Source organism: Mytilus edulis, chromosome 13 (genome assembly GCF_963676685.1).
Source record: "Mytilus edulis chromosome 13, xbMytEdul2.2, whole genome shotgun sequence".
Taxonomy (NCBI): domain Eukaryota; kingdom Metazoa; phylum Mollusca; class Bivalvia; order Mytilida; family Mytilidae; genus Mytilus; species Mytilus edulis.
Window position 1 is genome coordinate 34,585,651 of NC_092356.1, and position 121,707 is coordinate 34,707,357.

The 121,707-nt window shown below is 34.7% G+C and overlaps 5 protein-coding genes across 6 annotated transcripts; 3 read left to right on the plus strand and 2 right to left on the minus strand.

Annotated features, from left to right (window-relative positions):
- Positions 1 to 16,445: 16,445 nt before the first annotated feature.
- LOC139501406 (perlucin-like protein) lies at positions 16,446 to 24,878 on the plus strand. 2 transcript variants are annotated; one of them, XM_071290459.1, is made up of 6 exons: positions 16,446 to 16,545; positions 20,063 to 20,201; positions 22,174 to 22,265; positions 23,284 to 23,371; positions 23,987 to 24,210; positions 24,784 to 24,878. In XM_071290459.1, exons 2-6 carry the CDS (start codon positions 20,069 to 20,071, stop codon positions 24,802 to 24,804), a joined length of 558 nt encoding a protein of 185 aa, XP_071146560.1. In that variant the 5' UTR covers positions 16,446 to 16,545; positions 20,063 to 20,068; the 3' UTR covers positions 24,805 to 24,878. The 2 variants fall into 2 exon arrangements, with proteins under 2 accessions (XP_071146560.1, XP_071146561.1); XM_071290460.1 differs by having other exon boundaries at positions 16,515 to 16,622.
- A 36,711-nt stretch (positions 24,879 to 61,589) lies between these two features.
- LOC139500257 (uncharacterized) lies at positions 61,590 to 62,174 on the minus strand. Its single transcript, XM_071288998.1, has one exon. The coding sequence runs from the start codon at positions 62,172 to 62,174 to the stop codon at positions 61,590 to 61,592; it is 585 nt and encodes a 194-aa protein (XP_071145099.1).
- A 352-nt stretch (positions 62,175 to 62,526) lies between these two features.
- On the plus strand, positions 62,527 to 63,052 carry LOC139500258 (putative nuclease HARBI1). The gene is made up of 2 exons (XM_071288999.1): positions 62,527 to 62,844; positions 63,014 to 63,052. The coding sequence occupies exons 1-2, from the start codon at positions 62,527 to 62,529 to the stop codon at positions 63,050 to 63,052; spliced, it is 357 nt and encodes a 118-aa protein (XP_071145100.1).
- Positions 63,053 to 68,654: 5,602 nt separating this feature from the next.
- LOC139501044 (myb-related transcription factor, partner of profilin-like) lies at positions 68,655 to 77,830 on the minus strand. The gene is made up of 5 exons (XM_071289999.1): positions 77,461 to 77,830; positions 75,752 to 75,819; positions 73,606 to 73,752; positions 72,364 to 72,471; positions 68,655 to 71,706 (listed from the first exon to the last, which is right to left on the minus strand). Exons 1-5 carry the CDS (start codon positions 77,694 to 77,696, stop codon positions 71,498 to 71,500), a joined length of 768 nt encoding a protein of 255 aa, XP_071146100.1. The 5' UTR covers positions 77,697 to 77,830; the 3' UTR covers positions 68,655 to 71,497.
- Positions 77,831 to 92,854: 15,024 nt separating this feature from the next.
- On the plus strand, positions 92,855 to 101,044 carry LOC139500960 (myb-related transcription factor, partner of profilin-like). The gene is made up of 5 exons (XM_071289890.1): positions 92,855 to 93,212; positions 94,849 to 94,916; positions 96,917 to 97,063; positions 98,198 to 98,305; positions 98,963 to 101,044. Exons 1-5 carry the CDS (start codon positions 92,977 to 92,979, stop codon positions 99,169 to 99,171), a joined length of 768 nt encoding a protein of 255 aa, XP_071145991.1. The 5' UTR covers positions 92,855 to 92,976; the 3' UTR covers positions 99,172 to 101,044.
- The last annotated feature ends 20,663 nt before the right edge of the window (positions 101,045 to 121,707 follow it).

The following is a 121,707-nucleotide window of genomic DNA, read 5'->3' on the forward strand; positions in this document are numbered from 1 at the left end:
AAGGTCTCCACAATTAAATTGTGATGGACATACAGACCTTAAAAAGCAGCTCCTATCTATATTATTTTGTCCGTAAACCCCTTCACATTAGTTAACTTAACTTCTTTTCATGTACATTTTTTTGAGACAAACAATCGTTTGACGTTTTCAAAATATTTCGGGTTTGAAGGCATCCTTTGTTCGAGGTATCGAAGAAATCATTAATTTTGATGAAACTGCTTCATGACCAGCGGCAAATATTACAGTCATAATGCAACCTATAAAGTAACACGTTTGTGATGCAAAACATTGCTCTAGTGAAATAACAATTCCAGTTAATAGTTTCATGTTTACCAAACCAATGCTCGGTGTAGAAAAACGTCTGAAATAAACAATGATTGATTTATAGATTACTGGTGTTTAATGTCACTTTCATCACTATTGGATATTTCATACGAACAGTAATTTTTATTATCGAAAAATACTAAAAAGTCGATAGAAAAATACATTTTCGGTAGCATAAGCCAAGGGAATAGTTCTTGCATACATATATTTTGTTGCTGGGATGCTGTTCCATTGAGGGAAACTCACATCTCTCTTTCACGTCAAACTTGCACATGTCTTTTTGAGTTTTATGTCGGTAGGTTGCGGCTCATTGACGTTTACACTACATTTGTTTTTGATGGACATTGTCAATTTTTAAACATGCAGTAAAGGTGTTATTATAGGCTGATACAAGCCGAAGAGAAGATAAATGAACCTGATAGAAAAAAAAGACATGATATTATTTTCAAAAATGACCTGTTGGGTCGCTCGTAATTCGGTTGTCTATCAATATAGTTCCTGTCAGATTTATGAATGTAAACTATAAGTACTGTATCTTTTAGGTGGACATCAATGGCTTTAAATTATTAGTTATGCTATTTTTTTTAAAAGGAAGGTAATCATCATTTTAAAATATTTATTTTTATTCAGATGGCACGTACTGTGAACTTAAGTGTCAGAGTTGTATGGATGGCAAATCTGTCTATCTAACAAACGAAATAGAAAATCGTAGGTTAAAAAATGCGACTTTTCCAATGTGTCTGTTGACTCCATTTAAATATCTAAGCAGTTCAAAAATGTTCACAGTCGAGTATAAGTCAAGATTTTCCAGAGATTTTCATCCTCTGTTTCATTTAGTAGCTGTATACTTCAAATGTGTGAATGCCAAAAAAATGTCTTCACTGGGAACCCCGGAGCTGAAACATGAAGACTTCAGTTTGGCAGGGACTTAACTCTAAGGCTAGTTTTTGGTCATTTTGCACATAGGAACTTTACAGAAACATTTAATGTTAAACCATTGTGCTTCACGACGACATGTCTTCTTACCTACAGAATGATGCATTGAAATAGAGACTGCGCGATACATTCACAGAATTTTAGAAGTTCTTCGACATATAAACCACCCTTTCATTTTGAAAATTAATATTCTATATGTAATGGTGTCGACTTAAAGTTGGAAGACGAGTTTACTTTAACTTTGAAAAGTTTAACTTACTATATATTTATAAACAAAAGGTCTCCACACTTAAATTGTGATGGACATACAGACCTTTAAAAGCAGCTCCTATCTATATTATTTTAATCGTAAACCCCTTCACATTAGTTAACTTAACTTCTTTTCGTGTACATTGTTTGAGACAAACAATCGTTTGACGTTTTCAAAATGTTTCGGGTTTGAAGGTATCCTTTGTTCGAGGTATTGAAGAAATCATTAATTTTGATGAAACTGCTTCATGACCAGCGGCAAATATTACAGTCATAATGCAACCTATAAAGTAACACGTTTGTGATGCAAAACATTGCTCTAGTGAAATAACAATTCCAGTTAATAGTTTCATGTTTACCAAACCAATGCTCGGTGTAGAAAAACGTCTGAAATAAACAATGATTGATTTATAGATTACTGGTGTTTAATGTCACTTTCATCACTATTGGATATTTCATACGAACAGTAATTTGTATTATCGGAAAATACTAAAAAATCGAGAGAAAAATAAATTGTTGGTAGCATAAGCCAAGTGAATAGTTCATGCATACATATATTTTGTTGCTGGGATGCTGTTCCATTGAGGGAAACTCACATCTCTCTTTCACGTCAAACTTGCACATGTCTTTTGGAGTTTTATGTCGGTAGGTTGCGGCTCATTGACGTTTACACTACACTTGTTTTTGATGGACATTGTCAATTTTTAAACATGCAGTAAAGGTGTTATTATAGGCTGATACAAGCCGAAGAGAAGATAAATGAACCTGATAGAAAAAAAAAGACATGATATTATTTTCAAAAATGACCTGTTGGGTCGCTCGTAATTCGGTTGTCTATAAATATAGTTCCTGTCAGATTTATGAATGTAAACTATAAGTACTGTGTCTTTTAGGTGGACATCAATGGCTTAAAATTATTAGTTATGCTATTTATTTTAAAGGGAAGGTAATCATCATTTTAAAATATTTATTTTTATTCAGATGGCACTGTGAACTTAAGTGTCAGAGTTGTATCGATGGCAAATCTGTCTATCTAACAAACGAAATAGAAAATCGTAGGTTAAAAAATGCGACTTTTCCAATGTGTCTGTTGACTCCATTTAAATATCTAAGCAGTTCAAAAATGTTCACAGTCGAGTATAAGTCAAGATTTTCCAGAGATTTTCATCCTTTGTTTCATTTAGTAGCTGTATACTTCAAATGTGTGAATGCCAAAAAAATGTCTTCACTGGGAACCCCGGAGCTGAAACATGAAGACTTCAGTGTGGCAGGGACTTAACTCTAAGGCTAGTTTTTGGTCATTTTGCACATAGGTACTTTACAGAAACAGTTAATGTTAAACAATTGTTCTTCACGACGACATGTCTTCTTACCTACAGAATGATGCATTGAAATAGAGACTGCGCGATACATTCACAGAATTTTAGAAGTTCTTCGACATATAAACCACCCTTTCATTTTAAAATAAATATTCTATATGTAATGGTGTCGACTTAAAGTTGGAAGACGAGTTTACTTTAACTTTGAAAAGTTTAACTTACTATATATTTATAAACAAAAGGTCTCCACACTTAAATTGTGATGGACATACAGACCTTTAAAAGCAGCTCCTATCTATATTATTTTGTCCGTAAACCCCTTCACATTAGTTAACTTAACTTCTTTTCATGTACATTTTTTGAGACAAACAATCGTTTGACGTTTTCAAAATATTTCGGGTTTGAAGGCATCCTTTGCTCGAGGTATTGAAGAAATCATTAATTTTGATGAAACTGCTTCATGACCAGCGGCAAATATTACAGTCATAATGCAACCTATAAAGTAACACGTTTGTGATGCAAAACATTGCTCTAGTGAAATAACAATTCCAGTTAATAGTTTCATGTTTACCAAACCAATGCTCGGTGTAGAAAAACGTCTGAAATAAACAATGATTAATTTATAGATTACTGGTGTTTAATGTCACTTTCATCACTATTGGATATTTCATACGAACAGTAATTTTTATTATCGGAAAATACTAAAAAATCGAGAGAAAAATAAATTGTTGGTAGCATAAGCCAAGTGAATAGTTCATGCATACATATATTTTGTTGCTGGGATGCTGTTCCATTGAGGGAAACTCACATCTCTCTTTCACGTCAAACTTGCACATGTCTTTTGGAGTTTTATGTCGGTAGGTTGCGGCTCATTGACGTTTACACTACACTTGTTTTTGATGGACATTGTCAATTTCTAAACATGCAGTAAAGGTGTTATTATAGGCTGATACAAGCCGAAGAGAAGATAAATGAACCTGATAGAAAAAAAAAGACATGATATTATTTTCAAAAATGACCTGTTGGGTCGCTCGTAATTCGGTTGTCTATAAATATAGTTCCTGTCAGATTTATGAATGTAAACTATAAGTACTGTGTCTTTTAGGTAGACATCAATGGCTTAAAATTATTAGTTATGCTGTTTCTTTTATAGGGAAGGTAATCATCATTTTAAAATATTAATTTTTATTCTGATGGCACTGTGAACTTAAGTGTCAGAGTTGTATGGATGGCAAATCTGTCTATCTAACAAACGAAATAGAAAATCGTAGGTTAAAAAATGCGACTTTTCCAATGTGTCTGTTGACTCCATTTAAGTATCTAAGCAGTTCAAAAATGTTCACAGTCGAGTATAAGTCAAGATTTTCCAGAGATTTTCATCCTCTGTTTCATTTAGTAGCTGTATACTTCAAATGTGTGAATGCCAAAAAAATGTCTTCACTGGGAACCCCGGAGCTGAAACATGAAGACTTCAGTTTGGCAGGGACTTAACTCTAAGGCTAGTTTTTGGTCATTTTGCACATAGGAACTTTACAGAAACAGTTAATGTCAAAACATTTTGCTTCACGACGACATGTCTTCTTACCTACAGAATGATGCATTAAAATAGAGACTGCGCGATACATTCACAGAATTTTAGAAGTTCTTCGACATATAAACCACCCTTTCATTTTGAAAATTAATATTCTATATGTAAAGGTGTCGACTTAAAGTTGGAAGACGAGTTTACTTTAACTTTGAAAAGTTTAACTTACTATATATTTATAAACAAAAGGTCTCCACACTTAAATTGTGATGGACATACAGACCTTTAAAAGCAGCTCCTATCTATATTGTTTTGTCCGTAAACCCCTTCACATTAGTTAACTTAACCTCTTTTCATGTACATTTTTTTGAGACAAACAATCGTTTGACGTTTTCAAAATATTTCGGGTTTGAAGGCATCCTTTGTTCGAGGTATTGAAGAAATCATTAATTTTGATGAAAATGCTTCATGACCAGCGGCAAATATTACAGTCATAATGCAACCTATAAAGTAACACGTTTGTGATGCAAACATTGCTCTAGTGAAATAACAATTCCAGTTAATAGTTTCATGTTTACCAAACCAATGATCGGTGTAGAAAAACGTCTGAAATAAACAATGAGTAATTTATAGATTACTGGTGTTTAATGCCACTTTCATCACTATTGGATATTTCATACGAACAGTAATTTTTATTATCGGAAAATACTAAAAAAATCGAGAGAAAAATAAATTGTTGGTAGCATAAGCCAAGGGAATAGTTCATGCATACATATATTTTGTTGCTGGAATGCTGTTCCATTGAGGGAAACTCACATCTCTCTTTCACGTCAAACTTGCACATGTCTTTTGGAGTTTTATGTCGGTAGGTTGCGGCTCATTGACGTTTACACTACACTTGTTTTTGATGGACATTGTCAATTTTTAAACATGCAGTAAAGATGTTATTATAGGCTGATACAAGCCGAAGAGAAGATAAATGAACCTGATAGAAAAAAAAAGACATGATATTATTTTCAAAAATGACCTGTTGGGTCGCTCGTAATTCGGTTGTCTATAAATATAGTTACTGTCAGATTTATGAATGTAAACTATAAGTACTGTGTCTTTTAGGTGGACATCAATGGCTTAAAATTATTAGTTATGCTATTTCTTTTAAAGGGAAGGTAATCATCATTTTAAAATATTTATTTTTATTCAGATGGCACTGTGAACTTAAGTGTCAGAGTTATATGGATGGCAAATCTGTCTATCTAACAAACGAAATAGAAAATCGTAGGTTAAAAAATGCGACTTTTCCAATGTGTCTGTTGACTCCATTTAAATATCTAAGCAGTTCAAAAATGTTCACAGTCGAGTATAAGTCAAGATTTTCCAGAGATTTTCATCCTCTGTTTCATTTAGTAGCTGTATACTTCAAATGTGTGAATGCCAAAAAAATGTCTTCACTGGGAACCCCGGAGCTGAAACATGAAGACCTCAGTTTGGCAGGGACTTAACTCTAAGGCTAGTTTTTGATCATTTTGCACATAGGAACTTTACAGAAACAGTTAATGTTAAACCGTTTTGCTTCACGACGACATGTCTTCTTACCTACAGAATGATGCATTGAAATAGAGACTGCGCGATACATTCACAGAATTTTAGAAGTTCTTCGACATATAAACCACCCTTTCATTTTGAAAATTAATATTCTATATGTAATGGTGACGACTTAAAGTTGGATTACGAGTTTACTTTAACTTTGAAATAACTTACTATATATTTATAAACAAAAGGTCTCCACACTTAAATTGTGATAGACATACAGAGACCTTAAAAAGCAGCTCCTATCTATATTATTTTGTCCGTAAACCCCTTCACATTAGTTAACTTAACTTCTTTTCATGTACATTTTTTTGAGACAAACAATCGTTTGACGTTTTCAAAATATTTCGGGTTTGGAGGCATCCTTTGTTTGAGGTATTGAAGAAATCATTAATTTTGATGAAACTGCTTTATGACCAGCGGCAAATATTACAGCCATAATGAAACAGTAATAGTAACAAGTTTGTGATGCAAAACATTGCTCTAGTGAAATAACAATTCCAGTTAATAGTTTCTTGTTTACCAAACCAATGATCGGTGTAGAAAAACGTCTGAAATAAACAATGATTGATTTATTGATTATTGGTGTTTAATGCCACGTTCATCACTATTGGATATTTCATACGAACAGTAATTTTTATTATCGGAATATACCGAAAGATCAAGAGAAAAATAAATTTTTGGTAGCATAAGCCAAGTGAATTATAGTTCATGCATACATATATTTTATCGCATAGATGCTGTCCCAAGACCGTACTTTTACCTATAATTGTTTTTCTTTTACAAAGTGTGATCTGGATGGAGACTCACACCACTTCTCCCTAAATCTTTATAGAATGATATGATAAAAAAGAGCGGATGTGAAGGAAATATAATATCTGAATGTTCAGTTATCAGTGGCTCTCTAATTTGGGGATTTTTTAAAACATAAGTCGCAAGCTTTTCTCTGATGTCTTGTTCACATTTATTAGATTGAATGTCTATTTATATTTGGTGTGATTATACAATATTTAGTATTGGTTTATTATGCACATTTATGTTATTGTTCAATATGGCTATCCTCTTTATTTTGTACTTACTTTACCTAAATGAAAATAATAAGAAAATAATATTTTCTTAACTTTTCTGTATTACCTTTCTAGTCTATATTTGTTACTGAACTATTGGGAAAACGGTACTATTACATTTTCCCAGCATTAGGTTGGCCTTTGTGTACCCAAGACAGGTGAAGGTAGTCAACTTAGGAGCGCTGTGATTGGATGTAAGGATACAATATAATTTTGTATTTATCTATGAATAACTGCAGTGTGTATATTTACAATACAAATTTTAAAACCTATTGAAATATTTTCTAGAGAATTATTGGAAAAGTCTTCCAAAATTTTATAAATTTGGTGTAAAATGACAAAATGACGGTGGGCCTGGATAACATAAACAATGTTCGTTGGAAATTTGTCATGATACTATTTGGCTCCAATTTTTAAAATAGAATAATAAAGTACTAACACCACACATAACTGTTTTATCCAGGTTTTTATTATAAAAAGTTGTAAATTTAGAAAATGTTAGTATTTTCGCCAATGGCAGAATAAATAGTACCTTTTAACCTGCATACTATGTGACATAGACATGTTTTGATGCGGAAAATTGAACTTGAACAGGAGTTGTCTCCCGTAGAACACGAATCTCACAAAATAAACACGATGTCATCTCATGTGCGTCAGAAGGGCTAGCAGATCATGTTTTACATGTAAAATCTGTTGCGTTACTCTGGGTAAGTAAATATTTTGTGACAAGTCTTATTCGGAGATGTTTTAGATTATATTTGAATCATTTAAACTTTTTATCTGGAAATCTATGAACTGTCAAATTGTGTTGAATTTTGAAGCGTACAAAATGTTTTAAAATGTCTTATGTTGAACTTTGATTCCGGAAAAGGATATGTTTTCGTTAAATAATCATGAATTTTCTTAATTTACTGCCATAATTTATCCAATGGAACTTACTTTAAATATATCAAATGTAAACACTAATAAATGTCCAATTCTAGATTTATATATTTTAGTTTTACACAGGAAGCTCCACGCTGAAATTTACGACAAAGGGGACAATTTTCGTTCCCTATTGTTAATTTTTCTTTTTTTGGATAGTGATGTTCATTTTGCACCATCTTAGGGAGTTTATGTTATACCACTCACTCGCCATGCATATGTCTGTTGTGACGTTTTATATTTTAACGAACGTAATATATGTATTACTGCTAAATTATTAAGTCAAGAATTTCGTTACCACAAATTACTTAAAACATTTACTAAATTCTATCACAGATTGAACTTGAAGTTTGGTTGTGAACAATTATATCAAACGGGATAGCACATCCTCATTTTTACAAAGATGCTGTTTACTGTGCCCTGAAATATAGAAACGATTAAATATTTAAATAAACTTATATAGATCAGACAGTTGGTTTTCCCGTTTGAATGGTTTCACACTAGTAATTTTTGGGGCCCTTTATAGCTTGCTGGTCAGTGTGAACCAAGGCTCCGTGATAAAGGCCGTACTTTGACCTACATTGTATAATGGTTTACTTTCATAAATTGGTACTTGAATGGAGAGTTGTCTCATTGGCACTCATACCACAACTTCCTATTTTTATTGTAATAGGTAACCAAATCAACAATGTATTAGATTGTTGACAATTGTTTTATTGGTATAATATTTTATATTTCTATATGTACCCAATAGAGATTTTTACTGTTTTACTCCCCTCCTCCTTTTGGGGGTTTGGCTGGATGCAATGTAACCCCTGATGTGGACTACGCCGGTTTCTAAATGTTGACAAAAGAAAATAAATTCAAAAAGAAAAATGTGGAAAGAAATTTTAAAATTTACGTTAAAAATCAAGTATAAATAAAAATTAAATACACAAAAAATGGAAAACTGTTTTAGACAATTATCAACTGAGAACTAATGAGTATTCATCACTAAATGAAACTGATAAATTGATTGCTACCGTTATGTCCAGTCGCAAATATATCACGCATATTCACGAAAGGGTGCAAAGTGGATCGACCTGAAGCAAATGATTAACACATTAATAAGATAGAGAGTTTGCTAGAGGTGAAACGTATGCTTTACTAAAATAAGTTATCAGTAAATCAAGAGCAAATTAAATATCATTGTTACATACATTTACACTTTCATGGATCTACAATCTGCCGATGCATATATCTTTTCATTGCACATAGATCAAGTTTTCTCCGACTGTTTATGACGTCTATGCACTATGTTGAATTTGAACTGATTGCTAATTAAGTCTTAGATGCGTGATTTATTTTATGAGTTGTTATTGGCTTTGAACTAGCTGTCAGTAAAAAGTAAAATCACAAAAATACTGAACTGAGGAAAGTTCAATACGGAAATTTACTAATCAAATTGCAAAATCAAAAGCTCAAACACAAAATGGATTACAACTGTCATATCCCTGCTTTGATATGTTTCTTAATAAAAACTGCAGTGCTATCCCGACTAGAAAATGATTTGTACGATAGGATATCTTTTAATTGTAAAGCAGTGTTGAACTCACTTAGAAATGAAAAAGTGAGTCATGGCCTCGAGCTCATGTGACAAGTTTTAACATCTAGATAAAACGTTATTGCAATGCACGCAAATCAATCGGAAATCCTCAAGTAAATTGACCTACAATCCTTTTAAATGAAGGTATGGAATCGGCCCGAGTTGTGACGAATGGCAAATAAATCGGAACATGGCTACCTCACAGCTAATATCTGTCTTCTTTCCTGCTGATTTAACGTTGTTTGTTGTTTTTCTTTCTTTCTGTCTGTCAGGATTTTGGTTTACTGCTATTGCTGTAATGGTTAATAACTTTTTCTCTTTTCATTTAGTGAATACTATTTTTTCTTTGAAAATCATGTTTCTGATTGCTAAGTTCAGATACTCTGTAGTTGATTTTGATTTTTGTCTTATTTCACGACTATAATCAATCAAATCTACGTACTTATTTACATAATTAATTAATGTTTGTTCATCATGTTATGAATCTAAAAATATTTAAATGACAAGCAATTCCCGGAAATATGCCTTGGCCACATTATTATACCAAGAAAAGTATATTCGTGATAAAGTTTTTTTAAGATAGCCTAGAGGCTTTTTTCTTTTCAAAGTACATCCGTAAACAGTGTAGGTAATAGTTACAAACCTGTTCGTGCATTTTTCATTGTTATTCGACGCAGAATAATTATTTAAGATATCTGGGACGATCCCATTTAACAAAGGATCTCTTTTGTTTACTTATTGTACCTCGAACTTATTAACCATGTGTAGGTCTTTAAATTGCAGGTTCAATTTATTAAAAGTTAATCGTGCATGACTAATTAAACACTCCCTCATAAAACCAGGGGTCCATAATAGGATAGGACAAAAAACACAGCGAAATACCATCAAAAAACTTTTGGTTGATTTTAAAATATCTTCGGTCAATTATCAGACCGGATTTGAGTAGAAACACAAAACTTTCCAAAACAGGGAAATGCTGGCTGCAATACGAATTTCTATACAAAATTTGTCCAATCTCATTAAATTTTAGTGGGCTTTATTGATCGTAAATTCATGTCGTTTTGTTTTTGGCGTGCGTCTTTCGTGGAGAAAAAAAGAGGGGGGGGGGGGGGGGGCTAATAGCTTAACTTATTCTAGTATAGCATACGTTTCACCTCTAGCAAACTCTCTATCTTATTAATGTGTCAATCATTTGCTTCAGGTCGCTCCACTTTGCACCCTTTCGTGAATATGCATGATATATTTGCCACTGGACATAACGGTAGCAATCAATTTATCAGTTTCATTTAGTGATGAATACTCATTAGTTCTCAGTTGATAATTGTCTAAAACAGTTTTCCATTTTTTGTGTATTTAATTTTTATTTATACTTGATTTTTTAACGTAAATTTTAAAATTTCTTTCCACATTTTTCTTTTTGAATTTATTTTCTTTTGTCAACATTTAGAGGTTACATTGTATCCAGCCAAACCTCCAAAAGGAGAAGGGGAGTAAAACAGGAAAAATCTCTATTGGGTACATACAATAACTCATATATTGAAGCGTAAACAACGGCAGTCTCGTTTAGGTGGCAAAATTTTCTGCGTCAATTTTTATACATTATATATATCTGGTAGACTAGTACTGTAGTTGTCATAAAAGCAAAATCGAATGAAAAAAGGTTGGCAACAATTTATACTAAGATTCAACATATTTTGGCCGTTTCGTTTATTTTATAGTGATTGTCTTACTGATCGGTTCTTTTATTTAAAGTGGTTTTTTTTTTCATCTACAGTTGTCCTTAAAATCAACCATGCAACTTATTTGAAGTTCATATTTCCCTCTCAACGATTCAAATGGTTCTTTAACGTATAATAGATAGCGTGAAACTCTCACTACAACAAGCATCGGATAAACGACATTTTTATTTCGAACAAACGAGGCTGCATATTTTATACACCCAAATAGCTAAACAGCCACACTAATTTTAGCATGGATATACTGTCGGACGGGAGTAGTCCAGAGATGTCATTATTTCTATAACTAATCAATCCCTTGGTTTTGAAAGCGTATATAAAGGTATACATCAATACGACAGCAACCCAACGACACGCATAAATCAAAACATTAAAAGTCAACATACAAACTTTTGTAATAGCAAGAAGCCTTTACAGAATAAAAAGCCCCAAACTGCATCATGACTAAATAATACAGAGTTGAGTTTTTAGACAATTGTTTGATTGAAAACTTTCACATGCCCTTTTTTAATTTTGATCAGTGGAAATTATAGAAGGTGTAATATAAATCAGTAGAAGAAAAACACTTTACTGTATAGTAACGGTAAAAATACTTAATGATTATAATTGACATCCAGTGGCAAATTAAATGTCGAATATTCAGGACAAAAACAAGGAATGTAAATATAATATGAAAATTAACACTGCTTTGTACTAGACCGAGACGGAATTTTAACGTGTAAGTTCCAAGCTATCAGTTTAGATGAAAACAAGTCACCCTTCGTTTGACCCGGTCGGGATTCGGACCAAAGTAATAAACAATACAGTTTCACAAAATTCCCACCATTACTTATGCGAGCTAAAAGTATTTAACTTAAATTAGATGCGTTAAATGATAATTGAAACTACACGTATATAACGATTGCCGACATTAGAGAAGATTTAGAGGATCTCTGCAAATTAAAAACTATTATAATGCTTCAATTATTTTAGTGGCCCCACTGTTGCGAGCTGTTGCAAGGCTAAATTTCTATTCATTTAAATCTACCCTCATTTTCCAGTGGAATTTCAAGTTTACGTCCAACCTTACTGTCGACCGACTATTGCAAGTCCTACCTTTATTATTTAAAGTTAATGTGTTCTCGTCATGAACATGAATGAAATAGTTGCCACTGGACGTGAGGCAAACAACAGTGAATCAAATTAGTACACGAAGACACGATCTTGTAAAATGCGGTAATATCAATTAAAATCACTGACTAATAGTTTTGATGTTATTTTGTGAAATTTACCACAAAACTGAACCATTATAATTTTTTTTATAAAATACTTCTTTACTATGGTTCTTTAATATCTACCGTTTTGTTATTATTTATAATATCTGATGAAAGGTAAAAGTTTTTTCAATGAATTGATGCTTCCTCTATAGCCGTGAAAAGGGAATTACGGACGACTTAAATAAAAGTGTTTGTTGCCATATATACTTTCGGGCTCGTGGATCTGAACATCCCTTTTTTTCGGAGGTCTTTTAATATCAATATTAACTTATAATTGAGCTTTTACTATAACTACAAGCTCAATGATTATAAGTCAACTTATTAAGTCTTAAAATAAAAATAAAAACAGTTTACATAGCAGTTTCCTTAAAAATAAAATAAAACAACGGCAAAGTAAACACAAAATTCAGTTTTTTTCTTTTTTCTTTCATGACCTACGCTAATTCGTTGTCATCAACAACCATTAATTAATCAATAAGTAACGATCAAAAGACAATTGTTCATTGGATAAGGTTGATTGAACATGATGATTCGGAATTTGCTATACGTGCCCAGTGGCATGCGCTGATTAAAAAGCCATTTATCTTTAAAATTACAATACTATTGATACACATTTACGTGTACTCGTCATCAATGTTGTTTGTGTTACAGAGACGGCAGATTATGTTTTTTTCTCTGTAAATCCTGCCTCCTTCCAGACTTAATCGGGAAGTGGGGACTACCACATCTGTGTTTGCATAATATATAAATGAATTTAGTAAGGTAAAAATGAAAAGTAGTTTTCACAAATTGTTAATTCTTTTTAACTAGAGGCTCTAAAGAGCCTGTTTCGCTCACCTTGGTCTATGTGAATATTAAACAATGGACACAGATGGATTCATGACAAAATTGTGTTTTGGTGTTGGTGATGTGTTTGTAGATCTTACTTTACTAAACATTCTTGCTGCTTACAATTATCTCTATCTATAACAGTACTTTCTGTGGAAAATGTTATTGAAAATCTTCAAATTTTAAGAAAATTGTTAAAAATTGACTATGAAGGGCAATAACTCCTTAGGGGGTCAATTGACTATTTTGGTCATACTGACTTATTTATAGTTCTTACTTTGCTGTACATTATTGCTGTTTACAGTTTATCTCTATCTATAATAATATTCAAGATAATAACAAAAAAAACAGCAAAATTTCCTCAAAATTACAAATCAGGGGCAGCAACCTAACAACCGATTATCCAATTCATCTGAAAATTCCAGGGTAGATAGATCGTGACCTGATCAACAATTTTACTTCCTGTCAGATTTGCTCTTAATGCTTTGATTTTTGAGTTATAAGCCAAAAACTGCATTTTACCCCCATGTTCTATTTTTAGCCATGGCGGCCATCTTGGTTTGTTGGCCGAGTTACCGGACACATTTTTTTTAACTAAAAACCCCAATGATGATTATGGTCAAGTTTGGTTAAATTTGGCCCAGTAGTTTCAGAGGAGAAGATTTTTCTAAAAGATTACTAAGATTTACGAAAAATGGTTAAAAATTGACTATAAAGGGCAATAACTCCTAAAGTGGTCAACTGACCATTTTGGTCATGTTGACTTATTTGTAGATCTTACTTTGTTGAACATTATTGCTGTTTATAGTTTATCTCTATCTATAATAATATTCAAGATAATAACCAAAAACAGCCAAATTTCTTTAAAATTACCATTTCAGGGGCAGCAACCCAACAACCGATTATCCGATTCATCTCAAAATTCCAGGGCAGATAGATTGTGACCTGATCAACAATTTTACGTCATGTCAGATTTGCTCTAAATGCTTTGGTTTTTGTGTTATAAGCCAAAAACTGCATTTTACCCCTATGTTCTATTTTAAGTCATGGCGGCCATCTTGGTTGGTTGGGCGGGGCACCGGACACATTTTTCAAACTAGATATCCCAATAATAATTATGGCCAAGTTTGGTTAAATTTGGCCCAGTAGTTTTAGAGGAGAAGATTTTTCTAAAAGATTACTAAGATTTACGAAAAATGGTTAAAAATTGACTATAAAGGGCAATAACTCCTAAAGTGGTCAACTGACCATTTTGGTAATGTTGACTTATTTGTAGTTCTTACTTTGTTGAACATTATTGCTGTTTACAGTTTATCTCTATCTATAATAATATTCAAGATAATAACCAAAAACAGCAAAATTTCCTTAAAATTACCATTTCAAGTGCAGCAACCCAACAACGAAATGTCTGATTCATCTGAAAATTTCAGGGCAGATAGATCTTGACCTGATGAACAATATTATCCCGTAAGATTTGCTCTAAATGCTTTGGTTTTTGAGTTATAAGCCAAAAACTGCATTTTACCCCTATGTTCTATTTTTAGCCATGGCGGCCATCTTGGTTGGTTGAGCGGGGCACAGGACACATTTTTTAAACTAGATACCCCAATGATGGTTTTGGCCAAGTTTGGTTAAATTTGGCCCAGTAGTTTCAGAGGAGAAGATTTTTGTAAAAGTTAACGCAGGACGACGACGACGGACGACGACGGACGCCGGACGCCAAGTGATGAGAAAAGCTCACTTGGCCTTTCGGCCAGGTGAGCTAAAAATACGATTCTGCAATAAAAGCAAAGAAACTGGTCTTTCGGTTTTTGTTTAATATATTTTGACGCCCTTTTATCACAAACTGTGCATTATAATATTGGACATAATCGTACCGTAGATCATACCGTAATTATCAAAAATATTTTCCATGTATGATATTCACTTAGTTTCTATTCCGTTATTAGCATAATATAAAAACACAATTTTGTATAATGGAACACAAACTTTACTTTCTTTTTTAGTAAGAAGTCTACTCTAGAAATGTATCATTCGCAACTTTAAATAGAACAGTAATGGGTATCTGTCAAGCTATGCATACGCTATGAAATTTGAAGTAGACTGTTTTAGCTGTTTTATTTTAAGGAACATCAACATTGGGAATGGAAATAGGGAATGTGTCAAAGAGACAACAACCCGACCATAAAACTGACAAGTCTTTGCATCTACATCGAAGACAATCTAATTAAAAACCGATCTCTCATCGCTCCTGTTTCTGATATGTCGCGTGGGAGATCTAACGAAACCGGCTTTGAGGTCACATGTGAGTGAACTAAAAGTCATGAATTTATAAAGATATGCAAATGAGTTGACGACCTATTAATAAGCCAATCAAAAAAGTTTATGAATTATTATGACTGACGATTTCGTCGTAAATAAAATGAGTTACATCCCTTTGCCTTACGTTAAACTTCCAAGATCGTGGAAGACTCAATTTCATTGGTCGAAAAAGACACACCTACGAGGTCACTCACATGTGACCTCAAAGCGGGTTTCGTTAGATCTCCCACGCGACATATCAGAAACAGGAGCGATGAGAGATCGGTTTTTAATTAGATTGCATCGAAGACTAAAATTAACTATTTTTGCGACTGGATACAGAGGAAAGATATATTTGATATATTCGGCCCGAGTTGTGACGAATGACAAATAAATCGGAACATCGGCTACCTCACAGCTAATATCTGTCTTCTTTCCTGATGAATTTAAGTTGTTTGTTGTTTTTCTTTCTTTTAGTCTGCCCGGATTTTGGTTTTACTGCTATTGCTGAAATGGTTAATGACTTTTTCTCTTTTCATTTAGTGCTACTATTTTTTCTTTGAAAATCATGTTTCTGATTGCTTAGTTCAGATACTCTGTATTTGATTTTGATTTTTGTACGACTATAATCAAAATCTACGTACTTATTTACATAATTAATTAATGTTTCTTCATCATGTTATGAACATAAAAATATTTAAATGACAAGCAATTCCCGGAAATATGCCTTGGCCACATTATTATACCAAGAAAATTATATTCGTGATAAAGTTGTTTTAAGATAGCCTAGAGGCTTTTTTTTCTTTTTATAGTACATCCGTAAACAGTTTAAGGTATATAATACACTTTCTAACAGTTAAAACGTTACACCAAGTAAGGAAAATATATAAACTATTTCACTTTTCGAGGTAAGTTCCTCATTACATTGAATATGCTTTCATACGGTCAATGATGAAATTAAAATACGTAAGATGTTCTACCACAGGTATATATAATTCAAGCTGTATTTGGAAAAACAACTGGCGGAATGTTTGGTCCTCAATGCTTTTTAACTGTGTACTGTAATTATTTGTCCTAATAAACATTTTTAAAATCTTATATAAGATGCACTTATAAGTCTGTCGATTGTAAAACTCGCAGTACATCGTGGAAGTACACCAGTACCAGTCTAATATAAGTTCTGATTTGATTTACTGAGAATGTTTCATTTCTGTTAACATGAGACAGTACCAAAACATGTCGGGTAATTAATGACGGATAGCGTTTGACATCTTTTGGTCTCTTGTGGAGAGTTGTGTCATTTACACCACGTCTTCTTTTTTACGTCAGTCTTTGCTCCTCTAACAAAAAATACGTTTTACCCCGCCGCATTTTTGCGCCTGTCCCAAGTCAGGGGCTTCTGGCCTTTGTTAGTCTTGTGTTATTTTTAATTTTAGTTTCTTGTGTATAATTTGGAGTTAAATATAACGTCCATTATCAATGAACTAGTATACGTATTTGTTTTAGGGGCCAGCTGAAGGACGCCGCCGAGTGCGGGCATTTCTCAAAATCTCAGAAACATTTTTTTCCTTAATGTGTATCTCAAAATTGGCTTCTTGAAATAAAAATAAAAGCAGTTTACATAGCAGTTTCCTTAGGAACAAAATAAAACAACGGCAAAGTAAACACAAAATTCATTTTTTAATTTTTTTCTTTCACCAACTACGCTACATTTTTGTAATTCGTTGGGTTTATTCATCAACAACCATAAATTAATCAATAAGTAACGATCAAAACACAATTGTTCATTGGATAAGGTTGATTGAACATGATGATTCGGAATTTGCTATACGTGCCCAGTGGCATGCGCTGATTAAAAAGCCATTTAACTTTAAAATTACAATATCTATTGATACGTGTACTCGTCATCAATGTTGTTTGTGTCACAGTGACGGCAGATTATGTTTTTTCGCTGTAAATCCTGCCTCCTTCCAGACTTAATCGGGAAGAGGTGACTACCACATCTATGTTAGGACCTTTTTGATCTTTTGGTCCTCGATGCTGTTCAACTTTGTACTCGTTTCGGCTTTCAAACTTTTGTATCTGTGCGTCACACATAGGTCTTGTGTGGACAAAATACACTTCTGGCGTATTAAAATTTTAAACTTGTTGCCTTTTGTTGGCTGTTGTTCGTGTGATTCTTTGTCAATTGTGTTCTCCAATTTATTTATATTGTAGTCCTGTGTTGTCATTTTGATGTTATATTTCATATGGCCATAAAAGTGCGAGGTTTGGCATGCCACAAAACCAGGTTCAACCCACCATTTTTTCCTTTAAAAATGCCCTGTACCAAGTCAGGAATATGGTCATTGTTATATTATAGTTCGTTTCTGTGTGTATTACATTATAACGTTGTGTCGTTTGTTTTCTCTTATTTTTGAGTGTAAATTCACATTGCGATAAGACGTGTCACGGTACTTGTCTATCCCAAATTCATGTATTTGGTTTTGATGTTATATATATATGTTATATTTGTTATTCTCGTGGGATTTTGTCTATATGTGTTACATTTTAGTGTTATGTCGTTGTTCTCCTCTTATATTTAATGCGTTTCCCTCGGTTTTAGTTTGTTATCCCGATTTTGTTTTTTGTCCATGGATTTATGAGTTTTGAACAGCGGTATACTACTGTTGCCTTTATTTTGCATAATATATAAATGAATTTAGTAAGGTAAAAATGAAAAATAGTTTTCAAATTGTTAATTCTTTTTAAAAATACGATTCTGCAATAAAAGCAAAGAAACTGGTCTTTGCGTTTTTCACGTTTTAATACATTTTGACACCCTTTTATCACAAACTGTGCATTATAATATTGGACATAATCATACCGCAGATAATAACAGATGATATCAACTTAGTTTCTTTTCCGTTATTAGCATAATAAAAACACGTTTCTTTTCCGTTATTAGCATAATATAAAAACACAAGTTTGTATAATTGACAAACGTTACTTTCTTTTCCAGTAAGAATTCTACTCTAGAAATGTATCATTCGCAACTGTAATTAGAACAGTAATGAGTATCTGTCAAGCTATGCTTACTCTATGAAATTTGGAGTAGACTGTTATAGCTGTTTTATTAAGGAACATTAAAATTGGGAATGGAAATAGGGAATGTGTCAAAGAGACAACAACCCGACCATAGAACTGACAAGTCTTCGCATCTACATCGAAGACTAACATTAATGCTTTTTCCGACTGGATACAGAGGAAAGATATATATGATTTTTTAATTGCTGGTGATTTTTTGTACGAATAGACTGAGCCTACTTCAAAATAGTTTTAATTTGCAATTTTTTTTAAATTTGTATTTTTTCTTCGCTAGGTAGGTGAAATTATTTATAAAATTTATTGTAAAATTGCGAAACTTGCATTACGGGCATATTCTATACTTCTAAGTTTGAATTAAGAGTCTAAACTTTTTCAAATATTGAATACGCAACCAAATCTCTGTAATCTTATTCATGTATTGTTTGTGTTTCTGTCAAAGACGTTTGATTGGGTATTAGTTTAAGGTAGGCGTGGTTTTCGGTAACTTTCCTCCAATCAACTGGCCTATTCGACAAACCTGTGTGTGCTGATGCGTGTAAATTGGCTATTGTCCTGTGACTTTTTGTCTGTGACTTTTTGTCCTGTGACTTTCTGTCCTACATTCTCTAAAAAGATATGTACCTTCTGAAATCAAATCAAACGAAACAGTTTTCTTATCACTGTATTGTGTCTTGCAAGTTTTGAAGTAAAAAAAGTACACATTAGAATAAAAGATTAGAGAAAAAGATAAAACAACAACCGTTTAAGAACATAAATCTTTCAAAATTTCTTTTCCGTGCGTGAATTAATTTATTATTTTGAACAGTCATGAAAATAACTTTTATTGCCCATTTCCTGTTATCATGGTTTTGTCAAAATTTATTGGGGGCAGTTGTTATAGAAATTAAACGTCAGTCATATATCACAAGTAAAGCTTTTATAATCTGGTCACCTGTAATTACATTTACCTGTTAAAATAACACATTTGTGTTCCGGGAAGATTTAGAAACAACGAAAAGCAACTCTTACCGAGGTTTTCTCTTCTTTCTCAGCGAGTATACATATATTTAGTATTTCCGACAATGTACATCTATTGTTTATATCCTACAAATTACAACTAGGGCTTTGAGGTTTATTTTTTAAGTCCATGTCTTGGACAGGTTTGTAGGCTTATCATAGCGATATATGTTTATTCGTAACTGTACAAAGGATAGATAATGTCTCAAAAAATGTGTTCGCCTTTTTATTTTGATCATTTATGTTTTTGAAAGGTATTGTAAACTTTTTTTTTAATTTTTTTTTTACTTGTTTTTACCCAGATACATATAAAAGATCCTTAATCTTAACTATAATTATTAGGTAAAGATGATTTTCCCATTACTTGTGATATTTGGCTGTTTATTGGTGGTTAAATCTGAAACATGCTTTGGGAAGCAAGAAAAGGCAATCTTATCTGATATAAAATCCTCCATAAAGACATTGGAAGAAAAGTTAGAAGGTAAGAAACTACTAGTAGTTACATTTTTGTAATTCATAATATACAGTTTAGGCGACATGTCTTTAAAAAAAAGTCTGCCTAGGTCACAGATTCAAGGATTTGACACCGGATTAGCTACTGTAACAGATACGATCCGGCATCATTCGTGGCAATCTGCATTTGTCCGCATATTTCTGTATCGTACCCATAGTCATACATAGTCGTTGTTGTTATTCGTGATAAGTTTTGAACATGCGCAAAATTTGACCACGGACCAAACAACCGTATTGTATATCTTTACTTAACCGTAGTAGAACGTTCTGAACCCTTTTAAGTCGCTATTAAAATCATATTGATCCCTACTTATTCGTAGCCCCGAAAGATGTCTACGGTGCTAGTACGGTTATACCACGTATTTGTTAAGGATACAATACGAGTTGTAACGAGTTTGTCACGGAACGGCACGATCTCATAATTACGTTGCATTACAGACAGCTAGGGATAAACCATGGTTCTCAAAGTCTTTTATAGTTTACTACGTCACAACACGACAAATACAGAATATTAAGGTCAGCGACAAATTGAAGTCAGGCTTTTGTAAAACAACTCCCTTCTTTCTGGTCCAAACCTAGTCTGTGTCTTGCCGTAGATGTATTATACAAGGAGATAAGATCAGTAATAGAACGATAAACATATAATCGGGTTTCTTCGACAAAATATTGTAAAATATCAGCCGCTCGCGATCGACACAATGTAAAGCTCGTTCGCTGCGCTCACTCCTCTAGAGAGTTCACATGGTGGATAGTGGCTGATATTCTACAATATCAATGCATAGAAAACCCGATAATCTATACATATTACACTTTAGATTTCGTGTTGTTCCTTATTTCTATTTACGTATGCCACATTGCTGAAGATAAAAACCTAATTGGAATATGCGAAAAATAACAAACACACATATAAGTTTTTACTTAATTAAGTACCACACAAGTTCTATAATGTCGAAATGCGAAAATATTCAATACATAATTTTAAAAACAAAACAGAAAATCATCGATTCACTGCCATATGAAGAGATTATAACTTGCAAGCTAAATTAGAAATGATTAACGGTTAAGAAAATGTGGCGGTTCGTACTATTCCGTATCAGACCGTTCTCATTCGTACTTACCCTTACTTCTACAGTAGCAAACCGCTGTTGATCCGCAGTCCATACGCCCCGATACTTGTCGTTTCGCATAAAACCGTGTCATTTCCGTAATAAACCGTTAAAATCTGTATCGCTCATATCGTTGAATGACTCCTTTCCTGCATTAATCGTGGTAGATACGTCAAAATTCGTAGTCACACCGTGCTGCAACCGTATCGGATGTGTATCGGACTACAGAAACTGCATTTCCGGGATCATCCGTGAGATTAAGTCCGTAGTGGAACCGGCGAGGTGATCCGTAAATGTGTAACCTAGGGATACACTCATAGCAAAACAAAAGAGTAATATGCCGACATTCATGTTTTCTTGGTAATTGTGTAGTTGGGAAGCCTCTCTCTGTGGCTAGTATCCCATATCTCGTTTTTTCATACTTCTATTTCAGTGTCCTTACGAATATGTATTTCATACATATAAAACTGTTAGCCCATAGAACAAGGCTCCAGTACGCCAGTTGTAATATTTTTGCATTTGTTGATATATCAGGAAAGAGATGTTGTTTTTTTTTTAAATGCGCAGATTGTTAAATTAAACTTTTGTAAAAACCCTGTAGACATTCAATTTGCGTACATTCAAACTCAAGATAGAGTTTTTTGTCGACGCTATTCGTTTTCTATCCATTTATACAATTTCAAACTGAATCGGTAAAAAGAAATGTAGTCAAGAAGCATGAACATTCACTTTCAAGATTTTTCATTATTCATCAACCTCAGACTCATAAAATCATCATTTACAAAATACTAAGATTTTTGAAGAAAGTTGATGTTTTTGTATCACTATATTTAGGAACATCTCCGATATGTAAAGAAGGATGGAGAAAATTCAAAGACCACTGTTATTTCTTTTCAACTGACAAAAAAACCTGGCAGGAGGCGGAGGTACGTGCTAGATACTTTATTTTTGAGTCAGTACAATAGGTTGTATATATAATGACTCCTTCATACCCTTTTGTAGATTATTGTCCCGTTTGCTATCATATCACATTTCCTGTTTAACCTTGGCATCGTAGTCGTCTTAGTAAATAACTACTGTTTCAGTAGCCTGTCAAATCTGGAGATATTGACCGACTTCTATCTTTATTGACTGGAATGGTGGTTCTATCTGAGCACTTCGGCTTTCACTAAAAATATAAACTTACCGCCATGATATTTGCAATACATGTAGGAGTGAATTTGACGTTAGATACCAACAACTTATATATGACTTATATTCCTTATACCCTTATACATAAGTATGATAAGTTTGACAGAAAACGTAATGTTTCTTTCTGTTGCCATTGATGTGCGTTATTTAAATTTGTTTAAAAGCATCATAAATTTATTTTCAAATTATTGAGAGATATTGGGTTTTACGACTGGTAGCACAACATGAATCACATTTACATATATGTTATATATATATGTTATATTTGTTATTCTCGTGGGATTTTGTCTATGTGCGTTACATTTTAGTGTTATGTCGTTGTTCTCTTCTTATATTTAATGCGTTTCCCTCGGTTTTACTTTGTTACCCCGATTTTGTTTTTGTCCATGGATTTATGAGTTTTGAACAGCGGTATACTACTGTTGCCTTTATTCATATAGCCCTTTGAAGTAGAACTTCAAATATGAACAAAACCCAAATCGTGAAGTAAGACGTTGAAGGCCCCAGAATAACACAATGTGAAACAATTAAAGAAAAGCAAAAAAAAAAAAAACAAAGGCCATGAAAACATTCCATTTAATGCCAGCAGTAACCAACAACATGTACTTGACTTCATTCTAATCACAAATGTTTTACCAAAAATATATAAGCAATAATTGACATGAATGAATATAACATTACGTTAATTAAATTATTATACTGTTTACTAAGTCTTGAGAATTTGTTTTTCAACACAATTATTTCTGTTTGTAGGTAGAGTGTCGAAATCTAGGAGGGTACCTTACACAAGTAAATAATTCTACAGAAAATTCTTGGATTGTTTCTTTGATTACGAGTAAAAGTAAGTTTGTCATCTGTTTTCGTTTTAAAGGAACCCGAGTTTTACAAGCTATGGATCATTCACGGTGTAATTGATGCGTCGTTACCCGGACTTTTCTTACCCGACAATAAAACTAGCGATACATAGTGGAATAATTCGTCATTTGTCTATATTAGCAATATTAACGAATATATTATTTTATTATTTTTTTTTTAAATCTGACGTGGATGACTGCAAAAAAATAGTTATACTTGATATAGCATATGCGTCTGCTTTAAATGTCGAATGTTCAGTACACATATGCTTTGAGAAAAAAATAATAATGAAAATATTGTTGAAATTATACATATGAAGGTCTGTAGGGTTTACAAGTTTAACAATTATCTATAAAATAATGATTAACATATATTTTGATGCAATTGAAAAACATGTATTATTTTCAGTTTCGTTTTGGTGTGATTTTTGAACACACAGTTTATTCAATTTAGCTTAAAGTGAGTTTAACTATTTAAACTGTTCAGCTTGTGTTGTAAATGTTGGGGTAAATAAAACAAGTGCATCACATAAAGTATTCAGTGTAATTTAAATTGCATTATATATAGAATGATTTCTGGAACTTGGTTTTTTAAAATACAGAAGTGATTAAGCAGAACTACTGGATGGGTGCAACAGATTTTACAGAGGGTGATTGGAGATGGGTGAATGATTTGTCTAAAGTACAATTTACCAACTGGGTCAGGGATCAACCTGATAATTATCAAGGCAAAGAGGACTGTGCTCATTTTTGGCAGACAAATAACTATAAATGGAATGATAGTAAATGCAGTAATATATATGGGTATATTTGTGAGAGTCCTCAGGTATTTGTTCTCTGTTTAATATTTGACTAACTATTTTTTATTTTATATAAAGATCATCGTACAATAAGATTTATCACTTTTGCAGCAAATCTCTATACGGAGTTGAATAGTATCTGTAGATGCGTTAAAAAAGGGGCGAAAAATACCAGAGGAACAGTCAAACTCCTAAATCGAAAATAAAATGACAACGACATGGCTACAAATGAAAAAGACAAACAGACACAAATAATAGTTCACAAGAAACAACATGGAAAACTAAAGACTGAGCAACACGAACCCCACCAAAAAGTAGGAGTGATATTAGGAGCTCCGGAAGGGTATGCAGAATTGATCCTGTTCCACATATGACACCCGTTAAATGGTCAACGATAAATCGCTGTATTATCACGCGTATACAAATACAAAATATCAATTGGTGAATTTTATTAAAACAGTGTATGTCTTTAGAGTTGTAAATTGAATGTTGCAGATATGAGAATAAATACTAAATTCATTTTGTTTGGGTATTTTCTGTATGAAATCTGATGAATGATTTTTTGTAACAAATACTTATCTTTTTATATTATATTGTAGGGTTCTAATTGTCTTCCATAAGAGTGCTGTCAGTAGAAAATAGCGAAATTCAACCAGTCGTTAAAAATAAAAGAGAAATAAACGGTTTTATTTTCTTTCTTTTGTAATTATATATTAAAATATATATGAATGCATTTTTGTACAAACCCGTTTCCTCTCAAAATCGTATAGTGTATGATGTAGCGAGCATTAGTTATCAATAAACAATTACATTTTGGTTTTCCAGATAGCTATTTGCGATGAACGTGGATTTTGTGTGTTGGGCTTTGGTTTGAAAGTGCACTAATTTGTTGTTATGTCTACTTGGAAATAAAACACTTCAAACAAACGTCAATAAAAGTTACAAAAATGACAAGGAATATAGACCCAGCTACAAAATAAAGAAGACGTTAGAAAATGATATGTCATGATTATTTATTGTTGGGTTGTATATTTCTGTGGCGCTAAAACGGGTGGGGTTCTATAGTTATATATAAGTCAGATACATGTACAGTATATATCGAGGTTTCTTAAATTATAAATGGTGTCTTCATATATAAAAGTTGGTCATGCAGTCAGTCGTAAACGATTTTAAACATTGTAATAATTTCCCTCAGACGAATTGAGTTGTCTCTCTTTGACTTTAGGTTTGAATAAAATTAAACAAAAGGCATATCTATAATTACGAGGTCCAATTTGTCAGCCGTCATCACGTGAAAAAGACGAATCAAAGAATTCAACTTTATATATAACTAATATAGTACAAAGGTGTAGATTAAAAATTACACCACTCCAGGCCCTTTTGTTTTCCACGTAATTAATATTATTAATAAGTTCCGGGTCGAGTCCGATACCGATACCAATAGTATATTCACCTGTTACCTATTACCTTATCTGTACGTTCCGCATCTGACAGGCGCACCACCAAACGGTGTATTCAGGATTAATATGCTATATACACGGGTCATAATCACAGGGTTGACACTACTGAATTGTCAAATTGTTACCTATTGTAGTATTTTAATCAGTAAGACTTTCTAAGATAACAATACGAATACTAAAAATCTGTGACTAAAAATAAGGCGTATAGGTACAGTTTTCAATTTGTTAGCGGGCATGACGTAAAACAGCGAATCAAAGAATTCAACTGTATTTATAACTCATATAGGACAATCACTAGTAACCCGAATTTAACTTGATCGGACAAAAACGTGTTAACGCTATTTAAATGAGATTGATCGTTATTTGATAAAGATTGACAAAAATTAAAAATTATATTTAATTCATTTCAATTCATATCAATTCATTTTAACGCCAGTCAAATAGATTTCTCTGCAGTCGATCAATTGAAATCAATTTAGTGGTTAGTTGCGTCAAACTAATAGGCCACGCCCCTGTTAAGCTATTTCAAACATGCATTAATTCGTTTTAAACATGGATGAGACCCGGGCTTTTTACAGGTAAATCACTCAAGCAAAACGACCTCGATGTATCTATCGTTTGGGCAGAATCAATTTGCGCCAATTGCAGTTTTTTGTTTCAAACTTTAAATGCGTACAGTCTTAGTAAAGTCGCATGTTTCACAATTTAATCAAGCGAATAAATAATAGGGCGCCCGAATAATACACGTGACATGTTCATATATAAGGAATTAAAATAAAAACATTAAAATATATATGCACATGCGGTTTAAAAATGCAAAACTTGTGAATCTGTTGAAAATAAAATAGTTAGATATATAAAATGATTTTGATTTGCTCAAATGCACTAGATCTTTATCGCATATATACATGCGTTTCAAAAATTGCCAAGTTCTATGAAAACTCGTGGCATGTAAGTTACGTGTGGTCCTTTGCAACTATTTACAAAACTTTATGTATTCCTGTATATTTACCGTTTCTCTTTTTTCTGTTTTACTATAATAATTCTTTATTCCGTAAGAACATATACAGCTCATAGGATCAAATACATACACAAATTATACAGTTTACTATATTGTACTCGTTTGTAAATGTAGACACGGAAAACTACACAGAAATTATTTATTGTGTACATAATTTAAATCGATGTATTTCATATTTTCGGTATTGACTGTAAAAAGTGCTTGAGTGCAGTATGAGTGAAATACAGAATTAACTCTACCTTTTTTATATATCTTTATTTGAGATGTAAGCTGCTGGCCAAGTTTCACTTATTCTGTCGCAAATCATTTACTTCAATAACCAATCAATTGTATTCTGAAAGAAGTTGATTTGTTCTCTGTACGAATACATGAAATATTTCTCACTGAACGTTATGTTTGCAATCGATGATCAAATACAAATCTACAGTATTTATATGAAAGAGACTTAATAATATATTTTTTTTTAATTATTATTCTACATATATTTGAAGGATCGAAATAATCAGTTCTACAAATGGATGTTATTTAAAGACTTGAAATTTTACAATTATCAAGTGCATCCATGAAATTTTTATCGACGCACCAACCTTTTCCCTTTCATCGTGCATAGCTCATTTTCCGATTCACTTAAGGTTTCTAACGATCTTCTTACTTGTTCATTGCATTCTAAAATTAAAATCCTACACAAATTGCAAAAAATTTTATTCTCCGGCTAGACTGCGTAAAAGATAAATATTGCTTTGTTTGTGTATACACAATGTTTTGAAGGCCGATATCCAGTTTGGCTAAAAAAGAATAAATTTGCGCCACAAGTTAATTACGCGAATTCTTTTTTTTTTTTTTTTTATCACTTTATCATAAAAACTGCAACATTCATTTGCGCCAATAAAACACTCATTTAATTGTGCAAATATTATAGACTTGTTTTCAAATGTTTCTTCTTAGAGCACTGAGGAGGTCCTTTTCGGTATTTACATGTAGGTTCAGAATTCGCAAACTGAAAGGGCCTCCTTAGTGCACTTAGACTGACAAAAAAGTGCACTAGGGACCTGGTGGAAAGATAGAATTGACACAAAAAAACATGGCATACGGAAGGAGAAGTACATAATTTCGAATTTTAGTAATTATAAAGTTATTTAACAGTTGAAGTAAGTATTATAATGTTACATGTACGTGTAAATATGTTAATAATTTTAGGCAATAGTTTCGAGGTAAATATGACACAATTAATAAAATTGAGAATGGAAATGGGGAATGTGTCAAGTTCCATTTATTGGCGCAATTAACATTATAAAACAGAAGAGATGAGCGCTATTCAAACGTTTACAATATGACAAATTACACCTAACCGTTTTCACAAATCAGTAATTTTTTCGCCCGGGGATATACACCTGCCAGTAATCTACCTTCAGTAACTTTACAATACCCAGCCGTGTCATTTCCGTATAGTGTACATGTAGATATCACGTGTTATACATGTATATACACCAGAAATACCCATTCAAGTGATTTTTAATTTCAGAAGAGCTCCATATCGGGTACATCATGTACATAAACATAAAATTACAATAAAATGAAGAAAAAAAAATGTTGTTTTAGTAAATGCACCTAGGTATGTATTTGTACACTTATGTTAATTCGTTATTTCATGTATCTTTTTTTTGCTTCAATTACTTTTTTGTATCTTATTGACTTATTCGTAAATCGAAAAAAACGGACAAATCTGAAATGAATCGTAAGCATGGCATTGAACATGTTGAATGATTTCTCTAACTCAAAACTAGTTATACATGTACATGTAGATGCCTCTGAAATTATATTTTTCTCGTTGTGTTGCTTGTCCATTAATTGACGTTTACGCTATATTCTTATGTTCGGTATTTGTGAAAACCGCTCATCTATCAATTTTACAAGAAATATAATACTTGTAAGTCATGAACATTGAAGTTTAACTTGCTATCATTTTTTCATATACGCACAAACATAAAATAAAATGAAACACCTTTAGCTGGGGTCACACATTCACGATTTTTACTACCGTCCTCGACAGGACCATTCCCGATTAAAATTTATCAAAAGTCTGATCAAGATCCTGTGAATCGTGGATGGAAATTCAAACATAAATCAAAATTTGTAAAAAAAAATAATTTGATCGCGACAACAATCAGATAGTGTTCAGGAAGCGACGATATTCAACCGTTTCTAAGCGAATTAGTACCGACAATCCCGTTCTGAATCCGCTTCTAACCCGATTTTTATTTTTCGCCAGGTAAAATTCGACCGAGTATGTCACGACTTCGTCCCGACTCTACCGAACGTAATCCGACAGAGATCAGACAGTGACCAGACAGTGAACCGACGCTGACGGAAGATATCCGTTAGAAAACTCTCGGCATATTCGGGATGATCAGGTACTGACGGAACGTAATCCTATCACGGTCCTCTCTATCGCATTGCAAACGGCTTTGTCTGGTCTCAGTCGTATTGTATTCTGTAATTATCGGGACTCTGACGTGGGTATCATTGATTAATTTCGTATTAATAACGGGACTGTTTCGGAACGGTTTCGGCAAAAAACGGTTCGCAATCGACAAGATCTGGATGCAATCTGGACTCAATCGGCAGAAAAACAAATATGAAAAATTACTCCAGATCATTCCCGTTCCACAAGACACCGTCCAGAATACACAAGACATTGTTCGGAATTCGATCCGATACAGCAGAATCTGTCACGACATAGCCACGATTGTAATCCGACTAGACAAAATCGGCTGAGTTGTCCCGAATGTTACGGGACGCACCTAACTGTCGGGGTGCTTTGCCGAACTATTCGGACCCTTCCCGACCCGTAAGAATCTGTTACGAACTAACACGACTGTGTTCAGACAATGATTATGATAGGACATTCCAGATAATTGAGGATACTAATCCGACTTTTTCACTTTTCGTGTCGTATTGCTGTCTGATCTCAAACGGGAGCAATAATCGGTAATGTGTGAACCCCGCATTAAAGCGGTTTAAATTATGCAGTGCATTTTGAAAATATAGTTTTAAAAAACCGGTTATTTTTGTTTCATACTTTTTCTATCCCTTTTCTTAAAAATTAGGACACGTGTCACTGGTTAATATAGAATACAATGAACGGTACGAATTTTCTTGTACCAGATGCGCATTTCGAAAATACATGTCTCTTCAGTGATTAGAATTTGAGCTGTTTTATAAGTATATATGATGGTGCCTCGTTTTAAGGGATTGGAATTCTTTAAAATAAATTTATCTATTCATCCATAATTATTTTTTTTGTTAAAATACACTATAATTTCACTTTTTTTTAAATGACAACTTGTAATTACCGGAAGATTTGCAGATATTGACCCCCGTGCGTTTGGATTAGCATTAAAATGTTCCTGTATTTTTATAAGAAATACGTTATAACACAATTTGGACTTGTACACGTATATATATGCATCTATAAGTCCAAGCATGTGCATACAATAATGCATGTATGTATACGCATGAGTTTCTCGCTACATTGAAGACCCGTAATATAGGCCGTCCTCTTTTGTCTGCTCTATAGTCGGGTTTTTGTCTCTTTTACACATTCCCCATTTCCATTCTTAATTTTGTAATATACGACGGTATATTGGGGAGCGTCTAAACACCACCTAGGCCGCTTTGGTGCACTAAGCTCAAGAAAGTGCACTAAGCCTATGATGGGATGGTGCTATGAATGTAAAAAAGATACCATCGGACGCTGTTTTTCATGAAGATAATGTATCTGATTTTTTAGTCATTAGAAATTGTAGTTAAGCCGTAATTTTGATTTTTTCTGTCATCAAAGGTTTTGACCGACGACACGTGCCAGTAATTAACCAGGTAATAAAAACACTGATCCATGCAGAAATAAAGAAAAATTAACAAATACACGGCTTCCACCTTTTTGTTTGCCGTGTTATATAATTGTTTGTTTTTGTAGGATTTAAAACAAAACTTTGTATTTCTTTCTTTTTTGTGTGTATTTTTTTATAGGTTAATTATTTTGACTTTATGATACTTTTTTTGGGGTTTTTAGTCAAACTTCATTGTAATTCGAAGTTGATGATTTTTGTAAAACGATTGTTTTAGGTGGTGTTTGTTTCGTTGTATTTGTAAAATTGTATGAAAGATTGGTTTGTCCTATAATAGAATACGGAGCAGGTATATGGGGTCAAAAAACATATTCCTGTATTAACTCTATACATAATAGGGCTTGTAGATTTTTTTTCTCGGAGTACGAAAATATGCACCAAATGCTGCAGTTACGAGAGACTTAGGAATACCACCTATTTTTGATATAAACAGTGGAAAAGTATTATTCGTTTGTGGTGTAGATTGACTAACATGAGGTCAAATCGGTTAAATGCAAAAGTTCACAAGTGGGCTGATAGTGTGAGTATTAAGCATAAGTGTGTTAAAAACTGGATTTTATTAGAAAAAAAACCTTCTAGCTAAATTCAAGTCATTTATCGTGTCCTGAAAATATGGACACTAACTTTGTAATTTTTTTTATGTCAAAATTGTTCCTGTAACAAATACCATGTACATGTACATATATGAGGCTATGAAAGTAAATAAATGGAGTTTACAGAAATAAAGATGATAATGGGATAAGCACTTTTAATTACAGAATAAAGAGATGAAAATATAAAGAATAGATTAAATGATTCATGGTTGCTTAACGACCAGTTACAAATATTACATTCTACCCCTCCATGTTTTTGATGAGTTAAGCCTATTTAAACTGATTCTTATAGTTCGTTTTAATGTTGTACATGTACTTTTATACTACTGACTGAGACTAGGGAGAGGATAGGGAGCCCGCTAACATGTTTAACCCCGCCACATCATTTATGTATGTGCCTGTCCCAAGTCATGAGCCTGCAATTCAGTAGTTGTCGTTTGTTTATGTGTTACATATTTATTTTTCGTTCATTTTTTTTTGTTATATAAATAAGGCGGTTAGTTTTCTTGTTTGAATTGTTTTACATTGTCATATCGGGGCCTTTTATAGTTGACCATGCGGATTTGGCATTGCTCATTGTTGAAGGCCGTACGGTGACCTATATTTGTTAATGTCTCTGTCATTTTGGTCCCTTGTGGAGTGTTGTCTAATTGGAAATCATACCACACCACATCTTCTTTTTCATATTCCTGTGCTTTTAAAATGCCCATTATAGACATACAAATGTATCATGCTACATTAAGCTTAACATTTTAATTTAACAATTTATATATTTATTCAATAACGACAATGTTGCTGCAATAGGTGCCAAAAACATCAACAATATTTTATTGAAAAGAAACGGCATTTTATTTCACTTGTTCTTAAAGAAAAAGATGTTTAATTTCATTTAGTATACGGACACTGTAAATTTTCAATTTAAATGAGTAAAAATTTGTTTATATTTATATATTGTGTCTTATACGTCTCTCATTTATCTTTTAAAGATTGATGCATACAACACACATGTTTAAATGTTTTGTTCAGTTCTGTGATTCTCATTTTATGTTTGTATGTGGTGAGACTTTGAAATAATAATAATGATAAAATATTGAATCTAAAAATATTCAGAAACTATACACTTTTCTTAAATTTATACTTGAGTCAGAAAATTAAAACCAGCAGTGTCAAAAATATTTTTTTAAGCTGACAAATATTTTACACTCAGCGGCATTCAATATCATTGACATACTATATAGCACTAATCGCATTATACATGTACATATATTTTGGAAATCTTATCAGTAATCTCTCTATTGAAGATGTTGAAATCTATGTATTATAATTATACGCTTTTTAGGCAAATTCATATTCTACAAAGATATTTTCAATCATTTTAGTTTTGATAAATACCATTACAAATAACATATTTGTCTCAGTCTCCTGTGTGAGGATATTCGATTGATATAAAACAATAAACAATTTAAGGTCGTCAGGTAAATGTGGATTACGGATTAAGATGTTAGATGTCAAACTTGAATTAACAAACTGAGGTGAATTTAACCCGAATATGTAGTTTCTCTTCAACAGTGTTTTAATTCCAAGTTCCTTATTTTCATTTAAACTAAATCAATTATATAGAATGATAGAAAGATTCGGAACTAAAGATAGTCACAATTAAAAATATGTATTTTGAAAAAAAGACAAAAACCGCCAGATCATATCTGATTTAAATCCAGGGTCCGTATATGCATCTTCTGACATCAGACTCAGACTTCTCTTGAACTGAATCTTAATGTGCGTTTTGTTATGCATTCACGTTTCTACTTTGGCTAGAGGTATAGGGGGGGGGGGGGGGGTTGAGATCTCATAAACATGTTTAACCCCGCCGCAATTTTGCGCCAGTCACAAGTCAGGAGCCTCTGGCCTTTGTTAGTCTTGTATTATTTTAATTTTGGTTTCTTGTATACAATTTGGAAATTAGTATGGCGTTTATTATCACTGGACTATATATATATATATATAGTATATATTTGTTTAGGGGCCAGCTGAAGGACGCCTCCGGGTGCGGGAATTTCTCGCTACATTGAAGACCTGTTGGTGACCTTCTGCTCAATGTTGGTTTTTTTCTTTGGTCGGGTTGTTATATCTTTGACACATTCCCCATGTCCATTCTCTATATTACAATGGTACGTAAATTCAGATTTTATCCGAAAAGACGGATTTTTCTACATGTTCTACAAAAAATTTGTACAACTATTGAATATTGTAAATGTTTAATGCATAAATGTCCATATCTAGATCGAACTTGCTTTGCTTCGTCGAAAGTACGAATATAGAAAAATCACAGATTTATATTACAACTAAAAGGTCCTAGAACAGTTGCAGAAATCATCAGAATTTGTTTATTGTTAGTTATTTGTACATGTATAACTATAATGCGAACCCGAAGTTGTGAAATAGCAACTAAGCGTGAATTCTTTGGAAAAGCGACGGTTCTATGAAAACCTATTGTCAATTTCAAGTTCTGTTTCGACATCATTATAATATATGTCACTGGACGTTAAAATTTAATCCTTTATTTCGTCTTCGTCAAATAGTGCTGTTGGTTTCTGCCGAAAAAAATCTTTCAAAAAGTTGTAACCTTTGTAACTTTTTCAGATAATTTGACCACATGACAAGAAATTATACAATAAACATTGGTCACGCACGATAGATTCTGATGTAAGACACGTACCGTTACAATACCCAGTTTACACGCATCAGCGCACACAGGTTTGTCGAATAGGCCAGTTGATTGGAGGAAAGTTACCAAAAACCACGCCTACCTTTAACTATTATCCAATCAAACGCCTTTGACATAAACATAAATAATGCATGGGTAATATTACAGAGATTTAGCCGACCGTGCAAGGGCTGTATAGCCAGTCAAGGTCGTTAAAAACTTCCATTTGTTGTACAGAGATTTTGAAAAAAGTTGAGACTCTAAATTCTAACTTAAAAGTATAGATTAATGCTCGTAATGCATTTTCGCAATTAATATTAAATTTTAAACATACTTTCACCTATCTAGTGAGGAAAAAATACAAATTTAAAACAATTGCAAATTACAACTATTTTAAATTATAATGCACAGCAAGGACGTATATTAGTTATCCGTCCGTCTGCACTGTTTGTGATAAATGGGTGTCAAAATGTATTAAACAAAAACCTAAAAACCAGTTTCAAGAAGAATTCTTTGCTTTTATTGCAGAATCGCATAAAACATAATGTTGTCGTATTTTCAAAAAGAATCATCAATTTGAAAACTACTTTTCCTTTTTACCTTTCTTAATTCATATATTACCATGATTACGCAGATATAGATGTGGTAGTTGACGATTGAGTCTAGAAGGTGTCAGGATTTACACAGAGAAGAGAGAATATGCCGTCTCTGTGACTCAAACAACATTGATGACGAGTACCATTACATTATGAATTGTAAAACACTTAAACTATAGAAAAAGAAGGAAATGTTTAAGGAACTACTGTTAGTCAAACCCTTATATCTTTAAAGCTGTTCAACAGTTAAACTCATCAAATATTGTAATATTAGAAAAACTATGTAAAAGTTATAAATGTGAAATTCAGTCCTCCAAGTTTATTTAATTGTATCGTTTACACATGCATGTAATAATTTTACCTTATAGTTATGTTTATGTATGTTATTGATAACTAGCAATTAAAGTTTTATGAGAAATAAAGTATTCGTATTCCTTTAAACCATAAATTACAGTACACGAAGACAGCCTACGGGTAAAGTACAAGTGAATATATCACAAAGATCATCCGTACGCGTCCCTGTAAATGCAAAACTCTGGATTTTCTATGATAATTACCCGAGAGGTTATAAAAGATCTAGAAAAGACTTCAAAAGGTGTTTGCCAAAAATGAATTGAAATAAAAGTTTTTGTGTAGACGAGTTACAACATTGCATAAGCATGATTAGAAAATTTGAACAAAAAATGTAAGTGCACATCTTTCTAGTGGCGAAAAACACGCATATCGAGTTACGTAGACGAAAAAGAATAAGTACATTCATAATGATTATGATGTAAATTCACGAAATTATAAGGTTATAATTAGAAAACAATCTAAAACACGATTCGTCATTCCCCATGTTTATAGATTAAAACAGAATTATAATTTTAATTCTTAAATTAAATTCTGAAATTCAAAAGGAATGTTTCTGATACTTGACAGTTCAGCGAACACTATTACATGAAATGCACGATGATATTGACCGAAAACAAAGGTGAAAGATTCAAATTGTAAAATCAGCCGCTGAACGGTAGAATTTCTATCAATCATTCAACGATAAAAAAAAGACTATTGAGTGTAAAAGTATGATAGAAATACTTTTAATTTATTGAAATGCCTGTTAAATTTTTCCAGTCATTGGTTACTAGTGATTGTCAATCCATATCGATATTTCATAGCACTTTTACAAATTCTGAAAAAAATAAAATAAAAATATAATATTCCCATGGGAAAATATATCTTCCCATGAGAAGAAATTTGTCCTGCAATGTGTTTAACTCCCAAAAAAAGGGAGTCTAACCAGCAAAGAAATGCTTTATCATCTGTAGATTGATTTTTATATATGAAACGATGTGTATTGATTTTACTTGGTTCAATGTTCAGTGGCAAGTATTTTATATATGCGCAGGTCCTGAGACAGAAAATCCAATTACTCATTCACTTATGGTCTTCAAAAATAACGATTGCGGGATGACGGACAGGAAGACTTCAAACGTAACAGTGTGAACTAGCTGTCAGAAACTTAAGTACTCTCAGATCCTTTCTTGCTATTGTCGTTTTGTTCTTCTGGTAAACAAGTGATTCTTTCATTGTTGAAGACTCTCTAGCGACTATAAAGATGAACAGGAATAAAACGCTGACCATTGATAATTTGTATTTTTGTTAAGCTCTGACTTTGTGTTCGATAAGGTCCCGTGGACTTTTACTCCATATTCCTTTATTTTCTATAAATGCGTCTGTCTTGACAGTAAGTTGACACGACTTAATACAAGTTAAACCCTTAAATGTAAGACACCAGATGAAAATACTCAAAAAGGAGAGCCAGTTTGGTATTCTGTAAGGTTAGAGTTCAATTCTTCATGAAGAAACGACTATATGTTTTCTGTATTCAGCATAGAATCATATCTTCTAAACTATATTTGTTCGCACAATGTCTGGATATTGGTGGACATGCATCATTGCGAAACCAGACATTTAAAAATGAAAATTAATACTTATACTATAGCCATTTAGTAGGAAAGTAAATGCACAAAAGACAAGTAAATCAGAAACATGCATGGATCACGCAAAATTATGCAAGGGCGACACCGGAGTAATGGGAGTTTGCTTCTTGCAAGACATTCGCCGTGAAAACAATTTGATATGAAGACAAGCCTTTGTTTCAACTTTGTTTTAAAATTTCAAACATGAGGCTGTTACGGCCCAGGTCAATGTTCTTAAGCAACACATATTTTCCTTTCATTTTGCTGTTAGCTTTTTTATATAAATTTTTACATATTATAGACTATTATGATTCTTTTTTTTCAATTTCAGTTAAACACTATATCTGATTTGCTTTTAAATAAATTTTTACATGTTTAAATGTCTTTTTCTTTTTCTTCATCTTTTTGAAACCCTGGTTTTGTATTACCACTGACCAGTTCAGTAAAGAAACAGCTGACTCATATTTGCATAAATGTGTTTTTAACCAATCTAACATGCTATTATTTCCTGATTTTTTATTCCGTGTCTATAGATAGTCTTCATTGGGGAGGCAAGATTTATTTTGTCTGTTGGTTGCTTGGCTAGCGTAAGCTAATCGATTTACCTCACATTTTGAAGTTGGATGGAGATTGTTTTTAAATAAATGCCGTACCTTTGTACTTTGGTTTCCTGTCGGATTTTTCTCAATTTTAAATTGGAAAGTTTTAACATTAGTTTTGCATAATTATTATTTTTGACTTGCAAATGAACGATTAATAAATCTATTCCCATGTGTGCTAGCGAAATGTCTTTAGTGTAATCTCGGAGTGTAATTTTTATTTCAACTTTTACGTTTGCATCAGGACGACCTAAAACACGAAAACTTTCTTTTTTTTAAGAATGACATTCGTTACTTCAAACAAAGATCGCTTTTATCTTCTTTTTTTTGCAGTAAAAGACCGGTTTCTTTAAAAAAAAATCTTTCATACAATCGACTGAACGAAGTATAAGCTTCGGGAAGGTCAAGGATTATAACATATTTTTCGTAATTCTGAAAAATTCAATGGTCGAATTGAAGCTTAATACCTACAAAAAAATCTCAATGAGCGAGAAGACTTTCATTTTAGTAATCTCTGGTGTATTTATGATGGCTTGGTTTGAAGCGAGAACAGACGAACTATGCTTACTAGTGCTGCATAAAAAAACATGAGGATATGGTTTGTCCTTTATTACAAATTTGACTCCAATAAGGATAATTTTTGTCTCATAGAAAAATCGGTATTTTTTACCGATAATTTATTTTTCGATTTTTATCGGATATAATAGTCATTTTGAAAAATACAAACCGGATAATTATTTATTAAAGTTTCGTATGCATCATAAATCAAGCTTCGGCAACTTTTGACTTGTTCTAATATAAATAGTAATGATTTTCATCGGAGAAAAAGATAGATATTTTTGTCGTGATTGGAAGAATCGTAAAAGTGTTATTTTTCTAAATTCTGTTTGTTTAATCGGACATCGTAGAGTTTTACTTTGATTTCTTTTTGCCGAACTGGACTTCATATTGTGTATTGATTTGAAACATGAACGCGGACCTCGATGAGAACACCTGGATTGAAAGTTTGCAAACGTTCCGACCAATGAAATTCATATTAATATGTAACGAGAGCACCTAGATGGAATATTTTATCTATACTACAATCAGTTTTAACTTAGAAATTTTCGCTCAAATATCATGAATATATAGGAAATAAAATTATATGAAAGCAACAATGCAGAATGTTTCTTTTCCATTTTTTGTTTTTTTTAACAATGTTTATGTTCATTTCAATTTGGTAAGTAGACTTATATTAAATGCCCAGAACGTAAAGGTATGTTTTCTTTTAAAACATTAAAAAACGTAAGAGTATGCCGACAAATAGCCTGTCAAGGTCGTTAAACTTAAATCAACTTACCCATCTTTATCGCAGACTAAAATTTATCTCATATATACAGAATACATGTTCATTTATTACAAGTACGTCAGGGTGCATGATAGCACATTAATCTTTTTACAGAATCGTAAGAACAATATTTTTGTTTGATATTTGTTTCTCTTCCACAATTAACGCCCGATTTGGCAAGTGACCGGTATTACAATTTAACACAGTTTTAAAAGTTCAGTGGGCTGCTACTTCATTTAGAATTTTGAGCATGCCTTTCTGTTTATCATATTCAACGTCAACATTATCTTCGTCAATTTTATTATTCAACAATATCTTGTTTTTCATTACAAGCTTTTCCAAATATCAATATACAGCAAGAGAATGACTATATGTTGCTTCCCGGAAATATAAGACACATCAATTTAAATTATGTACACAATAAATAATTTCTGTGTAGTTTTCCGTGTCTAAATTTGATTTACGAGTACAAAATAGTAAACAGAAAAAAAAGAGAAACGGTTAATATACAGGAATACATAAAGTTTCGTTACTATATAGTTGCAAAGGATCACACGTTACTTACGATAGATACATCGAGGTCGTTTTGCTTGAGTGATTTACCTGTAAAAAGCCCGGGTCTCATCCATGTTTAAAACGAATTAGTGCATGTTTGAAATAGCTTAACAGGGGCGTGGCCTATTAGTTTGACGCAACTAACCACTAAATTGATTTCAATTGATCGACTGCAGAGAAATCTATTTGACTGGCGTTAAAATGAATTGATATGAATTGAAATGAATTAAATATAATTTTTAATTTTTTTCAATCTTTATCAAATAACGATCAATCTCATTTAAATAGCGTTAACACGTTTTTGTCCGATCAAGTTAAATTCGGGTTACTAGTGAATGCTATTGATTAAAAAATACTCCATTCCAGGAGCGTTTGTTTTCTAAATAATTAATATTACCAATAATTAATAAGATCCAGTTCGACGGGTTCAAACAGAAAGATTTGATAGCAGAGAAAACTGTGTATCTTATAATCGGCATGACTTTATCAGATAACAATACTAATACTAAAATAAGGCTTGCGCATAGTTATATACTTTAATTTAGTCACGGACCCGCGATATCTAGTATAATATATATGTTTTACTCGTATACTGTTTATTATGTTTTCATCTCAGACTAATGTGCTATATGGTATAAACAACAGTAGTTGGTAATCGTAAAAAAAACATATTTAATGATTTCCAAATGCGTGATGATGAGTGCAACAGTTTACTGAGGGTGAAAGGTATTTGCTTTGCCGTAAAAATACTATCTTGTCAAATAATTCTGGAAAGAGTCGGATTCACTAATTTGTTGTATGGTATTACATACCCAGTACTATTTTGCGATACTCGATTACTCTTTGACATCCTTCGTTATTATATCTAAGATGATATAACATGAGTATTGTGGGTATGCCCAAACTACACCTATTTTTTATATTTATTTTCATACCCCACCTACGATAGTAGAGGGGCATTTTATTTTCTGGTCAGTGGGTCCGTTCGTCCGTCCGTTCGTCCATCCGTTCGTCCCACTTCAGGTTTAAGTTTTTGGTCGAGGAAGTTTATGATGAAGTTGAAGTCCAATCAACTTGAAACTTAGTACACATGTTCCCCATAATATGATCTTTCTAATTTTAATCCCAAATTAGTTAAGTCTTTTTAGATTTTTATAATTGTTTCTTGTCTGTGTTTTTATTGTAGATATATTCTTATTATGTATTTATAGTTAAATAAATACTCAATAATACAGAAATAGGTTTAAATCAACCCCTAAACCACGAAATAGTCTGTAACGAGGAGTCTGTAAATTACATACAGGCTCATCTTTATCTCCGTAAAATATAAATTAATAAACAGATGATAATTTTATTTCTTAACATGTTTGGAACAACATAAGTGCAGTCCATATAAAAAAGAAGATGTGGCATGATTCCCAATGAGACAATTTTCCACAAGAGACCAAATGACACAGACATAGACATTAACGGCTACAGAATATGTCATGCCAGAGACATATAAAAAACATGTCTCTGGTCATGCTTACTATAATACATCGATTTGAATGCATGTTTTTCCACTCGAACATACCTGGTCGGTATTAACGAGATAAGAAAACACGCTCCTAACGGGACACTTCATATATATGCATATACATATTCATGGATCTACAATCTGTCGATACCTGTAACTTGGCATTGCACAAGGTCATGTTTTTCTCTGGCTGTTTATGACGTCTTTACGCTAAATCCATTGGATGTTGGATGTGTACGAATTGATAGTTGAGTCTTAGATGCATGATTTTTTTATTAGTTGTTAGTGGCTATGAACTAGCTGTCAGATAACTGCGAGTACTCTCAGATCTATTCATTGTGTCGTTTTGTGTCGGGCCACGTCCACTTGTTTTTTTGTCCATCTGATGAGTTAAGCCTTTTTCAACTGATTTTTATAGTTCGTTCTTATGTTGTACTGTTATACCACTGTCCCAGGTTAGGGGGAGGGTTGGGATCCCGCTAACATGTTTAACCCCGCCACATTATTTATGTATGTGCCTGTACCAAGTCAGGAGCCTGTAATTCAGTGGTTGTCGTTTGTTTATGTGTTACATATTTATTTTTAGTTCATTTTTTTTACACAAATAAGGCCGTTACTTTTGTTGTTTGAATTGTTTTACAGTGTGTTATCGGGGCCTTTTATAGCTGACTATGCGGTATGGGCTTTGCTCATTGTTGAAGGCCGTACGGTGACCTATAGTTGTTAATGTCTATGTCATTTTGGTCTTTTGTGGATAGTTGTCTCATTGGCAATCATACTACATCTTCTTTTTTATACTTCAGTAATCACCTGACCTTAATAAATCTGGTTAAGAAAATAAAGTTAACGATTATTTTTTTTACAGTTTTACGGATGCACTTTCATTTGGTTCACCGTTATGGAGTATATGTGTCAAAGAAGACGACAATAAATTATTTTTTTTATTATGTCAGGACATAATGTTAATTTTGACTTGGGTGAAGAGTTCAACTTGTCTCACTGACACTCATACCATATCTTTTTATAGCTAAAAGTATATACAATATTAATATAAAAAAGAAGAGGTGGTATGATTGCCAATGAGACAACTATCCACAAGAGACCAAAATTACAGACATTAACAACGATAGGTCACCGTACGGCCTTCAACAATGAGCAAAGCCCATACCACATAGTATCCTGGTCTGTTTGCCGTTAAAAAACAAGACGGCATAACCAATGGAACAGAATATGGAGAAGTAATGCTCTTGCTGTAGTTGTCAGTGTCGTACATGTATTTTCGTAATTTTCTTATTAACATTACCGGTGTTTTTCGACTGGTAAAGTTCTTATCTACCTTGTTTTGGTAGGAATATGAGTAAGTGGTACTCTATCGATAGTTTTGTAGTGTTTTGTGAAATGTAATTGCCAAATTGGTATGTATCACTTTTTAATTTTGGTCGATGTTTTTTCTGTATGGGAGAGTTTGGTTCTTCGATGCCCCTTTAGCATAATTATATCTGTACCTGTTCATCTGCATTTTTTTTTTATCAATGTTTGAACTTGTATTTCAACATACTGGTTATGAATTCAACATTTGTCTTTTTTTCACAATTCGAATGACAACTTATTGCTGAGATTATGCAAGCTTTTTGATCAGATGGTAGATATAAGATCTAGAAGATGTGGTATAAGTAGCAATGGGACAACTCCCCATCCATGTCAAAATTTGTAAAAATCATTTGTAAAATTTTGTATAGGTCTTAAACACGGAGCTTTGGCCAACACCGAACAGCTCCGTGTTTAAGGCCGTACTTTGACCTATACAAAATTTTACAAATGATTTCAGTTAGAGTTTTTGTGAGTAATCTGATGTCGTAGATTTGTTTTTTTTGTTCTTTTTTCTTGTTCTTTCGTGAGTTGCTTTTGTGCTTTGAACCAGTCTATTGAGACAAGCAACTGATTTTTATAGTTCGTTCTAATGTTGTGCTTTGTATTATCTCATTTGTTTGTGCTGTATTTTATGTTACATAATGATGTCATTTAAGCGATGTTTTTTTCAACATTGTCATATAAGCGGCAGGTTTGGCTATCATAAAACCAGGTTCGACCACCATTTTTCCTTAAGATGTCCTGTACCAAGTCAAGGTTATGGCAGTTGTTTCTTTCTTAAATTTCAAGATTCATATTTATAAAGTATATAGAAGTAACATTACTATATGAGAGATAGAAGAACAATTAGATCTGTTGATAGTAACTTTTATAAGAGCCAATAATCTATTCTAATAGACATTACAATTAGACATCATGCCTCAATAGGATGCGGATTGGAGGTAACGGATACATTAAAAATAATGACACACCATACCATAATTAACATTACAATTAGACATCATGCCTCAAAAGGATGCGGATTGGAGGATACGGATACATTAATAATGATGACACACCATACCATAATTAACATTACAATTTTATATTATGCATCAAAAGGATGCGAATTGGAGGATACGGATACATTGAAAATGACACACCATACCATAATTAACATTACAATTAGACATCATGCATCAAAAGGATGCGAATTGGAGGATACGGATACATTAAAATTGACACACCATACCATAATTAACATTACAATTAGACATCATGCCTCAAAAGGATGCGGATTGGAGGATACGGATACATTAATAATGATGACACACCATACCATAATTAACATTACAATTAGATATCATGCATCAAAAGGATGCGGATTGGAGGATACGGATACATTAAAAATGACACACCATACCATAATTGACATTTTCAGATGTGTGATATTTGTTGTTTCCTGTTTATGGTATTAACTATACCAACCTTTTAATTTTGTTTTGTATATAATATTGTAGTAAACTATTACAAAAACTATGATGACTCTCTTTTTGAAATCATTTATCATAAGAAAAAAGTAAAATCACAACAATACTGAACTCCAAGGAAAATTCAAAACGGGAAATCCCTAATCAAATGGCAAAATCAAAAGCTCAAACACATCAAAATAACAAAAACAAAACTCCTATTTAATCTGTAAATTGTCGGTTTTTTGTTGTTGCAAGAATGTAGGTCATTCGGCAATCCTCGGTAGAATCCGCTACTCTCCTTCTTAGATGAGGGTACGGAATCGGCCGAGTTGAGACGAATGGAATGTAGGTATGTATAGTTATCAAAGGTACCAGGACGATAAATATACGATGAACTGTTTAACAGAATAATGCGCTTTTTCCTGTTTACTTTAATATAATTGATAAAAATAACCGGAAAGCTGACAATCAGAATGGGAGATGTCAGTAAGTCATTTTTAGAAATAATTTTACAAGAAACATGTTTTTAATTATGACATATATCTCTTTAGATCAGTGACAATCGCGTTTGTCCAATCTAATAGATACACCTTATGTAAGTACGCCATTCAATGTCTGGTTTGCATATATAAGTTACAACTACAAAATCCAAGAACAACTCAATTACTTTTCAAGAACATATCTAAATAATTATTCAAATGTCATAAAAGCACATTGGATATATGACAATTCTACGCCTTTGTGTCTGATAGCACAATATCTGAAAGTTGATAGGGTATATGAGAAGATTTTTTATATGCTTAAGGATTATTTAAACTATTACTTATATTTGGTTGGGCCAACCTCTTTCTGCACATGTCGTCATCAGGAAATAATATTCAACCTATTATATTTATATTCTTTATCAGTTTCAACCTTTACGATGTTTTGTAAACAATTGACGTCCTTATTCTTTTGTATATTATTTTTTTTAAACCCTGCATGTATCGAAAATCTTATAAGTGCAGTAAATTGTGTATTGGTATTTAAAAAAAAATAGTTATTAATAAATATTGTAGTTGTAATAAACCTGTAATAATGACCTTTTGGTTGTAATTATCACCGTTTTGATCTTAGTTTGTAAACATAATGTGTTCTTTGGTTTTGATTTGCATATAAATATAAAAGTTTAAAGAAATGGGTAAATCTTAATGGTCCGAAAATATGTTCTAGATTAGTTACAGATGCATAATCGCCTCTGATGATGTTATGTAACTCGGCTCTACCTCGGACCATTATTACAGACCTAAGAAATAAACTATTACCAAAAAGGTTACTGCATAGTCAATCTGTATATTTTCCGAATCTTTATTATGATTATTATTTTTTATATTTTTTTCAACAGGACAAGACAAAGTCTTTTAATTAATTCATTTTTATTTAATATATATTTATATTTATCTGTAACTAACAGAAAACCCTTGCCGTTTTTGGCACAATCTTTTTGATCTTTTGGTCATCGATGCTGTTAAACTTTGTACTCGTTTCGGCTTTCAAACTTTTGTATCTGGGCGTCACACGTAGGTCTTGTGTGGACAAAATACACTTCTGGCGTATTAAAATTTTGAACTTGTTGCCTTTTGTTGGCTGTTGTTCGTGTGATTCTTTGTCAATTGTGTTCTCCAATTTATTTATATTATAGTCCTGTGTTGTCATTTTGATGTTACATTTCACATGACCATAAAAGTGCGAGGTTTGGCATGCCACAAAACCAGGTTCAACCCACCATTTTTGCCTTTAAAAATGCCCTGTACCAAGTCAGGAATATGGCCATTGTTATATTATAGTTCGTTTCTGTGTGTATTACATTATAACGTTGTGTCGTTTGTTTTCTCTTATTTTTGAGTGTAAATTCACCTTGCGATAAGACGTGTCACGGTACTTGTCTATCCCAAATTCATGTATTTGGTTTTGATGTTATATATATATGTTATATTTGTTATTCTTGTGGGATTTTGTCTATGTATGTTACATTTTAGTGTTATGTCGTTGTTCTCCTCTTATATTTAATGCGTTTTCCTCGGTTTTGGTTTGTTGCCCCGATTTGTTTTTTTGTCCATGGATTTATGAGTTTTGAACAGCGGTATACTACTGTTGCCTTTATTTATTCATTTTTCAATTTAAAATTAAGAACTAACTATTTTTGATTTTGAATTGAGCTAAATCTTTTATAGCAATGCGTTTGGCACTCGTAATAAAAGAAATACGTTTTATGATTTTGAAAGTGACTTATACCCAATGGGTCGGGTGTATTTTATTGTCAATTAAAAATTAATAAACAATGTAGTTGTCCTTCAGATTTTGGATTTCTATGCCGATAGGCGAGACATAGCTCTATGTCAACAGTGTCTTTAAAGTATCATTATTGTTATCATCCTCATTAATACGATTATCATTTTTGTATTGTTGATGTTTGTTTTGGGTAATGTTTTATTCAATTTTTTTTTGGGGGGAGCAGGGGGAGGGGGTATTACATGTTTTATTTATTGTTAATATTATTGCTTCATTATTAAAAAAAGATGGAAGAACATTAAAGCGTTTTTCCAACTTGCAGTAATGTGATATTCCGTACAAAGTAACTAATTGCAACTAGACATGAAAGGTTATAATTGTCATATTAATTCTCCGAAATGCATTAAAAAATAGATACCTCAAACTCTCGAAGCTACCTGTACAACCAACAGAACTGACGGAATCGACATGCAAAAGGGTTTGTTGTTTTTATAATTTCAATTTTCATGCAACATTTTCAACCTGTCTGAAACTCTCAAATTTTGTTTTACAATGTACTTGATATAAATTTACAGGCTTTGCACACATCTTTTGAAAATAACAAACTCCTTAGATCCTATTAGAACTATTTTTATTTTAATTCTTTTTTTGGGGGACTACGTGGTTTATGTTGTCATATATGCAAGCAACATTAAATGTCATTATATTGTATCAATAATACTTTGATTAAATCGTTTCTGCATAATGCCTTCTTAAGTTTTCTCTTTTTTTTTATTCTGATCGTTTGTGTCTTTGAAAGGTATCGTAAATCTTTTTATTTTTCACTTGTTTTTATCCAGAAACATTAAAATATCCTGAAACTTACGTAAAATTTTGAATTGAAGATAACTTCTCCATTGATTGTGATATTTTGCTGTATATTGGTTGTGAAATCTGTAACATTCATGGGGATCCACTAAAAGGCAATTTTATCTGATATGAAAGTCTCCATAAAAGCATTGGAAGAAAAGTTGGAAGGTAAGAAACCAATCGATCCATAAAGTGTAAAACGCGGTGTTCTTTAAACAGAAAAAGAAAAAAGATGAAAAACTTACTTTTACTCGTAATCATGGAAACAATCCACTCTATTCTGCTCCACATGTGGCACCACGGGTGCCACATGTGGAGCCGTGGTGCCACATGTGGAGCAGGATCTGCTTACCCTTCCGGAGCACCTGCGATCATCCCTAGTTTTTGGTGGGGTTCGTGTTGTTTATTCTTTAGTTTTCTATGTTGTGTTATGTGTACTGTTGGTTGTCTGTTTGTCTTTTTCATTTTTAGCCATGGCGTTGTCAGTTTATTTTCGATTTATGAGTTTGACTGACCCTTTGGTATCTTTCGTCCCTCTTTTACGAAGTTATATATGTGTTCCTCCTCCTTTACTTCTATCACCAGGAAGTAAAAGTAATGGTTATTACATATAATTTCTCACTTGACTTTAAACAATAAACAACATTTATTAGAAAAAGTGGAAAGACCTTTTTGCTTTTGTTCTGATTATTATCACTATTTGTTTTCTTCCACTATGTTTTTCTTTTGCTGTGATTTTTGACATTTGATATCGATCAATTTATATAGGACCGCTTAACCAAACACTTTTCTTTGTAAGAGTAATCCACACAAAGTAAACTCGGCTTTTCTCGTGTCCATTACTACTTCTTAAATGAAATTTAATCTATTACAACAAATGAATTCAATTGTTGTCTTTGTAATTTCCCATTGTATCTATCAATGCATTGAAGTTGAATGTATTTTATAGAAGTGAATCCGCAGGACTACTGGATTGGTGCAACATATATTAAAGAGGGTGAATGGAGATGGGTGAATGATTTGTCTAAAGTACAATTTACCAATTGGGACTCGGGTCAACCTGATAATTATCAAGGCAAGGAGGACTGTGCTCATTTTGGACATACACATAACTATAAATGGAATGACCATGACTGCAGCAATATATTGGGTATATTTGTAAGAGTCCTCAGGTATTTTATCTAGAATTGTCTTTGCATTATATTTGACCGCGCTGAAGTACGTCCATTATTCATAGTTCATTATTCATTATTCAATAATGAATAATGAAATAGTTCACTATTCACTATTCACTATTGAAAAATGAATAATGAATAATGAAATGGTTTATGTTTCATTATTCAAATTGAAGCGGTGAATAGTGAAAAAAATATAGAAAAAAATTGACTGTGACACAATAGCTATATTTTGATTCGAAATGACCATAAGAGGGTTTACGGAGGACCTAAATGCCACAAAATGCATAAAAATGATGAAATTTAAAAAAAGAAGATGTGGTATGATTGCCAATGAGACAAATATCCAGAAAGACCACAATGACACAGACATTAACAACTATAGCTCACCGTACAGCCTTCAACAATGAGCAAAGCCCATACCGCATAGTCAGCTATTAAAGGTTCCGCAACGAATATTAGAAGTCCTAAATGCCGAAATACGCGTGAAAATCAAGAAATAGCCAATTTTGAATAATGAAATGGATATTTTGAATAATGGAATGGAGTGCGGCGACCCTTTAGCCCCCAATTATAGATAAACCTTATACCTCATTCGAAAGCTGATTACAAGACGAACCAAATGTATATAGTCAATATGCTCCGCAACGAATATTTGAAGACTTAAATGCCGAAATACGCATGAAAATTAAGAAATAGCCAATTTTGAATAATGAAATGGATATTTCGAATAATGGAATGGACTGTGGCGACCCTTTAGCCCTAATTATAGATAAATCTTATACCTCATTCGAAAGCTGATTACAAGACAAACAAAATGTATATAGTCAACATGTTCCGCAACGAATATTTGAAGACCTAAATGCCAAAATACGCGTGAAAATTAAGAAATAGCCAATTTTGAATAATGAAATGGATATTTTGAATAATGGAATGGAGTGCAGCGACACTTTAGACCCTAATTATAGATAAACCTTATAACTCATTCGAAAGCTGATTACAAGACGAACAAAATGTATATAGTCAATATGTTCCGCAACGAATATTAGAAGACCTAAATGCCAAAATACGCGTGAAGATTAAGAAACAGCCAATTTTGAATAATGAAATGGATATTTTGAATAATGGAATGGACTGTGGCGACCCTTTAGCCCCTATTATAGATAAACCTTATACCTCATTCGAAAGGTGATTACAAGACGAACAAAATGTATATAGTCAATATGTTCCGCAACGAATATTAGAAGACCTAACTGCCTAATTACGCGTGAAAATTAAGAAATAGTCAATTTTGAATAATGAAATGGATATTTTGAATAATGGAATGGAGTGCGGCGACCCTTTAGACCCCAATTATAGCTAAACCTTATACCTCATTCGAAAGCTGATTACAAGACGAACAAAATGTATATAGTCAATATGTTCCGCAACGAATATTAGAAGACCTAAATGCCTAATTACGCGTGAAAATTAAGAAATAGTCAATTTTGAATAATGAAATGGATATTTTGAATAATGGAATGGACTGTGGCGACCCTTTAGCCCCTAATTATAGATAAACCTTATACCTCATTCGAAAGGTGATTACAAGACGAACAAAATGTATATAGTCAATATGTTCCGCAACGAATATTAGAAGACCTAAATGCCAAAATACGCGTGAAGATTAAGAAACAGCCAATTTTGAATTATGAAATGGATATTTTGAATAATGGAATGGACTGTGGCGACCCTTTAGCCCCTATTATAGATAAACCTTATACCTCATTCGAAAGCTGATTACAAGACGAACAAAATGTATATAGTCAATATGTTCCGCAACGAATATTTGAAGACCTAAATGCCGAAATACGCATAAAAATTAAGAAATGGCCAATTTATTAATGAAATGGATATTTCGAATAATGGAATGGACTGCTGCGACCCTTTAGCCCCTAATTATAGATAAATCTTATACCTCATTCGAAAGCTGATTACAAGACGAACAAAATGTATATAGTCAACATGCTCCGCAACGAATATTTGAAGACCTAAATGCCGAAATACGCGTGAAAATTAAGAAATAGCCAATTTTGAATAATGAAATGGATATTTTGAATAATGGAATGGAGTGCGGCGACCCTTTAGACCCTAATTATAGATAAACCTTATACCTCATTCGAAAGGTGATTACAAGACGAACAAAATGTATATAGTCAATATGTTCCGCAACGAATATTAGAAGACCTTAATGCCAAAATACGCGTGAAAATTAAGAAATAGCCAATTTTGAATAATGAAATAGATATTTTGAATAATGGAATGGAGTGCGGCGACCCTTTAGACCCTAATTATAGATAAACCTTATACCTCATTCGAAAGGTGATTTCAAGACGAACAAAATATATATAGTCAATATGTTCCGCAACGAATATTAGAAGACCTAAATGCCTGATTACGCGTGAAAATTAAGAAATAGTCAATTTTGAATAATGAAATGGATATTTTGAATAATGGAATGGACTGTGGCGACCCTTTAGCCCCTAATTATAGATAAACCTTATAACTCATTCGAAAGCTGATTACAAGACGAACAAAATGTATATAGTCAATATGTTCCGCAACGAATATTAGAAGACCTTAATGCCTAATTACGCGTGAAAATTAAGAAATAGTCAATTTTGAATAATGAAATGGATATTTTGAATAATGGAATGGACTGTGGCGACCCTTAAGCCCTTAATTATAGATAAACCTTATACCTCATTCGAAAGATGATTACAAGACGAACAAAATGTATATAGTCAACATGTTCCGCAACGAATATTAGAAGACCTAAATGCCAAAATACACGTGAAGATTAAGAAACAGCCAATTTTGAATAATGAAATGGATATTTTGAATAATGGAATGGACTGTGGCGACCCTTTAGCCCCTATTATAGATAAACCTTATACCTCATTCGAAAGCTGATTACAAGACGAACAAAATGTATATAGTCAATATGTTCTGCAACGAATATTTGAAGACCTAAATGCCGAAATACGCGTGAAAATTAAGAAATAGCCAATTTTGAATAATGAAATGGATATTTTGAATAATGGAATGGATTGCGGCGACCGTTTCGCGCCTAATTATAGATAAATCTTATACCTCATTCGAAAGCTGATTACAAGACGAACAAAATGTCTATAGTCAACATGCTCCGCAACGAATATTAGAAGACCTTAATGCCTAATTACGCGTGAAAATTAAGAAATAGTCAATTTTGAATAATGAAATGGATATTTTGAATAATGGAATGGAGTGCGGCGACCCTTTAGACCCTAATTATAGATAAACCTTATACCTCATTCCAAAGGTGATTACAAGACGAACAAAATGCATATAGTCAATATGTTCCGCAACGAATATTAGAAGACCTTAATGCCAAAATACGCGTGAAAATTAAGAAATAGCCAATTTTGAATAATGAAATGGATATTTTGAATAATGGAATGGAGTGCGGCGACCCTTTAGACCCTAATTATAGATAAACCTTATACGTCATTCGAAAGCTGATTACAAGACGAACAAAATGTATATAGTCAATATGTTCCGCAACGAATATTAGAAGACCTTAATGCCAAAATACGCGTCAAGATTAATAAACAGCCAATTTTGAATAATGAAATGGATATTTTGAATAATGGAATGGACTGTGGCGACCCTTTAGCCCCTAATTATAGATAAACCTTATACCTCATTCCAAAGGTGATTACAAGACGAACAAAATGCATATAGTCAATATGTTCCGCAACGAATATTAGAAGACCTTAATGCCAAAATACGCGTGAAAATTAAGAAATAGCCAATTTTGAATAATGAAATGGATATTTTGAATAATGGAATGGAGTGCGGCGACCCTTTAGACCCTAATTATAGATAAACCTTATACGTCATTCGAAAGCTGATTACAAGACGAACAAAATGTATATAGTCAATATGTTCCGCAACGAATATTAGAAGACCTAAATGCCTGATTACGCGTGAAAATTAAGAAATAGTCAATTTTGAATACTGAAATGGATATTTTGAATAATGGAATGGACTGCTGCGACCCTTTAGCCCCTAATTATAGATAAACCTTCTACCTCATTCGAAAGCTGATTACAAGACGAACAAAATGTATATAGTCAATATGTTCCGCAACGAATATTAGAAGACCTTAATGCCTAATTACGCGTGAAAATTAAGAAATAGTCAATTTTGAATAATGAAATGGATATTTTGAATAATGGAATGGATTGTGGCGACCCTTTAGCCCCTAATTATAGATAAACCTTATACCTCATTCGAAAGCTGATTACAAGACGAACAAAATGTATATAGTTAATATGTTCCGCAACGAATATTAGAAGACCTAAATGCCAAAATACGCGTGAAGATTAAGAAACAGCCAATTTTGAATAATGAAATGGATATTTTGAATAATGGAATGGACTGTGGCGACCCTTTAGCCCCTATTATAGATAAACCTTATACCTCATTCGAAAGCTGATTACAAGACGAACAAAATGTATATAGTCAATATGTTCTGCAACGAATATTTGAAGACCTAAATGCCGAAATACGCATGAAAATTAAGAAATGGCCAATTTTGAATAATGAAATCGATATTTCGAATAATGGAATGGACTGCGGCGACCCTTTAGCCCCTAATTATAGATAAATCTTATACCTCATTCGAAAGCTGATTACAAGACGAACAAAATGTATCTAGTCAACATGTTCCGCAACGAATATTTGAAGACCTAAATGCCGAAATACGCGTGAAAATTAAGAAATAGCCAATTTTGAATAATGAAATGGATATTTTGAATAATAGAATGGAGTGCGGCGACCCTTTAGACCCTAATTATAGATAAACCTTATACCTCATTCGAAAGGTGATTACAAGACGAACAAAATGCTTATAGTCAACATGTTCCGCAACGAATATTAGAAGACTTAATTGCCAAAATACGCGTCAAGATTAATAAACAGCCAATTTTGAATAATGAAATGGATATTTTGAATAATGGAATGGACTGGCAGGACCCTTCAGCCCCTAATTACAGATATATATTGTACCTCAATCAAAAGTTTGTCAACAGGGGAACAAAAGGTATATAGTCAATTTGTTCCGCAACGCATATTAGAGGAGTAACAAAGGACTTAAAGATCGAATTACGCGTGAACATTGAGAAATCGGCAATTTTGAATAATGAAATGGATATTTTGAATAATGGAATGGACTGGCAGGACCCTTCAGTCCCTAATTACAGATATATATTATACCTTGATCGAAAGCTTATTAATAGTGGAACAAAATGTATATAGTCAATATGTTCCGCAACGCATATTAGAGGAGAAACGAAGGACTCAAATATCGAAATACGCGTGAACATTGATAAAAAGCCAATTTTGAATAATGGAAGGGACTGGCAGGACCATTCAGCTCCTAATTACAGATATATATTATACCTCGATCGAAAGCTTATTAATAGAGGAACAAAATATATAGTCAATATGTTCCGCCCTATTAGAGGAGTAACGAATGACTTAAATATCGAAATACGCGTCAACATTGAGAAACAGCCAATTTTGAATAATGAAATGGAAATTTTGAATAATGGAATGGACTGGCAGGACCCTTCAGCCCCTAATTATAGATAAATCTTATACCTCATTCGAAAGGTGATTACAAGACGAACAATATGTATCTAGTCAACATGTTCCGCAACGAATATTTGAAGACCTAAATGCCGAAATACGCGTGAAAATTAAGAAATAGCCAATTTTGAATAATGAAATGGATATTTTGAATAATGGAATGGAGTGCGGCGACCCTTTAGACCCTAATTATAGATAAACCTTATACCTCATTCGAAAGCTGATTACAAGACGAACAAAATGTATATAGTCAATATGTTCCGCAACGAATATTAGAAGACCTTAATGCCAAAATACGCGTGAAAATTAAGAAATAGCCAATTTTGAATAATGAAATAGATATTTTGAATAATGGAATGGAGTGCGGCGACCCTTTAGACCCTAATTATAGATAAACCTTATACCTCATTCGAAAGGTGATTTCATGACGAACAAAATATATATAGTCAATATGTTCCGCAACGAATATTAGAAGACCTAAATGCCTGATTACGCGTGAAAATTAAGAAATAGTCAATTTTGAATAATGAAATGGATATTTTGAATAATGGAATGGACTGTGGCGACCCTTTAGCCCCTAATTATAGATAAACCTTATAACTCATTCGAAAGCTGATTACAAGACGAACAAAATGTATATAGTCAATATGTTCCGCAACGAATATTAGAAGACCTTAATGCCTAATTACGCGTGAAAATTAAGAAATAGTCAATTTTGAATAATGAAATGGATATTTTGAATAATGGAATGGACTGTGGCGACCCTTAAGCCCTTAATTATAGATAAACCTTATACCTCATTCGAAAGATGATTACAAGACGAACAAAATGTATATAGTCAACATGTTCCGCAACGAATATTAGAAGACCTAAATGCCAAAATACACGTGAAGATTAAGAAACAGCCAATTTTGAATAATGAAATGGATATTTTGAATAATGGAATGGACTGTGGCGACCCTTTAGCCCCTATTATAGATAAACCTTATACCTCATTCGAAAGCTGATTACAAGACGAACAAAATGTATATAGTCAATATGTTCTGCAACGAATATTTGAAGACCTAAATGCCGAAATACGCGTGAAAATTAAGAAATAGCCAATTTTGAATAATGAAATGGATATTTTGAATAATGGAATGGATTGCGGCGACCGTTTCGCGCCTAATTATAGATAAATCTTATACCTCATTCGAAAGCTGATTACAAGACGAACAAAATGTCTATAGTCAACATGCTCCGCAACGAATATTAGAAGACCTTAATGCCTAATTACGCGTGAAAATTAAGAAATAGTCAATTTTGAATAATGAAATGGATATTTTGAATAATGGAATGGAGTGCGGCGACCCTTTAGACCCTAATTATAGATAAACCTTATACCTCATTCCAAAGGTGATTACAAGACGAACAAAATGCATATAGTCAATATGTTCCGCAACGAATATTAGAAGACCTTAATGCCAAAATACGCGTGAAAATTAAGAAATAGCCAATTTTGAATAATGAAATGGATATTTTGAATAATGGAATGGAGTGCGGCGACCCTTTAGACCCTAATTATAGATAAACCTTATACGTCATTCGAAAGCTGATTACAAGACGAACAAAATGTATATAGTCAATATGTTCCGCAACGAATATTAGAAGACCTTAATGCCAAAATACGCGTCAAGATTAATAAACAGCCAATTTTGAATAATGAAATGGATATTTTGAATAATGGAATGGACTGTGGCGACCCTTTAGCCCCTAATTATAGATAAACCTTATACCTCATTCCAAAGGTGATTACAAGACGAACAAAATGCATATAGTCAATATGTTCCGCAACGAATATTAGAAGACCTTAATGCCAAAATACGCGTGAAAATTAAGAAATAGCCAATTTTGAATAATGAAATGGATATTTTGAATAATGGAATGGAGTGCGGCGACCCTTTAGACCCTAATTATAGATAAACCTTATACGTCATTCGAAAGCTGATTACAAGACGAACAAAATGTATATAGTCAATATGTTCCGCAACGAATATTAGAAGACCTAAATGCCTGATTACGCGTGAAAATTAAGAAATAGTCAATTTTGAATACTGAAATGGATATTTTGAATAATGGAATGGACTGCTGCGACCCTTTAGCCCCTAATTATAGATAAACCTTCTACCTCATTCGAAAGCTGATTACAAGACGAACAAAATGTATATAGTCAATATGTTCCGCAACGAATATTAGAAGACCTTAATGCCTAATTACGCGTGAAAATTAAGAAATAGTCAATTTTGAATAATGAAATGGATATTTTGAATAATGGAATGGATTGTGGCGACCCTTTAGCCCCTAATTATAGATAAACCTTATACCTCATTCGAAAGCTGATTACAAGACGAACAAAATGTATATAGTTAATATGTTCCGCAACGAATATTAGAAGACCTAAATGCCAAAATACGCGTGAAGATTAAGAAACAGCCAATTTTGAATAATGAAATGGATATTTTGAATAATGGAATGGACTGTGGCGACCCTTTAGCCCCTATTATAGATAAACCTTATACCTCATTCGAAAGCTGATTACAAGACGAACAAAATGTATATAGTCAATATGTTCTGCAACGAATATTTGAAGACCTAAATGCCGAAATACGCATGAAAATTAAGAAATGGCCAATTTTGAATAATGAAATCGATATTTCGAATAATGGAATGGACTGCGGCGACCCTTTAGCCCCTAATTATAGATAAATCTTATACCTCATTCGAAAGCTGATTACAAGACGAACAAAATGTATCTAGTCAACATGTTCCGCAACGAATATTTGAAGACCTAAATGCCGAAATACGCGTGAAAATTAAGAAATAGCCAATTTTGAATAATGAAATGGATATTTTGAATAATAGAATGGAGTGCGGCGACCCTTTAGACCCTAATTATAGATAAACCTTATACCTCATTCGAAAGGTGATTACAAGACGAACAAAATGCTTATAGTCAACATGTTCCGCAACGAATATTAGAAGACTTAATTGCCAAAATACGCGTCAAGATTAATAAACAGCCAATTTTGAATAATGAAATGGATATTTTGAATAATGGAATGGACTGGCAGGACCCTTCAGCCCCTAATTACAGATATATATTGTACCTCAATCAAAAGTTTGTCAACAGGGGAACAAAAGGTATATAGTCAATTTGTTCCGCAACGCATATTAGAGGAGTAACAAAGGACTTAAAGATCGAATTACGCGTGAACATTGAGAAATCGGCAATTTTGAATAATGAAATGGATATTTTGAATAATGGAATGGACTGGCAGGACCCTTCAGTCCCTAATTACAGATATATATTATACCTTGATCGAAAGCTTATTAATAGTGGAACAAAATGTATATAGTCAATATGTTCCGCAACGCATATTAGAGGAGAAACGAAGGACTCAAATATCGAAATACGCGTGAACATTGATAAAAAGCCAATTTTGAATAATGGAAGGGACTGGCAGGACCATTCAGCTCCTAATTACAGATATATATTATACCTCGATCGAAAGCTTATTAATAGAGGAACAAAATATATAGTCAATATGTTCCGCCCTATTAGAGGAGTAACGAATGACTTAAATATCGAAATACGCGTCAACATTGAGAAACAGCCAATTTTGAATAATGAAATGGAAATTTTGAATAATGGAATGGACTGGCAGGACCCTTCAGCCCCTAATTATAGATAAATCTTATACCTCATTCGAAAGGTGATTACAAGACGAACAATATGTATCTAGTCAACATGTTCCGCAACGAATATTTGAAGACCTAAATGCCGAAATACGCGTGAAAATTAAGAAATAGCCAATTTTGAATAATGAAATGGATATTTTGAATAATGGAATGGAGTGCGGCGACCCTTTAGACCCTAATTATAGATAAACCTTATACCTCATTCGAAAGGTGATTACAAGAGGAACAACATGCTTATAGTCAACATGTTCCGCAACTAATATTAGAAGACTTAATAGCCAAAATACGCGTCAAGATTAAGAAACAGCCAATTTTGAATAATGAAATGGATATTTTGAATAATGGAATGGACTGGCAGGACCCTTCAGCCCCTAATTACAGATATATATTGTACCTCAATCGAAAGTTTGTCAAGAGGGGAACAAAAGGTATATAGTCAATTTGTTCCGCAACGCATATTAGAGGAGTAACAAAGGACTTAAAGATCGAATTACGCGTGAACATTGAGAAATCGGCAATTTTGAATAATGAAATGGATATTTTGAATAATGGAATGGACTGGCAGGACCCTTCAGTCCCTAATTACAGATATATACTATACCTTGATCGAAAGCTTATTAATAGTGGAACAAAATGTATATAGTCAATATGTTCCGCAACGCATATTAGAGGAGAAACGAAGGACTCAAATATCGAAATACGCGTGAACATTGATAAAAAGCCAATTTTGAATAATGGAAGGGACTGGCAGGACCATTCAGCTCCTAATTACAGATATATATTATACCTCGATCGAAAGCTTATTAATAGAGGAACAAAATATATAGTCAATATGTTCCGCCCTATTAGAGGAGTAACGAATGACTTAAATATCGAAATACGCGTCAACATTGAGAAACAGCCAATTTTGAATAATGAAATGGAAATTTTGAATAATGGAATGGACTGGCAGGACCCTTCAGCCCCTAATTATAGATAAATCTTATACCTCATTCGAAAGCTGATTACAAGACGAACAAAATGTATATAGTCAATATGTTCCGCCCTATTAGAGGAGAAACGAATGACTTAAATATCGAAATACGTGTCAACATTGAGAAACAGCCAATTTTGAATAATGATATGGAAATTTTGAATAATGGAATGGACTGGCAGGACCCTTCAGCTCTTAATTACAAATATATATTATACCTCGATCGAAAGCTTATTAATAGAGGAACAAAATGTATATAGTCAATATGTTCCGCCCTATTAGAGGAGAAACGAATGACTTAAATATCGAAATACGTGTCAACATTGAGAAACAGCCAATTTTGAATAATGATATGGAAATTTTGAATAATGGAATGGACTGGCAGGACCCATCAGCCCCTAATTATAGATATATATTATACCTCAATCGAAAGCTTATCAAGAAAGGAACAAACGGTATATAGTCAATATGTTCCGTAACGCATATTAGAGGAGAAATGAAGGACTTAAATATCGAAATACGCGTGAGCATTGAGAAATAGCCAAATTTGAATAATGAAATGGAAATTTTGAATAATGGAATGGACTGACAGGACCCTTCAGCCCCTAATTACAGATATATATTATAACTAGATCGACAGCTTATTAATAGAGGAACAAAATGTATATAGTCAATATGTTCTGCAACGCATATTAGAGGAGTAACGAAGGACTTAAATATCGAACTACGCGTGAACATCGAGAAATAGCCAATTTTGAATAATGAAATGGATATTTTGAATAATGAAATGGTTATTTTGAATAATGGAATGGACTGCTATGACCCTTTAGCCCCTAATTACAGATATATATTATACCTCAATCGAAAGCTTATCAAGAGAGGAACAAAAGGTATATAGTCAATATGTTCCGCAACGAATTTTACAGGAGTAACAAAGGACTTAAATTTCGAAATACGCGTGAACATTGAAAAATAACTTATTTTGAATAATGTAATGGACTGCTGCAACCCTTCAGTCCCTAATCAAGGCAAAATTTATACACTAAATTAAAGCTTATTGATAGAGGAATAAACTGAGTATAAACGATATGTGCCGCAATGACCATTAGAGGGTTTACGGAGGATCAAATGCCAAAATACGCGTGAAAATTAAGAAATAGCCAATTTTGAATAATGAAATAGATATTTTGAATAATGTAATGGAATGCTGTGACCCTTTAGCCCTTAATAATAGATAAACCTTACACCTCATTAGAAAGCTTATTACGAGAGGAACAAAATGTATATAGTCAACATGTTCAGCAACACATATTAGAGGAGTAACGAAGGACCTAAATATTAAAAATACGCTTGAACATTAAGAAATAGCTTATTTTGAATAATGGAGTGGACTGCTGCAACCATTCGATCCCTAATCAAGACATTCTTTGTGGAAGAAAGAAACACACACACACAAAAATATAAATATAAAGCTTTATTACAACTGTCACATAAACTCAACATAAACCAAGAAAATGAAACATTGATCAATTAACCATGAAAATAAGGTCAAGGTCAGATGAACCATGCCAGGTAGACATGTACATCTAACAATTCTTCAATACAACAAATATAGTTGACCTATTGCTTATAAATTAAGAAAAACCGACCAAAACACAAACACATAGCACTTAGCAATGAACCGTGAATATGAGGTCAATCAAATAAAACCTGCGCGACTGACATAATTTTATTATAGATAAGTATGTAAATAATTTCCATACACCAAATATAGTTGACTAAATGCATATAGTATTAGAAAATAGACCAAAACTCAAAAACTTAACTTTGACCACTGAACCATGAAAATGAGGTCAAGGTCAAATGACACCTGTCAGCTAGATATGTACACCTTACAATCATTCCATACACCAAATATAGTTGACCTTTTGTATATAGTATAGGAAAAACAGACCAAAACACAAAAAACTTAACTATAACCACTGAACCATGAAAATGAGGTCAAGGTCAGATGACACCTGCCAGTTGGACATGTACACCTTACAGTCCTTCCATACACGAAATATACTAGACCTATTACTTATAGTATCTGAGATATAGACTTGAACACCAAAACTTAAACCTTGTTCACCGATCCATGAAATAAGGTCGAGGTCAAGTGAAAACTGTCTGACGGACATGAGGACCTTGCAAGGTATGCACATACCAAATATAGTTATCTTATTACTAATAATAAGAGAGAATTTAACATTACAAAAAATCTTAACTTTTTTTCAAGTAGTCACTGAACCATGAAAATGAGGTCAATGACATTGGACATGTGGCTGACGGAAAGTTCGTAACATGAGGCATCTATATATAAAGTTTGAAGCATCCAGATCTTCTACCTTCTAAAATATAAAGTTTTTAAAAAGTAATCTAACACCGCCGCCGCCGCCGCCGGATCACTATCCCTATGTCGAGCTTTCTGCAACAAAAGATGCAGGCTCGACAATAAAAATTCAAAATAGAATAAACACAATGGATTTTACGATTAAAAATATGTCTGATCAGAGATAGAATACGGCGAAAGAGGTATAAATTCTGAAAAAAAAGTGGACGCTGTTAAGGCCAATCGAGAACAGCGCTGCAATGACGAGGAAATTCTCAAATGGCAAGGATTAAGGCCGGACTCAACATGGATTGTTAAAGACATTAAAGATGTTGACACGAAGTAAAAGTCTGCAAAATTGTAACCTTGTGCTCGAAAGGGGAAACTATTCGCACATGGGAATGTGAGAGATTAAACAAGCAGCTTTCTACCGTTTTGGCAAAGAGAGAGACCGATGGAGCTGTGCAATTTTTGAGCTATGGGATTAAAAAATCCAGACACACCGGGTACGTTTCACGACTTTCTGATTTTTCATAAGGATGTAGGATCGAGAGTGTTAGGATAGGTTTTGTAGGTCCCAAAACTGGGTCTGAAAAACAGTGAACTGGGGATGGTGTTTTTGGGGTGACCTAAATTGATTTTTTTATTGTTAGGATAAAGACATAAATCCAATAGTGAACATGGAGTTAGTAGTTGAAAACGTGAAAGCCCTGAGAGGTATAGTCAAAATGAACCACCTTCGAGGGTATTCCCGGTTGAGGAAAGATCAGTTGGTTGAGAGGTGATAGAAACGAAGACAAATCTTAAATTTCATCGTCGTCCCAAACCCCACACGAGGAAGGAGATTATCACCCAGACAAAACAACTTGGGTTGAAAGGGGTTAGCAGGCTGTCGATAGATCGACTGCTAAAGAAGGTGCAGGAAAAGATTTGGGAAGATAGGAAGGCCACTGGGGATAACATTGAGGTACATTTGCCGTAGAAAGCCTTTAAAGATGTATTTACTACCTGGAATATGACCCCATCATGGCATGGATGTGCAGACCCCCCTTGAGGTCTCTCGGGTGTCACGTGGGGAACTTATAGAATATGGGCATTGTAAGGGGCAAACCAATGTGATCATGCACTGTACCTTTGAAAAGATTAATCCAACAGGTAAGGCGGATGATGAGAACGAGAGATACTTTCACTCTGGAAACTAGATTTTCACCGCGGCCTAGGACTTGGTTGAAACCCTTGAGAAGATAGATGAAAAGATCGTAGAAAAGATTGCCCGGTTGACCTCTGACAAAACTAGGGAAATGGTGAATACTTCCTCGGTCCAGTGGGGGGTGTAATTCTATTAGCTATAAATGTTTTTTGTATTTTTGACGAATACAACCAACTCAGAACGATTTGGCTATCACACCAAAATGTAATTTCTCTAATTCCTAAAATATTTGACACATGTTTAGCTAATTTCGCTCCAACTACGGCGCCCATCAACTCCAATCGCGGCAAAGTAATTACGTTAAGCGGTGCAACTCTGTTTTTAGCCATAACTAATTGCGAATGTTTTCCTTGTACAATGTAGGCGCATGCTCCATAAGCTTGTTTGCTAGCATCGGTAAAAATGTGTAATCTTGCTGTTTGTGGCGATAATCCATCGTTGTTAAGTAGTCTGGTAAATTCAACTGATTTTGTATCTTTAAGATCTGTAGATAAAGTAGTCCATTGCGTAGTTACATCTTCAGGTAAGCGTTTGTCCCATCCAAAATTACGTTTCCATAGTGACTGCATTAGTATCTTAGCTTTCACTGTCACGGGACTAAGTATGCCAAGCGGATCAAAGATTTTAGACGACTGTCGTAATATTTCTCTTTTGGTTACATCTACCATAGTTGAATCTATGTCTACGGCAAATAAAAGTTTGTCGTCCGCAACATTCCAGCGCATTCCAAGTATGTTGATCTCGTTACTGGAATCTAGTACGTTTTCTGTTTAAGCAAGTTCTCGTAGTCTGTTAGAATTAGAGTTCCATGATCAGGCCTTGCGGTCATAAAACTTTGCTCAGTACTCGGAGTACAAAATATGTTCTCTAAATTCAAATTCGTGCTCGAAAATTTTGTACTCCAAATTTCATGCGGTCATAAAACTTTGGAGTACGAGATTCGTGCTCAAGACTGTTGAGTATACTCCAAAAAATTGAGAATGGCAAGCACCTGTCTCGAATCTCGTGCTCAAGATAAAAATGCCGGCTGCAGGACATCGAGAGATAAGAAGACAGCAGAGGAGACGCCGGGTTGCTCGTCCGCGATTTTTTGCCGACAGATCCAACCCATTGGAATCCCTGTCAGCAGAGGAGGTCTTTTCTCGGTACAGATTTCGTCCAGATTCCATTATCTATATTACCGGACTGATTTACAATTCTCTACTCAAATCAAGAAGAAACCAAGCATTAACCCCAATGTTACAAGTGTTGACTTGCCTAAGATACTTAGCTACAGGTTGTTTCTTTAGGGAAGTTGGAGATTTAATGGGTGTAAGCGTCAGGAGCGTCGGAAGAGCGGTGAGGCTGGTGTGCCGGTCCATATTTGCTTTGAATAAACAATTCATCAAATTTCCTACAGGTCTTACTGCCATGCACACAAAAGCTGTGTTTTCCAATATAGCAGGTATGCATCATATTTCAAAAAACAAAAAACATCAAGGTTTATTGACATATATGTATCTTTTAGGTTGCCGGATATAAAAGTTCTGTCAACAAGGGGAGATAAAACTTATAAGGGGTTTGCGAAAAAAAAACGGGTCCGTTCGCCCTCATGTCTATTCGTCCTTACATACTTGTTCGCCTCTTTTCCGTTTCTTCTCGTGTCTTTTCGCCTTTATTTACTCGTTCAACTATTTTTCATTCGAAAGAACATCTGAATCATTATCAGTTATGACAGTACCATGCATATATCATTACGTAAACTAGTAATTTTATGTGATAATCTTACAAAGAAAACTAACTCAAACAAAACGATGGATAAAAGAATACTAACTCATTTAAAATTGATCATATATAATTGATTTATATGATCTCTATTTGTATAAATTATATCAGATATATAAATTGAACATACAGGGGCGGATGCAGGAATTTTCGAAAGGGGGGTGCTAACCCAGGGCACCCAGGGCAAAGGGGGGGTGCAAAACATATGTCCCGATACAAATGCATTGATCGGCAAAAATAAAGGGGGGGTGCGCACCCCCGGAACCCCCCCCCCCCCCTGGATCCGCCACTGACATAGATGTTCCTTGGTTGATTTATTGATTGATTGTAGGTTGCTTAACGTCCATTGGCAAATATGTCATGCATGTTCAGGACTAAAACAAATTAACAATAATTACATTAGTATCATTTACAAGCAGTCTCTGTCAACTAACTGACTAAAGGCAGAAACCTTAACGAATGATGATGCCTCATCCATCTATGTCTCGCTTTCCGCAATGTTTGTCTTAAAGGCGAGACACAAATCAATTAATTGCTATTTTACCGAGTTCCACCTGGGAACAGTATATCTAACATATATATGTTCCTGGTTCCACAGAGTACATGTTATTTTCCCGGTCTCATTTCATGTTTTCGCGGCAGACTATGTTTATTGAATTATAAGTCAGCCGATTATGACACGGTCCTGGAATGAAGGGGGACACATGACCACGTAGAACCCATGGCAGTCCTTAAATGGTTTGAATTTCATGTATGTCTAGACAAACTGGTGACTATGAAATTAATGAAGAAATATCGATGTTGTAAAGACGATGCATGTAAATCTTTTGACCGTATTTATTCTCTGATAGTTGTAGTCCTGAAGACGAAAAAACAAAATCTAAGCTCACTTTTTTTTTTTTATATAAATGTAATACGCAGTTGATGTCTGCACTGTCATTATCTTTCGTGTGCAAGACTTTAAAATGCAAGAAACAAAATGCACATTTCTTAATAACGACATCTGCATTATCGCCAATTAACATTTCATATTTGCGGGGGGAAAAATGTCCATTTTTAAACAACAAAATAAATGTTTCTTTTACACCAATATTTCTGGTAAAAGGTATATTGAATATTTTATGGAACTATGGATAATTAGTTTCAGTATTCAGCTTTCTTCCAGTACTATAACACAATCGTGAAAGATACAATTGTTTTAATTACTGGTATATACCTCTTTATATATTACTTTCTTTTATCTGTAATTAAAACAAAAATTACAGACATCAGACTAATATAATAGAGGGAAATGTGGTGTGAGAAAACTATTTACCAAATGACACATGCATTAACGAGGAGGGGCAATAGGGGGTCCGTTAACATGTAAACATCGCCTCGATTTTGGCAAAAACGGTTAACAAAAAAGCAAAAAGGCTGATAACAGTAAACAAAGTTGGTTGACAACAGTTAACAGCTTTAATTTGTCTCATATAACAGTTAACAACCTTTTGAAAAGGACCAAAACAGGTTAACATAAAAAGGTATTGCCCCCCCCTCCCCCCCCCAAATTAAAAACTGTAGGTCATTGTACTACTAAAACCATGGGAAAAGCATATACCGCATATTCTACAAAAAAAGTCCCAAAATTGCAATTAAACGACAAAACTAACTAATTATTGTAAAACCACGGAAATACAGTCATAAATATACATAGTGTGTGTGGGTGTGTAGGTAAAAAGGAGGGGTAACAAGTTGGCAAGATCCCAACCTCCCCCTAAATGATTATGCTTGTATTAAGGCCCTAACATGTACCGAAACACAATTTTCAAATAGCTTTTTAAAAATGTTAAATGGTTATAACTTCGTAAGAGTGTCATGGAAAATGATCCGAATGTTTTGAGTGCTGAGTTGTCAGATCAACTCTAATGTGTTTAGCATGAAAACATATTAAAAATGTACTCTATTGTTTTTCAAAACATGTTTACCTGCAATGTGTTTAAAAAAGAAAGACGAAAGATACCAAAGGGATAGTTAAACTCATATGACCTAATTTAAACAAGAGTGGACACGCTGAAATGTCTCGCCTTTTTTAATTATTCTTAAGATATATTACAACTGCCAAATAAACTTAACAGTAACCAAGAAAACTAAACATAGACAAATGAACGATGAAAATAAGGTAAAGGTCAGATGAACCATGCCAGGCAGACATGTACAGCTAACAATTCTTCGAATTCCATACAACATATAAAGTTGACCTATTGCATATAGTTTAAGAAAAAGAGACCAAAACACAAAAACTAAACGCTGAGCATTGAACCGTGAAAATGAGGTCAATGTCAAATAAAAAGAGCGCAACTGACATATAAATCATAAAATATTTCAATGTAACAAGTATATATGATATCACACCAAAAAAAGGACTCAAAAGACTTAACTTTGACCACTGAACCATAAAAATGAGGTCAAGGTCAGATGACACCTGCCAGCTAGACATGCACACCTTACAATCAACCCATACACCAAATAAAATAGACCTATTGCATACAGACCCTTATATGTCGAGCTTTCTGCGACGAAAGTCGGAGGCTCGAAAAAAATCACCGACAAATGTAATGACTGAAATCGAAAACACAACCAACAGTTCCCATTTACAAAACATAGAAAACTTGGGGGGGGGGGGGGAGGACGGCGGAGGTGTCCTGGCCCATAAATCCCGAGGTCACGGATGAAAAAAAAATCCCTGATCGAGAAAGGATCAATCCCGAAATCCAGACCTTGAATACACCCGATCCAGGAGATCCATAAAGGGGAAGGTGTCAAAGAGACAACAACCCGATCATAGAACATACAACAGCAGAAGGTCATTAACGGTATTCAATGCAGCGAGAAATTCCAGCACTCGACTCGAAGACGTGTTTCAGCTGGCCCTGAAAAAATATATGATACTAGTTCAGTGATAATGGTCGTCATACTAAACTCCAAATTATACACAAGAAACTTAAATTAAAAATAATACAAGACTAACAAAACAGGTGTGTGTATTGAGATCATTGCTTAACACACACGCTTAAATCTCTATGAGTTAAATAGCTATACATGCTATACATAACTCTTTCATACAGTTTGCGTATATTATTTGTAGGATTTCCTAAAGTGTTAGGCTGCATTGATGGGACGTACATCAAACTGAAGAGACCACAGGAACACGAAGAAGAATTTGTAAACCGTAAAGGGTATCATTCGCTCAATGTGCAGGTGCGTTAGGTTATACTATATTTACACGAAAGTTGGTTATACTAAACTTGCGACATAAATCAAATTGTGAACTGATTAGGCGAAAAATACCTTTAGCTTAACGTGCTGCAGTGATTTTTTTGAAAACATCATACATGCAAACTTTAGAAAATCCCCATGGTGATTTAAGATCATTTAAGTGCAGGTAAACAATTTCAAACGTTACAATTCTTTGCGACGTCGTGTTTTGCACATGCTGTTTTGTGGTCGAGAAAAAGTGTCATATTTCTATGCTTACCTTACAAGCTCCTTTTTAGCTCACCTGGCCCAAATGGCCAAGTGAGCTTTTCTCATCACTTGGCGTCCGGCGTCCGGCGTCGTCCGTCGTCGTCGTCCGTCGTCGTTAACTTTTACAAAAATCTTCTCCTCTGAAACTACTAGGCCAAATTGAACCAAACTTGGCCACAATCATCATTGGGATATCTAGTTTTAAAATGTGTGGCGTGACCCGGTCAACCAACCAAGATGGCCGCCACGGCTAAAAATAGAACATAGGGGTAAAATACAGTTTTGGGCTTATAACTCAAAAACCAAAGCATTTAGAGGAAATCTGACATGGGATAAAAATGTTTATCAGGTCAAGATCTATCTGCCATTGTTCAAATTACATGCATGGATTTTAAGCAAATACACTTCACGCTCGCGAAAATATAAAAACATTTACATCAAGTTTTGTCATTTATACAATGTCTATACATAGATATAGGGAGATGTGGTGTGAGTGCCAATGAAACAACTCTCCATCCAAATAACAACGGCTAAAGTTACTGATTACATAAACTTTATCAATGATTCAGGATATTGAAATCAAAGTAAGATGAACAATTCCAGACAGACAAGTACACATTAGAATCTTTTATACACTTAATGCAGTTAATCTATTGTTTTTATTAGGGCCCCGCCCTATAGTAATCAGTCTGTCCGTCCGTCCTTCCGTAACACTTTAACTTTGTGTCCGCTCCATATCTAGAGAACCATTATGATTTCATACTTTATACTTTACATGTTTATTAACCACCACCAGAGGGCGTGTCTTGATGTATGTACAACTTCCTAGGTCAAAGGTCAAGGTAAAAAAACTTTGGTTTCAGTTGACAACCCTGTGTCCTGTGTTGAAGATCGTGTCCGATCTATATCTTGAGAACCGTTATGATTTCAAAGTTTATACTTGACATGTATATAAACCAACACCAAAGGGTGTGTCATAATTTATGTGCAACTTCCTAGGTCAAAGGTCAAGGTCAAAAACTTTGGTTTCAGTTGACAACCCCATGTCCTATGGTAAAGATCGTGTCCGCTCTATATTTTGAGAACCGTTATCATTTCAAGGTTTATACTTGACATGTTTATAAACCAACACCAAAGTGTGTGTCATAATTTATTTACAACTTCCTAGGTCAAAGGTCAAGGTCCTTAACTTTGATTTCAGTTGACAAACCTATGTCCTATGGTAAAGATACATTTTTTTTTTGATGCACATTATTCACCAGTTATCAAATTGGTCCACATTGAGATCAAAATGCTCCAAAATTAAACTTGTTTGATTTTTTCTAAAATGTAATTATTGTAGTTCTTTGATATGCTGAAACTAACCATGTATTCAGATTGTGGATATTGGACCATAATCAGTAAATGTCCAATTTAATCTTTATGCCCCACCTACGATAGTAGAGGGGCATTATGTTTTTTGGTCTGTGCCTCCGTTCGTCTGTGCGTCCGTCCGTTCGCCTCAGGTTAAAGTTTTTGAAGAAGTTGGAATCCTATCAACTTGAAACCTAGTACAAATGTTCCCCATGATATGATTTTTCTAATTTTGATTCCAAATTAAAGTTTTGACCCCAATTTCACGGTCCACTGAACATAGAAAATGATAGTGCGAGTGGGGCATCCGTGTACTATGGACACATTCTTGTTTTAAGTTCTTAGACCACATTTTTTTCTGTGTTAGAAACCTATGCTGTGTCAAATATTTCATAGTTCATATTCAGAGTTTTATCCAGCTTGAATGTTGTGTCCATACTTGTCCCAACTGTTCATGGTTCCATCTAGTGGTTGTATCAAGCTGCACACTGCACAGCATTTTATTTTCATAAGTCACAAAGATGTTTTTCTTTTCAATCATAGGCTATTTGTGATGGCAAATACAGATTCATCAGCATGAAAGGAAATATGCCAGGAAGTGTTCATGACAGCAGAATATGGAAACTGAGTGCTCTTCGACAACAATTTGATGCAGGTAAAAATGTTGTTGTGTTGTAAACTCAAGCAATAATATCTTAATTTAAAGCAAATGAATGAACAAATATAAAAATGAGTGAAAATGTCTAGCTAGTGTTAGTAATTTTTTAGCAACACACTTAAAAAAAAAAAGTACAAATCATGTACTTAAAAATCGGCACAAGTGGTGCATTATTTGTGTTACTAAGTATAAAAAAAATTAATTAAAAGTTAAGTATAAACCTCTATTTCATTTTTTTATAGGAATGCATGATGGGTTTTTGATAGGAGACTCTGGGTACCCTTGTCAAAGATATCTGATGACCCCTTTCCTTAACCCATCCACACCAGGACAGCAGAAATTCAATAAAAGCCTTTGTCGTACCAGAGTGACAATTGAGCAGACATTTGGGATATGGAAACAGAGATTTACGTGTCTCCAGAGGGGCATAAGAGCTTGCCCTGCTGATGTTGTTGAGATCACCGGAACATGCGCTGTTCTACATAACATTGGGATAGATAGACATGACATTGTTGATTTTGATTATATTTTTGAAAATCATCAACATATTCATGAACTTAATTTACAAAATACAATGCCACCTCAAAGAGATGGGACAGCCACCAGACAGTTAATTGTTGAAAACTTTTTTTCATAGACCAAATTGTCTATTTCATGTTTGACACTTTTCAACAATTAACAGTTATATAATGAACTACTAGAGAATTTATACTACAGTGAAATATGTATTTCTTTTTGGTATCATTCAAATTTTATGTAATTATATGGTAAAACTTTTTTCTGAAATAGAAATGCAATCTCAATAATTATATAGGCACGTATATATAAAACATATAAACATATACATAACTGTTTTATTGAGTTATAGAAGTTACATTAAAAACAGTTTATTTTAAACTACCAAAACATTTTCAAGTTTACAAATCCAACAACAAAATATTGTTTCCAAATAAGATTATTTTAGATAATTTCACAAACAGAAGTTTGAATTAAACAATTTTAAACTAGTAGTTTTGATAAATTTTAAGGCTTCTTTAACTTTAATAAATTTGTATTGAAACATGATACAGATGCCATATAATTATGCTTTAATTTGAGTTTTATCAGTGGTATTCATTGTCATTTACAAGCTGTGACAACTAATAAATATCTTCCATAAATTATATAAAACCAATAACTATACAGTTCTTTCTTGCTACAATTCAATAACAGCATAAAAATTCAAACATTAATCAATAAATTAACAAACCTTGCATAAATATTAAATATATCACATAAGATGCTCAAAATCTGGTTAATTCAATAATACAAGAATACACAAGGAACAATCAAATAGAAAAAAAGAATAAACATTTAATAATGGTTAAGAAGCTTTTGTCTTAAAAATGATTTGTCTTTTATATGTGCTAAAATGTCACATTCCATTGTTGTTACTACATGAGATTTTAACGTTTCCGATACTGAAGGAAACATAATGATATAGCAAAATAAGATAATAAATATTGACAATGATGACAGTAAACGTGAAGAGAATAAGACAATAAGGTTATAAAGAGCACAGAACTACAACTGTTACGCAATAATGATTTGGGATCTAAACTTCCATGATGTATTAAGATATTTAAACAATTTTAAGTTAAATTCAGGACATACTAAAAAAAAATGGTACTCATTTTCAATACAAATCATGTGATTGCATATACATATACAATTTTATGATATCTTAGAATATTGTCAAAACGACCAACTTCAATATTTTGTTATAATGTTCGACTACATTTATAGTCAGTTTAATACTATAAAAATCTTACTTAAGGTGGTACCAAACACTTTCACCAAAATTAATTTGGCTCGTTTAATTTTCATAAAATTTTGTCAAATTATTTACTCTGACCCTTTACCAAAAATATAAAAATTTCAAAAACTTTGAACCAACCGTTTTGTCAGAAAAAATACACTGGTTATATAGCAGTTTGACAAACACCAATTTTGATCATTGAGAAGCTTAATATTTCTTTTACAACACAACATAATTAAAACGTTTAGCTGACTTTACAGAGTTATCTCCCTGTAGTGTTAGGTACCACCTTAAGTTAATCTTGTAGACAGAAATCATTTTTCAATTTCCTTTTTAAACAGTTTTTAATAAAGAAAACTAATTGTATGAATGTTCAGGTGGGTTCCAAATAAATATATATATAAACACACAATTTACAAATGATTTACTTCCTTTATTGGCTATAATGTTTTCATCACCAAGTCAATGACAAATTTATCATTTTATCTTTTTTCAATATGTGCTCTTACAAATTAAAATTTAAACACTTCATCCAACAACAGGGAGAATTTTTTATGTACTTCCATGAAAGGTATACCTAGTGTTAATATAAAGATTTAAAATTTTACTTAAAAGTACTTAAAAACATAAGTAAAAAGTTAATGGATGTCACAATAACATTTGATAAAAGTTTTAAATGCTGTGTATGTCATTCTTTTCAATTAAATTATTCAGAAACTTGTATTATTTGTACATTCTCCCAATGAAAATTTCATATTTAATTGGTGTTATTTCAAATGGAATGTTTTCACCCTTAGAATACAAATTAAATTTTATAAATTTACCAGAGGCAGAGAAGTCAAAATGTAATACTTGATAAACAGGAGTGGGATGTATGAAACTTAATTTTTGACCAAATAGTATTTTTTTTATCATATTTGCAACACAAGTAATTCTTTTTTTAATGCCCAATATTCAATTTCCAGTTTCATTTTTTGGATTTCTATATTATATTTTTCTTGTTTTTTGACATACATTTTTTTTTGTTCAATAAGCATCTCATTGTCCAAAAGTAAATTTTTTTGTGTAAGTTCTTCTATGTCTTGTGTACTCTTTCTTTTTAATGCTTTTCTTTTTTCAACTGAAATTGAAGAAAACAACAACATTAATAAAATATGACAAATCATACTTACAAAATTTAAAATACAATGGCCATTACTACAAGGTTTTAATCGATTAAACATGTTTTTTGCAGGCAAGTCTTGATTAGTAATAATTTGTATTATTCCGTTGTATGTTGATTTTGATAGTGCAATCATCAGTTATTTCGTTGAAACTATTCAATGTAACGTCGAACAAAACTTCATATTCCATTCTAAGCAGCTGCTTCTAAGTATCATATTCATTCCCCTCTGAAAGTCGGGACTGCCTTGAGTGACGTTCATGTTTTAAATTTTTTTTATTACAGGTACTGTTTTGTTTGTAAAGTAATTTTGTTTTAAAAAAAATTTCAAATCTAAAAATTGAAATTCTTAAATAATATATATTTATATCAGTCTCAATTTTTAAGTTTTTAGGAAACAAATATGGTTTCATCCAGTTTGTAGTCTTAATTCTGACGTATATACCAAATTTCAATCATGGTATCTATGCTGAGTTTATTTATCTGATTAAATTTAAGGAAGTCCAATAATTTTAACCAAAACATAAATGGTATCATACTGCTGCTTCTTATGCAATAAATGACCATTTCTCCAAACATTGTAAATAAAAGCATACTTATTAACTATGTTTATACCTGAAGGGTTTGTGTTTGATCCTGATGTGACTGGAGTTGACCTGGAGAACTCATGAGATGTATTGGCCTCCTCCAGGTCTTGTTCAAATGATATTTCTGGTGTTGCTGCTATAAAAGAATAAATATTTTTTTTGTAATTCTTATGTGATTTGCATATTAGGAAATACTTTGATATGATTAGTCGAGAGGACTTCCAGTAGTTGATCTTGACGTTGGTTATTTTTCGATAGATGACGTTGACTGAACTTCTTTTTTAACCAATGTAAACAAGATAGTGGCAATAATAACACTGATGTTAACCAAATTTATTTTCACTGCATGATAACAGTTAAATAATATAATACACAAAAACATTCATTGAATGACAATAAGAGTTTTTGCAGTTTACTTTTTATCAGATATCAAATTTCATTGGATACATATTTTTGCATAAGCCAACAAATATATTCATGCGCCAGGCCTATTCAATGATATAAATGTACAATCTCTGTGTAAAAGTGTAGAAAAATATATCCCTATCTCAAATTTTACGGAACTATAAGGATTAAACGCCTTTTTAAAGGAATTTATTGGTGACTATAAACTGGACCAAGTCACTCACAAACATATCATAAAAGTCCTGTGGACTTTTATTTGTTTTTGAGTGAATTGGTCGAGTTTATACACCAATAAATTCCTTTAAAAAGGCGTTTAATCCTATATTAACCAACATACAGCCAAGATTTAAGGTCTGTGGTATAAATATTGAAATAATTTTTCATGTATTTCTTTTTCTCTCATCTTTATCCTTTGTGTCATTATTTTAAAACTATATATATATATATCTAAGCAACCTATTATTTTCAGTTATATATATGTAAGCAATCCATTTTTCTCTTAGAATAGTAATTTTCTTTTGGCCATTTTTTTCTCATACACTTTTTTTTTATTTCTTTGCTTTGCAAGCACCTTGCCCATGTATCCATTGGTTTCATTCATGCAGTCTTTTTAAAAATCATGAATTGGAAGTACAAATTTAATAATGCCAATAAGTGTTACAGTTTTGTATTCGAAGCTCCGACAGCATCAATTTGTGGTTTGATGGTCGCAAATTAAGTTTATTGGCGATGCGTTTGCAGGTATATGCCACCTTGAAATCACCAGTTCAGGCAGTTGATGCAGTTGGAACTTAAAATACAATATTGTTATCTCTATTCTAATAAAACTGAGAATAAATGATAGAATAAAAGAATCTAGGTTTACCGTCTGTATCTAAGAAACTGCCAACTCCAGTCATGGATGGTCTGCCCCCTATACCCTGGAGAATCAACTCCTCTGTAGGTGTGATTTGAGGCTGGGCTGGACCACCTCCAGTTCTAGGGTGCCTTAAATTGTCTATTTTCTGTTTAGCTGAAATATTAACAATTGTTTTTCAGGTGCTTTAAGTAGATGAATAAACAATGCTTTGAACATTAAAAACAATAGATATGTTTGATATTGTCCAACTTATGGTTATATTTCAGGTATACAGGTAGTTGATTTAAATGTAAAGTTATCTCCAAATCTAAGATATACCCATTTTAATGCATATTTTGCTGGTATGAATATGTAATTGTTTTGAGATGTAATGAATTTTCTTATTTAATTTGTTTTACTATTTGTTGCACATTTTTGATCACACAGTGAAATCTGTATTATTATATGGTTCAGAAATATGGGGTTGTTTTAATTAAAAAAGTTAAATAATGACGCAAAACTAAATTATTTCTATAGATTGAGTAAAGATCTAAAAAATGAAAAAGTGCATCTAAAATTCTGCAGATTTACATTAGGAGTGAATAAGCACGCAACAAATTTAGCCATATTTGGCGAATTAGGTCGTTATCCTCTAATGATAGATATTTTAACAAACATGATTAAATATTGGAAAAGAATTCATATTAAAAATAATATTTTATTAACAAATGCAAACTCTCTCTCAAATACATTATCTAAAGCTGTGAAGAATTGTTGGGCTAGTAATATTGATGCTATTTTAAAATTATTTGATTTAAAAGAGTGCTCTCATCTAAAATAAACACTAGAAATATGGTGAAACAGAAATTATATTTAAAGTAATTTAAGTATTGTAGCATATGAAAGAAAGAATTATTTAATGATATAAAATGAGACAAAATAAGACCTTTGGAAATAAACTTAGAACTTATCCCTTATTTAAACTAAATTTTAATTTTGCCAGCCTTACTTATTGAAATTACCATTGTTTTAACAAGATTTAGAATTTGAACTCACAAACTTGAAATAGAAAAAGGTCGTTACTTTAATATTATACTAGAAAATAGAATATGCAAACTCTGTTAATAGAAGATGAGATGCATTTTCTTTAACATGTAAAACTTTGGATAATGTTAGAAATCCCTTTCTAAGCAAAATATATAGAAAAAATAAAAATATTTCAAAACTTGATAACAAATCTCTTTTTATTTGGCTACTGGGAAATAAAGTTAAAAACATTTTGATAATAATTTGTCAATTATTGGAGGTTTTAAATATAAACAGGAATACAATATTTAATTAGATTTCTCTATATAAAGATATAGAATGATATGTATGATCAAATATGCATTTACATCAATTATTTCTTTTACATTTGATAAATTATTAGTATACTATGAGGTGTGCTGTCCAATAAAGGGACCAGAGTAATAGACAATTGGTCATATTATATTATATATTTGTATTATTACAAATTGCCTACTTCATTTGCTTTAATATGTTATATCAATCAATTAAATCAAAATCAATCATATTATATACTTTGTTTAACTTATTTTTAATTTACTTTACATTATGTTTGAAAATTATATTGTAATTATTCTGCTTATTTTGGGTGCCGTGACTGGCAAATCAAATATTTGTTTGTTTGTTTGTTTAATGTAAGCATTCACTTAAGTCTTGATGACCGGCTTCATTAAGAGAGTTGACACTTTAATAAGATATTGTATTGTATTGTATTATATAATGATGGTATATTCTCACTATACAAATCCTTGAATAATATTTTTTTATTTACAGCATGCACTTAGTCTTGATGGCTGTGTTGTTTATTTTGAAGACATTCTTTATTCTGTGTTTCATCATTTTTAATAGATTTACATTTGCCCTTTCTCGGTCTGTTATAGCTTAATTGATGTGTTATATGGATTGTAGTCACTTGTTATATGGGTTGTAGTCACTTGTGAAAGACTGTATATTTTCTTACTGTTTTTTTTTTTTGACAAGGGTAATTATTTTAGAATTATCTTACAGTTCAAATTATTGATTAATTCATTGTATAACTATTTCTCTTTATTTTGCATGTGGTTTCAAAACTATATGTTTAAAACATTAATATTATTAAAATATCTACCTCTCTGTTTGGAGTTGTTCCACTTTTTTTTACATTCCTGCCAACTTCTTTTCTTGGTTATAAATTGGCTACAATTAAATAAATGCAATTTATAATGTTGTACAGACATAAAAGTTACACTGTACATGTATACCATGGTAGCTTAAGATATAAATTGACAGTAAAAATACAATTCAAGTTGTCATGATTTTGAAATCATGCCAACATTAATTTTGTAACAGTTTTCTTTTTCTTTAGTTAGAACTTAAACTGAATTCTATCAAAATCATACCACACTGGTTTCTGTATTCATATATATGAAATATTAAAGCATGCACTTTTGAAAAAATAAATAATAAACTGTTATCAAAGAGATATGTCTTGCTTTTTTGTAATTTCAATATAAATGCTGATGTTCAAATTAAATATCAATACTTTGAAATATATAATTTTTGCAAATTTTGAAATTCAATGGGCCATGTAGCAGCAGTGTGTAGCAGGTACATGGCTAAATAATCTCCATGGAAATGCTAATTAAATACAACCACATACCAAATACCATTGAATAATCATAAATAAGAAATTACTTTTGAAAGAAACTTAAACACAAACTAATACATGTAAACTAAGCAAAATTTTAAACCATATCTGAGGGGAAAAGGTCAAAAAATCTCCATGGTAATGAAATCTGCCAATTTTACTACAACTGCATATCAAAAATCATTGACCTAGCTACCACCCGAAACAGCATAGATATATGTTGGTTTTTTTTATATCAGGCCAGTTAAAACCTCAAAGACATGAGAAAGAATGTAAGTTTATATTAATTCCAGAAAAAAAATTGTCAACAGGAAGCATGGAAAGTTGGTCAGGATAAACTGTTCTCTGCATATAGATGTAAAATTAATATTTCAAGAATAATTTTTATTTATTTATGGGTAAATCCAGAGGATCTGTCTCAAGTTTATTTAGTGTATCTAGTATATGGAACACTGATGGATCCAGAACTTTTCATTTAGGGGGGGGGGGGGGGGGGGCTAACTAACCTATTGGGGACCCACTCCAGTCATGCTTTGTCAGTAATTCCCTATATAATCAACCAAATGTTTCCAACAAAGCCCCCCACCCCCCTTTCCCTTTGGGTCTGCCCATGTGGAATCAAGGCTAGTATGACAATAAGATGAGTTAATCAGTTGAGCATTTAAATTCAATTTATAGAAATTTTCAATGAAAGTAAGCATACTAATTGAGCATGCTGCTGTGCAGCTTAATCTCTTGATTCCTAAGCAAAAGCCAAAATATTTGTTTGTTTTGAGTTCTAGAAAAAAACAAGGCTTCATTTGTCTCAAGTCTTTCAATATTTCAATATTTACAAATGCTGTACTGATACAGTTAAAACATGCGAATTTGTAAAGTAAAATAAAAAAAAAGGAGGTCCTTGTAAACATTTTTTTTTAAGTACTCTGAAATAATATTATTCATATTTTTTTACCTGATCTAAATTCATTACGGAAATTGTCCCAATAATGTTTTTATGCCAATATTTAAGGCAGCAACCATTTGATTTTCTGGGGGGGGGGTTCGACTTGTCTACAAAAAAACAGATTGAGAAGGCGAAAATAAAAGTTTGTCCAAAAAAAAATCCATACCCCCCTCCCAGAAAATTAAATGGTTGCTGCCTAACATCAATGTTTTTTCAGGAATAAAATACTCTAAAAAACATCACTTACGCATTCAATTGGTCTGCAATTGCTTGCCAGGCCCTTCTCTTGATAGCATTAATATTGCCATCTCCCCCGTCCCCCTTTGCTGCGCCAAACAAAGTTTTCTCATCCTCCAGGACGAGGGAGATGAGAAGGGCCTGTTCATCCGTTCCCCACTGTGTCCTTTGCTTATTTAATTCCTGATCACCATCGTCCACCACTGCTGCCGGCACCGGCACCTGGTCGTCTGCAGTGGTCTCCATTGTAAACAAAGTCACCGGAAGTAAGAGAATCGGATTAAGGCCCCTTATGATTAAGAAAACCTTTCTCGGACTGAGAACGTACTCGAAAACGTTTATGACCGCGATTCTCGAGAACGATCTCACAGGAGAATATATTCGAGCACTGAGTATGAGAACTACTTTGGAGTCGAGTAAAGTTTTATGACCGCAAGGCCTGAGGTTAAAGCCTCCTTTCTGTAATAAACACCTGGAATCACGGTAAAATTGCATTAAGTCGTCTTCGGCAGTAAAACTAGTTAAAACATTATCTACAAACAAGTCTTGTGTAATTCTTGAAGCTGTTGGACTAGGATTCTCTTCAAAGTGTTTTAATAAAGTTGCATTCAGTATAAATGGTGAGCATGTAGCTCCGAATAAGACTGAATTGAAACGATATGTTGTAAACGGACTGGTTGAATCTGTTGGGTCACTTAACCAAAAAAAGCGAGTTACATCACGGTCAGATTTATGAAGTCCAACTTGCAGAAATGCCTTTTTGATATTTGTTGTCACTGCAAACTTCGTGACAGCGGCTCTATTTCCAGCTCGAATACACTTGATTCTCGACGAATCCATCTTTTATCCTGGTCACGGCACCAATCTCGTGATCGTATAATTATAGTTTGCGTTGTGTTGTATGAATAGAGAAAAAGACGTCTATACAAATGGATGATTTAATGCTGGAATACAATGACGTTTATATATAGCAACCATGACGTTACATATAGAGAGCGGTAACGCGTATAAGTACATGTATGAATCCCGCGTAATGTGATTGTCTCTATTTATCCTCGACAGGGGTGTATCCCTTCTCGAATGTACCTTTCATCTTGGTGATTCGGAAAATCGCGGTGGTTTAATGGGAGGTATGCTGCCGTAAAGGTTCCAATACAACTTGTTTTCATTCTCCTTATGACTTGCGGCAACAGGGACCATCTTGATAGCGGTGCTTGGTGGTATTGCACTGGCGATCAAGATCGTCCAGGACATCGATGTAGGTGCGTGTGGAGTTGGCTGAAAAGTATTTGAACATTTTCTCTTTCATGGTGCGGTTTCAACGTTTGACAATACTCGATTTATCTTCGTTCCCGGTGGAGTAGAGATCGATACCATGCTTTTGAAGCAGCTGATTTACATGTGTGTTGTAAAACTCAGTGCCTTTGTCTGTACATAGCTTCTTGTGAACACCGCTTGGAAGGCATCCCGCACCATCAGCCCCTTCCTGTTCTTGAGTGGTATCAGCCAGTCATATTTCGAGAAGACATCGATAATGCTCAGGATAAATTTATTTCCCTTGATGTCCCTAGAGAAGTCACTCATATCAATGAGGTCGGCCGCCCAGGTCTCATCCACACCACCCACCGCTACACAGCGTTTATGAAACTAACGTCAAACTGGTTTGTGCAACTCCTCAGCTAGCTCATCAGTCCAGCGAACAGTTTTTTAACACCTAGACGGAATCGAACTTTGGTACCGATGATTGGTCCGACGATACTGCAGTCCAAGCGTTCGTGTGTGGTACAGTTGGGAATGGTGTTAAGCGAGGCTAGCATAGCTTCGTCACATATGGTGTTGCGTGCGGTTGCATCCTTGTGCTGGGCATAACAAAGATCGTGGAGATATTTGGTCAACTTGAATAATGGGTTTTGACCAAGCCTTCGGGTGCCATCGGGAAGTAGTAGCTTTCTAAGTCTAGTCCCTCGCCCGGTGAAGTTGTGTCCGGGTACATGCAATTCCATGGGTAATCGGTTGATTAGTTTGTTCATGAACCCTGTACCGGTTGTGGCAACGAACTGAGACTTCTTGGCATCGCACACCTTGTAGTTGCCAACCTTTCTTCGTCGCCCGTTGCTGGTCATTACCTCGCTAGCGCTTGTGTTAACTGTGTCCGTCTTTCTATGACTTTCACGCAGAAAATCATCTCTATGTTATTTTAATAAATGAACGTTGAAGACATTTCCTACAGTGCCCGCGAGGAGTAATCACTACCTCCTACTTCAGCGATCGATAAGTCAGTTGATCATTGGGAAATCGGACTGTGGTAAGACGACGCTGCTGAACAACCTATTCCAGCGCGATTGATGGCTCCGACATAAATCGATTGTACGTCTACGGATAATCGCTTCAACAACCTATCTACCAGCAGTTGGAGCAAGCGCTGGAAAAAAAGCTTCCCTAAAGAAGATATCGAGACCTACTACAGTGCAAAGGCAAGTCACCCTACTCGTTGATCGATGTGGTCAACACCTTATCACCACCACGACACCCGAGTGGTATCGATACTTTTTTCGATCAAGGAAGCGATGTACCAAACCCCCGAGAACTTGATCCCAGCCGTAAGAACCTCATGGTGAACCTCATGGTGAACCTCATGGTGTTCGACGACTTGATGCTGAGAAAACAGAACACGTGTAAAGACAACGTCGATTGTTTCTACCTGTGCCAGAACTACTTTACACTGCCCCGCCAGTCGATCCGGGAGAATGCCAACTTCCCCTGCCTCTTTCAGCAGAATGCTAAGAATATCGACCACATCCGACACGATCACTGCAACGATCTCACCAAGGAACAGTACAGTTTGACGCTCTGTGTAAGCATTGCTGGTCCAAGCCCTATGGATTTGTAACCATCGATTTTACAAGCACCAAGGCAAATGGAAAATATGCAAATTAAATGAGTTCTTTGAGGTATAAGATAATATAAATAGATAATATCTGGACACAGAGGAACACCAGCCCTGCAAGTTCGAATGGCCCTGCAAATGCAATTTTGAGTGGGTTCCATGTTGAAAATGCAGTTGAGTGATCCTTCGACCGATCTACAGCGGTGGAGGTGATTTCAATGCATGGAACTCCACCATTATGGTAAGGTGTAGCGATTTTCTCAACCTCAATGCCCTGCCAAGACGCTTTGAGGCCACCAGTGCACATACCCATGACACTTGAATCTTTCAAAAAAAAGGGATCCGTATCAGCTGTGTAATACCTTCATGCGCAACTCATTGATTAGGGGCGTTCACACCAACGCTTAGGGGCGTTCAACAGCATTCGATCCTATTAGATAAATGACATTTATCAAGATTATCGACCCTAAGCAGCGTCAGGCACTTGTCAGGGAGTTGCAAGACACCAAACGGAAGATTCAAGCCAGTAATATGCAACATCGCCTCTACAAGATTGAACTTAGCCGGGACCTTTACAAGGTGTTCAAGCCTGTGGTTGAGGCTTAGCGAGAGGCAACTTCACAGATCACCAAAAAGATTGCAGACCTTCCTGCAACAGTGCCAGTACTCCCTCCTCCACCGCCCAAGTTTGCCGACCCACTACTAATTGCACCACCTACAGAAACAGTCCTTGGAGCTCGAGCACAGCAGCATTTGCAGCTCAGTATGACTACATCCGCCGACCACACCTTTTGATTGCGATCTGAAAACGATGGTATCTTCATCAGAAGCTGACCAGTTGCTTTTGACGGCGATAATTTGTTCGTGGATAGTGTAAAGTACAAAGGAACCCTTGGCCTCTGGGAAGTTATGGTGAAAAAGAAACCAGAATCGTTCGAGCACGACGACCTTGACGACTATGCAGAGATCCTGAAAAGTTCCGGTGATATGTATAAAGTAGGGATGGCAACGAGTACTCGAGTACTCGGGTACTCGCTCGGAAGGCCGAGTACTCGAGTACAGTTTTAGTACTCGGATACTCGTTTGCCTGTTATACATTTTGAGATATTTTCTCTTTACATTTCCACTCACTTTAGTTCCGTTGAAATATCCCCTTCGTAATATTAAATAAAATCAATTAAGATTATAGATATGATTATCCTGAGGCTACTATTTGTTAAAGTAGTATCAGCAACGTCCTTTCCTTCCGAGGGAATGTTTTCATGTGCACTACTTGTAACAAAAAATAGAAAGTCAAACAGTCTTTCGTCTGAAATTGTTGACCAGATCATATTTCTAAATAAGAACAAAATCAAAGTGACCGGCGGTGAACCCTACGCAACAGATTAGGGACATTTTTAACGGTGTTTGTATACGGATCAACACTTTCATGGATTTATAATTAACTCGTCACAAGCCATAAAACTCACCTTTGTTTGTTAATCAAGACTTCTATGTAAACGTTATTGGTATGAGATGTACAATTAAATTAACTTAATCACTCTGTATTTTAAACTTAACTATAATTGTTTAATATTAAAAAAAAACAAAAGTCGAAAATAAACTGACAACGTCATGGATTTAAAAAAAAAGAAAATCAGATAAACGATGGTGCAAAAAGGGAAGACTAAGCAACACAAAACAGTTATTTGAAGTCCAATATTATTGTTGCCAAATTAATGGACAAGTCCTATCATAAAAGATACCAACTCCTCATGAATAGATGATACATATATTGGCTACTTTGTCGGACTTTATATGCAAATATTTTTGTTTTTTTTATTGTAATTTGGTTCATGAACACGTACACAAACTGCTATTATGATAGGTTATTTGTAGAAAACGGCAGTCGGTAATTCATTGCTTAATTGACACAAAAACAGAGGAGCAATGTTTATAGTACGTTAGTTTTATATGTAACAAAACACTGCATCCCACCTTAAATCTTTTCAATAGACGTTTAAGATTCATCCGAGTACTCGAGTATCTTGACCGAGTATCCGAGTATTAAATTTCAGATCTTTTGACATCCCTAGTATAAAGGCAATTCCATCTTTTCAAGAACCCCGAAAGCGAGTAAGAATTACAAGTGGATGGGAATCGTGTCCCACATCTACCAGAAATATAAGTTTGGCAGTGAGCTGCAAACCGTGTTTTTTTTCAACTTCAAGCAGCTTCTAGATCGCTTGGAACTGTGTGCTGCAGCATACCGAGCAGGAAATAATGGTGTGCGCAACGAAATTGTGTCGATTGTCCATGCTATGAAAAAGGGTAAATATATCAGCATCGAAAAATATATGGCGCTTCATCATAGTATCCTATAATAAATGTTGCAAATCAAGAAAGGTTACGCCTGAAAGTAGGCATACAGTGGTAGAGGACTGTTTGGCACAATTAACAGTTTGGCTGGACGCATGTTTACTTCCTCTGCCACCAAAACGATAGAAAGTAAGACCGTGAGTGCAAACACCAATGAAGCCTTGAGAGGTGTTGAAAAAGGGGCCCCAAAGCCGTCGACCATGTGGTTGATAAAGTGACCCGCCCCCGAAAATGCAGAATGTCCACTCAACAGTCCAATGGTCAACCAGCAAACCGCAGTAAATCCAGTTGAACAACCTGATCTCCGGTTCTGGCATTGCTACCAGCCACGACTTTGTGCAGCGCTATAAATAAATACATAATGTCCAACATCCTTATAATCACCGAAGGGTTGATCTACGACGTAAGTCTCCAAAAATATAAGGTTCACGAATACGAACCTCAAGCTGGTGCCAACCTGAATAATTCAGGTGAGATCCGAATCAACATCGAAACCCAAGACTTGTTCCTCCATCCCGCTGAAAGTTATCTCTTGGTAAAGGGGCGACTGTAAAAGAACCACGGTAGTTCATATGCTAATGCAGATCTAGTGTCTCTCATTCACAATGGAATCATGTTTCTCTTCAAGACTATCAGTTACAATTAATGCAAGCTCTCATGCCAGCTGATCGAACATATCAACGACCCAGTCGTTGATATCACTATGCTGGGAATGTTGATTTATCCCAACAATTTCTCCAAATCCCAAGGCCTTAACTAGCTGTGGTACAAAGATTCATCTACCGAAGCCGAGGCCGAAAACACAGGCTTTGCAGCACGTCATGGGTATATTATCACCAAGCCCGCCAATAAAAGGATCGTTTTCATTCACCACACCCCTGAGACATATTTTCGGCTTTGCAGACGATTACAACAAGATTGTGTATGGATTCAAGCACGAATTGTCACTCGTGCGCGACTCGGACGACAATGCCATCCTGCTGCTGCCGTCAACGACGTGGCGAAAATCATCCTGAGTAAGATCTTTTGGTTTGTTCCTCACGTCCTTCCTTCCTTCCGATAAAAAAAAAACTGCGGTTGTAAAAGACCATCCAAAGCAAGAGTAAGATCGATTTTGGTTCCGAATACGACAGTGTGATTCTACAAGTGCTACCGAAACCTTACAGTTCCACTGGCGTTTGTCTGCCAAGAGCGGTCGGGAGAAACTGAGATACATCATCGTAGCCTTTCAGACCGGTAAAAGTACGATCGGACTTAAAATGAAGCCGTGTTCGACCACTGCCGGTTGCGAACTATCTACGTCACCCTCAACGCAGAACGCTTCCTGGCGTTAGACTTCAATGCCAGTTTCACACAAACCAAGATCGCCAGAGAGTACAAGAATGTCGCAGAGTTCTAACTACTTCAACATTGACCGTTTTATCAGCAACTGCAACATTAACCCCTCCGATTTCAACGATCTGTATCTACTGTTTGTCATTGATGTGAGTCACCAGTCCATTTGAATCCGATAGTCAGAAGATGAACGTCGTGTACAAAAAGTACAAAAATGGATAAAATTCACTTACAAGTAACTCCTCTTTGCCAGCCGCCCTGCCGAAGTCTATGCGATCGTTGTGATCAACAACTGAGAAGTATGACGGTATCGAAGAGTGGAAGTAAAAATATGTGATAATGGTGTACCATAAATAAATGGATAACACATGGTTTCAGCAATTGCTAAAATCACCAACCCCAAGCATGGGTTTTCCTTCATCGTTTCTGGAAACGATAGCCAAATTCTTTCCCGGTTCAACCTCCACTGCAACTCAAGGAATCAAAGACCTACGAGATGGCATTGGTAAATCTGAAAACCAATAATTCCACCCCTAACATTCATATGTATACAGGAAACCATTCAATCTGCTACTCTCCCGATGATGGTGCCAACTGGTTTTCCATCGCACTGAGCACAGGTTCCTATGACATCGAAGACATCAACAATGAAATCCAGCGACAGCTACGGCTCAACAAACACAAAACGAAGATCATCATCGATGCCAACCAAGCGACCCTAAAGCAACGCTGACTCTCGCCAAACTCTATCAAGTAGACTTCAAAGTTGTCAATAACATCAACACCGTCTTGGGATCCAAGTGGCAGATTTACACGTTCGGTATGATCACAAACGGTTATACAGAAGGGGAGCACATTGTAAATATCATCAGAATCAACAGCATTCTGGTGAATGGTGATATCAACCATGAAGTTATGTAAATGGTACACAACAGTCTTCAATCTACAGCTTTTTTTTTCCCGCAGACGGTCCTGGTATGAAAATCATTCAAACCCCCAAGCACCTTTTGGTAGTATACTTGCTAGTGATCTTGCGAACCAGCAATCGCATGCAAACATATATCAACGATCAAGACGGTAGGCTCATCGATCTCAGAGGTGAACATCTCACTATCCGTTTTCATCTTCTTGCGTTTACACAGTGAATCCCAGTGGCAATGGTCTCTACCTCAAATCCCCAAACGCCCGGATTACCTATGGGTATGGACTCTACTTGGAGCGTGGTCAGCAATTCCATGACGGAGCCGTTCTGATCTTATATTTAGATGCTTACAGTCCCTTCAAAAACATTGCCCTCCTCGGTATGCTCCTATAAAATAAATGAACGATTTAGATTCTTGGTACCGACAATGTGTGTCTAATCAACTCGATGCAGAAATTTGAAGGTATCAAACTACCTTGAATGCCTATAAACGTCTGGACAAAGCTGTATCTGTAGCACTGGGTGATTGTTCTGTGGTTAGTTTGATGTTAACCAGCAGTACCCTGGGTCCAGCTTTGACCGGTACAGGTCTTATAGCCACCCTTCCTCTGGGGTTTCTTGATCGTTGATATATGTTTGCATGCGATTGCTGGTTCGCAAGATCACTAGCAAGTATACTACCAAAAGGTGCTTGGGGGTTTGAATGATTTTCATACCAGGACCGTCTGCGGGAAAAAAAAGCTGTAGATTGAAGACTGTTGTGTACCATTTACATAACTTCATGGTTGATATCACCATTCACCAGAATGCTGTTGATTCTGATGATATTTACAATGTGCTCCCCTTCTGTATAACCGTTTGTGATCATACCGAACGTGTAAATCTGCCACTTGGATCCCAAGACGGTGTTGATGTTATTGACAACTTTGAAGTCTACTTGATAGAGTTTGGCGAGAGTCAGCGTTGCTTTAGGGTCGCTTGGTTGGCATCGATGATGATCTTCGTTTTGTGTTTGTTGAGCCGTAGCTGTCGCTGGATTTCATTGTTGATGTCTTCGATGTCATAGGAACCTGTGCTCAGTGCGATGGAAAACCAGTTGGCACCATCATCGGGAGAGTAGCAGATTGAATGGTTTCCTGTATACATATGAATGTTAGGGGTGGAATTATTGGTTTTCAGATTTACCAATGCCATCTCGTAGGTCTTTGATTCCTTGAGTTGCAGTGGAGGTTGAACCGGGAAAGAATTTGGCTATCGTTTCCAGAAACGATGAAGGAAAACCCATGCTTGGGGTTGGTGATTTTAGCAATTGCTGAAACCATGTGTTATCCATTTATTTATGGTACACCATTATCACATATTTTTACTTCCACTCTTCGATACCGTCATACTTCTCAGTTGTTGATCACAACGATCGCATAGACTTCGGCAGGGCGGCTGGCAAAGAGGAGTTACTTGTAAGTGAATTTTATCCATTTTTGTACTTTTTGTACACGACGTTCATCTTCTGACTATCGGATTCAAATGGACTGGTGACTCACATCAATGACAAACAGTAGATACAGATCGTTGAAATCGGAGGGGTTAATGTTGCAGTTGCTGATAAAACGGTCAATGTTGAAGTAGTTAGAACTCTGCGACATTCTTGTACTCTCTGGCGATCTTGGTTTGTGTGAAACTGGCATTGAAGTCTAACGCCAGGAAGCGTTCTGCGTTGAGGGTGACGTAGATAGTTCGCAACCGGCAGTGGTCGAACACGGCTTCATTTTAAGTCCGATCGTACTTTTACCGGTCTGAAAGGCTACGATGATGTATCTCAGTTTCTCCCGACCGCTCTTGGCAGACAAACGCCAGTGGAACTGTAAGGTTTCGGTAGCACTTGTAGAATCACACTGTCGTATTCGGAACCAAAATCGATCTTACTCTTGCTTTGGATGGTCTTTTACAACCGCAGTTTTTTTTTTATCGGAAGGAAGGAAGGACGTGAGGAACAAACCAAAAGATCTTACTCAGGATGATTTTCGCCACGTCGTTGACGGCAGCAGCAGGATGGCATTGTCGTCCGAGTCGCGCACGAGTGACAATTCGTGCTTGAATCCATACACAATCTTGTTGTAATCGTCTGCAAAGCCGAAAATATGTCTCAGGGGTGTGGTGAATGAAAACGATCCTTTTATTGGCGGGCTTGGTGATAATATACCCATGACGTGCTGCAAAGCCTGTGTTTTCGGCCTCGGCTTCGGTAGATGAATCTTTGTACCACAGCTAGTTAAGGCCTTGGGATTTGGAGAAATTGTTGGGATAAATCAACATTCCCAGCATAGTGATATCAACGACTGGGTCGTTGATATGTTCGATCAGCTGGCATGAGAGCTTGCATTAATTGTAACTGATAGTCTTGAAGAGAAACATGATTCCATTGTGAATGAGAGACACTAGATCTGCATTAGCATATGAACTACCGTGGTTCTTTTACAGTCGCCCCTTTACCAAGAGATAACTTTCAGCGGGATGGAGGAACAAGTCTTGGGTTTCGATGTTGATTCGGATCTCACCTGAATTATTCAGGTTGGCACCAGCTTGAGGTTCGTATTCGTGAACCTTATATTTTTGGAGACTTACGTCGTAGATCAACCCTTCGGTGATTATAAGGATGTTGGACATTATGTATTTATTTATAGCGCTGCACAAAGTCGTGGCTGGTAGCAATGCCAGAACCGGAGATCAGGTTGTTCAACTGGATTTACTGCGGTTTGCTGGTTGACCATTGGACTGTTGAGTGGACATTCTGCATTTTCGGGGGCGGGTCACTTTATCAACCACATGGTCGACGGCTTTGGGGCCCCTTTTTCAACACCTCTCAAGGCTTCATTGGTGTTTGCACTCACGGTCTTACTTTCTATCGTTTTGGTGGCAGAGGAAGTAAACATGCGTCCAGCCAAACTGTTAATTGTGCCAAACAGTCCTCTACCACTGTATGCCTACTTTCAGGCGTAACCTTTCTTGATTTGCAACATTTATTATAGGATACTATGATGAAGCGCCATATATTTTTCGATGCTGATATATTTACCCTTTTTCATAGCATGGACAATCGACACAATTTCGTTGCGCACACCATTATTTCCTGCTCGGTATGCTGCAGCACACAGTTCCAAGCGATCTAGAAGCTGCTTGAAGTTGAAAAAAAACACGGTTTGCAGCTCACTGCCAAACTTATATTTCTGGTAGATGTGGGACACGATTCCCATCCACTTGTAATTCTTACTCGCTTTCGGGGTTCTTGAAAAGATGGAATTGCCTTTATACTAGGGATGTCAAAAGATCTGAAATTTAATACTCGGATACTCGGTCAAGATACTCGAGTACTCGGATGAATCTTAAACGTCTATTGAAAAGATTTAAGGTGGGATGCAGTGTTTTGTTACATATAAAACTAACGTACTATAAACATTGCTCCTCTGTTTTTGTGTCAATTAAGCAATGAATTACCGACTGCCGTTTTCTACAAATAACCTATCATAATAGCAGTTTGTGTACGTGTTCATGAACCAAATTACAATAAAAAAAACAAAAATATTTGCATATAAAGTCCGACAAAGTAGCCAATATATGTATCATCTATTCATGAGGAGTTGGTATCTTTTATGATAGGACTTGTCCATTAATTTGGCAACAATAATATTGGACTTCAAATAACTGTTTTGTGTTGCTTAGTCTTCCCTTTTTGCACCATCGTTTATCTGATTTTCTTTTTTTTTAAATCCATGACGTTGTCAGTTTATTTTCGACTTTTGTTTTTTTTTAATATTAAACAATTATAGTTAAGTTTAAAATACAGAGTGATTAAGTTAATTTAATTGTACATCTCATACCAATAACGTTTACATAGAAGTCTTGATTAACAAACAAAGGTGAGTTTTATGGCTTGTGACGAGTTAATTATAAATCCATGAAAGTGTTGATCCGTATACAAACACCGTTAAAAATGTCCCTAATCTGTTGCGTAGGGTTCACCGCCGGTCACTTTGATTTTGTTCTTATTTAGAAATATGATCTGGTCAACAATTTCAGACGAAAGACTGTTTGACTTTCTATTTTTTGTTACAAGTAGTGCACATGAAAACATTCCCTCGGAAGGAAAGGACGTTGCTGATACTACTTTAACAAATAGTAGCCTCAGGATAATCATATCTATAATCTTAATTGATTTTATTTAATATTACGAAGGGGATATTTCAACGGAACTAAAGTGAGTGGAAATGTAAAGAGAAAATATCTCAAAATGTATAACAGGCAAACGAGTATCCGAGTACTAAAACTGTACTCGAGTACTCGGCCTTCCGAGCGAGTACCCGAGTACTCGAGTACTCGTTGCCATCCCTACTTTATACATATCACCGGAACTTTTCAGGATCTCTGCATAGTCGTCAAGGTCGTCGTGCTCGAACGATTCTGGTTTCTTTTTCACCATAACTTCCCAGAGGCCAAGGGTTCCTTTGTACTTTACACTATCCACGAACAAATTATCGCCGTCAAAAGCAACTGGTCAGCTTCTGATGAAGATACCATCGTTTTCAGATCGCAATCAAAAGGTGTGGTCGGCGGATGTAGTCATACTGAGCTGCAAATGCTGCTGTGCTCGAGCTCCAAGGACTGTTTCTGTAGGTGGTGCAATTAGTAGTGGGTCGGCAAACTTGGGCGGTGGAGGAGGGAGTACTGGCACTGTTGCAGGAAGGTCTGCAATCTTTTTGGTGATCTGTGAAGTTGCCTCTCGCTAAGCCTCAACCACAGGCTTGAACACCTTGTAAAGGTCCCGGCTAAGTTCAATCTTGTAGAGGCGATGTTGCATATTACTGGCTTGAATCTTCCGTTTGGTGTCTTGCAACTCCCTGACAAGTGCCTGACGCTGCTTAGGGTCGATAATCTTGATAAATGTCATTTATCTAATAGGATCGAATGCTGTTGAACGCCCCTAAGCGTTGGTGTGAACGCCCCTAATCAATGAGTTGCGCATGAAGGTATTACACAGCTGATACGGATCCCTTTTTTTTGAAAGATTCAAGTGTCATGGGTATGTGCACTGGTGGCCTCAAAGCGTCTTGGCAGGGCATTGAGGTTGAGAAAATCGCTACACCTTACCATAATGGTGGAGTTCCATGCATTGAAATCACCTCCACCGCTGTAGATCGGTCGAAGGATCACTCAACTGCATTTTCAACATGGAACCCACTCAAAATTGCATTTGCAGGGCCATTCGAACTTGCAGGGCTGGTGTTCCTCTGTGTCCAGATATTATCTATTTATATTATCTTATACCTCAAAGAACTCATTTAATTTGCATATTTTCCATTTGCCTTGGTGCTTGTAAAATCGATGGTTACAAATCCATAGGGCTTGGACCAGCAATGCTTACACAGAGCGTCAAACTGTACTGTTCCTTGGTGAGATCGTTGCAGTGATCGTGTCGGATGTGGTCGATATTCTTAGCATTCTGCTGAAAGAGGCAGGGGAAGTTGGCATTCTCCCGGATCGACTGGCGGGGCAGTGTAAAGTAGTTCTGGCACAGGTAGAAACAATCGACGTTGTCTTTACACGTGTTCTGTTTTCTCAGCATCAAGTCGTCGAACACCATGAGGTTCACCATGAGGTTCACCATGAGGTTCTTACGGCTGGGATCAAGTTCTCGGGGGTTTGGTACATCGCTTCCTTGATCGAAAAAAGTATCGATACCACTCGGGTGTCGTGGTGGTGATAAGGTGTTGACCACATCGATCAACGAGTAGGGTGACTTGCCTTTGCACTGTAGTAGGTCTCGATATCTTCTTTAGGGAAGCTTTTTTTCCAGCGCTTGCTCCAACTGCTGGTAGATAGGTTGTTGAAGCGATTATCCGTAGACGTACAATCGATTTATGTCGGAGCCATCAATCGCGCTGGAATAGGTTGTTCAGCAGCGTCGTCTTACCACAGTCCGATTTCCCAATGATCAACTGACTTATCGATCGCTGAAGTAGGAGGTAGTGATTACTCCTCGCGGGCACTGTAGGAAATGTCTTCAACGTTCATTTATTAAAATAACATAGAGATGATTTTCTGCGTGAAAGTCATAGAAAGACGGACACAGTTAACACAAGCGCTAGCGAGGTAATGACCAGCAACGGGCGACGAAGAAAGGTTGGCAACTACAAGGTGTGCGATGCCAAGAAGTCTCAGTTCGTTGCCACAACCGGTACAGGGTTCATGAACAAACTAATCAACCGATTACCCATGGAATTGCATGTACCCGGACACAACTTCACCGGGCGAGGGACTAGACTTAGAAAGCTACTACTTCCCGATGGCACCCGAAGGCTTGGTCAAAACCCATTATTCAAGTTGACCAAATATCTCCACGATCTTTGTTATGCCCAGCACAAGGATGCAACCGCACGCAACACCATATGTGACGAAGCTATGCTAGCCTCGCTTAACACCATTCCCAACTGTACCACACACGAACGCTTGGACTGCAGTATCGTCGGACCAATCATCGGTACCAAAGTTCGATTCCGTCTAGGTGTTAAAAAACTGTTCGCTGGACTGATGAGCTAGCTGAGGAGTTGCACAAACCAGTTTGACGTTAGTTTCATAAACGCTGTGTAGCGGTGGGTGGTGTGGATGAGACCTGGGCGGCCGACCTCATTGATATGAGTGACTTCTCTAGGGACATCAAGGGAAATAAATTTATCCTGAGCATTATCGATGTCTTCTCGAAATATGACTGGCTGATACCACTCAAGAACAGGAAGGGGCTGATGGTGCGGGATGCCTTCCAAGCGGTGTTCACAAGAAGCTATGTACAGACAAAGGCACTGAGTTTTACAACACACATGTAAATCAGCTGCTTCAAAAGCATGGTATCGATCTCTACTCCACCGGGAACGAAGATAAATCGAGTATTGTCAAACGTTGAAACCGCACCATGAAAGAGAAAATGTTCAAATACTTTTCAGCCAACTCCACACGCACCTACATCGATGTCCTGGACGATCTTGATCGCCAGTGCAATACCACCAAGCACCGCTATCAAGATGGTCCCTGTTGCCGCAAGTCATAAGGAGAATGAAAACAAGTTGTATTGGAACCTTTACGGCAGCATACCTCCCATTAAACCACCGCGATTTTCCGAATCACCAAGATGAAAGGTACATTCGAGAAGGGATACACCCCTGTCGAGGATAAATAGAGACAATCACATTACGCGGGATTCATACATGTACTTATACGCGTTACCGCTCTCTATATGTAACGTCATGGTTGCTATATATAAACGTCATTGTATTCCAGCATTAAATCATCCATTTGTATAGACGTCTTTTTCTCTATTCATACAACACAACGCAAACTATAATTATACGATCACGAGATTGGTGCCGTGACCAGGATAAAAGATGGATTCGTCGAGAATCAAGTGTATTCGAGCTGGAAATAGAGCCGCTGTCACGAAGTTTGCAGTGACAACAAATATCAAAAAGGCATTTCTGCAAGTTGGACTTCATAAATCTGACCGTGATGTAACTCGCTTTTTTTGGTTAAGTGACCCAACAGATTCAACCAGTCCGTTTACAACATATCGTTTCAATTCAGTCTTATTCGGAGCTACATGCTCACCATTTATACTGAATGCAACTTTATTAAAACACTTTGAAGAGAATCCTAGTCCAACAGCTTCAAGAATTACACAAGACTTGTTTGTAGATAATGTTTTAACTAGTTTTACTGCCGAAGACGACTTAATGCAATTTTACCGTGATTCCAGGTGTTTATTACAGAAAGGAGGCTTTAACCTCAGGCCTTGCGGTCATAAAACTTTACTCGACTCCAAAGTAGTTCTCATACTCAGTGCTCGAATATATTCTCCTGTGAGATCGTTCTCGAGAATCGCGGTCATAAACGTTTTCGAGTACGTTCTCAGTCCGAGAAAGGTTTTCTTAATCATAAGGGGCCTTAATCCGATTCTCTTACTTCCGGTGACTTTGTTTACAATGGAGACCACTGCAGACGACCAGGTGCCGGTGCCGGCAGCAGTGGTGGACGATGGTGATCAGGAATTAAATAAGCAAAGGACACAGTGGGGAACGGATGAACAGGCCCTTCTCATCTCCCTCGTCCTGGAGGATGAGAAAACTTTGTTTGGCGCAGCAAAGGGGGACGGGGGAGATGGCAATATTAATGCTATCAAGAGAAGGGCCTGGCAAGCAATTGCAGACCAATTGAATGCGTAAGTGATGTTTTTTAGAGTATTTTATTCCTGAAAAAACATTGATGTTAGGCAGCAACCATTTAATTTTCTGGGAGGGGGGTATGGATTTTTTTTTGGACAAACTTTTATTTTCGCCTTCTCAATCTGTTTTTTTGTAGACAAGTCGAACCCCCCCCAGAAAATCAAATGGTTGCTGCCTTAAATATTGGCATAAAAACATTATTGGGACAATTTCCCTAATGAATTTAGATCAGGTAAAAAAATATGAATAATATTATTTCAGAGTACTTAAAAAAAAATGTTTACAAGGACCTCCTTTTTTTTTATTTTACTTTACAAATTCGCATGTTTTAACTGTATCAGTACAGCATTTGTAAATATTGAAATATTGAAAGACTTGAGACAAATGAAGCCTTGTTTTTTTCTAGAACTCAAAACAAACAAATATTTTGGCTTTTGCTTAGGAATCAAGAGATTAAGCTGCACAGCAGCATGCTCAATTAGTATGCTTACTTTCATTGAAAATTTCTATAAATTGAATTTAAATGCTCAACTGATTAACTCATCTTATTGTCATACTAGCCTTGATTCCACATGGGCAGACCCAAAGGGAAAGGGGGGTGGGGGGCTTTGTTGGAAACATTTGGTTGATTATATAGGGAATTACTGACAAAGCATGACTGGAGTGGGTCCCCAATAGGTTAGTTAGCCCCCCCCCCCCCCCCTAAATGAAAAGTTCTGGATCCATCAGTGTTCCATATACTAGATACACTAAATAAACTTGAGACAGATCCTCTGGATTTACCCATAAATAAATAAAAATTATTCTTGAAATATTAATTTTACATCTATATGCAGAGAACAGTTTATCCTGACCAACTTTCCATGCTTCCTGTTGACAATTTTTTTTCTGGAATTAATATAAACTTACATTCTTTCTCATGTCTTTGAGGTTTTAACTGGCCTGATATAAAAAAAACCAACATATATCTATGCTGTTTCGGGTGGTAGCTAGGTCAATGATTTTTGATATGCAGTTGTAGTAAAATTGGCAGATTTCATTACCATGGAGATTTTTTGACCTTTTCCCCTCAGATATGGTTTAAAATTTTGCTTAGTTTACATGTATTAGTTTGTGTTTAAGTTTCTTTCAAAAGTAATTTCTTATTTATGATTATTCAATGGTATTTGGTATGTGGTTGTATTTAATTAGCATTTCCATGGAGATTATTTAGCCATGTACCTGCTACACACTGCTGCTACATGGCCCATTGAATTTCAAAATTTGCAAAAATTATATATTTCAAAGTATTGATATTTAATTTGAACATCAGCATTTATATTGAAATTACAAAAAAGCAAGACATATCTCTTTGATAACAGTTTATTATTTATTTTTTCAAAAGTGCATGCTTTAATATTTCATATATATGAATACAGAAACCAGTGTGGTATGATTTTGATAGAATTCAGTTTAAGTTCTAACTAAAGAAAAAGAAAACTGTTACAAAATTAATGTTGGCATGATTTCAAAATCATGACAACTTGAATTGTATTTTTACTGTCAATTTATATCTTAAGCTACCATGGTATACATGTACAGTGTAACTTTTATGTCTGTACAACATTATAAATTGCATTTATTTAATTGTAGCCAATTTATAACCAAGAAAAGAAGTTGGCAGGAATGTAAAAAAAAGTGGAACAACTCCAAACAGAGAGGTAGATATTTTAATAATATTAATGTTTTAAACATATAGTTTTGAAACCACATGCAAAATAAAGAGAAATAGTTATACAATGAATTAATCAATAATTTGAACTGTAAGATAATTCTAAAATAATTACCCTTGTCAAAAAAAAAAAACAGTAAGAAAATATACAGTCTTTCACAAGTGACTACAACCCATATAACAAGTGACTACAATCCATATAACACATCAATTAAGCTATAAAAGACCCAGAAAGGGCAAATGTAAATCTATTAAAAATGATGAAACACAGAATAAAGAATGTCTTCAAAATAAACAACACAGCCATCAAGACTAAGTGCATGCTGTAAATAAAAAAATATTATTCAAGGATTTGTATAGTGAGAATATACCATCATTATATAATACAATACAATACAATATCTTATTAAAGTGTCAACTCTCTTAATGAAGCCGGTCATCAAGACTTAAGTGAATGCTTACATTAAACAAACAAACAAACAAATATTTGATTTGCCAGTCACGGCACCCAAAATAAGCAGAATAATTACAATATAATTTTCAAACATAATGTAAAGTAAATTAAAAATAAGTTAAACAAAGTATATAATATGATTGATTTTGATTTAATTGATTGATATAACATATTAAAGCAAATGAAGTAGGCAATTTGTAATAATACAAATATATAATATAATATGACCAATTGTCTATTACTCTGGTCCCTTTATTGGACAGCACACCTCATAGTATACTAATAATTTATCAAATGTAAAAGAAATAATTGATGTAAATGCATATTTGATCATACATATCATTCTATATCTTTATATAGAGAAATCTAATTAAATATTGTATTCCTGTTTATATTTAAAACCTCCAATAATTGACAAATTATTATCAAAATGTTTTTAACTTTATTTCCCAGTAGCCAAATAAAAAGAGATTTGTTATCAAGTTTTGAAATATTTTTATTTTTTCTATATATTTTGCTTAGAAAGGGATTTCTAACATTATCCAAAGTTTTACATGTTAAAGAAAATGCATCTCATCTTCTATTAACAGAGTTTGCATATTCTATTTTCTAGTATAATATTAAAGTAACGACCTTTTTCTATTTCAAGTTTGTGAGTTCAAATTCTAAATCTTGTTAAAACAATGGTAATTTCAATAAGTAAGGCTGGCAAAATTAAAATTTAGTTTAAATAAGGGATAAGTTCTAAGTTTATTTCCAAAGGTCTTATTTTGTCTCATTTTATATCATTAAATAATTCTTTCTTTCATATGCTACAATACTTAAATTACTTTAAATATAATTTCTGTTTCACCATATTTCTAGTGTTTATTTTAGATGAGAGCACTCTTTTAAATCAAATAATTTTAAAATAGCATCAATATTACTAGCCCAACAATTCTTCACAGCTTTAGATAATGTATTTGAGAGAGAGTTTGCATTTGTTAATAAAATATTATTTTTAATATGAATTCTTTTCCAATATTTAATCATGTTTGTTAAAATATCTATCATTAGAGGATAACGACCTAATTCGCCAAATATGGCTAAATTTGTTGCGTGCTTATTCACTCCTAATGTAAATCTGCAGAATTTTAGATGCACTTTTTCATTTTTTAGATCTTTACTCAATCTATAGAAATAATTTAGTTTTGCGTCATTATTTAACTTTTTTTAATTAAAACAACCCCATATTTCTGAACCATATAATAATACAGATTTCACTGTGTGATCAAAAATGTGCAACAAATAGTAAAACAAATTAAATAAGAAAATTCATTACATCTCAAAACAATTACATATTCATACCAGCAAAATATGCATTAAAATGGGTATATCTTAGATTTGGAGATAACTTTACATTTAAATCAACTACCTGTATACCTGAAATATAACCATAAGTTGGACAATATCAAACATATCTATTGTTTTTAATGTTCAAAGCATTGTTTATTCATCTACTTAAAGCACCTGAAAAACAATTGTTAATATTTCAGCTAAACAGAAAATAGACAATTTAAGGCACCCTAGAACTGGAGGTGGTCCAGCCCAGCCTCAAATCACACCTACAGAGGAGTTGATTCTCCAGGGTATAGGGGGCAGACCATCCATGACTGGAGTTGGCAGTTTCTTAGATACAGACGGTAAACCTAGATTCTTTTATTCTATCATTTATTCTCAGTTTTATTAGAATAGAGATAACAATATTGTATTTTAAGTTCCAACTGCATCAACTGCCTGAACTGGTGATTTCAAGGTGGCATATACCTGCAAACGCATCGCCAATAAACTTAATTTGCGACCATCAAACCACAAATTGATGCTGTCGGAGCTTCGAATACAAAACTGTAACACTTATTGGCATTATTAAATTTGTACTTCCAATTCATGATTTTTAAAAAGACTGCATGAATGAAACCAATGGATACATGGGCAAGGTGCTTGCAAAGCAAAGAAATAAAAAAAAAGTGTATGAGAAAAAAATGGCCAAAAGAAAATTACTATTCTAAGAGAAAAATGGATTGCTTACATATATATAACTGAAAATAATAGGTTGCTTAGATATATATATATATAGTTTTAAAATAATGACACAAAGGATAAAGATGAGAGAAAAAGAAATACATGAAAAATTATTTCAATATTTATACCACAGACCTTAAATCTTGGCTGTATGTTGGTTAATATAGGATTAAACGCCTTTTTAAAGGAATTTATTGGTGTATAAACTCGACCAATTCACTCAAAAACAAATAAAAGTCCACAGGACTTTTATGATATGTTTGTGAGTGACTTGGTCCAGTTTATAGTCACCAATAAATTCCTTTAAAAAGGCGTTTAATCCTTATAGTTCCGTAAAATTTGAGATAGGGATATATTTTTCTACACTTTTACACAGAGATTGTACATTTATATCATTGAATAGGCCTGGCGCATGAATATATTTGTTGGCTTATGCAAAAATATGTATCCAATGAAATTTGATATCTGATAAAAAGTAAACTGCAAAAACTCTTATTGTCATTCAATGAATGTTTTTGTGTATTATATTATTTAACTGTTATCATGCAGTGAAAATAAATTTGGTTAACATCAGTGTTATTATTGCCACTATCTTGTTTACATTGGTTAAAAAAGAAGTTCAGTCAACGTCATCTATCGAAAAATAACCAACGTCAAGATCAACTACTGGAAGTCCTCTCGACTAATCATATCAAAGTATTTCCTAATATGCAAATCACATAAGAATTACAAAAAAAATATTTATTCTTTTATAGCAGCAACACCAGAAATATCATTTGAACAAGACCTGGAGGAGGCCAATACATCTCATGAGTTCTCCAGGTCAACTCCAGTCACATCAGGATCAAACACAAACCCTTCAGGTATAAACATAGTTAATAAGTATGCTTTTATTTACAATGTTTGGAGAAATGGTCATTTATTGCATAAGAAGCAGCAGTATGATACCATTTATGTTTTGGTTAAAATTATTGGACTTCCTTAAATTTAATCAGATAAATAAACTCAGCATAGATACCATGATTGAAATTTGGTATATACGTCAGAATTAAGACTACAAACTGGATGAAACCATATTTGTTTCCTAAAAACTTAAAAATTGAGACTGATATAAATATATATTATTTAAGAATTTCAATTTTTAGATTTGAAATTTTTTTTAAAACAAAATTACTTTACAAACAAAACAGTACCTGTAATAAAAAAAATTTAAAACATGAACGTCACTCAAGGCAGTCCCGACTTTCAGAGGGGAATGAATATGATACTTAGAAGCAGCTGCTTAGAATGGAATATGAAGTTTTGTTCGACGTTACATTGAATAGTTTCAACGAAATAACTGATGATTGCACTATCAAAATCAACATACAACGGAATAATACAAATTATTACTAATCAAGACTTGCCTGCAAAAAACATGTTTAATCGATTAAAACCTTGTAGTAATGGCCATTGTATTTTAAATTTTGTAAGTATGATTTGTCATATTTTATTAATGTTGTTGTTTTCTTCAATTTCAGTTGAAAAAAGAAAAGCATTAAAAAGAAAGAGTACACAAGACATAGAAGAACTTACACAAAAAAATTTACTTTTGGACAATGAGATGCTTATTGAACAAAAAAAAATGTATGTCAAAAAACAAGAAAAATATAATATAGAAATCCAAAAAATGAAACTGGAAATTGAATATTGGGCATTAAAAAAAGAATTACTTGTGTTGCAAATATGATAAAAAAAATACTATTTGGTCAAAAATTAAGTTTCATACATCCCACTCCTGTTTATCAAGTATTACATTTTGACTTCTCTGCCTCTGGTAAATTTATAAAATTTAATTTGTATTCTAAGGGTGAAAACATTCCATTTGAAATAACACCAATTAAATATGAAATTTTCATTGGGAGAATGTACAAATAATACAAGTTTCTGAATAATTTAATTGAAAAGAATGACATACACAGCATTTAAAACTTTTATCAAATGTTATTGTGACATCCATTAACTTTTTACTTATGTTTTTAAGTACTTTTAAGTAAAATTTTAAATCTTTATATTAACACTAGGTATACCTTTCATGGAAGTACATAAAAAATTCTCCCTGTTGTTGGATGAAGTGTTTAAATTTTAATTTGTAAGAGCACATATTGAAAAAAGATAAAATGATAAATTTGTCATTGACTTGGTGATGAAAACATTATAGCCAATAAAGGAAGTAAATCATTTGTAAATTGTGTGTTTATATATATATTTATTTGGAACCCACCTGAACATTCATACAATTAGTTTTCTTTATTAAAAACTGTTTAAAAAGGAAATTGAAAAATGATTTCTGTCTACAAGATTAACTTAAGGTGGTACCTAACACTACAGGGAGATAACTCTGTAAAGTCAGCTAAACGTTTTAATTATGTTGTGTTGTAAAAGAAATATTAAGCTTCTCAATGATCAAAATTGGTGTTTGTCAAACTGCTATATAACCAGTGTATTTTTTCTGACAAAACGGTTGGTTCAAAGTTTTTGAAATTTTTATATTTTTGGTAAAGGGTCAGAGTAAATAATTTGACAAAATTTTATGAAAATTAAACGAGCCAAATTAATTTTGGTGAAAGTGTTTGGTACCACCTTAAGTAAGATTTTTATAGTATTAAACTGACTATAAATGTAGTCGAACATTATAACAAAATATTGAAGTTGGTCGTTTTGACAATATTCTAAGATATCATAAAATTGTATATGTATATGCAATCACATGATTTGTATTGAAAATGAGTACCATTTTTTTTTAGTATGTCCTGAATTTAACTTAAAATTGTTTAAATATCTTAATACATCATGGAAGTTTAGATCCCAAATCATTATTGCGTAACAGTTGTAGTTCTGTGCTCTTTATAACCTTATTGTCTTATTCTCTTCACGTTTACTGTCATCATTGTCAATATTTATTATCTTATTTTGCTATATCATTATGTTTCCTTCAGTATCGGAAACGTTAAAATCTCATGTAGTAACAACAATGGAATGTGACATTTTAGCACATATAAAAGACAAATCATTTTTAAGACAAAAGCTTCTTAACCATTATTAAATGTTTATTCTTTTTTTCTATTTGATTGTTCCTTGTGTATTCTTGTATTATTGAATTAACCAGATTTTGAGCATCTTATGTGATATATTTAATATTTATGCAAGGTTTGTTAATTTATTGATTAATGTTTGAATTTTTATGCTGTTATTGAATTGTAGCAAGAAAGAACTGTATAGTTATTGGTTTTATATAATTTATGGAAGATATTTATTAGTTGTCACAGCTTGTAAATGACAATGAATACCACTGATAAAACTCAAATTAAAGCATAATTATATGGCATCTGTATCATGTTTCAATACAAATTTATTAAAGTTAAAGAAGCCTTAAAATTTATCAAAACTACTAGTTTAAAATTGTTTAATTCAAACTTCTGTTTGTGAAATTATCTAAAATAATCTTATTTGGAAACAATATTTTGTTGTTGGATTTGTAAACTTGAAAATGTTTTGGTAGTTTAAAATAAACTGTTTTTAATGTAACTTCTATAACTCAATAAAACAGTTATGTATATGTTTATATGTTTTATATATACGTGCCTATATAATTATTGAGATTGCATTTCTATTTCAGAAAAAAGTTTTACCATATAATTACATAAAATTTGAATGATACCAAAAAGAAATACATATTTCACTGTAGTATAAATTCTCTAGTAGTTCATTATATAACTGTTAACTGTTGAAAAGTGTCAAACATGAAATAGACAATTTGGTCTATGAAAAAAAGTTTTCAACAATTAACTGTCTGGTGGCTGTCCCATCTCTTTGAGGTGGCATTGTATTTTGTAAATTAAGTTCATGAATATGTTGATGATTTTCAAAAATATAATCAAAATCAACAATGTCATGTCTATCTATCCCAATGTTATGTAGAACAGCGCATGTTCCGGTGATCTCAACAACATCAGCAGGGCAAGCTCTTATGCCCCTCTGGAGACACGTAAATCTCTGTTTCCATATCCCAAATGTCTGCTCAATTGTCACTCTGGTACGACAAAGGCTTTTATTGAATTTCTGCTGTCCTGGTGTGGATGGGTTAAGGAAAGGGGTCATCAGATATCTTTGACAAGGGTACCCAGAGTCTCCTATCAAAAACCCATCATGCATTCCTATAAAAAAATGAAATAGAGGTTTATACTTAACTTTTAATTAATTTTTTTTATACTTAGTAACACAAATAATGCACCACTTGTGCCGATTTTTAAGTACATGATTTGTACTTTTTTTTTTTAAGTGTGTTGCTAAAAAATTACTAACACTAGCTAGACATTTTCACTCATTTTTATATTTGTTCATTCATTTGCTTTAAATTAAGATATTATTGCTTGAGTTTACAACACAACAACATTTTTACCTGCATCAAATTGTTGTCGAAGAGCACTCAGTTTCCATATTCTGCTGTCATGAACACTTCCTGGCATATTTCCTTTCATGCTGATGAATCTGTATTTGCCATCACAAATAGCCTATGATTGAAAAGAAAAACATCTTTGTGACTTATGAAAATAAAATGCTGTGCAGTGTGCAGCTTGATACAACCACTAGATGGAACCATGAACAGTTGGGACAAGTATGGACACAACATTCAAGCTGGATAAAACTCTGAATATGAACTATGAAATATTTGACACAGCATAGGTTTCTAACACAGAAAAAAATGTGGTCTAAGAACTTAAAACAAGAATGTGTCCATAGTACACGGATGCCCCACTCGCACTATCATTTTCTATGTTCAGTGGACCGTGAAATTGGGGTCAAAACTTTAATTTGGAATCAAAATTAGAAAAATCATATCATGGGGAACATTTGTACTAGGTTTCAAGTTGATAGGATTCCAACTTCTTCAAAAACTTTAACCTGAGGCGAACGGACGGACGCACAGACGAACGGAGGCACAGACCAAAAAACATAATGCCCCTCTACTATCGTAGGTGGGGCATAAAGATTAAATTGGACATTTACTGATTATGGTCCAATATCCACAATCTGAATACATGGTTAGTTTCAGCATATCAAAGAACTACAATAATTACATTTTAGAAAAAATCAAACAAGTTTAATTTTGGAGCATTTTGATCTCAATGTGGACCAATTTGATAACTGGTGAATAATGTGCATCAAAAAAAAAATGTATCTTTACCATAGGACATGGGTTTGTCAACTGAAATCAAAGTTAAGGACCTTGACCTTTGACCTAGGAAGTTGTAAATAAATTATGACACACACTTTGGTGTTGGTTTATAAACATGTCAAGTATAAACCTTGAAATGATAACGGTTCTCAAAATATAGAGCGGACACGATCTTTACCATAGGACATGGGGTTGTCAACTGAAACCAAAGTTTTTGACCTTGACCTTTGACCTAGGAAGTTGCACATAAATTATGACACACCCTTTGGTGTTGGTTTATATACATGTCAAGTATAAACTTTGAAATCATAACGGTTCTCAAGATATAGATCGGACACGATCTTCAACACAGGACACAGGGTTGTCAACTGAAACCAAAGTTTTTTTACCTTGACCTTTGACCTAGGAAGTTGTACATACATCAAGACACGCCCTCTGGTGGTGGTTAATAAACATGTAAAGTATAAAGTATGAAATCATAATGGTTCTCTAGATATGGAGCGGACACAAAGTTAAAGTGTTACGGAAGGACGGACGGACAGACTGATTACTATAGGGCGGGGCCCTAATAAAAACAATAGATTAACTGCATTAAGTGTATAAAAGATTCTAATGTGTACTTGTCTGTCTGGAATTGTTCATCTTACTTTGATTTCAATATCCTGAATCATTGATAAAGTTTATGTAATCAGTAACTTTAGCCGTTGTTATTTGGATGGAGAGTTGTTTCATTGGCACTCACACCACATCTCCCTATATCTATGTATAGACATTGTATAAATGACAAAACTTGATGTAAATGTTTTTATATTTTCGCGAGCGTGAAGTGTATTTGCTTAAAATCCATGCATGTAATTTGAACAATGGCAGATAGATCTTGACCTGATAAACATTTTTATCCCATGTCAGATTTCCTCTAAATGCTTTGGTTTTTGAGTTATAAGCCCAAAACTGTATTTTACCCCTATGTTCTATTTTTAGCCGTGGCGGCCATCTTGGTTGGTTGACCGGGTCACGCCACACATTTTAAAACTAGATATCCCAATGATGATTGTGGCCAAGTTTGGTTCAATTTGGCCTAGTAGTTTCAGAGGAGAAGATTTTTGTAAAAGTTAACGACGACGGACGACGACGACGGACGACGCCGGACGCCGGACGCCAAGTGATGAGAAAAGCTCACTTGGCCATTTGGGCCAGGTGAGCTAAAAAGGAGCTTGTAAGGTAAGCATAGAAATATGACACTTTTTCTCGACCACAAAACAGCATGTGCAAAACACGACGTCGCAAAGAATTGTAACGTTTGAAATTGTTTACCTGCACTTAAATGATCTTAAATCACCATGGGGATTTTCTAAAGTTTGCATGTATGATGTTTTCAAAAAAATCACTGCAGCACGTTAAGCTAAAGGTATTTTTCGCCTAATCAGTTCACAATTTGATTTATGTCGCAAGTTTAGTATAACCAACTTTCGTGTAAATATAGTATAACCTAACGCACCTGCACATTGAGCGAATGATACCCTTTACGGTTTACAAATTCTTCTTCGTGTTCCTGTGGTCTCTTCAGTTTGATGTACGTCCCATCAATGCAGCCTAACACTTTAGGAAATCCTACAAATAATATACGCAAACTGTATGAAAGAGTTATGTATAGCATGTATAGCTATTTAACTCATAGAGATTTAAGCGTGTGTGTTAAGCAATGATCTCAATACACACACCTGTTTTGTTAGTCTTGTATTATTTTTAATTTAAGTTTCTTGTGTATAATTTGGAGTTTAGTATGACGACCATTATCACTGAACTAGTATCATATATTTTTTCAGGGCCAGCTGAAACACGTCTTCGAGTCGAGTGCTGGAATTTCTCGCTGCATTGAATACCGTTAATGACCTTCTGCTGTTGTATGTTCTATGATCGGGTTGTTGTCTCTTTGACACCTTCCCCTTTATGGATCTCCTGGATCGGGTGTATTCAAGGTCTGGATTTCGGGATTGATCCTTTCTCGATCAGGGATTTTTTTTTCATCCGTGACCTCGGGATTTATGGGCCAGGACACCTCCGCCGTCCTCCCCCCCCCCCCCCCCCCCCCAAGTTTTCTATGTTTTGTAAATGGGAACTGTTGGTTGTGTTTTCGATTTCAGTCATTACATTTGTCGGTGATTTTTTTCGAGCCTCCGACTTTCGTCGCAGAAAGCTCGACATATAAGGGTCTGTATGCAATAGGTCTATTTTATTTGGTGTATGGGTTGATTGTAAGGTGTGCATGTCTAGCTGGCAGGTGTCATCTGACCTTGACCTCATTTTTATGGTTCAGTGGTCAAAGTTAAGTCTTTTGAGTCCTTTTTTTGGTGTGATATCATATATACTTGTTACATTGAAATATTTTATGATTTATATGTCAGTTGCGCTCTTTTTATTTGACATTGACCTCATTTTCACGGTTCAATGCTCAGCGTTTAGTTTTTGTGTTTTGGTCTCTTTTTCTTAAACTATATGCAATAGGTCAACTTTATATGTTGTATGGAATTCGAAGAATTGTTAGCTGTACATGTCTGCCTGGCATGGTTCATCTGACCTTTACCTTATTTTCATCGTTCATTTGTCTATGTTTAGTTTTCTTGGTTACTGTTAAGTTTATTTGGCAGTTGTAATATATCTTAAGAATAATTAAAAAAGGCGAGACATTTCAGCGTGTCCACTCTTGTTTAAATTAGGTCATATGAGTTTAACTATCCCTTTGGTATCTTTCGTCTTTCTTTTTTAAACACATTGCAGGTAAACATGTTTTGAAAAACAATAGAGTACATTTTTAATATGTTTTCATGCTAAACACATTAGAGTTGATCTGACAACTCAGCACTCAAAACATTCGGATCATTTTCCATGACACTCTTACGAAGTTATAACCATTTAACATTTTTAAAAAGCTATTTGAAAATTGTGTTTCGGTACATGTTAGGGCCTTAATACAAGCATAATCATTTAGGGGGAGGTTGGGATCTTGCCAACTTGTTACCCCTCCTTTTTACCTACACACCCACACACACTATGTATATTTATGACTGTATTTCCGTGGTTTTACAATAATTAGTTAGTTTTGTCGTTTAATTGCAATTTTGGGACTTTTTTTGTAGAATATGCGGTATATGCTTTTCCCATGGTTTTAGTAGTACAATGACCTACAGTTTTTAATTTGGGGGGGGGGGAGGGGGGGGCAATACCTTTTTATGTTAACCTGTTTTGGTCCTTTTCAAAAGGTTGTTAACTGTTATATGAGACAAATTAAAGCTGTTAACTGTTGTCAACCAACTTTGTTTACTGTTATCAGCCTTTTTGCTTTTTTGTTAACCGTTTTTGCCAAAATCGAGGCGATGTTTACATGTTAACGGACCCCCTATTGCCCCTCCTCGTTAATGCATGTGTCATTTGGTAAATAGTTTTCTCACACCACATTTCCCTCTATTATATTAGTCTGATGTCTGTAATTTTTGTTTTAATTACAGATAAAAGAAAGTAATATATAAAGAGGTATATACCAGTAATTAAAACAATTGTATCTTTCACGATTGTGTTATAGTACTGGAAGAAAGCTGAATACTGAAACTAATTATCCATAGTTCCATAAAATATTCAATATACCTTTTACCAGAAATATTGGTGTAAAAGAAACATTTATTTTGTTGTTTAAAAATGGACATTTTTCCCCCCGCAAATATGAAATGTTAATTGGCGATAATGCAGATGTCGTTATTAAGAAATGTGCATTTTGTTTCTTGCATTTTAAAGTCTTGCACACGAAAGATAATGACAGTGCAGACATCAACTGCGTATTACATTTATATAAAAAAAAAAAAGTGAGCTTAGATTTTGTTTTTTCGTCTTCAGGACTACAACTATCAGAGAATAAATACGGTCAAAAGATTTACATGCATCGTCTTTACAACATCGATATTTCTTCATTAATTTCATAGTCACCAGTTTGTCTAGACATACATGAAATTCAAACCATTTAAGGACTGCCATGGGTTCTACGTGGTCATGTGTCCCCCTTCATTCCAGGACCGTGTCATAATCGGCTGACTTATAATTCAATAAACATAGTCTGCCGCGAAAACATGAAATGAGACCGGGAAAATAACATGTACTCTGTGGAACCAGGAACATATATATGTTAGATATACTGTTCCCAGGTGGAACTCGGTAAAATAGCAATTAATTGATTTGTGTCTCGCCTTTAAGACAAACATTGCGGAAAGCGAGACATAGATGGATGAGGCATCATCATTCGTTAAGGTTTCTGCCTTTAGTCAGTTAGTTGACAGAGACTGCTTGTAAATGATACTAATGTAATTATTGTTAATTTGTTTTAGTCCTGAACATGCATGACATATTTGCCAATGGACGTTAAGCAACCTACAATCAATCAATAAATCAACCAAGGAACATCTATGTCAGTGGCGGATCCAGGGGGGGGGGGGGTTCCGGGGGTGCGCACCCCCCCTTTATTTTTGCCGATCAATGCATTTGTATCGGGACATATGTTTTGCACCCCCCCTTTGCCCTGGGTGCCCTGGGTTAGCACCCCCCTTTCGAAAATTCCTGCATCCGCCCCTGTATGTTCAATTTATATATCTGATATAATTTATACAAATAGAGATCATATAAATCAATTATATATGATCAATTTTAAATGAGTTAGTATTCTTTTATCCATCGTTTTGTTTGAGTTAGTTTTCTTTGTAAGATTATCACATAAAATTACTAGTTTACGTAATGATATATGCATGGTACTGTCATAACTGATAATGATTCAGATGTTCTTTCGAATGAAAAATAGTTGAACGAGTAAATAAAGGCGAAAAGACACGAGAAGAAACGGAAAAGAGGCGAACAAGTATGTAAGGACGAATAGACATGAGGGCGAACGGACCCGTTTTTTTTTCGCAAACCCCTTATAAGTTTTATCTCCCCTTGTTGACAGAACTTTTATATCCGGCAACCTAAAAGATACATATATGTCAATAAACCTTGATGTTTTTTGTTTTTTGAAATATGATGCATACCTGCTATATTGGAAAACACAGCTTTTGTGTGCATGGCAGTAAGACCTGTAGGAAATTTGATGAATTGTTTATTCAAAGCAAATATGGACCGGCACACCAGCCTCACCGCTCTTCCGACGCTCCTGACGCTTACACCCATTAAATCTCCAACTTCCCTAAAGAAACAACCTGTAGCTAAGTATCTTAGGCAAGTCAACACTTGTAACATTGGGGTTAATGCTTGGTTTCTTCTTGATTTGAGTAGAGAATTGTAAATCAGTCCGGTAATATAGATAATGGAATCTGGACGAAATCTGTACCGAGAAAAGACCTCCTCTGCTGACAGGGATTCCAATGGGTTGGATCTGTCGGCAAAAAATCGCGGACGAGCAACCCGGCGTCTCCTCTGCTGTCTTCTTATCTCTCGATGTCCTGCAGCCGGCATTTTTATCTTGAGCACGAGATTCGAGACAGGTGCTTGCCATTCTCAATTTTTTGGAGTATACTCAACAGTCTTGAGCACGAATCTCGTACTCCAAAGTTTTATGACCGCATGAAATTTGGAGTACAAAATTTTCGAGCACGAATTTGAATTTAGAGAACATATTTTGTACTCCGAGTACTGAGCAAAGTTTTATGACCGCAAGGCCTGAGGTTAAAGCCTCCTTTCTGTAATAAACACCTGGAATCACGGTAAAATTGCATTAAGTCGTCTTCGGCAGTAAAACTAGTTAAAACATTATCTACAAACAAGTCTTGTGTAATTCTTGAAGCTGTTGGACTAGGATTCTCTTCAAAGTGTTTTAATAAAGTTGCATTCAGTATAAATGGTGAGCATGTAGCTCCGAATAAGACTGAATTGAAACGATATGTTGTAAACGGACTGGTTGAATCTGTTGGGTCACTTAACCAAAAAAAGCGAGTTACATCACGGTCAGATTTATGAAGTCCAACTTGCAGAAATGCCTTTTTGATATTTGTTGTCACTGCAAACTTCGTGACAGCGGCTCTATTTCCAGCTCGAATACACTTGATTCTCGACGAATCCATCTTTTATCCTGGTCACGGCACCAATCTCGTGATCGTATAATTATAGTTTGCGTTGTGTTGTATGAATAGAGAAAAAGACGTCTATACAAATGGATGATTTAATGCTGGAATACAATGACGTTTATATATAGCAACCATGACGTTACATATAGAGAGCGGTAACGCGTATAAGTACATGTATGAATCCCGCGTAATGTGATTGTCTCTATTTATCCTCGACAGGGGTGTATCCCTTCTCGAATGTACCTTTCATCTTGGTGATTCGGAAAATCGCGGTGGTTTAATGGGAGGTATGCTGCCGTAAAGGTTCCAATACAACTTGTTTTCACTCTCCTTATGACTTGCGGCAACAGGGACCATCTTGATAGCGGTGCTTGGTGGTATTGCACTGGCGATCAAGATCGTCCAGGACATCGATGTAGGTGCGTGTGGAGTTGGCTGAAAAGTATTTGAACATTTTCTCTTTCATGGTGCGGTTTCAACGTTTGACAATACTCGATTTATCTTCGTTCCCGGTGGAGTAGAGATCGATACCATGCTTTTGAAGCAGCTGATTTACATGTGTGTTGTAAAACTCAGTGCCTTTGTCTGTACATAGCTTCTTGTGAACACCGCTTGGAAGGCATCCCGCACCATCAGCCCCTTCCTGTTCTTGAGTGGTATCAGCCAGTCATATTTCGAGAAGACATCGATAATGCTCAGGATAAATTTATTTCCCTTGATGTCCCTAGAGAAGTCACTCATATCAATGAGGTCGGCCGCCCAGGTCTCATCCACACCACCCACCGCTACACAGCGTTTATGAAACTAACGTCAAACTGGTTTGTGCAACTCCTCAGCTAGCTCATCAGTCCAGCGAACAGTTTTTTAACACCTAGACGGAATCGAACTTTGGTACCGATGATTGGTCCGACGATACTGCAGTCCAAGCGTTCGTGTGTGGTACAGTTGGGAATGGTGTTAAGCGAGGCTAGCATAGCTTCGTCACATATGGTGTTGCGTGCGGTTGCATCCTTGTGCTGGGCATAACAAAGATCGTGGAGATATTTGGTCAACTTGAATAATGGGTTTTGACCAAGCCTTCGGGTGCCATCGGGAAGTAGTAGCTTTCTAAGTCTAGTCCCTCGCCCGGTGAAGTTGTGTCCGGGTACATGCAATTCCATGGGTAATCGGTTGATTAGTTTGTTCATGAACCCTGTACCGGTTGTGGCAACGAACTGAGACTTCTTGGCATCGCACACCTTGTAGTTGCCAACCTTTCTTCGTCGCCCGTTGCTGGTCATTACCTCGCTAGCGCTTGTGTTAACTGTGTCCGTCTTTCTATGACTTTCACGCAGAAAATCATCTCTATGTTATTTTAATAAATGAACGTTGAAGACATTTCCTACAGTGCCCGCGAGGAGTAATCACTACCTCCTACTTCAGCGATCGATAAGTCAGTTGATCATTGGGAAATCGGACTGTGGTAAGACGACGCTGCTGAACAACCTATTCCAGCGCGATTGATGGCTCCGACATAAATCGATTGTACGTCTACGGATAATCGCTTCAACAACCTATCTACCAGCAGTTGGAGCAAGCGCTGGAAAAAAAGCTTCCCTAAAGAAGATATCGAGACCTACTACAGTGCAAAGGCAAGTCACCCTACTCGTTGATCGATGTGGTCAACACCTTATCACCACCACGACACCCGAGTGGTATCGATACTTTTTTCGATCAAGGAAGCGATGTACCAAACCCCCGAGAACTTGATCCCAGCCGTAAGAACCTCATGGTGAACCTCATGGTGAACCTCATGGTGTTCGACGACTTGATGCTGAGAAAACAGAACACGTGTAAAGACAACGTCGATTGTTTCTACCTGTGCCAGAACTACTTTACACTGCCCCGCCAGTCGATCCGGGAGAATGCCAACTTCCCCTGCCTCTTTCAGCAGAATGCTAAGAATATCGACCACATCCGACACGATCACTGCAACGATCTCACCAAGGAACAGTACAGTTTGACGCTCTGTGTAAGCATTGCTGGTCCAAGCCCTATGGATTTGTAACCATCGATTTTACAAGCACCAAGGCAAATGGAAAATATGCAAATTAAATGAGTTCTTTGAGGTATAAGATAATATAAATAGATAATATCTGGACACAGAGGAACACCAGCCCTGCAAGTTCGAATGGCCCTGCAAATGCAATTTTGAGTGGGTTCCATGTTGAAAATGCAGTTGAGTGATCCTTCGACCGATCTACAGCGGTGGAGGTGATTTCAATGCATGGAACTCCACCATTATGGTAAGGTGTAGCGATTTTCTCAACCTCAATGCCCTGCCAAGACGCTTTGAGGCCACCAGTGCACATACCCATGACACTTGAATCTTTCAAAAAAAAGGGATCCGTATCAGCTGTGTAATACCTTCATGCGCAACTCATTGATTAGGGGCGTTCACACCAACGCTTAGGGGCGTTCAACAGCATTCGATCCTATTAGATAAATGACATTTATCAAGATTATCGACCCTAAGCAGCGTCAGGCACTTGTCAGGGAGTTGCAAGACACCAAACGGAAGATTCAAGCCAGTAATATGCAACATCGCCTCTACAAGATTGAACTTAGCCGGGACCTTTACAAGGTGTTCAAGCCTGTGGTTGAGGCTTAGCGAGAGGCAACTTCACAGATCACCAAAAAGATTGCAGACCTTCCTGCAACAGTGCCAGTACTCCCTCCTCCACCGCCCAAGTTTGCCGACCCACTACTAATTGCACCACCTACAGAAACAGTCCTTGGAGCTCGAGCACAGCAGCATTTGCAGCTCAGTATGACTACATCCGCCGACCACACCTTTTGATTGCGATCTGAAAACGATGGTATCTTCATCAGAAGCTGACCAGTTGCTTTTGACGGCGATAATTTGTTCGTGGATAGTGTAAAGTACAAAGGAACCCTTGGCCTCTGGGAAGTTATGGTGAAAAAGAAACCAGAATCGTTCGAGCACGACGACCTTGACGACTATGCAGAGATCCTGAAAAGTTCCGGTGATATGTATAAAGTAGGGATGGCAACGAGTACTCGAGTACTCGGGTACTCGCTCGGAAGGCCGAGTACTCGAGTACAGTTTTAGTACTCGGATACTCGTTTGCCTGTTATACATTTTGAGATATTTTCTCTTTACATTTCCACTCACTTTAGTTCCGTTGAAATATCCCCTTCGTAATATTAAATAAAATCAATTAAGATTATAGATATGATTATCCTGAGGCTACTATTTGTTAAAGTAGTATCAGCAACGTCCTTTCCTTCCGAGGGAATGTTTTCATGTGCACTACTTGTAACAAAAAATAGAAAGTCAAACAGTCTTTCGTCTGAAATTGTTGACCAGATCATATTTCTAAATAAGAACAAAATCAAAGTGACCGGCGGTGAACCCTACGCAACAGATTAGGGACATTTTTAACGGTGTTTGTATACGGATCAACACTTTCATGGATTTATAATTAACTCGTCACAAGCCATAAAACTCACCTTTGTTTGTTAATCAAGACTTCTATGTAAACGTTATTGGTATGAGATGTACAATTAAATTAACTTAATCACTCTGTATTTTAAACTTAACTATAATTGTTTAATATTAAAAAAAAACAAAAGTCGAAAATAAACTGACAACGTCATGGATTTAAAAAAAAAGAAAATCAGATAAACGATGGTGCAAAAAGGGAAGACTAAGCAACACAAAACAGTTATTTGAAGTCCAATATTATTGTTGCCAAATTAATGGACAAGTCCTATCATAAAAGATACCAACTCCTCATGAATAGATGATACATATATTGGCTACTTTGTCGGACTTTATATGCAAATATTTTTGTTTTTTTTATTGTAATTTGGTTCATGAACACGTACACAAACTGCTATTATGATAGGTTATTTGTAGAAAACGGCAGTCGGTAATTCATTGCTTAATTGACACAAAAACAGAGGAGCAATGTTTATAGTACGTTAGTTTTATATGTAACAAAACACTGCATCCCACCTTAAATCTTTTCAATAGACGTTTAAGATTCATCCGAGTACTCGAGTATCTTGACCGAGTATCCGAGTATTAAATTTCAGATCTTTTGACATCCCTAGTATAAAGGCAATTCCATCTTTTCAAGAACCCCGAAAGCGAGTAAGAATTACAAGTGGATGGGAATCGTGTCCCACATCTACCAGAAATATAAGTTTGGCAGTGAGCTGCAAACCGTGTTTTTTTTCAACTTCAAGCAGCTTCTAGATCGCTTGGAACTGTGTGCTGCAGCATACCGAGCAGGAAATAATGGTGTGCGCAACGAAATTGTGTCGATTGTCCATGCTATGAAAAAGGGTAAATATATCAGCATCGAAAAATATATGGCGCTTCATCATAGTATCCTATAATAAATGTTGCAAATCAAGAAAGGTTACGCCTGAAAGTAGGCATACAGTGGTAGAGGACTGTTTGGCACAATTAACAGTTTGGCTGGACGCATGTTTACTTCCTCTGCCACCAAAACGATAGAAAGTAAGACCGTGAGTGCAAACACCAATGAAGCCTTGAGAGGTGTTGAAAAAGGGGCCCCAAAGCCGTCGACCATGTGGTTGATAAAGTGACCCGCCCCCGAAAATGCAGAATGTCCACTCAACAGTCCAATGGTCAACCAGCAAACCGCAGTAAATCCAGTTGAACAACCTGATCTCCGGTTCTGGCATTGCTACCAGCCACGACTTTGTGCAGCGCTATAAATAAATACATAATGTCCAACATCCTTATAATCACCGAAGGGTTGATCTACGACGTAAGTCTCCAAAAATATAAGGTTCACGAATACGAACCTCAAGCTGGTGCCAACCTGAATAATTCAGGTGAGATCCGAATCAACATCGAAACCCAAGACTTGTTCCTCCATCCCGCTGAAAGTTATCTCTTGGTAAAGGGGCGACTGTAAAAGAACCACGGTAGTTCATATGCTAATGCAGATCTAGTGTCTCTCATTCACAATGGAATCATGTTTCTCTTCAAGACTATCAGTTACAATTAATGCAAGCTCTCATGCCAGCTGATCGAACATATCAACGACCCAGTCGTTGATATCACTATGCTGGGAATGTTGATTTATCCCAACAATTTCTCCAAATCCCAAGGCCTTAACTAGCTGTGGTACAAAGATTCATCTACCGAAGCCGAGGCCGAAAACACAGGCTTTGCAGCACGTCATGGGTATATTATCACCAAGCCCGCCAATAAAAGGATCGTTTTCATTCACCACACCCCTGAGACATATTTTCGGCTTTGCAGACGATTACAACAAGATTGTGTATGGATTCAAGCACGAATTGTCACTCGTGCGCGACTCGGACGACAATGCCATCCTGCTGCTGCCGTCAACGACGTGGCGAAAATCATCCTGAGTAAGATCTTTTGGTTTGTTCCTCACGTCCTTCCTTCCTTCCGATAAAAAAAAAACTGCGGTTGTAAAAGACCATCCAAAGCAAGAGTAAGATCGATTTTGGTTCCGAATACGACAGTGTGATTCTACAAGTGCTACCGAAACCTTACAGTTCCACTGGCGTTTGTCTGCCAAGAGCGGTCGGGAGAAACTGAGATACATCATCGTAGCCTTTCAGACCGGTAAAAGTACGATCGGACTTAAAATGAAGCCGTGTTCGACCACTGCCGGTTGCGAACTATCTACGTCACCCTCAACGCAGAACGCTTCCTGGCGTTAGACTTCAATGCCAGTTTCACACAAACCAAGATCGCCAGAGAGTACAAGAATGTCGCAGAGTTCTAACTACTTCAACATTGACCGTTTTATCAGCAACTGCAACATTAACCCCTCCGATTTCAACGATCTGTATCTACTGTTTGTCATTGATGTGAGTCACCAGTCCATTTGAATCCGATAGTCAGAAGATGAACGTCGTGTACAAAAAGTACAAAAATGGATAAAATTCACTTACAAGTAACTCCTCTTTGCCAGCCGCCCTGCCGAAGTCTATGCGATCGTTGTGATCAACAACTGAGAAGTATGACGGTATCGAAGAGTGGAAGTAAAAATATGTGATAATGGTGTACCATAAATAAATGGATAACACATGGTTTCAGCAATTGCTAAAATCACCAACCCCAAGCATGGGTTTTCCTTCATCGTTTCTGGAAACGATAGCCAAATTCTTTCCCGGTTCAACCTCCACTGCAACTCAAGGAATCAAAGACCTACGAGATGGCATTGGTAAATCTGAAAACCAATAATTCCACCCCTAACATTCATATGTATACAGGAAACCATTCAATCTGCTACTCTCCCGATGATGGTGCCAACTGGTTTTCCATCGCACTGAGCACAGGTTCCTATGACATCGAAGACATCAACAATGAAATCCAGCGACAGCTACGGCTCAACAAACACAAAACGAAGATCATCATCGATGCCAACCAAGCGACCCTAAAGCAACGCTGACTCTCGCCAAACTCTATCAAGTAGACTTCAAAGTTGTCAATAACATCAACACCGTCTTGGGATCCAAGTGGCAGATTTACACGTTCGGTATGATCACAAACGGTTATACAGAAGGGGAGCACATTGTAAATATCATCAGAATCAACAGCATTCTGGTGAATGGTGATATCAACCATGAAGTTATGTAAATGGTACACAACAGTCTTCAATCTACAGCTTTTTTTTCCCGCAGACGGTCCTGGTATGAAAATCATTCAAACCCCCAAGCACCTTTTGGTAGTATACTTGCTAGTGATCTTGCGAACCAGCAATCGCATGCAAACATATATCAACGATCAAGACGGTAGGCTCATCGATCTCAGAGGTGAACATCTCACTATCCGTTTTCATCTTCTTGCGTTTACACAGTGAATCCCAGTGGCAATGGTCTCTACCTCAAATCCCCAAACGCCCGGATTACCTATGGGTATGGACTCTACTTGGAGCGTGGTCAGCAATTCCATGACGGAGCCGTTCTGATCTTATATTTAGATGCTTACAGTCCCTTCAAAAACATTGCCCTCCTCGGTATGCTCCTATAAAATAAATGAACGATTTAGATTCTTGGTACCGACAATGTGTGTCTAATCAACTCGATGCAGAAATTTGAAGGTATCAAACTACCTTGAATGCCTATAAACGTCTGGACAAAGCTGTATCTGTAGCACTGGGTGATTGTTCTGTGGTTAGTTTGATGTTAACCAGCAGTACCCTGGGTCCAGCTTTGACCGGTACAGGTCTTATAGCCACCCTTCCTCTGGGGTTTCTAGCTAGCTTGAATGCTACCACCGTAATGGATCTCACACTAATTTCTAGGCATGTAACAAAAACAAAACCAAAAAGAACACCACGATACCTTGCGATTGCCCCAGTCCAAAGAGTCCTTGGTTGATCAATGTATCAGATCTGATTTAGCTAATGATGAACTGATCTATGATGCCGAGTTTGGGAAAGTCGTCACCTGCCTCAAAAACTCAATTCAATGGTTTTATACCCGATTTTCAGGCTTAAACAACATATCCTAACACTTCCAATTATACCGTCCTTATCAAAAATATAAAAGCCGTGGTAATCATAGCCGGTGCGCCTGGTTTTTTTTCCATCCCATAGCTCACGATTTGCACTGCTCCATCGGTCTCTCTCTTTGCCCCGACGGTGGTCAGCTGATTGTTTAGTCTTTCACATCCCCGGATATTTTTCCCTTTCCAGCACAAGGTTATGATTTTTGCGAACCCACATTTCGTGTCAACTTCGTGTCAACATCTTTAATGTCTTTGACAATCCAGGGTGAGTACTGACTAACTTCTCGCCATTTGAGGGTTTCCTCAGCAGTATTTTCCAAAATTTTGACCTCTTGCGCCATATTCTCTCTCTGATCAGACATATTTGTAATCTCACAATCCATTGTGTTTATTATCTGTGGATTTTTCTTGGTGTGTTTTCTTTCTTCCACAAAGATACATTTTCCCACGACCCCAGCCCCCACTTTTTCTCCTCTTAACCTCGTCAACGAGCGTGCAAGATTTTCGAATTTTTCAGTCCGGTCCCAGCAGAACTCCCCTCAAAATGTTCACGCATATTTCGATATTTAAGTCCTTCGTTACTCCGCGGAATAAATTGACTATATACCATGTGTTCCTCTTTTTATAAGCTTCCGAATGAGGTATAAGGTAGATCTGTAATAAAGGGCTGAAGGGTCACAGTATTCCATTCCATTATTCAAAATATCCATTTCATTATGCAAATTGGCTATTTCTTAATTTTCACGCGTATTTTGGCATTTTAGTCCCCCGTAACCCCTAAAATGGTCATTGCGGTACATATTGGTTTTTTTCTCAATTTATTCACGTATTATTTCGACATTTAAGTCCGTCGTTACTCCTCTAATATGCGTTGCCAAACATATTGACTATATACCTTTTGTTCCTCTCGTAATAAGCTTTCGAATGAGGTATAAAGTATATCTATAATTAGGGGATAAATGGTCGCAGCATTCCATTCCATTATTCAAAATACCCAATCATTATTCAAAATTTGCTATTTCTTAATTTTCAAGCGTAATTTGGCATTTAGGTCCTCTGTAATCCCTGTAATGGTCATTGCGGCACATAATGTTTATTCTCAGTTTATTCTTCTATTAATAAGCTTTGATTTGGTGTAAAAAAATCCTGAATAAGAGGCGACGGGTCGCCGCACTCCATTCCATTATTCAAAATATCCATTTCATTATTCAAAATTGGCTATTTCTCAATGTTCACGCGTAATTTGATCTTTAAGTCCTTCGTTACTCCTATAATATGCGTTGCGGAACAAATTGACTATATACCTATTGTTCCTCTTTTAATAAGGTTTCGATTGAGGTATAATATATATCTGTTATTACGGGTTGAAGGGTCCTGCCAGTCCATTCCATTATTCAAAATACCCATTTCATTATTCAAAATTGGCTATTTCTTAATGTTCAGGTGTATTTCGATATTTAAGTCCTTCGTTACTCCTCTAATATGCGTTGCGGAACATATTGACTATATACCTTTTGTTCCTCTCTGAAAAAGCTTTTGATTGAGGTATAATATATATCTGTAATTAGGGCCTGAAGGGTCCTGCTAGTCCATTCCATTATTCAAAATATCCATTTCATTATTCAAAATTGCCTATTTCTTAATGTTCATGCGTAATTCTATCTTTAAGTCCTTCGTTACTTCTCTAATATGCGTTGCGGGAAATATTGACTATATACCTTTTGTTCCTCTCTTGATAATCTTTCGATTGAGGTATAATATATATATCTGTAATTAGGGGCTGAAGGGTCTGCCAGTCCATTCCAATATTCAAAATATCCATTTCATTATTCAAAATTGGTTATTTCTTAATTTTCACGCGTATTTTGGTATTTAGCTCTTCTAATATTCGTTGCAGAACATATTGACTATAAGCATGTTGTTCCTCTTGTAATCAGCTTTCGAATGAGGTATAAGGTTTATCTATAATTAGGGACTAAAGGGTCGCCGCAGTCCATTCCATTATTCAAAATATCCATTTCATTATTCAAAATTGGCTATTTCTTAATTTTCACGCGTATTTTGGCAGTTAGCTCTTCTAATTTTCGTGAACATATTGACTTTATACATTTTGTTCGTCTTGTAATCACCTTTCGAATGAGGTATAAGGTTTATCTATAATTAGGGGCTAAAGGGTCGCCACAGTCCATTCCATTATTCAAAATATCCATTTCATTGTTCAAAATTGACTATTTCTTAATTTTCACGCGTATTTTGGCATTTAGGTCTTCTAATATTCGTTGCGGAACATATTGACTATATACATTTTGTTCGTCTTGTAATCACCTTTCGAATGAGGTATAAGGTTTATCTATAATTAGGGGCTAAAGGGTCGCCACAGTCCATTCCATTATTCAAAATATCCATTTCATTGTTCAAAATTGACTATTTCTTAATTTTCACGCGTATTTTGGCATTTAGGTCTTCTAATATTCGTTGCGGAATATATTGACTATATACATTTTGTTTGTCTTGTAATCACCTTTCGAATGAGGTATAAGGTTTATCTATAATTAGGGGCTAAAGGGTCGCCACAGTCCATTCCATTATTCAAAATATTCATTTCATTATTCAAAATTGACTATTTCTTAATTTTCAAACGTAATTAGGCATTCAGGTCTTCTAATATTCGTTGCGGAACATATTGACTATATACATTTTGTTCGTCTTGTAATCAGCTTTCGAATGAGGTATAAGGTTTATCTATAATAGGGGCTAAAGGGTCGCCACAGTCCATTCCATTATTCGAAATATCCATTTCATTATTCAAAATTGGCTGTTTCTTAATCTTCACGCGTAATTAGGCATTTAGGTCTTCTAATATTCGTTGCGGAACATGTTGACTATAAGCCTGTTGTTCCTCTTGTAATCAGCTTTCGAATGAGGTATAAGGTTTATCTATAACTAGGGTCTAAAGGGTCGCCGCACTCCATTCCATTATTCAAAATATCCATTTCATTATTCAAAATTGACTATTTCTTAATTTTCACGCGTAATTAGGCATTTAGGTCTTCTAATATTCGTTGTGGAACATATTGACTATATACATTTTGTTCGTCTTGTAATCAGCTTTCGAATGAGGTATAAGGTTTATCTATAATAGGGGCTAAAGGGTCGCCACAGTCCATTCCATTATTTTAAATATCCATTTCATTATTCAAAATTGGCTGTTTCTTAATCTTCACGCGTTTTTTGGCATTTAGGTCTTCTAATATTCGTTGCGGAACATATTGACTATATACATTTTGTTTGTCTTGTAATCAGCTTTCGAATGAGGTATTAGGTTTATCTATAATTGGGGCTATAGGGTCGCCGCACTCCATTCCATTATTCAAAATATCCATTTCATTATTCAAAATTGGCTATTTCTTGATTTTCACGCGTATTTCGGCATTTAGGTCTGCTAATATTCGTTGCGGAACCTTTAATAGCTGACTGTGCGGTATGGGCTTTGCTCATTGTTGAAGGCTGTACGGTGAGCTATAGTTGTTAATGTCTGTGTCATTGTGGTCTTTCTGGATAGTTGTCTCATTGGCAATCATACCACATCTTCTTTTTTAAATTTCCTCATTTTTATGCATTTTGTGGCATTTAGGTCCTCCGTAAACCCTCTTATGGTCATTTCGAATCAAAATATAGCTATTGTGTCACAGTCAATTTTTTCTATATTTTTTTCACTATTCACCGCTTCAATTTGAATAATGAAACATAAACCATTTCATTATTCATTATTCATTTTTCAATAGTGAATAGTGAATAGTGAACTATTTCATTATTCATTATTGAATAATGAATAATGAACTATGAATAATGGACGTACTTCAGCGCGGTTTATATTTGACTCAATATTATTTATTTTATCTATTATATAGCATTGCACAAGAAGGCAGTTGCATTAACAGATCATTGATAAATCGTTCGTTGCAAATTGTTGTGTTATCTAACGTATCCAAAAACCAAATATCGATGGGTCAATTTTTATTAAAATCTCGTGCATAGGGAGCTACCATTTGATTTTTATCTGTCTAGTTGTAATCTCTGACCCCTGGTCCCCTATTAAGCTTTTTTGGTTGAAATTTGGATGATGAATTCAATTCTTAAACGTTTGGTATTGGCTTGATGTCTGGTCGCTAAATAGTTCATACTTTACAAACACATATCTGATGCATCTTATACGTAGGTGACCAGTGGAAAGAAAATATTTCATATCTACCCACTACAGCTTTACCATAAATTTAACTCCGATTGAAATTTTAAATCCTTTGTATATGTCAATCCACTTTACTATGGCTATCTAATTAAGTAACTGTTTCAGTTTATTGTCTTCGTGTATGCAATGTTTACTACTGGACCGCTTTAGATACCTTTCAAACTTTAAAGTCTGTAATAAAAATTACTGTATAAATCATAGAATTCTCAAACTCAAATTGTAACGTAATTTTATGGCTATTATATGATAGCTTTTTTCTCGATTTGCCTTCATCGGGAACGCTCAAAGCCGATTATTTTAAACCCAAAAGAATGCTGAATGAGAAGCGATCGGAAACGCATTTGAAGAGCTTCGTTACAAAAAAAAGAAAAAAAAGTACCCAAATCCATCTAAGGCTAACTTTGCTCGCTGGAGCTAAAACCTAGATTCTTCATCATTCCAAAATTTATAACTGGACAATTTTAGAAGGTCGCCTTCAAACTATTTTATCCAAGCCACATTATGTATGTGTCTGTCGCAAGGCAGGAGCATGTTATTCAGTGGTCATTCAATAAACGTGGCTCTGTACTTATACATCTCGTCATAGGGTTATTGTTCTATGAAAATCTGTCACATATTTATTTCTAAAAAAAGATTTCCCCAAAATAAGATAGAAATAGGATAGAATTCAAAATTAGATTTGTACGACCGATATAACATTTATTAATAACAATGGAAATTACAATACTAATTGATATCAATATAAGTGACAATAAGACAATGAGACAACATTGACGTTACGCGCGATGTTCGTACCTCATTGAAAAAATGACGTGTTCGGCAAGATACAGGTCTCAAAATTGCAATTTTGTTACTTAAAATAAATTTCTGTTGTAAGCATTTTAAAATATAAGGTTTTTCAAAAGAAAAACGAAGAAAATAATTGTATAAACTATGTTTTATACAATATGCAACAAGTTTCAATTTTAAAAACGGGATTTTTTAGGGTGTCCCGCGTTACATGTTTCGTTTATTGTCACAACTGAACCATGATTTGTATCTTAACCATTAAATATTTAAAAAAAACGGATTTTTCCATTGTCTTACAGAAATGTTTCTTCAGTCATTTACGCAATATTTTACGATGTAATTTTAATTCCTTAGAAAAAAATGCGTTCCATACAACTAAG

Bases quoted from the DNA above. Each gene is read 5' to 3' on its own strand.
- LOC139501406 (XM_071290459.1), top strand. From the start codon at position 20,069: ATGATTTTCCCATTACTTGTGATATTTGGCTGTTTATTGGTGGTTAAA. The intron at 20,202-22,173 runs GTAAGAAACTAC...CACTATATTTAG, and splicing joins ATTGGAAGAAAAGTTAGAAG to GAACATCTCCGATATGTAAA. The intron at 22,266-23,283 runs GTACGTGCTAGA...TTCTGTTTGTAG, and splicing joins AAACCTGGCAGGAGGCGGAG to GTAGAGTGTCGAAATCTAGG.
- LOC139500257 (XM_071288998.1), bottom strand. From the start codon at position 62,174: ATGGTAGATGTAACCAAAAGAGAAATATTACGACAGTCGTCTAAAATC.
- LOC139500258 (XM_071288999.1), top strand. From the start codon at position 62,527: ATGCCGGCTGCAGGACATCGAGAGATAAGAAGACAGCAGAGGAGACGC. The intron at 62,845-63,013 runs GTGAGGCTGGTG...TGTATCTTTTAG, and splicing joins TCAGGAGCGTCGGAAGAGCG to GTTGCCGGATATAAAAGTTC.
- LOC139501044 (XM_071289999.1), bottom strand. From the start codon at position 77,696: ATGGAGACCACTGCAGACGACCAGGTGCCGGTGCCGGCAGCAGTGGTG. The intron at 73,753-75,751 runs GTAGATATTTTA...TTAATATTTCAG, and splicing joins GAACAACTCCAAACAGAGAG to CTAAACAGAAAATAGACAAT. The intron at 72,472-73,605 runs GTAAACCTAGAT...ATTCTTTTATAG, and splicing joins CAGTTTCTTAGATACAGACG to CAGCAACACCAGAAATATCA.
- LOC139500960 (XM_071289890.1), top strand. From the start codon at position 92,977: ATGGAGACCACTGCAGACGACCAGGTGCCGGTGCCGGCAGCAGTGGTG. The intron at 93,213-94,848 runs GTAAGTGATGTT...ATTTAATTGTAG, and splicing joins ATTGCAGACCAATTGAATGC to CCAATTTATAACCAAGAAAA. The intron at 94,917-96,916 runs GTAGATATTTTA...TTAATATTTCAG, and splicing joins GAACAACTCCAAACAGAGAG to CTAAACAGAAAATAGACAAT.